The following is a 144,179-nucleotide window of genomic DNA, read 5'->3' as shown; positions in this document are numbered from 1 at the left end:
AACAGATCAACGAAACTAGGAGCTGGTTCTTTGAAAGAATTAACAAGATTGATAAACCCCTGGCCAGACTGATCAAAAAGAAAAGAGAAATGACCCAAATCAACAAAATCATGAATGAAAGAGGAGAGATCACAACCAACACCAAAGAAATACAAACAATTACAAGAACATATTATGAGCAACTCTATGCCAGCAAATTAGATAACCTGGAAGAAATGGGTGCATTCCTAGAGATGTATCAACTACCAAAACTGAACCAGGAAGAAATAGAAAACCTGAACAGACCTATAACCACTAAGGAAATTGAAGCACTCATCAAAAATCTCCCAACAAACAAAAGCCCAGGGCCAGATGGCTTCCCAGGGGAATTCTATCAGACATTTAAAGAAGAATTAATACCTATTCTCCTGAAACTCTTCCAAAAAATAGAAATGGAAGGAAAACTTCCAAACTCGTTTTATGAGGCCACCATTACCTTGACCCCAAAACCAGACAAAGACCCCATCAAAAAGGAGAATTACAGACCAATATCCTTGATGAACATGGATGCAAAAATTCTCACCAAAATACTAGCCAATAGGGTCCAACAGTCCATTAAAAGGATTATTCACCATGACCAAGTGGGATTTATCCCTGGGCTGCAAGGCTGGTTCAACATCCGCAAATCAATCAACGTGATACAATACATTAACAAAAGAAAGAACAAGAATCATATGATCCTCTCAATGGATGCAGAAAAAGCATTTGACAAAGTACAGCATCCTTTCTTGATCAAAACTCTTCAGAGTATAGGGATAGAGGGTACATACCTCAATATCATAAAAGCCATCTATGAAAAACCTCCAGCGAATATCATTCTCAATGGGGAAAAGCTGAGAGCTTTTCCCCTAAGGTCAGGAACGCGGCAGGGATGTCCACTCTCACCACTGCTATTCAACATAGTATTAGAAGTCCTAGCCACAGCAATCAGACAACAAAAAGAAATCAAAGGCATCCAAATCGGCAAAGAGGAAGTCAAACTCTCACTCTTTGCAGATGATATGATACTGTATGTGGAAAACCCAAAAGACTCCACCCCAAAGCTGCTAGAACTCATACAGGAATTCAGTCAAGTAGCAGGATATGAAATCAATGCACAGAAATCAGTGGCATTCCTATACACCACCAACAAGACAGAAGAGAGACAAATCAAGGAGTCGATCCCATTTACAATTGCACCCAAAAGCATAAGGTACCTAGGAATAAATCTAACCAAAGAGGCAAAGGATCTGGACTCAGAAAACTATAAAATACTCATGAAAGAAATTGAAGAAGACACAAAGAAATGGAAAAACGTTCCATGCTCATGGATTGGAAGAACAAACATTGTGAAGATGTCAATGCTACCTAGAGCAATCTACACATTCAATGCAATCCCCATCAAAATACCATCCACCTTTTTCAAAGAAATGGAACAAATAATCCTAAAATTTGTATGGAACCAGAAGAGACCCCGAATAGCCAGAGGAATATTGAGAAAGAAAAGCAAAGCTGGCGGCATCACAATTCCGGACTTCCAGCTCTATTACAAAGCTGTCATCATCAAGACAGTATGGTACTGGCACAAAAACAGACACATCGATCAATGGAACAGAACCGAGAGCCCAGAAATGGACCCTCAACTCTATGGTCAACTCATCTTTGACAAAGCAGGCAAGAATGTCCAATGGAAAAAAGACAGTCTCTTCAACAAATGGTGTTGGGAAAATTGGACAGCCACATGCAGAAGAATGAAACTGGACCATTTCCTTACACCACACACAAAAATAGACTCCAAATGGTTGAAAGACCTAAACGTGAGACAGGAGTCCATCAAAATCCTAAAGGAGAACACAGGCAGCAACCTCTTCGACCTCAGCCACAGCAACTTCTTCCTAGAAACATCGCCAAAGCAAGGGAAGCCAGGGCAAAAATCAACTATTGGGATTTCATCAAGATAAAAAGCTTTTGCACAGCAAAAGAAACAGTCCAGAAAACCAAAAGACAACCGACAGAATGGGAGAAAATATTTGCAAATGACATATCGGATAAAGGGCTAGTATCCAAAATCTATAAAGAACTTAACAAACTCAACACCCAAAGAACAAATAATCCAATCAAGAAATGGGCAGAAGACATGAACAGACACTTTTCCCAAAGAAGACATCCAAATGGCCAAGAGACACATGAAAAAGTGCTCAACATCGCTCGGCATCAGGGAAATGCAAATCAAAACCTCAATGAGATACCACCTCACACCCGTCAGAATGGCTAAAATTAACAAGTCAGGAAACGATATATGTTGGCGGGGATGTGGAGTAGGGGAACCCTCCTACACTGTTGGTGGGAATGCAAGCTGGTGCAACCACTCTGGAAAACAGTATGGAGGTTCCTCAAACATTAGAGCTACCATACGATCCAGCAATTGTACTACTGGGTATTTACCACAAAGATACAAATGTAGGGATCCGAAGGGGTACGTGCACCCCAATGTTTACAGCAGCAATGTCCACAATAGCCAAACTGTGGAAAGAGCCAAGATGTCCATCGACAGATGAATGGATAAAGAAGAGGTGGTATATATACACAATGGAATATTATGCAGCCATCAAAAGGAATGAGATCTTGCCATTTGCGACGACGTGGATGGAACTGGAGGGTGTTATGCTGAGTGAAATAAGGCAATCAGAGAAAGACATGTATCATATGACCTCACTGATATGAGGAATTCTTAATCTCAGGAAACAAACTGAGTGTAGCTGAGTGGTGGGGGGTGGGAGGGATGGGGTGGCTGGGTGATAGACATTGGGTAGGGTATGTGCTATGGTGAGCGCTGTGAATTGTGCATGACTGTTGAATCACAGATCTGTACTTCTGAAACAAATAATGCAAGATATGTTAAGAAAAAAGAAAAAGAAGAAGATAGCAGGAGGGGAAGAATGAAGTGGAGTAAGTTGGAGGGGGAGACGTACCATGAGAGACGATGGACTCTGAAAAACAAACTGAGGGTTCTAGAGGGGAGGGGGTGGGGGGATGGGTTAGCCTGGTGATGGGTATTAAGGAGGGCACGTTCTGCGTGGAGCACTGGGTGTTATGCGCAAACAATGAATCATGGAACACTACATCAAGAACTAATGATGTAATGTATGGTGATTAACATAACAATAAAAAAATTAAAAGAAAATTATGACTCCCCAAAATAAACAGACAAGGAGAACCATTTGAGGAAATGCTTTATTTTAAAAGAAGAGACCACAACAGACCAAGAGAAAAAAACGACTTCAAGAATAGAGTGTATTCAGGGATATGAAAACTATCCCCAAAGAAATAAGCTTATATCTTAAACAACAAGCAAAATAATAATAATAATTAATAATAATAATAGAAAAAATGAAAAACTTAATTTAAGAGTTTAAAGATAAAGAAACTTGATACACTCCCCCAAAAAATAGAGCAAGAAGAAGAAGAAGAAGAAATAAAGAAAGGAAGGTATAATAATTTAAACCAAAAATTTGGGAGCCAGTTCAGGAGATTAGACATCCAAATAACAAGAATCTCAGCCAGGGAGAATAAAGGGGGAGAAAGGAAGGAGGGAGATCAAAGAAATAATTTTTTTCTAATTTCCCAAACTTAGAAAACATAAGATTCTAAGTTGAATAAATCCACCAAATGCCAAACACAGTGGATGAAAATAAAGCCACATCAAATTTTAGAAAATTCTTTCAGCTTCTAGAAGAAAATAGGAAAATGGGTTTTATAGAAAGGACCAAAGAGCTAGAAGACAGTGAAGCATGTTTTCAAAATTCTCAAGTGATTTCCAACCAAGAAATCTATTCTTAAACTCTAATTATGACAGTAGATTAAATTAGTATTGAGCATTCAAGGTCTCAGCAAATATAAGCCCATGGGTACTTTCTTAAGAAGCAACTAGAGAATGTACTTGTAAAAATGACACAGTAACTAAGAAAAAGGAAGATACAGGACCTAGGAACCAGAAGTTCTAAACCAAGAGAAATCTCAAAAGAATCCTATCAGACCCAGCAAGCAGTCAATGCACAATGGAACAGGTTGCATTCCAGAAAGCTGCAACAGCAATTTCTTGAAGAACGAATCAGTAGTACACCCACTGTGCTTTAATCTATTAAAAGACTGATGTTTACATTTATGTAAATGGGAGAGAGTTTGAAGATGGATCATTGGCAGATACATAGAAAATTAAGGGAATAACATGACAATTATAAACACAAGAGGAAGCAAGAAGCTATGTGAGGAAGAGAAGTAATCACAGCACATAACGTGACTGAACTATTATCAGAGTTTACAAAAGTTTTTTCTCTTAAAAAGGTTAGGTCACTGAGCCAGAATTAGTACTAGATTTATTAATTTATTATCATTATTGATTTATTATATTCTATATCTAAATATTGATTTTAAAACAGTGTATCATTTCAAAACTGTTTACTTTTACCTACAAATGTAAACTCTTACAAAATATCTAAATTCCAAAAAAAAATTTGTATGTGGATTGTATGTACATACTATTTATACATATTCTGTTAAATAAAATGCCCAATTATCCAGAATAACCTATTTCTCAATAATATCAAATAATAGACTTTAGCTATAAATACCTTCCTAGTAACCAAAACTAGAATTTTAGAGTTTTAACTATTCAGTTTGGTGCATGATTGTGTGTGTGTGTGTGTGTGTGTGTGTGTGTGTGTGTGTGTGTATTCACAGAGAGAGAGAGTTTAAGGAATTGGCTCATGGGTCTGTGGAGGCTGGGGTGAGTCCAAAATCTGATGAGGTAAGCCAGCAGGTTAGAGACTCAGAGAAGAGTCACAGTTAAAGTCCAAAGGCATTCTGCTGGCAGTAATCCCTCTTCTTTAGAGGAATTAAGTCTCTGTTCTATCAAGGCCTTCAACTGATGCCTACCCACCTTATGGAGGGTAATCTGCTCTACTCAGGCTACCCATTTAAATGTTAATCTCATTCAAAAATACATTCACAGAAACATCCAGAATAATGTTTGACCAAATATCTGGTCACTATGGCCCAGCCAAGTTGACATAAAATTAACCATTACAGTTAACAATTCTTTAACCAGCTTTGAAATCATCAGGCAAATTACTTGTCAAGCCTACGATTTGTTATTTCTCCCCAGCCCAGGACACAAGGGGAGGCATGTCATTGACATTTCCCAGCCAACTGGGTAGAGAAAGAGGAATCTAGAATTGGGAATCAGGAAAAATGCACTAAGAAAAATAATCTGAAAGTGAGTACAGGTTATGACTTAATAAAGCCAATAATAACAAATTGCATATAAGTAAAAGTAGTTTCTTTTTTTAATTCCTTATTTTTGTACTATGGGCTTGTCTTTCTTAAGAATTAGTTAGAATGGAGCACCGAGTGTAGCATGGAAGTATTGAATCATTATTTGTACACCTGAAACTACTATTACACTGTAAGTTAGCTGGAATTTAAATAAAAACTTAAAGAAAAAGAGTTAGAATGCATCATAGTTGGTAGAACATCATGAAAGGAAATTAAGGAAGATGTCAAACAAGTATGCCCATTAAACTCAGGGAATAACTCAACTTGCCTTGTTCATTGGATAAGAAATAAACTATGAGTTGTGGAATTCATTTCAATGACATTTTTTCATGAAATATTTTATTTCTTTGAATAAATATGCATATTATTCTGATAATAGAAACTTCAAATTATGATATTCACTCAGAGTTTAGCATATAGCAGTAATAATGACATGAAATAATGGTAGCAAAATATGGCTCCCCCACATAAGAAACAGAATAGCAGATGAACATAAAAAAAAAAAATGCAAGTTCAAAGAGCAATTTACTCAGTGGCCAGCAAGCAGGGATTTGTATAATCTAGCCCAGAGGAAACAGAGGTCGAAATGAGCTTCTGGGAGTCTGATCTAATGACATAGATGACCAAGACTGAACTTCAATAAAAATAAATTATTTGATTTTCTCCCCAGTCAAACCCCAAGCCTACATGTTTAGTAGCCATGAGCTTAACTAGCAGCCTTCATAACATAAAAAAGGATTCAGAAAAACATCAAAGAACAACATAGATCCTTAAAATATGTTAGTGACTGATCCAACTAGAGTAGGTGGTACTTCATAAAATGGTACTCACTAATATCCAGTCCCTGCAACATTTAAAGCTCCAAGTCAGAGGATTGATACAATGGTGTTAAGTGTTAAACAAGACTCAGTTATGTGAGTCAATACAAATTACACTTCCAATTCTTTGGATTTATCAGTTCATATTCCAGAAACTTTCTATGATAACCTTATAGCAGAAATGACTGAGTGGTTCACCAAAAATTTCTGTACCCCTTTCCAGAGTGTAGACTGTCATAAGAATCAGCTGTCCAGGCAAGGACAATTTTTTTCAGGTTCTCTGTATGTTAAGGAGCCGTGTGACTAGTTCTTGACAACATCATAGTAGAAACAGTATGTGCGGCTTCCAAATGATTAAGAGTGAATGTAAGTTCTCTCTCCTCACTCTACCCATCTGTCTGCTGAATGAAGACTCTGAGGCCCCAGGGAATAGCACAGACACAAGGTAGTAGGAGACTGGGTCCCTGAAACACCACATGGGGGGGACATCTCACACACCAAACAAGAACACCTGCACTGGGGTGTCTGGGCAATTAAACATCTGCCTTCTGCTCAGGTCATGATCTCAGGGTCCTGGGATGGAGCCCTGAGTCAGGCTCCCTGGTCAGTGGGGAGCCTGCTTCTCCCTCTCCTCCCCACTCATGCTCTCTGTCGCTCTCTCTGTTTCTCTCTCTCTCAAATAAATAAAATCTTAAAAAAAAAAAAAGAAAAAAGAAAAAAGAACATTTGCATTGGACTGGTATACATGCAAAAAAATAAACTTTTATTGGGAAAATCTCTGAAACTTTGAAGTGTGTTTATTACAGAGGCTAGTGGTGCCCTAACCAGTATAGATTTATGTATGAACCATTTAGTGACAGCCTATTATATGCAAATATAGCAGAGTAAATTTATCAAAATATTGCCATCCCTCAAGTCCAAGTTCATACATTGTATGTTGTGAGAAACATTTTTTAAAATCCAAAATCTACACATTTATCGAGTATTTACCATGATCCAGACATTCTGCTAAAAGCTTTAAAAGTTTTAGCTACTTTATTTCATGTGATCTTGTGTATTTGGGATCCTCTGGGACACTGACCCAGCTCACAAGACATCCCACCCAGCCACACCCATCCAGCCACAGCAGTGAGTAAAAAGTCATTTTGTTCCATATAACCTCCTGACCTCAGATGATCAAAAACCTTGATAAGGTTGAACAACCAGGAGATCATTTAGTGATTTTCTAGTAAAAGTTTTTAGGAGCCCGCACACTTTGCTCTAGTCAAGTGACCTCCATGTAACATGATCTGACTTCATTTCAATGCTTTTTTATTTCTGGTTTAGATACCCATCATGTAAATTCTTGCATTTTAGTAAGAAAACTACCTTTTTATGGATGTTAGCAGTTTATTGACCTAGTATTTGTAAATGGTCTGAGCAGGTATAATTATGTCATGCAGTGTTTCAAACACGGAAATTCTTTTTCCTTTTTGTTTCCCTTTTTTTTTAACTGTATAATGTCCCTCAAGTTATCGCAGTGTTCCTCATGCCACTGAATTTTTAAAGTGTACAATTTTTTTTTACTGTGCTTCAAATAAATAGAAAAAATACTCATAAAAAGCTTTTTGTGTGGGGGTTTGTGCTCTGTTATTATTTTACAGAATAAGTACTTTGCACAGAGCTGAGCACACTAAGGGATGTAAATCATTTACCAGTGCCTATCATAACATGTCTTTAAGAGAATGCAGGGATATATAGCCCTAGAGAACCAATATAGTTAACATATTATCAACAGCCTTAAGTTTGAGGGCTGTGTTTGTTACTTTGTATGTTTTGACTGTATCTAATGTTCTAGCAAGGCCAGAACATGCACAGTTGATTTATGACTTACAATTTCAAGGGCACTAAATACCCCCCATCAAATTTTAAAAATTCGCTATAGCTTGTCACACCCTTAATATTCCATCCCTAAGGTCATCTAAACCCATCTTGCTTAAAGCAGTTATGTTTCCTGCAAGGTTGTCAGATATCAGTCACCCATTAGGGTCCTGAACCGTGGATCACGGCAAAGTTTTGAAGGAAAAGACCCTAGGATGTATTTATTTTACAGAAATAAGGAGGTCAAGATCATGGAGGAGTTCTTCCCCTTAATGGGATACATAACACCCGCGTTCTAAGCATCCCTAGATCTGTGCTAAAGCACCAGCCTCTTGAAAATGGGAGTTATAGAGCCCTCACATTTGCCAGAAGTAATTATTACAAGCTAAGCTGGTGTTACATATTCATCTAAATTCCCTAGACACTGACAAAAGCAGTACTTCTCGAGTATATAAAGGCAGAAAATCTATATTTTGGCATATGCTGAACTGCAGTATGGAATTACTTCCCGTCCACATTTTTACTGTGTTGTGCAAAACAGTACCTCAGGGGAGGCAAAAGAATCATTGAAGGTTGAGTGAGAAACCTAACTCACATACATATACCAGGCTCTTGGTAACTCTTTAGAAATATCATCTATACACTTCACAGAGAACTTCTCTCCCTACAGAAATGAGGGAGTCAAAAAAAAAAAAAATGAGAGAGTCATGTTCTTCATACCCTATGCAAGTCTATTTCCCCCAAAGAGCAAGATATCTCTGCATCTGTCATATGGTTCAAGAGGCCTAACAGATTACATAACATAGACAAAAAAAAACACTAAGGTATAATGTTGACAGACATAGACTGAGTTGGCTGTCACAGTAAATAAGGGTTGATTGAAACAGTAAAGAAAAAAAGAAAAAAAATAAGAATATGCTAAATAAAACAAGAGTCAAGAGAAAGCCTTTATTGACAGCCATTATATGTTATTTGCATTTATAGCTTGGATGGAAAAACTTGAATTAACTTTCATCCCCCCCAAAATCATTTTGAATTCTTTATACTGTCTTGATGATCAGAAATCTCAACTTAATTTAGTTTTTTTTTAAAGATTTCATTTTTAAGTAATCCTACACCCAATGTGGGGCTCAAACTTACAACCCCAAGATCAAGAGTCATGCACTCCACCAATTGAGCGAGCCAGGCACCCCTCAAATTAATTTTAGAACAGTATATGGTGTAGAGTAGCTATTAAATAAATGTTTGTTAGATTAATAGATTCATTAAAAAGGAAACAATGCAGACAGCACTTTGTGAAGTTTACATTTGAAGAGAAAGAGGTAGATTAACTGCTAAAGGAAAGAAATTAAGTGTTCAGTAATTTATTTTCAGTGGGAAATATGAGAATTTTAAAGGTAACAGGAAGAATCCATTGAAAGAGAGAGGTTGGAATATAAGGAAGGAGAGAAGTAGTCCTCAGCATTAACAATCCCTTATTGATTAGATATATATAGGATATAACATTTGCTAATATTACAAAAGGTGAGTCATTTTAAACTATCTTTGGTTAAGCACTAAATATTATATCTTATTCTCTTTAAATGAACTATGAAGATCACTTTAACTATAGCAAGTGAGTCATCACAGCCCCAGCATTATATTTTTTACAATTTGTGCTGAAATTAATGTTACGTCTTTCCTTTGCCTCGAAAATATAGCACGTGAATCTTAAAATAATCTGGCAAATAAGTTATTCATGATTCGGTTATTTAATTCTGCTACTAAAGGAAGAAAAAATCATTCTCTGTGTGAAAACAATGTGACTGTCTTTGACAACATAAAATTTAAACAGCTTAATCTCAGGAAACAAACTGAGGGTTGCTGGAGTGGGGGTGGGGTGGGAGGGATGGGGTGGCTGGGTGATAGACATTGGGGAGGGTATATGCTATGGTGAGCGCTGTGAATTGTGCAAGATTGTTGAATCACAGATCTGTATCTCTGAAACAAATAATGCAATATATGTTAAGAATAAAAAGAAGAAGAAGATAGCAGGAGGGGAAGAATGAAGGGGAGTAAATCGGAGGGGGAGACGAACCATGAGAGACTATGGACTCTGAGAAACAAACTGAGGGTTCTAGAGAGGGGGGTGGGGGGATGGGTTAGCCTGGTGATGGGTATTAAAGAGGGCACATTCTGCATGGAGCACTGGGTGTTATGCACAAACAATGAATCATGGAACACTACATCACAAACTAATGATGTAATGTATGGTGATTAACATAACAATAAAAAAGAAAAAGAAAAAAAATTAAACAGCTAAAAGGTGATACATTTCCAGTAGCGGCAGCCGTACCTCGGAAACAGGGAGGAGGGAGGATGTTCCCTGGGTGTTTCCACTCCACTTGAGGATAGCTGCCGGTCGGATATATTGAACAGTTTCACAGGCTGCTCAGTGAGCAAAGCTATCAAAGAAACCAGCAGAGAGTGGCGCACTTTCGACGGGGCTGGGGAAACAAAGCGTAGAGCATTAAACACACACAACAAACAGTCCGAGAAGAGAAACTACAAAAACAAAAGCAATCAGTCTCTGTGTGAGAGTACTATTTTTTTTTTAAGGTGAACTTATTCACCTATTTGAAGATCCAATTTGCCAAATTACAACATTTGAAAATTGCCGTGATCTGCTGTCATAACAAAGGCACTGATGTGTGTGGTCACCTGTGTGGGTTCTGATGCCGCTGCCTTTGTCGACTGTTCTTCAAGTGACTGCCTGAGAATCCTCACTCTTTTTCTCCTCAAAGATCTCTTAAGGTCTAAAGAAATGAAATCCTTGGAGGTATCATTGGGAAACATAAGATATGCAAGAGTGAATTTCTAACATGGAAGAGCTTACACCACAGGCATCTTTTCCACTTGGGTGGAAAAAAGAAAAAAAAAAAAAAGAGCATCTCTCCTTTTGTGGTCCACTTGGCAGAGCTAGATCCTTAGCTGGATGTAACAGCATGATCAGAGCAAGTAGGAGTCTGGCCACTGGAAGGGGCCCTTCCTAATTAGTGCTGTAGTGACACACGTCCTCTTAGATGCAGCACTGTAACAGGATATGGTTTTGGCAGTACTCTTTCTCATAAAAAAAAAAAAAACATGAAAAATATGGGGCATCTGTCTGTCCATCAACTCTCTAGGTGACACATGAAAAGTCAGCAAGACCTGGATCTCTGTCTTCAGCACCCATCTGACATCCAAAAACACAAGTGCCTCCATAGCCTAAAGTCATATTACCTTCCACGGCGTTCCTAAGCAGAACTCAAAAACTAAACCTTCTTCATTAGGAACTGTACTTACAAATAATCCCTTCAAATTTCCATCTTAGTTCCTTTTCTCATTATGGAGACTTTTCACCTGTTCCCAAGGATACTAACAAGGACTCCAGAGAGGGCCTGGGCTGGGGTGTATACGGGTAGGTTTACTCTGCCTCCTCTAGGTGTAGGTGTAAGAACACAGCCAGTGGTAAGCACCGGGAGGCTGCCCGAGTCATTTTAAGACCAAAGACATTGGGGCTTTGTCTAAATAAAGAAGCACTTCCAGAAAAAAAGGGGAAAAGTGTGTCAATCATGTAAGATGGAGTCTCTACCCCAAGTTCAAACTCTTCTTCTCTTGCTTCCAGGCTCAGTATCTTCCACAGGTCAAGAGTCAGTACTGATACTGAGCAATGGGAACATAGGGAGTCCTAATTTAAAGTCCTGAGTCTGGGCTTATGCTATCACTGTCCTTGTCTGACTCCTTGTGATCCAGCTGTGACCACTTGCCCAGTTATGATCATTTAGCACCTGCACATGAATCTACACTATAGCCCATCAGCCACTAACCGCTCTTTATTCAGCCATGTCATAAGCTGTGATGTATAAAAAAAAAAAAATCTGCATGACTGCCTGAGGCCCATAAAGTCAAAGAGAGAGCTAGATTCACACCAAAAGGAAAACTTGTGAACATTTGTATTTATAAACTGGTGAGCTTTATTTGACAAATTTCATCGAGGATTTTAGTGGACTCTGGATTATAGCCAGGGAGGATAGAGTGGAGGTGACAGCTATGTCTTAAATACAGTCATTTTTAAAAAGAGGATGACGAAATTGCTTTTTTAGTTTTACCACTGGTACATGAGTTAAAACATAATTCAGATGAGACTTAACAGTTATTTAAAATAATGGTTGGGAGTCTGGGTGGCTTAGTCGTTAAGCATCTGCCTTCGGCTCAGGTCATGATCCCAGGGTCCTGGGATCGAGTCCCACATCGGGCTCCCTGATCAGCGGGAAGCCTGCTTCTCCCTCTCCCACTCCCCTTGCTTGTGTTCCCTCTCTCTCTGTGTCTCTCTCTGTCAAATAAATAAAAATCTTAAAAAAAATAAAATAATGGAAAGTGGGGCTCTTGGGTGGCTCAGTCGGTTAAGCGGCTGCCTTAGGCTCAGGTCATGATCTCAGGGTCCCGGGATCGAGTCCCACATCGGGCTCCCTGCTCAGCGGGGAGTCTGCTTCTCCCTCTCCCTCTGCTTGCCGCTCTGCCTACTTGTGCTCTCTCTATCTCTCTGTCAAATGAATAAAATATTTAAAAATAAAATAAAATAAAACAATGGAAAGTGAACCAGCCCAGGTGTCAGGAGTCAAACGTGCTCTTGTGCAGGGGAAGAGGCCTTTCCACATACCCCAGTTAGGATACTAGGCAAGTCATTTAGTATCGTCTTTTCTTTCATGTGTATCTATATCTGTTAAACAAAAGATTCATGCACATAATCTTCAGTTCCAAATTTATTGGAATCTGTTAATGACTCTAGAGGAGCCCCCCACCCCACCAACCCTCATCTCCCTCCCCTGGCAACCTCACTATAACCTCAGTGTAGATTGGATATTTTCAGCTGATTCAGAGTTTGCATGTTGTATTATATTGACTTTTACACCGTCAAAAGTGCTAAAAAATTTTAAAGTCAATCTGGTCATGTTACATATTATGTTAAAGCCGGCTGCTGTAACAGGCAAACCTAGAAACAGATGAGAAGGCAGTTGATTTTTCATTCAAGTAAAGCCCAGTAGTTGTGGGGGGGGCGGAATTCTGCTCTATGTGGTCATTTTTTTTAAAAGATTTTATTTATTCATTTGCGAGAGAGACAGAGAGAGAACAAGTAGGGGGAGAGGCAGAGGGAGAAGGAGAAGCAGACTCCCTGCTGAGCAAGGAGCCTGATGTGGGGCTCGATCCCAGGACCCTGGGATCATGACCTGAGCCGAAGGCAGACGCTTAACCATCTGAGCCACCCAGGCGCCCTCCATGTGGTCATTGAGGGATGTGGGCTAATGGTGTCCCCACTGACTTGAACATGTGGCTTCCATTGTTGCCCTTGGTTGCCCTTAGTGCCACCATTCAGCCAAAATTTGGAGAAAACAAGGCACATGGCGCATCAAATGGGAGTTTCCATAGGCTAGGACTGAAAGTATTATGTATAACTTTTGCTCTGCTCCTGAGAGGAAGAGAGGTAGATTTAGAAAGTGGCTAATTTGTGCCACATATCCAAAAAAGTCATTTCAGTGCAGAATATGATGTATACATTCTCTAAGCCCCAGCTCAGGTCCTCTCTGTTCCATAAAAATTTGCTTCTTTACCACTGGCCTCAACAACTTACTTCCCCCTCTAAACTTTTTATCTGTACCATGTATTTTGACAATTCATCATTTTGTCTTGATATTTTGATGAAAGTATGTCTCCTTTGTTAATACCAGAAACCCTGGATAACAGAGACAGTCTTAAGCTTTGCACATCCTATCTCCTCCCCACTCACTTGTCATCCAGCACAATGCACTTAATTAAACCATTAAATAAAATAAATTTGACCATTAATCTTGGTTGGTTCTTTCAAAATACAGGTTAATGTGAGCTATATTATAGGAATGGAGGGAGGGAGCATCTTTTTTTTCCCCAGTCCCATTGCCAAGGACAGTGCCTGGTATGTGAAGGGCACTCAAAATTATTTGTTGAATGAAAAACAGAAGTTCTATGATTCTACATTCTGTGATCATCGGGCCCTGCTCCTTTTCTTGTGGTCAAATATGACAAATTCTAGTAGTTTAATAGTAATAAAAATAATAATAGCTGACACTTTCATAGTGCCTATGGCATGCTAGACATATAGAAAAAATCATTTAAGACAACAATATTTTGAGATAGTTACTAATGTAAGTTCCTTGTACATATCTACCTTTTGAGCCAGTGCCGGCCTTTAGGGAGGCTTTGTGTAAATTAGAAAATGCACTAGAGGCCGCACCATTCACTAATCTATATTATTAAAGAACATTCAGAGCAGAGACTTGCTCATAAATGTTGAATGATGAATGGATCAATGAAAAAACTATACTATTTGAGTGGGTCTGAGTGATAATAATTCCTTTTACTTTTTTTTATTGTCTGATTTGTTCCAATTTTTCTACAATGTTAATATGTCATTCAGTGTATAAACTTATTTGATAGAGACAAAAGAAATCTATAAATAATAAGTGAGGACAAAATTCATCAATCTGGGTGAGTATATTTTTAATTAAGAAAGAAAATTAATATAATGCTTATACCTAACATCCTTTAATTTCCAAGATATATTCTTTCTTTGATAGAATTTATAGTTACAAATGGTCATTTGTAAATCTTCTTTTTTTAAGATTTTATTTATTTATTTGATATAGAGAGAGCATGAGCAGGGGAAGAGGGAAGGAGAGGAGCAGAGGGAGAGGGAGAAGCAGTCTCCCCACTGAGCAGGGAGCCCAACACAGCTGGATCCCAGGACCCTGGGACCAAGACCTGAGCCAAAGGCAGAAGTTCAACCGACTGAGCCACCCAGGCGCCCTGGTCATTTGTAAATCTTTTTATATTTCATTTCTGCAGTTAAAGTTTGTAGAAGTTGAGCTGATACTTATAATTAAGTTTCCATTTTTATTATTTATTTATTTATTTATAAAGATTTTATTTATTTATTTGAGAAAGAGAGAATGAGAGAGAGAGAAAGCACATGAGGAGGGGGAGCGTCAGAGGGAGTAGCGGACTCCCCGCCGAGCACGGAGCCCGATGTGGGACTCGATCCAGGGACTCCAGGATCATGACCTGAGCTGAAGGCAGTCGCTTAACCAACTGAGCCACCCAGGCGCCCAAGTTTTCATTTTTAAATAGTTATCTAAGTTACATAAAAATCATACAGAGAATTCACTGAATTTCTCCCTGAATTTCTGCCAATGGTAACATCCCACTTAACTATAGAACAATATTAAAACCAGAAACTGACATTGGTACAATCACAGACTTAATTCAGATCTTAGATACTTCAGATATTCAGATTTCACTAGTTTTATGTGTGTGTGTATGAAATTTTATCACATGTGTAACCACCACCAAATCAAGATACATCTAAAGAATACAATCAAAGAGTATTTTAAGATTAAAATACCCCAAAAATAAAATTGTTAAATCTCTTTTCTAATGTTGTCATCAGACAGTTGGTGGAATTATAATTAATTGCCAAAGTAATTTGGACAAATAAAAAGAGAGTATTCTCACCATTTTTCTATTTAAAGATGTATTGAATTTTTTAGGAAAAAATCATCTTAGATGCTCTCAGGGATTTCTCTTTTTAGAAAGGAATCTGGTGGAGAAGACGTACACAATGAGTAATCATCTCTTATTTCTTATCATTTTATAAATAAAGATTAGCAGTTTGAAACTTCAGAATGTTTATGCACCTAATAAAAGATGATGCAATGTGAGTACTCTGCCACCAGGTGGTGGTCCCTCCAATATTTCCTTTGAGATTCAAATCAAAACTAGGAGTGATTTTCCATTTAACTCACTGAAATATAGCCTTTCGTGCTCTTTATAGTTATCTACTTTAATAATCAGATTTAGTCTAGCATTCAAGGATCTCTATCATCAGTCTCCAATTTCCTTCTCAGGTTCATCTCCCACATTTTCCCTCTATAAGAAACATTTGCTAAGTCAAATCTGATGTATTCATTATTTCTTACATATGTTTTTTTCTCATTATATTTCTGTATCATATTCATCTTCTTTTAAAAACGAGTGCAAGAATATAATGCCTAGTACACAGAGGGGGCTAAATGAATGCTTACTATAAGCCTTTGCTCACTCATTCCTTGTATCTAAAATGCTTTGTCATCTCCTCTATCTAGCTATAAAAATCCTTCAATGAATGCTCAATTTCAGCATCACCTCCTCCACTCTTCCATCATCATTCCAGTAGGGAGTGATCTTCCCCTGCCATACACAAGAAATGCTCTGTGTTTAGCACAAATGTAGCTCTTCCACATTGCCTGAAGTTGTAGCTTTTGAATATTAATCCCATATTTTGATCTTCTATAGCCCTTGGCACAGTACTTGGGTATTCAATGACTACTAGTTAATGCATTTCAATAACACATTTTAGAGAAAAATTTGCAAAAGGAAATCCCTATACCTATTACCTTTTTTTATTGATCCTTAACTTCCCTTTAGCATTTATTCTGAATTCTAACTTGAAGTCAAATTCCCTACCTTGTAGTTTAAAGGCCATTGAAGTGTCAAGTCTTCAAGAATTGGGTGGGCTGGAATCAATACTCTTTAAAGTATTAACACTTCCTTGAGATAGTCATTCTGTTGGAGCAAGTCTTCATTCAGCCTCTTTGCAGTTTACTGGACAGATGGCTTTCTCTTCTGTCCCACTTACTACTTGAACCAAGTAAAGAGACTCTTCTTTTCCAATTCTAGCACCCTCTTTGCTCAGGAGTCTCTCTGCTTACTGTCTAAGCTTACTTTTAACACCTGACACTAGAACCTTTAAGAAAAACATTACTCTTTTTTTTTCTTATTAAAAAGGAAACATTACGGTGCCTGGGTGGCTCAGATGGTTAAGCGTCTGCCTTCGGCTCAGGTCATGATCTCAGGGTCCTGGGATCGAGCCCCACATCGGGCTCCCTGCTTGGAGGGGAACCTGCTTCTCCCTCTCCCTCTACTGTTCCCCCCACTTGTGCTCTCTCACTCTTTCTGTCAAATAAATAAATAAAATCTTTACAAGCACTGGCTCTGTTTTTCTTTTATTAGAATTGGTAGCTGGGTGACCTTGAATTGTATGTCCAACAGATTTTCTTTCAGAAACACTCTAGTAATAACTTGAGTTCAACCTGTCCTAGTACAGAGTTCCCAGAGCTGTTTCCTGAAAGAGTTTATGTTCCTCCTGAAGAAAAGAACGTTTAAGATAAAACTATTTTAAAATGAGGTTTGGGGATGGAAATTTAAGGCAGTTTCATGACAGTAACATTGATCTCTTTTGGCAGTTCTGATATTTATATATTGGGTTTTCTCAAAGCTAGGTCACCTTTCTCTGCAACCATTTGGTCTGTTTTAAAAAGTGATTTCCTAAAGACCAAAGACTACCTTTTTCTATTTAGAATCCAACTTCACACTGTCAGAACTTAAAATTCTCCAGACTCCCATGGCAGAGCTGCTTTAGGTCAAAGTACAGCCAGGTATAAATGCCCAAATCTACCCTCAGAAGGGTCTCAGTTTTCAGAAGGGTTAACGGTACCACTGTGACAGACTCCATAACTGCTCCATTCAACTGTTGCAACTACAGACTCCCATATCTAGATCTCAGACTTGGTTTTTGTTAGTTCAGCAAACACTAAGTTGGACAAATATTTACTCAACACTATGCCACATACAGTACTAGGCTCTGAGAATGCAGACTTAAATAAGACATGATTCCTGCCCTTGAGAAATTGACTATATTTTGGTAATTTCTTTATTCTGCCAGATATTCTACCTTCACTTCTGTGTTTTTCCAAGTCCCTGACTCCTCACCTAATCTCACCTAATCTCACCTAATAATTGATTTCCCAGACATCCTGAATTCTAGAAGATTCCAGAGCTCAGTGGTGCCAGGACCCGTGACCAAAGGTTTTTCTTATAGTCTTAATCCACTGAAATCTGATACTGACCCAACAGAAGGAATAAAAATGCTTAGCAAACACTAGATAACATTATCTGTGCTCACTCTAATGTTTACAGATTTTCCAAAATAAAAAGAGCTGTGAGAAATCAAAGATGGTGCTCCACATGCATGCATTTTAGTGTGCATAATGATCCCCTGGAAAGGTTGCTAAAATGCAGGTTCTGATTCAGTAGGTCTAAGATGGGGCCTGAGACTCTGCATTTCTAACAAACTTATAGCTAATATCCATGCTGCTGGTCCATGGACAAGCTTTAAGCAGCAAAGCTCTATGGTTTTTTTTCCCACTTCTGAATGAAGGCAAAGCCATGAGAGATGTTCAGGACCCAGTCATTATGGCCTTAAACTCAGAAAAATAAAAAACAAACATTATTAAATGAATACAGTCAACCAGTACAAGAATTAGTTTAAAAAAAAAAAGTGGAGATGCAGTGGATGAGCGGAGCTCTCTACCTAATCAGGACATAAAATTAAAGGAACTTAAAACTATATGGCAGTTTGTTTAAAAATTAAAAATAGAATTACTGTATGATTCAGTGATTCTGCTTCTGGGTAGATACACAAAAAATTGGAAGCAGAGACTCAAAGAGATATTTGTCCATCCATGGTCATAGCAGCATTGTTCACAATAGCCAAAAGTTGGAAACCCCCAATCGTCTATTGACAAATAAATGACATACTATGACATGGAGAAACCTTGAGGACATGATGCTAAGTGAAATAAGCTTGTCACAAAAGGACAAATACGGTATGATTCCACTTATATGAGGTACCTAGGGTAATCAAACTCATAGAAACAGAAAGTAACAAAACAAAGTGAACGTACTGAATGTCATTGAACTATATACTTAAAAATGGATAAGATGATAATTTCTATGTTCTTTGTATTTTGCCACAATTATATATTTTTTAATTTAAATGGGGTCTAAAAGGACTTATACAAGGGTGTGAACTATCCAATGGAATAACATTAAAGGTACCTTTGGAGTCAGAGTTGTCTTACAAGGGTTCAAGTTCAAACCAGCAGATGAGAAAGTTATAAGATTTCTCTTTATTTCAGACAGAAAATCAATTAATGGTATAACTCGTACCCAGGATTATGAACAATAGGACCAACCTCTTTATAGCACACCAGCGTTGTGGAGACCACAAACAAGAATTCAATACATCTGTTAGCATTGTAATTAGAATTACCCTGTGTATCTGTAATCCTAGATTTTATGCTGTGGCCAAAATTCCCTGGGCCTAAGTTTCCTGGAATTGATAGCCACAACTTTCTCAGAAAGGTAAAATTGTTCACTGGTAGCTAAATGTCTTATAACTCTGATAAGTCTTTTTTTTTTAATTCAAGAAGATGTATTAAGTAAATCAAAACCCTGTGAATGATTTGTGTAAAGATTACTCTGAAGATTTGGTATTGAAACTATTTGTAAGTTAGATAAATATCTTTAAGATTCAGTCCCACGATTGAAAATGTAAACGTGGATATATAATCAAACATGCAAAATATGTAATTAAATAATTGATTTCAGCTTTCTGATTTCAAGTTGAAAGGTGCAAGTTTATTTAATGATGTTTGTAAACATTCTTGAAATGATAAAAAAATGTGGTTCACTATATTTATAAGTTTTGGTTGTTAGACATAATGGCGTTTAGTACTTGAATCATCTTACTTGCTAAGTTGAATATTTGAAGTATTTATAAATGAAAGTTGAATATAGGGGACGCCTAGGTGGCTCAGTCAGTTAAGTGTCTGCCTTCAGCTCAGGTTATTATCCTGGGGTCCTAGGATCGAGCCCCACATCAAGCTCCCTGTTCATCCGGGAGCCTGCCTCTGCCCCTCCCCCTCGTTCATGTTCGCTCTCTCTCTCTCTTAAATAAATAAATAAAATCTTTTTAAAAAAATTGAATATCTTGAACTTATAAACACAGTTTTAAATGTTTAAGGATGTTAAACTAATGAACTTTGAAACTGAACTGATTATTAAAAGCAATTTATTGTGTTCTCTCAAAGTTGATTGAACATTGATCAAAAGCTCCCTTGAAAATAATTGCTAAAATTTACTACATATGAAAATCAAAAAGCTTAAGTAAAATAAGACTTCAAGTTTCATACTGTAATAAATTTAGCACTAATTTAAAAGACTAAGGAAACATCAAAATCTTTTCTGTGCTCAAAAACCCACCAAAAAATTTCACATTGGCACTCCTAAACCATCTCAAATAGATATTCAGCCTGTTTGACAAGGTGAGGGAAGTGGATTCCGAAAGCTTGTTTGATGGAGTTTTGTAACCTTTAAACATTTCCCCATTCCACTTGTGGTGGTAGTGCCGCAGGACAGGTTGAAAGCCTGAGGCAACACTAGGGCCTGTTGGAGAGGACCCTGGGTCTAAAGGTAGTCTGAGAAATTAGTTGTCAATGCCCCACTGAGTGTCAGCAACCATGAAGCACAAAGGATTTGAAAGTCAGAAATCAGTTATGTAAATCATAGCTGAGGAATGGATAAAATATCGGTGTTAGAGCTTGCAGTGGGGATAACAGGCAGACAGATGGACCAGAAGCCCAAAAGCAGACAACAAGCTCCTTGACAGTAAAGAAAGCCTCGTTCTCATTCACTACTGGACCCATAGGCCTTCAGGCAGGGATCACATCTTATTTATCTCTTATATCACCAGTTAGCATGGTTCCAAGCATAAAACTGTGTTCAAATATCTGTTGAATGAATGAAAGACAAGATAACAAGGGTTAAAAAGGATTTGGTAAGCAAAAACTAATGGAGAGGAAAAAGTAAAAAGAATGTTGTGCATACAAAGACGTTCATAACCAAAGAAATTAACATTCTGCCCCTTGATCTGCCTTCTAGTGTGGTCAGCATTGATTCAATGGATAATTGAAAATAAGATCATTGGGAGGGTTTGTGGACAGAAGCTACTGCTGGTGGACAGATAATATCTCTAAACTAAACGCAATCTTCACTGAAGATCTCTGTAAGCCTTCAGCAAGCCTGATTTCTGGCATAGTTTGTCATTCCTTGATACCAGTATTTCTGGGAATGTGTTCTGTACATCATAAATCCTGTGGGATGGTAGTGATTATAACTTGAGAAAAAGATGTCCATACAAGATTGTTAAGGTAATTAATTCCAAAGCCTAAGATATGCAACTTTAGTTAACTTTTTTTAAACTCCCTGGATGAGCCTATATCCAACTTAAAAAAAGAAAACAGATGTGAATAGATGTTACCCTCTGCCAACTAAAAGTGAGAGGGGGTTCCTCTCATCAACTAAGTTTAAGAAACGGTTAAACAAAAACAAACACAATGGCTTTTTTCTTTGCAGGACTCCTCAGAGTCAATAATATTTTTATTTTCATTGTGAATTTTTAAAGAAAGAATGCCATTGTTTTCTAAATTTTTTGACCCTTGATTCCAAAGTGACTTGAAGAAATAATACTTCATAGAACCTGCTTAGGTCCTTGAAACCAAGTTCAGCTTGGGTTTGAAAATCAATTAGCAAACAATTATTCATAAAATCTAATGAAATTTGGCTTTGTGGGATATAAAACTTTATTTAATGTTTTAGTTCATTGATTCAATTGTTGGTAAAATTCCCCCCATCATAGGTTAATGATGCAACTTCACAGAGAAATTTTAAATGTAATGCCAATTTTTGAGGACTTTACAGTAATAGACAAGTCTACATGTGACTCTCACATTTTTCAAAGAATTTTCCCTCATTTATTTAGGTGTCTCCAGTACTCCTGTGAAGTAGTCATGGTGTACGTAGTATCAGTAAAACCAGAGCTGTGGCATCTTATGGAGAAGTCACATCTCAGCAATATTTCTTGATTTAGAAGCCAGGCTGTGTTATCTGTTCCTGAGTTGGGTTTGTCCGTCATCAGCTGTGCAAATGTTTATTCGCTACCCTTAACAAGTATAGTATAAAAGGGGCTATGATGACCCACTGAAATGCAGATTTGAAGAATTAAATTTATACTTAAAGAATTTTGGGGGGCAACTGGGTGGTTCAGTCTATTAAGTGTCTGCCTTTGGCTCAGGTCGTGATCTCAGGGTCCTGGAATCAAGCCCTGCATTGTGCTCTCTGTTCATCGGGGAGCCTGCTTCTCCCTCTCCCCCCTGCTTGTGCTCTCTCTCTCTCAAATAAATAAACAAAATCTTAAAAAAAAAAAAAAAGAATTTTTCACAGGCAGAACAAGTAGGAGAGTGATCAACCTAGCACCTTTGATTTGAATTTTTTCCAAAAGACTTGTTCTCTCACTCAGAATATGCAAAGTAAAATTTCTCCAATTTCTGTGTACTTTGTTTTCTAAATCAATTTTCTCAACTTTTGTGAATGGCACAGTCAGTTAAACCAATTCCCCTCACTGGTCTACCTCTTGAACATTAAACTAGCCAGCTGGTTCAGCAAAAATACATCCCAAGATGATTTAGAGGTTTTCTCAATAATTTCTCTTTCTGAAGTTTGGGTGAAATGTCAAAAAGGTTGGTCAATGCTCACATAGGATGTCAAGGTCAGAACAGAAAAGCATCCTAAATTCTTGATTCTCCAGGTGACTGAATCTAAACCACTCACCAAACATCTCTTTGGGTAATGGATATTACAGGAAATGTTTCATTCCTAAAGATCCCCCAAATCAAGTTGGTAGTTCCATGCTTTGAGCACCTAAAGGATTCTAAAGTAGTGATAGATGCTCATATAAATTCCCCAGCATCTCAATTTCTTCTCTATAGACTATGAATAAGAAATTGTTGATGCTTACAGGATAGGAATCTTGTTTTATTCCTTTCATATTTTCCAAGCACTTGGTACAGTGTCTGGCCCAAACTATGGGTTCAAGAAAGGTTTATTATTCGTATTAACTTCTCTGTCTGATAAAAACAAATAAGTTTCTATTGTTTTTTGGTCTAATCCCAGCCGAGGCACTAGGATAAATCCGGCCCTATGATACATAAAATTCCTTTCCCCAAAATATTCAGAACATCAGATCAGCTGATGACACACAGGCCTGAGATAAGAGAGCACCCATCAGGGTTTTGGTGTTTGGATTTTATAAAAACCTTGAGAAATTCTGTTTTGAAGCTGATATTTTCAAAAAAGTTCTTTGAATTTTTTTAGAACATTTCAATCACTGCTTTTCAAGGGAAATTTTAGTAATTTTTTTTCTAACTAAATGGAAAGCTGTGCTATGCAAACAACAAAGATTTTTTTCTTTTGAAAGTTATTCATGTCCTGCTTCTAGGATTGCCAGGGGAATTGAATTTTCAAAAAAATTTAACCAAGCTGAATTACATTGTGCAAGAAACAACCTAAACTCTAAAGTTCAGAAGTTTTATGTTTCCTCCTCACCTTGGAGCCCATGGTTTTCACGTGGGTTCTTAAGTTAGCTATATAAGTTTGCATGACCTATAGCAAAATTTGTCTTATTTTTCAGTGTGTATTTGTTTTTACTAATTTTTATGTTCTTCCTTTAGTCTTATGTGGGTAATACAAAAAGAGTTTGAATTTACACTTGCCCCTCAGCAACAGGCAAACTCACATTTGGGATAAAGCTATACTCAACTTTTTTTAAGAAATCACTTTTTCACTGCATTTCCTCTTGCACATTAAAAATTTTCCATAATTGCATGTTTTAAATACAAGAACACTGAAGTTCAGTGTCAAATAGCTTTGTAGAACAACTCTTCCTCAAATCTAGAACTGTTCAGCTCCGAGGCCTAGCTGCACTCTGCTTTCCAGTGGTTCTCAAACTTAGTTAGGTATGCATAAAATCACCCGAGGTAGTTTCTACACAAATCCTCAGGCACTGTTTCCGGGAATTGTGACAGTGGATCCTCCTCAGGCTCAGAAATCTGAATTTTTTTCAAAGATTTTGTTTATTTATTTGACAGAAAGAGACACAGCGAGAGAGGGAACACAAGCAGGGGTAGTAGGAGAGGGAGAAGCAGGCTCCCTGCTGAGCAGGGAGCCCTGATGCAGGGCTCGATCCCAGGACCCTGGAATCATGACCTGAGCTGAAGACAAAGACTTAACCAACTGTTCCACACAGGTGCCCCAGAAATCTGAATTTTTAACATCGATCCCCAATGGTTCTAAAGCAAGTCATCCACATTCCAATTAATTGGATCACATTCCAATTAAGATTTGCCTACACCTGCTTCCTCTCATCTGCCCTTAGAGATGAAGCAAGACTATACATATCCATAGTCTCAGCTCCACCACCAATAACCATACGGTATAAACCAGAGTAAACCACTTTCCCTGTTTGGATCCTGCTTCCTTTAGCCTATTAAATGAGAAAAAAAAATGTATTCTCCTTACCTCAAAGGACTGATACAAAGATAAAATGCCATGATAGATACCGCACATTTATAACAGCAGAAAATGCTATTTAAATGTTTTAAAGATATTCTAATGACAAAAAAACATAAAATGCAAGCTTATTTGTATGTTTTGATACAAGGTTGTCTGATCACAATATTGCAAAGGATAGTTAGACAGTCTACATTTATAATCACTTCAATCTACTTCCCCTTCATCTATAACCACTATGGAGTGCAGGAAATCCTTTGCTAATGTGCGCACACACACACACACACACACACACACACACACACACACATACACAGGGTTGCCACTACTAAGTTAGTGGCAGATTTTCCACTGTCTCCCCTCTAGACATCATCAAAAGATTAAAGATATCTCTTTTTAAGACAATGCAGGTGGGTTAACACCCAAGTGTTACTAACCATTACAACTGTTACCAACACTCCCACCAACCCACATGAGAATTGTAGGACGCCCCCTCCCCCCACCAAGATGACCCTGTTCTCAGGTGTATGGATTTCCACTACCCTTTCAGTGGAAGGAAAGTTCTGAAACAATTGCTATGATAAAAGAGACTGACACCAAACAGACACAGCTTGATTTCATGGCACGCCACATGGAATTTTTCTAAAAATGAAGAAACTTTAGCATTTCCTTGTTATTTGGGGCTACAAAGCCATAAGCCTCCCACCTATCCTGGTTGGCTTTGAAATGAGCAGACCGGCTGGAAAACAAGAGGCAATTTGCATGTGAAGAGTAAACAAACAGAAGTCTGCTGCATACCACGTCAAAAAAAAAGTTGATGTCTTTGTTTAGAAAGGAGAAGCAGCAAAGTTTAGCAGGTTAGTAACATAGCACTTTTCTCTTCCTGTCTCCTAATACATATTCTAAATAAATCTGATGTGACCTCAATACATCATCAATAGCCTTCTCCCAGGCCACATTGATTCAAAGCTTTTGCCCACTCCAATATACCAGGCACACAGCATCAAAGTCTTAAATAATGATCTCACCATCCCCCTCTGCAGTCCAATCATGAAATCACTTTATATTCGTCGCACCAAGTCTGTACTCTTTACCTTCCACAAATTTTTCCTCTGTCAAATTTCCAATTATTCCTCCATTTGCACTCACCTCCCACCCCACCCCACCTTTCCTTCTTTAATTGTTACTCATTATGTATCATCCTTTTTATGTATTAGTGAATTCAGTTTACTCAAACCAGTCAAGAAGTATTCAGTGATGGGGCACCTTGGGTAGCTCAGTCGGTTGAGCGTCCAGCTCTTAGTTTCGGCTCAGGTCATGATCTCAAGGTCCTGAGATGGAGACCTGCCAGGGCCTCAGCACTCAGCTCGGAGTTGGCTTGTCCCTCTCCCTCTGCTCCTCCCCCCTCATTCACTCATGCATGCATGCTCTCTCTCTTTGTCTCTCTCTCATAAATAAGTAAGTAAGTAAGTAAATAAATAAATAAATAAATAGTCTTTTTTAACAAAGTATTCAGTGGGACTCCATGTGCTTAAGAGACTGTGCAAGGTCAGTAGGGAAAGATTCCAAATGGTAAGATTTAAGTTGCTGGTCTCTGACACTAATAGCAAGACATTTATTCATGCACATAATCACAAATACATGCCAAAAGGACAATTTATATGGCCACTAAAATCCACTTTCTATTTCTCCTGAGCACACACTGCGTATTTTCATGTCCCAGGAAAGTGAGGCTACATGTATGAGTTCTGGCCAGAAGCCTGGGACAGAAGTGCTATACATCTCTTTCAGGCCTGGCTCATAAAAGCTTACAAGCATCTGTACTGTTTCTTCTATCTTCCAAGAGGATCTCTGGGACAGTACGATCTAACAGAAATACAATAGAAGCTACGTACAGAATTTTAACCTCTCTAGTAGCCACACAAAAAAGTTCAAAAGAAAGGGGCACCTGGGTGGTTAAGTCTTTAAGCGTCTGCCTTCGGCTCAGGTCATGATCCCAGGGTCCTGGAATCGAGCCCGCGTCGGGCTCCCTGCTCCGCGGGAAGCCTGCTTCTCCCTCTGCCACTCCCCCTGCTTGTGTTCCCTCTCTCGCTGTCTGTCTCTCTCTGTCAAAAAATAAAGAAAAATCTTAAATTTTTTTTTAAGATTTTATTTATTTATTTAAGAGAGAGAATGAGATAGAGAGAGAGCATGAGAGGGGGGAGGGTCCCAGGGAGAAGCGGACTCCCAGCTGAGCAGGGAGCCCGACGCGGGGCTCCAGTATCATGACCTGAGCCGAAGGCAGTCGCTTAACCAACTGAGCCACTCAGGTGCCCTAAATAAAAATCTTAAAAAAAAAAAAGTTTTTTTATTTGACACAGAGAGACATAGCGAGAGAGAGAACACAAGCAGGGGGAGTGGGAGAGGGAGAAGCAGGCTTCCTGCTGAGCAGGGAGCCTAATGCGTGGCTCGATCCCAAGACCCGAGATCACGACCTGCTCAGGTCGAAGGCAGACACCTAATGACTGAACCACCCAGGTGCCCCTGAAGTTAATTTTAGTAACATATTTTATTTAACTTTTATATATAAAATATCATTTCCATATGTAATTTTAAAACTATTAATTCAATATTTTACTTTCTTTTTAATTATACTATGTTTTCAAGATCTGTGTATATTTCACGCTTCCTGTACATCTTTGTTCAACAGTGCATCACATTTCAAATGCTCAATAACCACATGCAGGCTACTGACAACAATGTTGGACAGCATATCTCTAGGGTCTGGTGAAGTCCCAAGATAGAAGGAGCTTTTTCTTTCTTTTTCTTGGCTTATTCCACCACTAGTACTCCCAGTAAAATGTTGAATACAAGAAGTGAAAGCTGATGTACATTTATACTTAATGATTTTAAGGGAAAAGCATTTAGTCTTTCACAATTAAGAATGATGTTAGTTATAAGTTGTATATAGATGAACTTATTAGGTTATGAAAGTTTCCCTCTATTGTTAATGTACCAAGAGCCTTAACTAATGCTAGATTTTATTAAATGTTGTTCTGTAAATATTGAGATAATCAAATAGATTTCCTCTTTTGTTGATTAATAAGGTACATTTTATTGATTGATTTTGAATGTTAAACCAACCTTGCATTCTGGAATCGGACCCTGTTGCTCCTTATGTATCATCCTTTTTATGTATTATTGAATTCAATTTGCATAAATTTTGCTTAGAATTTTTGCATCTATGTTCACAAGGGATTTTGTTCAGTAGTTTTCTTTACTTCGTATATCTTTGTCTAGTTTTGGTATCAAGGTAATGTCCACTTCATGAGATGGGTTGGAAAGTATTTCCTCCTCTTCAATTTTATAGAAAAGTTCGCATAGAATTGGTATCAAATGTTTTGTAATATTCATCAGTAAAGTCATCTGGGCCTAGAGTCTTCTTCATGGAAAAGTTTTTAACTTCAAAATTCAAAATCTTTACTAGGTATAGCGATATTCAGGCTATCTATTTCATCCTGACTAAGCTTTGGTAGTTTGTACATTCCAAAGAATTTATTTTATTAAAGATGTCAAAGTTATTAACACAGTTGTTGATAATATCCCTTATTGTTTTGGTCATATCTGGATAGCGTTAGTGATATTATCTTTCTGTTATTGGTAATTTGTGTCTTTTCTGTTTGTTTTTGTTTCATCAGTCTCTCAAGATGTTTCTTAATTGAATTAATCTCAAGAAAGCAGCCCTTAATTTCAACTACTTTCTCTATTGTGTTTCTATACTGTATTTCATTGATTTCCATTCCAGTCTTTAATATTACTTTTTCTTTGGATTTTATACTTACTTCTCTTTTTCTAGTTTTTTAAGGTGGAAGCTAAGGTCATTGATTTAAGACCTTCCTTCTTTTCTAATATAACTGTTTAATGCTATAAATCATCCCTTTAAGTACTGCTTTAACAGTATCTCATAAATTCTATATTTTGTGCTTTTTTTATCTCAGTGCAAAATATTAATTTTCCTTTAGATTTCTTCTTTGACCCATAGGTTATTCAAAAGCATATCATTTGGTTTCCAAATCTTTGGTTATATTCCAGAGATTTTCTCTTATTAATTTCTGATTCAATACCATTGTCACAACATACTTTGTGTGACTTGAATACTTTTAAATTTATTTGCACTTGTTTTATGGCCCACCTCTGATCTACCTTGGTAAATATTTTGTGCGCATTTTTAAAGAATAAATATACTTCCATTGTTAGATGGACTGTTCAACAAATACTGATTAGATCAAATTGGTTGATAGTATTCAAAATATACTGATTTTCTATTCATTTTGTCAGTTATTGAGAGGGGGATGTGAAATCTCAACTATAATTACAACATTGTCTATTTTTTCTTGCGGTTCTATCAGTGTTTGCCGTTCTGTTATTAGGTATGTAAACATTAGGATCGCTATATCCTTTTGATGAAATAATTCCTTTATCACTATGAAATGACCTTCTTTATCACTGGTAATAGTCTTTGCTCTGAAATCTACTCCCAAGCCACTATGGGTTGTTTTTTTGTTTTGTTTTTAATTACTGTTTCCATGTTATATCTTCATCTAACCTTCATTTTTAAATTGACTATGTCTTTATGTTTGAAGTGACTCTGTTGTACACAGCATATTGTTAGGTCTTGCTTATTTTATCCAATCTGACCGTTTCTGCCTTTTATTTATTTATTTTTTATTCATTTGACAGAGAGAAAGAACACAAGCAGGGGGAGCAGGAGAGGGAGAAGTAGGGCTCGGTCCCACAACCCTGAGATCATGACCTGAACAGAAGACAGACAATTAACTGACTGTACCCCCCCAGGTGCCCCCATTTCTGCCTTTTAATTGAGGGCTTAGACCATACTTATGTTTAATGTGATTATTAATATGTTTAATCTGTCATCTTGTTATTTGATTTCTAATTCTCCAGTCTGTTTTCCTCCCATTTTCCTCTTTTCCTGCTTCCTTTTAGATTAGTTTTTTATGATTCTGTTTTATTGTTTTTGTTGGCTTATTTGCTGCAATTTCTTATTTTATCATGTTATAGGTGGCTTTAGGTATTTACATCTTTATACATCTTTAACTTATCATAGTCTACTTTCAAGTGATAGTACACCTTATATAATATAAGAAATGCCAACTCTCCTTCTTACATGTCTCCACTCTGAACTCTGTGCCATGGCTGTCATCCATGTTACTTTTACACATTATCACCCCATACAACATTGTGATTATGTATGTTAAAATAGTCATATTTTAAGGTGATCTAAGTAACAGGAAAATACTTTGTGTTTATTCACGTTGTTACCATTTCTGATAGTCTTCATTCCTTTATACAGATCCTTATTTCCATCTGATATCATTTCCCTTCGGCCTGAAGACCTTGCTACAATATTTCTTGCAGTGAGGGTCTATTGGTAATAAATTGTTCAAATTTCGTTATGTCTGTTATATTCAGATACTCTGATTAATGGCCAAGATTAACACACATTCTCAAAGGTAACTTTGTAAAAGTCCCTCCTTCCTTTTTTTTTTTCTATAACTTTAAGGTTGAGTTTTTGTATTACAAATATATCTCTTGCAGATCAAGTCATCATCCTCATTAGCGCTGGTACCATTTATTGAGCACTTAATATTTCCCAAGAGTCCCAGTGAGTACCGTAACATACAGTATCTCAATTCATCCTTGTAATAAAGATGAGGTATTTTTATCCTCACTCTACCTATGGGGAAACTGAAACTCAGGTAAATGGTCATTGTCAAGTTTATACAATAGCAGAGAAAAACGAAGCCTTTCTGAACTCAGGTCTCATGCTCTTTAGTCAATATCTTACACTATCATACACTAACACTATAAAGATTTCTTATTTTGCTGGTTTCCAGAAAGGTAATTGGGTGAGACTGTAATTAACTGAGATAGAGTACATCTTATTAATTTTAAAGCACTAACCATTGGAATTCATTTTACGGTAGATCTTATAATTTATCTTAGAATTCCAATTGGAAAGTTAGTGGTCATGATGCAACTATGATTGCTTCTGCTGGTGCAACATTTTTCGAAAAGATGAAAAGAGCACTGTAGTCAAAATTTGAAGAATGGATATCTATACCTTGAAAGAAAATCATAACAATATAGTAGGATATAATTTTAAGAACTACTAAATCACCAAAACTCTTGATGGCACAGAAGACAGTGTTGTTCAGAAAAACACAAACATTGACAACTCTAAGTTTAAAAGTGATTCCAAATAGGAGAGACTCAGTTTGAAAAAAGTTTAAGAGTATCTTGAACAATTCATTTTATTTATATTTCTCCTTTATTTGCATGCCCAAGTGTGACAAAATATAAAATTTGTGTCTAAATAGATATCAAAACCTGTTTTTATATATATAAAATAAACATTTAAGCAGTAAGGAAGCATTGTATCATATATAATTGGCATATTTTTTTCTTTCTTTATGATACATGACATGAAGAGGCATCTTAATCATCAAAGGCATTTTAGATACAATAAAATGTGGTACATCACTGGACAAGATATGGCTTGTGAGTTGTTTTTCCAAAATGTTAATAGAATCAATCGTATCTGTACACATTACAACCCCTGGGCATCTTTCAAAAGAGGCATGTTTTCTCAAAATAAAGAATCAAGATTGAAACTGGGCTGTGTTCTATGACTATAAAACATAATATTGTTGAATTAGAATCCCCAAACTTGGCCTCATTAATATTATATTAACTATTAACTAGTGATAAAAAAAACATTCTTCTCACATAAAAACTGTTCTACCAAATTTATTGTTATTTTATTCTTTCTTTTATTCTTGAAAGCAAGGGGTAAAGTATAGACCAGGCTGCTTAAATAATTCATAAATTGACCCCCTTGCCCTACCAGCAAAACCCTTAAGCATGAAACTTTTCAAAACAAGAAGAACAAAAATAAAGAGGACAAAAACCCAGCTATTTCCCTAAGGAAAATACTGATCATAGAGTAAGATTAAGATAGGTCTTTCTCTTATTTCCATCAAAATAGTCATCTTCTCATTACTGAATCGAACTCCCAGTGATATACCTCAGTATCTCTTAAGACATCAACTATGCCAAGCTATCAATAGTATGTTGGGGCAAGGGGGATGCAAATGGTATGCCTGGAGTGCCAGCAATAAGAGAGTACATTGTCTATTGAAAAATCTCAAAACAATGATAAAACCAACTAAAAGTTAGAGTCTGCTTTTCTTTGTCACCGTGTACCACCAATTCTGAACAATGTGGGTAATACTCCTCCCTGCCACAGTAAAGCTACTCTTACACATCATTTCCCTTGGTTCCCAACTGGATCATCAGGGAAAGAAAGAAAAAGAAAGAAAGAAAAAGAAAAGAAAGAAAGAAAGAAAGAGAAAAAGAAAGGAAGGAAGGGAGAAAGAGAGAGAGAAAAAAGAAAGAGAAAGAAAGAAAAGAAAGAAAGAAAGAAAGAAAGAAAGAAAGAAAGAAAGAAAGAAAGAAAGAAAGAAAGAAAAGAAAGAAAAGAGGAAAGAAAGAAAAGAAAGAAAAGAAAAGAAAGAAAGAAAGAAAAGAAAGAAGAAGAAAGAAGAAAGAAAGAAAGAAAGAAGAAAGAAAAGAAAAAAGAAAAGAAGAAAGAGAAGAAAGAAAGACGTGGAGAAGTATGGGATAATAAAGGATGCTTCGGGGAGAAGCTTGTCAATCAATCACTCCAGGGACTGTACAGAAGCATTAACTGATTTCCGGTATATAGAAATCCAAATATTCACAGAGCTACAGCATCATGCAGAAGCTTTCTTTAAAGGTTTCTCTACCCACACCCAATACAAGACTAAGAAAATTATTAATATCAAGCATTTGTGTAATTAATGAATTAAATTAAAATTGGCGCTAACACACTTCCTTCTTGTTCTTCTCTGTCATACACCACACCCTAAGGCAGAAGCAGATCTCACAGAACAGCTTTCTCTGCAGCCTGAAGGACTGCTTGGCACCTGGATAATGAGACAAAAGCTTTAAATCCAAGGATTTTGAAACCACACAAACTGAAGAGTAACACAATCATTGGTCAGGACCAAGGAAAGTGGAAAAGCTGTGATCTTAATACATATAATTTGCATTCTTCTGGTCCCTGGAGTTATTTACACAGTAGGTAATCGGTGTAGACAAACTATGTTTTATATATTTTGTGTGCTAGTTGCATAGGGATATGTGTGAGCTTTATTGTTGTTGTTGTTGTTTTTTTAATTTACCCCTCTGGAACCATGTGGGTAGACAGGTGTTAGGGTTAAAAATTCATATGGTATGTGATAGGATTTTGGTGAGGAAATGGAGCAGAAGGGATGGACATTTTAACAGCTTGTGAGGTTTTAGAAGTGAAAAGGGAAGGGGGAGAAGTATTTTGCCTATTGAAAAAAATCATTGAAATATACAATTGTGCATACTGAGGAATCAAAAAGGTCTAACTCTAAAGTTAGAGAAGAAATAAAAAGTCAAAAATATTTTATAGAGACGAAAAGACTATGTAAACTGGGGATTTTTTTCTCCAGAGATTTTTCTAACAAATTAGCCCAAGGACAGATTAATTCCGTTATTAATCAATAAATCAATGTGAGATACAGACAGAAAGAAGAAACAGACTCGTTGCAATTTTAGTTCTTAACATAGCCTGTCTGTATCTATTCATTTATTCTAAAAACATTTATTGCGCTCTTCATATACGCAAAGAATTCTACTGGCGACGGAAGTATACCAAGAGTTTTCTTTTAATTAGTAATATTCTAATTTATAAATAGGAAATTATGTAATAATAAAAGCAGTTACCATCTTTGAAATCCTACATATATACCTTTGCGTAGGCATTTTACATGGATAGTTTATAATACTGACAATAATGACACAGTGAGGCAGGTATTTATAATTCCCATTTCACAGGAAATTGCAGTTCAGAGAGTCTCAAAGATCACAGGACTGGTATATGATAGAATTAAGATTTGAACCCATTTTTTTTTGCATTTTGCTATATGAATAACAGCAAAGGTATATGTCAGAAGCACAGTATCACAATACAAAGTAATTAAAAGTGCAAAGGAAAGAGAGTACGTTTTCAATCTTCCTCTCTGCATCCTTTTATGTCTTTCTGCATCATCGACATCAACTTTTATTTTTCCATCTATTCAATAATTCATTTAACACATACCAGTTGAGTTCCTACTGTATACCTGGCATTATTCTAGTTTTGGGAGGCACGGTCCTTGCCTTTATGGGGCTTACATTCTAATGTGAGAGTCAGCCAATAAACAAACAACTATAGCGTCAGGTAGTGAAATATGCCATGAAGAAAAATAAAGTAGCAGAGGAATAGAGAATCAGTACTATTACAGACCATTTAGGACAATCGTCAGGGGGGCCTTTCTGGAGAAATGGAATTGGAGGTGCTGTGGTATAGTGAGTCCTGCATATACCTGGAGATGGGTATTTTGAGTAACAGGATACACTAGTTTAAAGGCCGTGGAGAGTTCAAGGACCAGTAAGGGGCCAGTGTGTGTGTGGCTACAGCAGCATGAGTGATGGAGTGACGGAACAGGAGGTCAGATACAGAGGCAGGTTACGTATGAACTGGGTAATGTGTGTTCTTGTGTGTCATGGGATTCTTTAATTTCATTTGTAGTGTGATGAAAAGCTATTAGAGAGGTTTAAGCATGGAAATATCATACAGTGCACAATTTTAAAAAATCACCCTGGTTGCTACATGAAAAACAGACTCTCTAGAAGGCCAAACTGGAGGCAAGGAGACCAGTTAGCAGATTGTTTCAGTTCTGTAGGGAAAGATGACCTTTCAATACATGGCTCTAGGATGCAGGAATCTATATGGGAAAAGAGTGAATCTTGATCTCTAATATACACCATACACAAAACTTAGTTTGAAAAGGCTCATAAATTTAAATGGGAAAGTTAAAAATATAAACTTCTAGAAGAAGATATAAGAAAATATCTCCATAACCTTCACATATCCAAAGATTTCTTTAAAAGAACACACATGGGGCACCTGGGTGGCTCAGTCCTTTAAGCATCTACCTTCAGCTCAGGTCATGATCCCAGGGTCCCAGGATTGAGCCCCGCATCATGCTCCCTGCTCAGTGGAGGGCCTGCTTCTCCCTCTCCCTCGGGCATTCTCCCCACTTGTGCTCTCTGGCTCTCTCTATCTCTCTGTCAAATAAATAAATTAAATCTTAAAAAAAAGCACACAACAAACATAAATAAATAAATAAATCAATGAACACAAAAAAACCTAACCATTAAAGAAAAGATCAATAAATTGGACTTCTTTAAAATTAAGAACAACCATTCATCAAAAAGAATAAAATTAAGAGAATAAGAAGTGTATGTAGGTGTAATCCAGAAAATACAAAGAATCCCAATAGAGTAAAAATAAGGCAAAGAAAAATAATATAATTCTAGAAATGACAACCCGTCTTCTCTGTCATATTCTGTTGTTGCAAGCAAGTCACAGTTCCCACCAACATTCAAGGGCATGAGAACCAGGAGGCAAGGATGACTGGGGGTCATAGTAGAGTCTGTGCATCACATATCTCACTCCTTTCTTACACAAAAGGAAGCCTTCTATACACACTATTCTCACCTGGCCTTCTTTTTTTTATGACACTATATATTCTGTACTCACTCCATAACAGGATATAGAAATCTTTTCTATTCCTTGTTACAGCTTCAGAGTACTCTTTTGTGCAAATGTGCCATATTTTTTTTATCAGTCCCTTATTAATGGACACTTTGGTTGTTTCTAGTCTTTTGCTATACAAATACTGTGGCAATGAATAGCCTTACACATACATGATTTGTTTTTCCTTTTTTTGTTTTGTTTTGTTTTGCCAGTTTATGAGATAAGTTTTTATTTTTTTATTTTTTTTCAGATTTTATTTATTTATTTGACGGAGAGAGAGACAGCAAAAGAGGGAACACAAGCAGGGGGATTGGGAGAGGGAGAAGCAGGCTTCCGGCTGAACAGGGAGCCCCATGCGAGGCTCGATCCCAGGACCCTGGGATCATGACCTGAGCCGAAGGCAGACGCTTAATGACTGAGCCACCCAGGCGCCCCTATGAGATAAGTTTTTGGAAGTAATTTCTTGGCCACCAGGTTAATGCATATGTAATTTTGTAATCCATTCAGTAATATATGAAAGTGTCCATTTCCCCACATCTTTGCCAACAGAGTGTGTTCTCAAATTTTGGATATCATATCTCATTGTAATTTTCATTTGCATTTCTCTTATGAGCAACATTAAGCATCTTTTCATACATTTTTTAGAAGATTTATTTATTTGAGAGAGCAGGAGAGAGAAAGCGAGATACTTTTCCAGATAAGTAATTATATTCATATGTAGAAAAAAGGTTTTATTTCTTCCTTTCACATTTTTATGCTTCTATTTGCTTTCTCTTTTTTTATTTTTTTATTTTATTATGTTATGTTAATCACCATACATTGCATCATTAGTTTTTGATGTAGTTGTTTGTGTAGAACACCCAGTGCTCTTCTCTTAACTAAGTTTATTGAGTAACATTGTGTTAAATAGTACATTGTGGGCATCCTCATCTTTTTCCAAACTTCAGCCAAGAAGAAAAGTCTCTGGTGTTTTCCCTTTAAGACTTGCTAGGGCTAGGGTCTGTATGTGTATACAGGTGAGTGTAAATGTAAGTATATAATCAGGTTAAGGTAGTAACTGCCAGTCGACAACTGATTGTTTACTTTTAATATTAACAATTCTTGAATTTTGTCAAATGCTTTTTTTTTTGTCAAGTGATAAAATGTTTTTTTCTCCTTAGCTCTATTAATTATTTGTTGAATTACATAATGGTATTCTTGTTATTGAACTGCCCTTATATTCCTGAAGTAAACTCCACTTGATCATTATGCATTTTTTAAAGATTTTATTTATTTATTTTAGAGATTGAGAATGAGTGAGTGTGAGCGGGTAGGGAGGAGCAGAGGGAGAGAGACCAGCAGACTCCATGCTGAGCACAGAGCCCGATGTGGAGCTTGATCCCAAGATCCTGAGATCATGACCTGAGCTGAAATCAAGAGTCAGACTCTTCAACTGAACCACCCAAGTGCCCCAATTATTATGCATTTTTGAGTGCTCTTGGAATCTGTTTGCTAATTCCTGATTTGTAAATTTGGCATTGATAATCTGTAGTTTTCTTTTTGGTACAATTTTTGTTAGGCTTCTATATCTATTTATAGTTGTTTCATTAAAAGAATTAGGAAGTTTTCCTTCTTTTACTAAGCCCCCAAAAGTATAATTAGCTTTAGGATAGTCTTATCTTTACATGTTTTATAAAATTTTGTATCTTGTAGCTCATACTCCTACCTAGGAATTTGAGCAATTAAGTGGAAAAATAGCATGAATTGTGCTGGCTACTTCAATAAGGTGTTGCTAAAAGAGAAACTCTTTTTTTTTAAGATTTTATTTATTTGACAGAGAGAGAGACAGCGAGAGAGGGAACACAAGCAGGGGGAGTGGGAGAGGAGAGAAGCAGGCTCCCGCCGAGCAGAGAGCCCAACGCAGGGCTCAGTCCTAGGACCCGGGATCACGACTGGACCTGAAGGCAGATGCCCAACGACTGAGCCACCCAGGCGCCCCAAAGAGAAACTCTTCAGACTGATACAGCATCCTTTGAAAAGAAAGAAGGTTAACAGCAAGAGTCTTTGTTACAAAAGATCTTTTTTTACCCAGACCAAGAAATTCAAGACTACTATTGGTCATATTAATCATGCGTTTTTTAGAATTTGCAAAAGCCTAATTGGCAATCTCAAGACAAAGTGTAAGCAAAAATGAGTTGTAGAAAGGAAGGACATGGGGGAAATTAAGCTGTAATATGGGAAGGGTCAGAGCAATGGAGGAGCATGATCTGACAGGCCTCTCCAAAGCCCTTCCTGAAATGTGCTCCAGCCTGACTAAAGTACTAATTAGCTACATTATGAAAATCATCTATAGAGAAGAAGCTTAGGGGCAGGCACTATAACCCTGTTCTTTCCTGTTGATTTAAGTACGAGGCACAGACTAAAGCCAATGTTAGGAGGATTAGGAAAATGGACAGAGTTCTGAAGCCTGTTGCTAAAGAACAGAAACTATAAAGGGAGGCCAAAGCAAAGATTATGATGGTAGTCTGCATTCAAGGACCATGACTGGTTAAGAACAACAAGATAGATGAATAGCTAACAGTGTGGAAAAGAAATTCAATAAAGTAGCAAGGCAATTAAGACTTTACCTGCTGCCCCAACAAACCGCACCTCCAGAGGGTGAGAGGCTCAAGGGGTGTAGCTTCTAGAATAGAAATCACTCTGTGTCTACTTCAGTTGTGGTCATGGAAAACAATGAACAAGGCAGAGGCTTCTCTTGGGCTCACCAAGAAACCATCTCCCCTGCCACAGCAAAGAGATTCCTTGTTCTTCCTGCCCGGGAGCGTGTTAGAGACAGTTAAATTTGTAACTGATTCCTTGTCCAGATCCTGTGGAGCCAAATCCGGACCCAACTCAAGGAAAACTTATCATCTAGAATTGGGACTAGATGCAGTAGCAAGAAGTGACACAATGTGTCTCCCCACTGGGGAGAAGTGAGAATATTTTTAGTTGCAATCTGAGATGGCTCTTAAAATCATAAATGGCAAAAAGCACACAGGTGCAACTATATGTGTTGCAATATGTATGTCTTAGCTTGAGGGTGTAAGAAAAGCAGTAAGTCAAATACAGTAAACTGTTACTTTACCTGTCTAGCAGCTCTTACCTTCTAGAAAAAAATTCCTCCTTTTTGATGGAGAATCTTCATGTATTGCTTAAATAGGGCTGACCCTCACCTTTTCCCTAGCCTAGGTTCTGGGTACTGGGGCTACAACGTGAACAATATAGACCAAATTCCTGGCCTCTTGGTGCTTTCATTCTAATCATTAGAGAAAAAGCAGTAAACATAAAAAATTAATACATATCAAATATGTCTGAAAATGTTATATTCTAAGAAGAAGAAGAAAGAAAGAAAGAAGGAAAGAAAGAAAGGAAAGAAAAAGGAAAGAAAGAAAGGAAAGAAAGAAAGAAAGAAAAAGAAAGGAAGGAAGGAAGGATCGAAGAAAAAAGAAAGAAAGAAAAGAAAGAAAGAAAATGAAAGAAGAAAGAAAGAAAAGAAAGAAAGAAGAAAGAAAGACAGAAAAGAAAGAAAGAAAAAAAGAAGGAAAAAGAAAGAAAGAAAGAAAGAAAAAAGAAAGGTGATGGAAGTGAATTACTTAATGACTCAATAAATGTTCTGGAAATAATATTTATTGGATTTTTTTATGTACATGCCACTCAATTTTGAAATGTAAGGAAACAAAAATCGTACATTAGTAACTTTTGAAAACTTTTCTCCTCTTGGGCACCTGGGTGGCTCAGTCAGTTAAGTGTCCGACTCTTGGTTTCAGTTCAGGTCATGATATCATGGGTCATGCGATCAAGCCCTGTGTCGGGCTCCTTGCTCAGCGGGAAGTCTGCTTGAAGTTCTCTCTCTCTGCCCCTCCCTGTCCCCTCTCTCAAATAAATAAATAAATCTTTTAAAAAAAAAGAAAAGAAAAATTTCTCTCCTCTCTATCAAAAAATTTTAATAAGTTTTCTCCTACATCTAAAGCTTATTTGGTCATACTGAAAACATTTTGAAGCTGATGTATTATAACACCCAAATATGCCTTCATCTCATTTATGAGATAGATGTTGAAGAGATCTGCAGATATTCCAAAACTCACTTTTCTTTGTGTAGAACTGTCAAAGTAGAGTCTGTGACTTTTAAGTATCTTAAATCCATCTCTGCAGACTATTTCTACTTTTTCAGAAATATATCATTCATGTGTAATAATTTCGTTTCAACCCATGTGCAGAGGAAACAATAGAAGGAAAGGTTTGCCATGTAATCATTTTAAAGAATGCATTTTAAACCATATTCAAAGAAATTCATGAAGCTTTAAGAAGAAAAAAAAGATTGTATGTCATCAGCTTAGCCATACCAAATAAGAAAACTCATGCATTAAACATCGCAAAAGGAAGTAATACGCTTTAGTTCAATCTGTGAGCTATCACAGAGATTCTGGCTTGGCACCACTCAGAAATGTTCACTGAATGTCACTGTAAAGGTTTGAGAGGACTCTCCAAGGACCAATTAAAGGAATGGAGAACTAGGGAAGATTGTTCACCAGTAGGAAAAAGCAAGAATAATGGTGCAAGATGGATGTGGTTTTCCAATTTTCTTGTTTTGACCGTAAAGATGGAAACCCAAGCCAAAAATAAATAATAATAATAAACATCTCATCCTGTTATTTGTTTATGATCATTAAAAAGGGATTTTTGTGTCCTCCAATCTGTCCTTGTCCCCCCCAACTCCCAGTAGCCTTCACTCCCCAAACACCAGACTAAGTCATCGACTACACTGTCACTGCTCCTTTACCATGTGTGAGTGCACACACACACACCCACACGCACACGCGCACATGCACACACGGACGCACGCGCACACTCACACACACACATTTTGAACTTATCTTCATTTTATTAGCAAGCAGTATACGATGCAAAAAATAGAAACCAAATATTCTTATTTAAGTATATGGACAGAAAATTTTTTTAAGAAATATTCTTTATCAACGTAAACTCATGACTAACCATCAATTTTTATGTTTTATGGATTATATGCATAGGCCCCCATTGATACATATATGTTAGCTCCTCAAACAATTCAGGGCATATTATAGACCCACAAATGTTGATTTAATAATTAGTCAGCTAATTGAATAACTGGACTAGTTGGACTATGAGTTTTTACTATGTCCTTTAGGAAAAAAGTCTTTCCTCTTTTTCATATGTCTTGTTTACCCAAACCCAGTTGATATTTTCAGAAATTTAAGGAGAAAGTTGCTGACTAGTTTCATTACACAGAATGCTTCCTTTCACTTATGAGTTTCTGTAAGTCTGGAATATGAATGGAGGAGACCACAAAGGAATAAAGACAGAATGGACAAAAAAGCGGGTTCTACGGGGTCCAACGATTTTAATTTTCTCAAAGGTGAGAACCTTCTTCTGTAATTTTCTATATGCCTGGTGATAAATAATAGGCCTTCACCAATTACATGTTGTATGAAGAAAAGGCAGAAATTTAGAGAAAATTTAAATCCCCTGTAGTAACTCTTCCCTGAGGAGCTCTTCACTTTGTTTTTTTCTTTTGTCTCCTTTTCACTTCCGGGTTGCTTTAGTTCTTTTGCAGTTTAGCCTCTGAAATATACCAGAGCAATTTATGTTCTCAAACCACAGAAGGGTGGAAAGTTTTACGAAGTAGGAAACTGCCAATTCCAGTTAGAATAATAAGTAAGAATGACCACAGAGCCTTGGGTTGAGTGAAGTCCTGGTCTGGAGATAGTAAGTGGTGAAGTGGAAAGAGCCCTAGGCTGAGTAACCAGGCATGTCCTTTTATACCATTTGCCTTCCTTGTCTGAGATCCAGTTTCTTCATTTGTAAAATTAAGGAATGAGTCATGTTTCATTCCAGCTCTGATTTTCCATAATTCTAACAATTTCCCTAAAGTGCATACTTTGCAATCATTTACAAATACCACAGATACATTTTGCACAGACATGCCAAATATCAAAGTGAATAAATATTCCCTAAAGATCTTTTTTTTTTAAATTTTGCTATTGCCAATTGGTATGTAAAAGACTGAGTTCCATTCATTGTAAAGTTATGGCATGAACATACTTTGTACAACTACTATGGAAATTGTCACAACACTTTTTTTTTATCATCAGTTTACAGGTCCTTTAAATTCAGTAGACTATGAGTTTCTCTGGGGCAGTACTGTTTCGTCATCACTTTTATACCCCCAGTACATGACATTTAGCGTGAAAAAAATTAAATGTTTTTAATAATTAATCTGAACAACTAATCCAGGCTGGAGAAAAGCTTGTGAAAGAAAAGCACTTCCAAGACATGACCAAGAGCCTAGGGGGTCCTCAGTGTTGCCTGGAAATCATACTATATTTCCCTAGCTCATATTTCCCTATATTCAGACTTCATTTTCTATCCTCTAATCCTCCAATACTTCCTACCTCATACTTGCTTCAAAAGAGAACATTCACAAGCTCCCATGTGCATCCTTATCAGCATCTGTACCATATGGTAAGTTTTCTTGTTGCTATTAAGAATGAACTTTTTATGTTCTTGGGCAAGTCAACGAATCCACCTATACAACAGATCCATCCTCTGCATCAATACAAGGATAATCATTCTTTCTGGAATTCTCCTCGTGCTCTATTGAATCACATGGATTCTCTCTCTCCATTGGATCTTTTCCATGAGTGCACAAACATGCTGTTGTTTTTCTCATCTTAAAAAAAAAAATCCAAAACAACAACAAAAACTCTCTCTTGACCCCCACCTCTCCCTCTAACCGCTGACCAATTTCATTTTTTAATTTATTATTATAGTATAATTGTCATACCATGTTATATCAGTTTCAGGTGCACAGCACAGTGATTTGACAATTCTATATATTATGTTCACCTCGGTAAGTGTAATTATCATCTGTCACCATATAGCATTAGTACAATATTGTTGACCATTCCCTCTGCTTTACTCTTCATTCCCATGACTTACTTACTTTACAACTAGAAGTTGGTACTTCTTTTTTTTTTTATTTTTTTATTGTTATGTTAATCACCATACATTGCATCATTAGTTTTTGGTGCAGTGTTCCATGATTCATTGTTTGTTCATAACACCCAGTGCTCCACGCAGAACGTGCCTTCCTCAATACCCATCACCAGGCTAACCCATCCCCCTACCCCCCTAGAAGCTGGTACTTCTTAATCCTCCTCATCTATTCCAGTATCTCTCCTATATCCTCCTCTCTAGCAATCACCAGTTTGTTCTCTATGTTTATGAGTCTGTTTCTGTTTTGTTGGTTTGTTCCTTCGTTTGTCTTGCTTTTTAGATTGCATATATAAGTGAAATCATGCGGTGTTTGTCTTTAGCTGTCTGACTTATTTCATCTCGTATAATCCCTCCCAGTTCATCCATGTTGTTGTAAATGGTGACACTCAGGTTGTTTCCATAGCCACGCCCACCTCACGATATGCGTTCTCGACCTCCTTTATGGATTTCTCCTCTTCTTCCCAGACTCTAAATAAACAGTGGTGAACACCAGAGCTGAGGCTTTGGGCTTCTCTTTTTCTATTTTTCTGTGTTATCTGAGCCATATCCATGGATTTCTGAATCATCAAAATGCTCATAATTCCAAAATTTATACCAAATTTATAATGCAAGGGCCAACCAAACTCCGTATATCCAAACTTGTATATCCAATGGCCTTCTTAACATCTCCACTTTGAAGTCTGATAGGCCTCTGAAACTCACTCAGTACATCCTCAAATAAAAGTCATAAATCTCACTTCAATCTGCTCTTCTCTTAAGTTTTTCCATCCTGAATAATTACAACTCAACAATTTCAATTTCTCAAGCCAAAAATTTGGGAGTCGTTCTTGAATTCTTCCTTTCTCTCACATCTGTAATCAAATCCTATCGGATACAGCTGTAAGCTATATCGAGAATGCAACCGTCTTTCACATCTTCACCTTCACCCATCTGGCTCAAGCCACCATCATCTCCCATCTGAATTATTGCAATAGCTCATTCTTTTGCCTGTGTTTGTCTCAAGAAAATTCTCAACTAGCAGCCAAAATGATCCCTCTACGTCAAATTAGGTCAGAATTCTGCAATCTGGTCTCATCTCACTCAAAGTAAAAGCAGAAGAAAAAATAAAAAATAAAAGCCTCATCAAAATCGTCAGGCCCCTTGGAACTCCCCTGACTTCCTCCATTCTCCCCTGCTTTGTCCCACTCAACCACAATGATCCCCTTGCTGTCCTCTGAACACCTCTGATACATTCCTATTCAGGCCTTGGCACCTGCTGTGTTGCACAACCTATCACATTCCTCTCCCATGTAGCTTGCTCCCTCCCTTCCTTTAGGTCTTTACTCAGATGTCAACTCAACAAGACCTTCCTTGTCCTACTTAATTAAAATTTCAACCCCTCCCCACCAACCTCCAGCAGTGTCTCTCCCCCTTTCCTGCTCTATTCTGAAACCTAGTAGGATCTTACATAGTCAGTGAATGACTGAAAGAAAGGAAGTCACCATAACACACAGTCGGTATTAGAGATAATTTTTGAGAAATGAAACTTACTTTCAAACGCCTCCAACATTCATGGAGAGGCCTCTGAAGTCTTTCTACAATTAATAAATAAGAGTTGCTCATAATGAGTACATAAACCTTTTGGCAACAATTGGGTATTACTAACATACAATAGTTTGAAAAAAGATCTTGAGAATCAGAGTGTTAACAGATGAAAATTTCACAGAATTAATGATTGTTCGTCTTTGCTACCGACAAGCAGGAATTTATTCATTTCTCTGTTGTAGGAAGATGTAGGAAGAAGAGGCAGCAGTTTAAGTCTAATATGAATTTTATCTTCAGCAACTAAGAAAATAAAACTCGATAACACACTGAACATATAGCACCTACCTCTTACATGCACAGTGGGAATTAATAAATGGAATTTCCCTTCCTCTATGTATTATATATATTATTATTTAGTGAAGTGTTTTTACAATTTACTATCTAAACCATTTGTCATATCACAATCACAGTGCTTTCTTAAGCAATTGAAAACTTTTTTCCCACATATATAACTTTCTGCAAGAAAAAGATTTGGCCACTAAGTAGAGTAAAACTGAAGACTTTTTTACTCATTTCACTGTTTTTTTATGGAAGGGGATTTGCTACTTCAACACTGCCTTCCTGCATTATCTTATTCAATTACTACTGCAGATATTTAACATTTTCAATAATAAAGGGTCCAAAAAACAAAAGTCATGAACTCAATAATAGTTGAATTCAAATTTTTAACTGCACCCTGAGTGTTAAGGATTGAGAAGGTGGTCACTTGGTTAGAAGCATCTCATCATATCTTGTAAGTAAATGTTAAATAAAAAGAAATGCAATCATTATTTTTTTGAAGGAAGATGTTTGGCCACCTTCTGATGATTTCTTAGCCTGGAGGGAAGCTTCTGAATATAAGCTGCTAGAATGACAGTGGAGAACTGAAGTTCAGCAAAGTCCGGAGAGATTTAGGAAAACAAAGAAAGATGGTTAAAAAAAAAAAAAAAAAGAACTCTGAAATTAGTTCTTAATCCAGAGGGCCAAACTCTCCTGGTTTCAAACGAGCTCTTGAACTGCAGTCAAGCTGCTCAAAATGGGGGTTGTCAATTGAAATTTTTAGGAAGCAGAAACTGACTTGCTACTTCTGTTTGTTTTAGTGATTACCCTTCTTCTGGACATTGTATTACTCCCTTTCAAAGATGTGGCTGAATCTATTGTTTAGTAGATGGGGGTTTTTCATTTACCCATCAAAGCACCCTCCCTCCTTCTTTTCAGAGTATTGTCCAGGGGTGTGTTGTCCAGGAAGATGAAAGGAAGGATATAAGGTCCATGGTCACAGGCAGAAATTAGCTACAGTTATAAAAATAAATAGTAGATATCCAATGGTTTTGACTTTCTGCTCTTTGAAGGTCTCCCTGGAGAGATGAGGAAGGGAGAAGAGTGTCCCTTTAGTTCCTACAGAGGTTTCCTCTCTAGTTAGTCATAAACCTGAGTGACAGAGAAAAGATGATCCAAGGCCCCTGCTGCTCCTAGAAAAAGAAATCAGTAAAAGAATGTTTTTACATACCCTTCCACAAGAACCATCATTATGTGTGTGTAACCTCTTGCTGTACCCAAAACCAGTCCCAATTAAAGTGAGAACGGGACTAAAAATCACCCTGAGAATCATTTCTCCAACCTCCACAGTGCTTCCTTTTCTGAATAGAAGAAATAATTTCTCCTTTCTAGCTTTTGGTAATATCCCTGTGCATTTCCACTGGTAGATGAAGTAAAAACCTTGAACTATTGTACTCGCCTCCATTCCATGACAAACTGCCATATAATGGATGTCACATCCCCCATATTTTCATATAAGGCTGTGAGCCTTTCTTACGAATATAAAATATTAAATGTAAAAGTTACATTTACCATTAAGACGGATGAAAATGGATTTTTCAGACTTACTAGTCTCTCTGTTTGCACTTGTGATAAGCCAAGAAAGGGGATGAAAATAAAATCTATCTAGAGTAATGATATTATCACGTGATTGGTCTTGAGCCCTTGGACCCCACCCAAATCACAAATTTGTGAAAAGCTGGCTCCAAGGAATAAACATCTATATTAGTAGTCCAGTTGGCAGGGAACTCAGGCCAAGTATGTATGAGTGGCTGTGTGTGTGTGTGTGTGTGTGTGTGTGCGCGCGTGCATGCGTATGTGTGTGTGTTCGTGTGTGCATGTATCTTGTTACTTTCTACACTGACACTTTGGAAGGCCTACTTCATCACTATGTAAGCTAACCAACACATTCCCATTGAAGCAATGAGAAGTCAGATAAATCATAATTAACAGATCCTATCATCAACCAAATCCCAGCCCCCAACCCAACCAACAATGTTAGATTTTGCTCTGCTTTAGATTGTATATAATTGCTCTTGATTGGCCTGAGGAAACATGAATCACCTGACTACTACCATATTTATGTGTCCTCTCTTATGTTTGTCATGGCTAAAAGAAGACTGTAGCCAAGCACACTGTTCACTTTTACTCTACACCTCACCACCACCATCAAACATACACTTTGGCAAGGACATGCTTAAATCCTCCTATTACGTGGCATTTGTCAGGAACGTTTCAAAAGTAGCTGTAACATATATGGATAATCCTTCAATATTTGCATTATCAAGCCAACAAAATCTTGTAATCTAAGCATCCTTACCACAGAGAGAACCGCAAAATGGACTCACTGTAATTTGACGGAAAGCTTATTTTAGGAAAAGTAAAGTATCATTGGCGAAATGTGACCTAAGTGCTGCTGAATAATTCAGAAGGTGAGCTGAAGTCCCTCTAAAGAGTGCACATCCCCAAAGATGGTAAGGCCAAGGCCTGAAGGTTCAGAATAATCCTGGAGATTTCTAGAAGGGCAACTGGAAACAAAATTGAAAGTACTACTTAACTCTGATGAAAAATAAGGACTACGCCCTGGAAAAAAAAGGGGGGGGACTTAGTGGAAATTGGACAGAAGATAATTAACTAGAGAGATGGAGGAATCTTAGGAAAATAAAATTTGAGAGGGTAACAATGTTTGTAACTTGTGCTAAAACTATATGTAAGGTCAATTAGACTTCCACCAAATCTGAAATTTTCACAATAAGGACCTAAACCATGAAATTTGAAGGAGATATTTTTAGGGTAAACAAATCACCTTTGTGAATAGTGAATTTATCATACAGATTGCATCAAGTAGTTGCATAAATAAGAGGTATAGACATATACATTGAAAAGAGATCAAAATAATAAACATATAACTAGATACAGGAAATCTGGTTTTATATCTCTGAGTTTTTTAGGTGAAAGTAAATAAGAACAGTGATGCTTTCACACAAAATACTATTTTGCCTTCCTGTCAGTGTGTCAGGATGGGACACAATGGGCTGTTTGTCTCACCCAAAGAAATGTTTCTTTATCATGTCAATGTCAAGAGATGGGCTTTAAGTCTACTTGCCTCTTCTATGTTTGAATCCTGGATCCATCACGTGCCATAGAATAACTGCAATTGTTTCCTTAGCTCCAAAGTTGTAATAACCTGGCTTACCTCTCAGAGTTATGGTGTAAATTAAATGAGATATTCTGTGTAAAGCATTTGGCACAATTCAGGATATATAGGAAGGGCTCAAATAGTTTTAAATATCATCCACAATAATGCAAAATAAGCAATTTACTCTCAAAATAATAAAATGATATCCCCAGTTCTTCTTAACAATTCAGTTATACCCTGGGAATTATTTTTCCTTGTCTTGATCAATGACTTTACCCTCTGTATAATCAGCTATTGCCACAATAATGCTGCATAGCAAATAACTTCATATTCTTGATGGATTACATCAACAAGTACTTGTTTTTCTTGTTCACAAGAGTTGAAGTTTGGTTGATTTCAGCCAGACTCATCCAGACGTGGCTCTAAGACAAGGGCTAGGTTAAGTCTGTTCCATGAGTCTGATTCTGGGGTCAGGCTGAGGGACAGCACCAGGACATATTCTCGTGGAAATGGCAGAAGTCCAAGAGCCAAGAAAAATTATGAAAGCATGTTTTAGACTTTTATAACATTCCACGGGCCAAAGCAAGCCGCATGGCCAAAGATGACCTTAAATGGAGGCAGTAAAGGCATACTCTACCCTCAGTCAGAAGAGAAGAGAGTGAATATATGTTGAACAATAATCTTAACTATCACACCAACTGATATCGAAGGTGAGAAGAATTTTAAAAGAAAAAGTAGTGTGGGAAGGCAATCCAGCTATTTGCAATAACATGGGTGGAACTTGAGGGCATTATGCTAGGCAAAATAAGTCAAAGGCGCATACTATGTATCACTTATATGTGGAATCTAAATAACTTGTAAAAACAGACTAGACTAGAATGGTCGTTACCAAGGGGTAGGGGGGTGGCAGAACTGGGGAGGTGTAGTTTAATGGTACAAACTTTCAACTAGTAGATAAGTAATTTCTGGAGATCTAATGCACAGCACAGTGATTATTGTCAAAGATACTATATCATAAACTTCAAAGTTGCTAAAAGACTTGATCTTAACTTTTCTCATCACAAAGAAGGAATGATAATAATGTGACATTATAGAAGTATTAGATAATGCTAGCATGGCAATCATATTGCAACATATAAATGTATCAAACCAACACATCATACACCTTAAACTAACACAATATTATATCTCAATTAAAAAAAAAAAGAATAGTGTAGGGAAAGACTCTCATTGTCTCTCATAGCCCAGAAATCATACTCAAAATCTGCTTTTCACAGAGTCAAATTTGATAAATACAGAAGGAAAGTATAATGGAAACATCAGGCTATTCCCAAGGAGATCCAATAAATCCCAGTATCTAGAGTTTCCAAAAGGAGAGTGGCATGATCTCAAAAGTGCACATCACACTGATATCACAAAAATGGTCATACTGTTACTCACTTAAAGAATATGCTCTGCTCAACATTGTGTTTATGTCTTTAAATTAATACTCATTATAGGAAATATCTATACTATTCAAGTAAATGTAATAGAGCCTGAGGAACCATGGCATGGTCTAATTTGTCTTGACTATAAAATACCATTCTAAAGTTTGTATATCAATAATAGCAGCAACACAAAACAACAACACATAGCCCCCTCTCATTAAAAAATATTGGAAAGAAGCAAGTCTTGAAAGAGATAAAAGGATAAGAGGGATCCAGAAGCAACTGCCTCACGCTGGGCCCTCTGGTCAATGACATCAGTTACTTTGTAAATGAATTGGAAGTCCTAATTCTGCTTTAGCTTAGAAATCTGATTATCCTAGAGCTTGTAAGAAATCAGCTTTAATCCTCTTTTAAATGTCATTCAACAGGTTCTCTGTTGTACGTGGGATGCAAATGAATTTCCCTTATCAGATCCTTTCTAATTCATTTTCCTTCCACAGGACATTCTCAGAAATAATTTAAGACTGGACTGTGAAAATTGTTCGAATCTTGAATAACATATGTTTGAAGCATATTGTCTCTCCAATCAGCAAATCACTCCTGAATCATTATTCAAAAGCAGAAATCCTTGTTACTCTACATGAAAATTAAACATGAAATTTTCCTGACATATTATGTCCACAACTAAGCTGCTCTCTGTATTTCAGTGTCAGCTCAAAATGAAATTTAAAAATCCCAGCATTGTCTACCCTATTCAAAATACACCAGATTTTCTTATTATTGGTGTGATTATAGCCAATATTGCAAGGAGATGGGGGATGTAACTCACGTTGTGCCTTCTTCAGACAGAGAAAAATTGTACTAATAATTACTCTTCAAACAAATCAAAAGGAAAATAAACATTGACATGGAGTCCAAGTCCTGGTTTCAGTCCCAAATCTGTAAGAAAACATGGGAAAAGCTACATCTTTGTAAATTATTTTGAGTTGGAAAACAATGAAATTTTGCTGTTGTATTGATAATAAGGTCCTTTTAAGAGGCATAGCTGCTGAAATGTCACATTAAACAGTATGAATTTTATAATGTGTTTGGTCTAAAACTAAATCCATACAGTTGAATCTAATTTGGAGATTTAAGATGAAATTTATAAAATGTTATTAATCATATGTTGGACCTTCTAAGAAAGCCTTGGGATGCATGATTTGTATTTCTCTCTTTGCTTGGATGTAGGCATTCATATAAGTGTTAAATAATTTCATTTACTCTACACCAGTGTTACCTTTTTGATCTTTTAAATAAGTTATCTTATCATTGAAGATCAATGTTACATTTAGAGTTGGGAGAACATCAGTCAATAATTGTCAGTGTCTTTTCCCCCAGGACAGAGTTTTTTTGTATCACCCATTTTATCATTATATATGTATATAAATATAGTATGTATATAATAGATTTTATTATATATAAGATATAGATGCAAAATGGATACCCAGGTGAAATTAACATGTATGACCCCCAGTATTTTAATCCTATGTCTAGATTTTAAGAATTCCTTATTTTGCAGGTCCTGGTAGGAGGAAGAATCTGTCCCCTGGTGGGGGCGGAGAACTAAAAATCTGGATACTTGCTTTTTTGGCCTCTGTTACAGCTAAGCAGGACACATGTACTAGTACTGGCCAATCAGACATAGCTGTTCCAGGTCTGATTCCCAGAACTTCTAGTAGAACAAAACTCAGGAGTGGTGGAGAATGCATGTTGGAGGTAGTAACAGTGGTTTAAGACAGCCTCCACTGTTCAATAAGCAGAGGTAGTCTTGCCCTCAGCAGAATGGTTCTAAGCCATGATTTATGCCTGAGGTTCACACTTCTTGGCTCCTTTACCTTGCCTGTTCTCCGGGTCAATTTACCCAATCTTCTAGCAATTCAGTGAGCCACTCAAAATCTTTTTAATAACCTCCTTTCTGCATAATTAGCTAAAATCAGTTTGGGTTGCTTGTTACAAGGAATCTCGACTGGTTGCACCATTCTGTGAATAATGGAAAACTTGGGCTTTTCAGGAAAGATATCAAGGTATGACATATGCTAGCCGTGGTTTCTGGCAATCTTTGAGGGAACCATGACATACAAACTCCTAGTTGTAACTACCTTAATAAAATAGTAATAGTTGGTCATCTAACATTAAACTAAATAAGTAGTGGGTAGCTCTCCCTTGACATGCTTCTTCCACCATGACTTACTGAGTTCAATAGGCCACTGGAAGCCTGTGTATCTGTTTTATGCAGTAATGAGGGTAGATTTTAGGTAAAATTAAAGACAAAATACATTTCTAAAATTACATTCTGTCTATCAACACATATGGTCACTGCCCCACTCCCACGTCTTAAAATAGACTATAAAAATCCCGTGCTAGTTTTTCTCAATTAACTTCCTCTGGTAACAAAAAGATTATTCTTCACCCTTCTATGCCCTTCTCTGTACCCCAGTAGGCTCACCCTATAATCTGGATTCTGTGGCCATTTTTTTTTCCCTTTGGATTGGTCAATGGGTGGCAACAATGGCACAATGTCTTCCTCAGAAGAAGCTGTGGCTCAGCTCCTGCTCAGAGCCCCCTTCTATCTGACTTAGCTCTCACCAGTCTCTAATAACACTATTTCCTTGATTTTCCCCTTCAGTCTTAGCAGTGGTCTCCTACTATCATATCTACTGATTGTTTTTCCTTGGGTAACTCAACATCCTTCATTCCTTTAACCCTAGCCACAACTCTACAAATAGTCCCTTCATGAAAGTCTCATTATTTGCATCACCTTAGCTGAATTCCCTTTCCTGCCATAACCGTGACTGACATGGCAGTCTGAAGACAGAGCCTGGATCTTACTCACCTTTTAATCCCAGTGATCAGCAAAATACCTATCACACACAAAGTTCTCAGAATATGTTGATGGGACTGAACTAAGTATACAAAAGAAGCTCCCAGACAGCTTCTACATGGAGCCTATATATGTCTGATTTTCAGCGAGCTCCCAAAATCTATTTCACTGTAGCTCCTAGGACTCTTCCCATTGTGTCTGGAACTGGTATGCTGGAGTAAAACAAGCATGGAATTTGAAGATAGGCAGATAGATCTGTGTAATCTTAGAATAATCATTTAATTCCTCTCATTTAATTTCTCTCATTTAATTTCTCAGTAATAAAACTGAACTTAAAGGACTGAATTGATTATTTTATAGACTAAACCGTGGTGTCAAATAAATATAAAAATACAGTGGCTTTGATGAGAGTAGTTTATTTCTCTCACACATAATAGTCCACCTGAAAAGTGGCTCACACTATTGGAGTAGGTCTTTCAGCATGGTCATTCAGACCATGGTTTTTGCCATCTCATTGTTCTTTCACACTTGGGATAGTGTTTTCCTCTGCTTGGTAGAAGCTAAGTGATGACTACCACATGAGTGGTTAAGCAAGAATATGGAAAATGTACAATTTCTTTTTAAAATGTTTTCCTCTTTTTCCATTTTTTTATTGTGGTAAAATATGCATAAGAAGATTTAGTATCTTAACCATTTTCAAGTTTACAGTTCAGTGGTATTAAATGCATTCATATTGCTGTGCAATCATCATCATCATCATCTATCCCCAAAATACTTTTCATCTTGCAAAACTAAAACTCTAGACCCATTAAATCATAACTCCCCATGACCTCCCCACCCCCGCTCCTAGTAACCATCATTCTACACTCTGAAACTATGAGTTCTTGTTCTTTTTTTTTTATTTCAGATACAATATATAAGTGATATCATACAGTATCTGTTTTTCCATGCCTGGCCTATTTTACTTAGTATAATGTCCTCTAGGTTTATCATGTTTTCACAAATGGCAGGATTTCCTTTTTTTTTAAGACTGAATAATACTGTGTTATATCATATTATATTAATATAATAATTATAATTCATACAACAATGGAATATATACAATAAAATTCCATGTATACATATATATACACTTTATACACACACACCCTACATTTTCTTTATCTATTCACCCACTGATAGACATTTCGGTTTTTTCCATATCTTGCTATTGTGAATAATGCTAAAACATGGAGCTGCATATATTTCCTTGAGGTAGGATTTTATTTCCTTTGGATATATACCCAGAAATGGTATTGCTGGATCATATGGTAATTCTATTTTTACTCTTTTGAGAAACCTCCATGCTATTTTTCATAATGGCTATACCAATGGCTGTGTGTGTGTGTGTGTGTGTGTGTGTGTGTGTGTGTGTGTGTGTGTGTGTGTGCATTGCTTGACAAGACTCTAAGAAAATGAAACAATCCCAAACTCTGGAGTAAGACAGTTAGGTTTAAATCCTGGCTCCTGTCCTTAATATACAGGTCACCTTGGGCAAGTGACTTAATCCCTTTAAGCCAATTTCCTCATTTATGAATCATAGAAAACAGTAATGAATACTTCATAGAATTTTGGTGATAAATAAAAAGACAATATATATAGTTAGCACAGTATCTAGAACATATTATGTGCCAAACCAATCATTATTAAGAATTGCATTTCTGTGGGAACTGAGTAAGGCAAAAATAGGTCTATTTATTTCCCAAGAAAGGCACATTGGAGTGGGACACCATGGCAGTCACCACCTCAGTCAGCTGTTAAACCAAATAGCTTAAAAGTAGTGTTAAACCTCATAAAAATAGTCATATTGTTATGTTCACCTTCACCTAGGCTGAGGATGGTATAAGGACTTCAAAATATCGAGAGGAGGGCATCAAAGGAAAGACAGACATACAAACATGCAAAAACAAGAAGAAACAAAAAAATGACCACCTTAAACTCTAAAATTTTGTCTGGAGAATACTACAAAACTCTAGCATCACTTATAGCTTCTTCCCCACTGTAACTTTTTTTTAGAATAATATAGGAATTCTTAGGCTGAACAAGAAAATATAAAGCTCCAAAGTGAGGTGCCTGGGTGGCTCAGTCAGTTAAGCTGGATGACTCTTGATTTCAGCTCAGGTCATGATCTCAGGGTTGTGAGATCAGATCGAGCCCACCTCAGCTCTGCACTGGGCTGCGTGTTGAGCCTGCTTAAGATTATCTTTTCCTCTCCCCCCCAACCCCAACTTTCTTAAAAAAAATGCTCCTAAGCAAGAATCCCAGCCTACAGACAGGACGGAAGCTTTTCTGGTTTTGTAAGTCATGCAGTACCTCCTCCACAGCATTCTATTAGTTGAAAAGAATGGAATCAGTTTAGATTCAAGGATAAGCAACACACACACACTTCTTGATGGAGTTTTAAAATCTCTATATGATGTATTATTACATTTTTGGACTCAGGTCGCAAGTTGTTATATATATATATTCTGGGTCTATACTGAACATTCCACATATGTTGAAACTTAAGACTACAGTTCAAACATTATTTAAGCAAAGCCATTATATAATACATAACGTATATTTTAAAATTATTATGGCATCCATTACCTTAAATTCTCTTTCCAGAGTTTGTAAATATGTATCAAATGTAACAGACAGAATATATTAGCAAAAAAGTGTTTGTCATAGCAAGAACTTTCTCAAAATGATTGTTAAAAATACAAATTAGATGTAAATGCTATGTATTTTTGTAGACAACAGATATTAAATAGTCTTGTAGATGTTTCCCTAAAACTTCTCTCCCTAGAACTACCGGTGCATTAGAAATGATGCACTTGCTAAAAAGCAGTATCCTTAACTTAAAAGCTCATACAATTTTATGGTTCACGTATTTGAATTGTCATTATTTTAATTAGGAGTTATTTATCTCAATTCACCCCAGATCACATCTAATTCCTGAGTGGGTAGTACTCTGCTAGATTATTGTTTTAGAAAAAATTCAATTTATTGTTCAGTGGCAAGAATATTATCCTTATCTGAGGAAGACTAAATAGTAGAGCTGGCCTGAAAATGATCTGATACAAGGAAAATTCACCAAACTTGACTCTAGCCTCATGCTTTTGGTTTGATATGGTATGACCCACACTTCCACCCTAATGTACTTCTCTTATCCAGTTATCAACCAAGCAGTCCCATGGGAAGCTGGGGTTTATGCTTTGAATGTGAGTATAATTTCCCTCCCTAGAGCAAAGAAAACATGAGATTTTCCTGGAAAGAGAAAGGTTTAATGTAAAGGACAAAATAGAAATGATACCCATGTTCCAGTATAAAAGTGGGAGAAAAAATTATCTGTCAAATAAGAGTTAGAGGTAAAAATGTGAATTAATTATTATGATTCTTTATTATGATTTATTTTGATTATTATGATATGTAACTTTGATTTTTAATGCCATATATCAATGCTTAGGCTATGACCATGTTGTTTTAAAATGCCCCTCTTCACCAAGTCCCAGAAAACTAACCTAAACCATTCTGCCCCATGTTATTATGTCACATCTGTTACATTTTGCCATTCATATAATTGACTGCCTTTCATATAATTGATTTTACATGTGAGTATTATTTCCTCAACTGGATTGTAAGTTTCCCAAATTCTGAAAATTATGCTTTATACACTTCCTAATGCCTTCCTACTATCTAATGAGGTATTAGGTATAAATAATAAAATAGGTGTTTACTTAATTTTTTAGAATTTGATTAAACTATTGAGAATTAACGTGTTAAACTTACATCTAACAGAGGTTTGAATACCAGAATCAGTTTAATTTTGTATAATCAGTCTCTTCAAATAAAAACAAAACTTTGATGATAAATAAATCATCAAGACCCTGAATAACTATTAAGAAAGCAAGAATAATCATTTATGTTTTGACAAAAAATTCATTATTCAGTAATAATACAAGATGAAGGAGCTGGGAGTAAAAATAACAAATAAACTATAAATTGTCAGAGAAAATAAGTAAAAGTTGAAATAATCTGATGATTTCAGTTCTGACTGTTGATCAAAATTTCCATATTATTTATCCATATTTGAAACAAACTAAAAAGAGTGACTCAAAGAAGACACCCTTTTTTTAAGACTTTATTTTTAAGTAATCTCTACATCCAATGTGGGACTTGAACTCATAACCTGGAGATCAAGAGTCGCATGCTCCTCCAACTGAGCCAGCCAGGCATCCCAAAGAAGACACCTTTTAACTTAAAAAAGAATGTCATGATAGGACATGGAATGAAAACTTCAGAAGTTGAAGATGTTCAGTTAGACTCATAGAAGGTCAGAATATGAAGAAATCTTAAAGATATCTGATATACCTGCTTAACATAAGAGATGAGGATCAGAGGGGCGCCTGGGTGGCTCAGTTGGTTAAGCGACTGCCTTCGGCTCAGGTCATGATCCTGGAGTCCCGGGATCGAGTCCCGCATCAGACTCCCTGCTCAGCAGGGAGTCTGCTTCTCCCTCGGACCCTCCCCCCTCTCATGTGCTCTCTCTCTTTCTCATTCTCGCTCTCTCAAATGAATAAATAAATAAAATCTTAAAAAAAAAGAGAGATGAGGATCAGAGACCAAGAGATTTGCTATGGGTGTGAAGATAAGCAACTGAACCAGGAATAGAAAAAACATCTAACTCTGTAAGTGAGCTTTTTACCACAATGTGCCCTTTTTATCACAATGGACAGACATTCACTCATCTATTATATATAATAATGCACATTGGCTCAATTTTAAGTGCTGTTATTTTGAACCCCCTAAAAAAACTTCTTCTATTCCAAGGAAAGCCTCAAATTGTGCATTTTCCTTCTTTTTTCACCACTTGCATAATATATCAATAGAGTCTTTACAGTTAACCAATTGTCTATGTCATACAGTACGTCACGGACAAAGGAAAAACCTAAATTGAAATAGACTCTTGTCTAAGGCTACTTTTTCCCAGTAGATAAAGTTTGAGCAATCAAACGTTGACTTCATATTCGAATATCTTGTTGAATTCTTAAACATGAATTCTAAAATTGATGCAAACTTTGATTTTTTAAAAAAAATGCACTTAATAAATAAAATAGCTCATATTCCATGAGCATTCTGGCAAAAGAAAGCAAGAATTAACCCAAATTAAGGGCTTCTTTTGTTAACTTGGGATGTGTCCCAAATATGTAAACAAAAAATAATTTCAGAAAATACACTATGAGTAAAAACCAGCAGAGGGCTCACACAGAGTAGTTAAACAATAAACATGTATTTAATGAATAAAATTATTTTTCTAGATAGTGTTGGGGTTTTGATCCCTTTCGCCTGGGGACTTACTGTCCAGTAAAATTATAAGAACTGTGTACAAAAATAAGTAGGAGCACCAAGAGGTAAATCATCAGGGCCAGCTGCAGATGCATAAGACAGACAACAGTGCATGCTCTAGTAGTTCAGTGAAAGAAGAAATGTTTGGCAGGGGGTGGGGAAAGGCATGACTCATATAACTGGACTGGATGTTGTTGCTACAACAGAAATGTCTCAGAAGAAAATAAGAATGATTTTGTAATAAAATCCTTTGAAGAGTTGTTTCGCTGTTTCCATATAGACAGCTTTTGAATGCAATATGTAGGAGAGCATACCAACTGAAGTGCAAAAATCCTTTTCAAAAAACGCATTTTCCTTATTACCTGAGGATCAAATAATAAATAATAATAATAAATGCAGCTTGAGGAGGAAAAGCCACACTTCCATTTATTCTTCTTTGTGTTTTACCTTAAAAGAAGCTTTGATATTTTAATACATCAGTCAGCATCCAGCTCATTTCCGTGCTGGTGTGTTAACCTTCTCCCTCTGGACACTTGGGATATTAATATTATCCTCTGTAACAATCAGCAGAAGAAATAAAGCATTTACACAAATACTGCAAATTAGATTAAACTGCAGTTCTGATGTAACCCTGTGACATACAGTTTCTTGCGAATTAAGCCAAATGTACAAGCATTTAATGACTAATCCTTTTAGGTATTTTAATGCCCACATGAAGATTTATTGAGGAGAAAGGGAAAGCATATGCGATTTTCCGTTAGAGCCTGCCTGCGGGCGGAGGATTGAGCAGATTGGCTTTTTTTAATTAATATTTCAGTTCTTTGTGTTTTGGCGGGCAGCTTGCACGTGGTCCTGGTACTGAACGGACAGCTCCTTTCTCTTAGGCTGTGCGCTGGGGGCTAGCAGTCTATGAGGGCAGTGGCAGACCCTGGAGAGAGAGGAGAGAAAAGAGGGCGGGAGAGTGATATCAAGTGCTGACTCCCCCCTCTTCCTTATACCCCACACAGCCATAGGCTTGCCTCCTTCAGAAACTAACCTACTGATCTATATTGGTAAAATTAGTTACACTAGAAGCCTTCTCGGTTCAGCCACAAAAGGGGAGGAGAAATCTTGTCAGACCCTCCTCCCTCCCCTGGGCTTACTACAAACAACTTTTCTGATGCTAGGACGAAACCTTTGAAGATAAAGGCAAGTTCGCCTGCATTTTAGGAATCCCTCCTGCAGATGGGAGGATTCTAACTAATGAAATCTCAAGGATCACATTTGTTTTTAATGTTATGAAACCTTGTTAAATAAAGTAATACATGTCTGTGTGTATGTATGCATATATACATATGTGTGTGTATATGAGTACGCATGTATATATGAGTATGTATGTGTATATAAAGAGAGATGGAAATAGATGCATCAATATAGATGGACGACCAACTTAAAAATATCAATGATCTTGAAAAATTTCTTCTATTTGTTCCAATTGCACACTGCTTTCAAACAAAATTTGAACTTTGTTTTAAAGTTCATCTGGGTATAAGAAAAAGATGTAAGGAATTGTGAGCTATTAGTAACCACACATTGCATTCATTTAAGTGCCTTGAAACATTAAGATGTTTTCACAGAAATATGAGCTGGAAAATTTAAGGATCTTTTTGATGGTATGTTCAACATCATATCAGGCTGCTGATATTCTCTGAGTCAAAGTCTCCAAAATAAAATACATTAGGCATATACCAAATATATCACATATTTCTGTTAAACCAAGACCTAGAACATGCATTTCTATTTACATTTCTCCCCATATGGGAGATGTAATTATTGCTCCTCGTTTGTAGTTCTTCCCTTCTTCTGAGTATATGGGAAATTACATCCTCTCCTTGCCCTGTAGTTAACCACAGCCGCGTGACTAGATCTGGCCTGGAACATAGAATTTATTTACTTGTGCCAGAACCTCCAGACCGCTCCCAAACATAACACTGTGATAATGCAGAGATAAAGATTTCACTAGATCTCTGAACCTCCATATGGAGAATAGCAGCCCTGGTGAGGTGTCCAAATCCACAATGAACTGTATATTTGAGGGAAATAAACTTTTGCTGTGTTAAGCCACAGAGATTTGGGAGTTATTTGTTACCACAGTGCAGCACATCCTAATAAACTCCTTTAAAGAAAAAAAAAATAGTAAGCTTCCCATGGTCAGAATTGCCAAGGATTGACCTTTCTTGGGACGTTTATAAACCAGTGCTGTTCGACAGAAATAAGATGCAGGTTACATAAGTCATTTGAAATCTTCTAGTAGTTACAGTTTAAAAAAAAAAGAGAACAAGTAAATTTCCTTTTGATAATATATTTATCAGTATATCAAAATATTATCATTATGATCAATACAAAAATTATGATATGCTTAAAATTTTCTTTTTCAAATAAGTATATGAAAATCACGTGGGTATTTTATACTTACAGCACATCTTAATTTGGACTAACTTTACTTCAAATTGCCAATGCCTTCTAGCCAAAAATCACCAAACACATACCTATAGTTGAAGAAATTGGGTTTATAACTTGTATGCACCACATAGGGAATCATGAAACATCTTAATAAAGGGAGTTAGAAAGGATCGATTATATGATTTGAACTTTGGTTGGGTTTTTTCAGGAATGGTCCGAGGAAGTAGAGGTTCACACTGGATTGAGTGTTCTCAGAAAGAGGGGAAAACTTTGTGATTAGGTATCACAATAAAAGTTTTACACTGAGGGAAGACTAAAGCAAAAGCTGTAATTAGTAAAGAAGCATCAGTCCCTCCCATTAGGCAGGAAAGGAGTATGTTGGGTATTTTCAGGTGTGAACAATGTTCATGTCTTGTCTGTGTTCAGACATGATTGCAGAGTAGTCTTGTTTTCGTCTAAATCTGTCATGGTCACAGAGTGGCCCTGTGTAACGTTGATGTTCTGTGAGATGGTTTGCACACCTGGCTATGAGTTAGGCCAGCCTGTAGCAACACCATGGCCTAGCTGATAATACTAGTTCAACTCCTGGATGTCAGAAGCCATTTGGTGGGGGGGGGGGGGGAAGGAGGGGGTAGGTTTGTTTAGTTTTTTTTCTCAAAGTTCTTGTATTCTTCTGCTAGGGCTGCCATAACAAAATAGCACAGACTGGAGGCTTAAATAACAGAAACTTATTTTCTTACAGTTCTGGAGGCTGGAGTCCAAGATCAAGGGGTCGGCAGGTTTGGTTTCTTCAGAAGCCTCTCTCCTTGGCTTGCAGATGGCCACCTTCTTGCTGTGTCCTCACATGGTCTTTCCTCTGTGGGTACACATTCTTGGTTCCTGTTCTTCTTCTTCAAAGGACATGAGTGATATTGGATTAGGGTCCCACTCTTTTTTTTTTGTAATTTAAATTCAAATAGTCAACATATAGTACATCATTTGTTTTTGATGTAGTGGTCAATGATTCATCAGTTGCGTATAATACCCAGTGCTCATCACATCACGTGCCCTCCTTAATGCCTGTCACCCAATTACCCCATCCTCCACCCACTTTAGGGCCCCATTCTTATGACCGCATACAACCTTAATTACCTCCTTAAAGGCCCTATCTCCGAATATAGTCACATTGGGGGCTAGGGCTTCAATATGTGGATTTTGGAGGGAACAATTTGGTCCATAATGGCACTCCATAGCCACATGTAGCTAGGCATAAAACAGTACAATTATAGACAATTTGAAATTGATTGTGTCTATGTGCTAGAGACTCATATTGACTGGGGACATTTATCAATGGAATAAAAAGTTTTTGCAAGTTTCACTGATAAAAGGAACTCTGGATATTTTTGGTCCCTCTTTTTATTATGTCCTTTCCCCATAATGTTATGTACTGACTTCGTGGTAAAGAGTTCTGTAATTAGGTGTCAAGATGACCCAATTTTTCACATTAAGGTGGAGTTCCATGAGCAGTTAAATAAAGTGGGTGAAACATCTCCCTATCCTTTAACATTTCCTGATTTCCAGGCAATGAATCACTTCTTGAGAATAGATTTTATAGTCATAGGAACCCTAATTCTGTCATTCCAAGCCACCCAAGTGGCATTCTTCCCAACCTAGCAATAATCATAAAAGAGCCTCTGTCTCATGCTAGATATACCACCTTGGGAAGGGACAGGATGAACTTACTATACTTATTTCCTAAGAGGCAGTAGTCTTACTTTTCTGTGGAAATATGAGGAGGTTCCATGTTCTACAGAAAATCACAGATTTGGGGGTGATCTTTGTTTTTTTGATTTTGAAAAGGGAGAAAAAAATGTTAGCATGAACAATTTGAAATCCCAGACCTTTTTAAAATAACCCTTTTGGGTTATTCTGGCCACCATGATCTATGTAATTGGTGGTAAATAAGCACAATGTCAAGGTATACAATTTCTACATCTCAAGGATTTTGAATTTTGCTGTCAACTGTACCTGAGACACACTTGACCTTGTGAATGAAAAGTACATTAAAATGATGTCTCTAATATTCTTCATTGTTACTCCTCCAGAATCCAGACAATTAGTGGAAGAGTGTCCTCCTCTAAGTCAAAACTGGATGTGCTAGCGCAGAGCATCTACATGTGCTTAGTTTTGTCACCATCTAAATCTTAACATTCAGATTGGAACACATTCCTAAAAGACTAATGCTGTTTCAATGTATGTAACTAGGGAAAGAAACCTGTTCTCCTTAACTGCTGGCACATAAATATACGAGAAGTAGATAGTGTTCAATCATATAAAGAACCTTACACTGTATTATTTATCAGAATGTCTGCATTCATTACAGATATTTCTAATATGCGGTACATATTTAATACATCACAGTCTATACGTGTTTCCGGTGTCTTATACTAGAAAGAAGTCTCAGTGCTAGATTTAGTCTCTAATTTTCCAAACGAAGGGCTTGAGAGATGTTATTTTTAGATCTGAAGATTTACATTAACCCATAACCTCCCCACTTCACTGAACTTCTTGAAATGGACATTCCATGACATGCCTTCTTCCCAGCCAGATTGGCAAGATACTCCCAAGAGGACAAGACTCCAAGAATCATTAGAGTGGGTTGTCTTCTTTTCCACAGTAATTTCTTCAGTAAAGATGCTTTATGTGAGGACAACGAGAGAGAAAGGGAGTGATTGAGAGCAGGAAAAAATATTAATAGTGAGAGGATGACCAAAGGGCAGCAGTGGTGATAGGTTGTTTCCGGGATTGTTACCTCCATCCTTTACAGAGAACATTGAGAGACAAGAGGGGATTTGGGAGTATGCCTGCAGGTTCCCTCAAGGCTTTTCATAACACCAGAATGGAGAAGAGGCCTGAGGAAAGTTGTCTCCTCTGAATCTAGACTTCAAAAAGATAGTCCTCTGACAAGGAAACCAGTAGAAATGTTTCCAATGAAGACAGAAAAACCAGAATTTAGTGTGGGAAAGGATGGGTCATGGAAGAGAAGCCATACTCTTCATCACTATTAGGAATTGATACAAACCCATGAGAAGGGTTAGCCTACCAGCAGGAAGGTAATTTGAGAAATAAATCTTACCTAATCATTTGAAAAGTGCACTATCAAATACAAAGTTGATTTGTATATATTCACCCCCATTTAATATAAATGGCCATGACAGAGAGCAGAGTGGTTAAGTGACTTGCCTGATGTCACAGAGCCAGTCAGTGGCAGAATCTATGCATCCTTCGTCATCTTCCACAGGCTCAAAGGGAAATCAAAAGAGATAAATTTATGCTAACATTGTCTAATGCCCATATGATGCCTATAACCAGAAGTGACTTGGGGGGAAGGGGCATTACCTCAGGCCACCAAAAATGGCAGGGCCAAAGTAGGGGGGAAAAATGTAATGGAATGTCCTACTAGGTAAGATACATCATAAGGCAGAACTGGTACACATTTCTGGACAATGTCCCTGAACATTCCAGGCAGCAGACGGATAGCAGGAAACAAAGGAATAAGGTAAATATGGATGGACCAGGAGTTTCAAAACAAAACTATTCAAGGGTAAGTAAAAGACAGATGTGAGGTCTAAACTGCACGCACAGAGCGTGGAGATTCGGCAAGATTACATAATGAAGTCAAGAAAGTGTAAAGGCAAACACTAGCACAGCCAAGTTGAAGAATAAAGGGCGATTGCACCAGAGATTAAGATAAATAAAATAATAAGGCATTGTTCCAGTACATAAGGAAGAAAAGGTCAATGGTAACATAAACGGGACCTCTGAGAGGCTTGCTGAGGTAATTGACAGAAGAGGAAGACAGACCTGTTTCAGGAAGAAAAAAAAAAGCAACTGGAGGCCTTGATTGCCTCAAAGCTCCTCAAGGCTACTAACAGGGAGAAGAGGCAGGGGCTTAGGGTCAGTCACCAGACACATCAACAGGGGTCAGTTAGAAGGTAGACAATGAGATATGTACTAGGGTGACCAGAACTTGAAGTATTACAAATGGAGAAGCACACACACACTCTCCCAGCCCCCATGTTACTGAGAAGATGCCCAAGAGAGACAGAAACCTGTGGACACTGGAAGGGAGGGAACTAAAACAGAGCAGAATCCCAGGAGGGCATATGTATGGGGGTCCTGGGGCAAAATTGGGGGGAGAGAAGGAGGAAAAGAATGAAGAAGAGAGAAAGAGAAGGAGAGGAGGGACTAGGAGGGAGAGGGAGGTAGGGAAGGGAAGAAAGAGAGAGAAGAAGAGAGGAAGAAATGAAACTCAAAAATTTAAAAGATCAAAATGTTCAGTAATCCAGGAGCAAATACTGGAAATAATTAGCCATAAAGGAAAAGGAATTGGGGTGTGCAGAAGGAGAACTGAGCTGTCCATTCCCTGGATCCTGAGTGAGAGACTTTGGACTGAGTGGATGCAAGCTTCTGAGTTCTAGCCCCAGCCCTGGCCTTGTCACTTGCTTAGCTGTGTGACTTCAGCAAACGATAGGACCCGAGGACCCCCTACATCTCCCCCAGCTGGATTTTCTTTGGTGCCATCTGTCCAAGGGTTGCAAAACCCAACTCTAAGGAAGCTAGTATACCCTGCTAATAATGTCTCTCTTAGTTACCTCCTTAGCAACCCCCCTCCTTCCAAATAATAATACCCAACATTTCTTAAGAGCTTCCCTCCGTCCAGGCTGATCAAAGGGATATATATATTCATATTCATATATATATTCACTTGAGCCTCACAATGTCCTGATAAGCTAAGTGTTCATAGTCTTTTTCCCATTTTACAGGTGAGAAAATTAAGTAACTGGCTGAAGTAGACTCAGGATTGAAGCCCCAGGTGCTGCAGTTGCAGGGATTAGGAGGGGGTCCCAGAGTCTAGCGCTGAATCCACAGAGAGGCACTTGCCATCCACAGAGAGGAACTCGCCACCCTGCCGGGGAGCAGGTGCTGAGGGAGACTGGCTGATCCTCTGGTTGGCCCAGAGGCCTGGCTCCATCTGCGTTTGGCACTCCCAGCAGGTCCGACCCACTGACTCTCAGGGGCAGGGCCCGAGGCCAACGCACAGGGCAAGGGACAGGTTCTGGAAGCCCGGCACACGGTCGCCACCAGAGAAGAGAGGGACAAAATCAGGGAGGCCGGATTTGAGGCCTCGGGAGTCCGGAAGGCTTCCCCTGAAAGGTGTCAAGGTGGCACATCTCTTACTGCAAAGGAAACTCGCACCAGGCCTCCAGGTGAGTGGTCTCTGTCGGGGTCTAGAAGGGAAGGGAGACTAGGGATACAAAGGAGGAAATGAAAACTGGAAAAGTTTCCACACAACAGCACTGGCCAGAAGACGTAGCATTAAGACACCTTGGTGATCACTCCTACCCTTTTAAGCCTCACTTTCTGGAGGCTTGCCTACCTGCTGGGGGCGGAACAGTCCTGAGCAACTGCCAAGTGCTTCAGTTTCCCCCCCCCCCGGGGGGGGGGCACTTACACCGCCTTACCTCCAGCTAATATTAGTACACACTCTACCTACCTCATTGGGTTGTTGTCAGGATAAAACTACTTGTGAGGAGTCCGAAGATAGCAAGTGCTCAATAAAAGCTAGCTCTTGCTATTACTTTGTTGCTATTCTTTGCTCTATAAAAACAAAGTAATAACTATGCAAATCCTCCCTCCTTGCGTCGTGGGGAAAGGAGTGTTCTCAGGATCTAATGAGTCAATACTTGTAAAGGTGCTTAGCAAAGGAAGGCTCCATAGGCGACCCGACCCCGCAAGGTGAAACACTGAAGGAAGAGGGAGAGGACAGAGCGCGGCCCTCTGTGAACTCACGCAGTTCTTTGCGGAAAAGGAGCAAGTTTCCCCAGGGTAGAGAGCAAGTCCTTGGCTGAAGAGCCGGCTTCCCGCCTCAAAGAGCGCAGCCAGCCAGTAGCCCCTCCAGGGCGCCGCGCCCTCCCGGGCTCGCTCGGCTGCCAGGGATGAGCGCCCCCGGAGGCCGCCGGGCTGGCGAGGCCGGCTCCCCCCGCGCCCCGGCCGCTCGGAGAGGGTACGCGAGCCCGTGCCCTGCCTGGGTCCAGCTCGGCAGCCGAGGCAGAAGGGCGAGGAGGCCGCCCTCTCACATGAGGGCCTCGGCTCCAAGTTGCACTGTTATCAAAAGAGAAGACTTCAGAGTTCCTCTATTTAATTTTCTACTAATACATTCGCAAGGCTTTTTAATTGCTTGCAAATGCATCTTCTCTGTACGATTATGGGATCCGTGTTGCCTGTCGGCTGCAAGGCTGAAGCGGAATACAGATCTGCGTTAGGCTTTTGACAACGCGGAGGGCGGGGTAGGGTCGTGCGGGAGGAGGGTTTTTTTTTTTTTTTTAAAGAAAAGTAAGAAAAAGGAATTTAGAAAAATCAATGACAACCTTTAAACTGAAATGAATGGAGAGTCTGTCAGAAAAGTTAATTTCCCCTAAATATCCGAAAGCTCTTTTTGAAATGGTCTGCCTTTTCTCGTTTGGAATTAGGTAACATTTTACGCAAAGTGGCCCTTCTGTTGTTGAAAGTGGAATCAGGGCCGGGAAAGAGAATACCAAGAGAGAAGGTAGAAGAGTTATCACATCCTGACTGGAAAAAGGACGGGAGAGACCTTTCCAAAGACATCCGGGGTCGGCATCATCTCAGGCAAATAGAAGTAGGAAAGGCAAGCAATTCGTTCTTGCCTGGGAGGGGGGCCGTCTGACCTGGAGTGCCTTTGAATGCCCGTGCTGTTCAAGGCTTTTCTCTTCAAATATCCTAGCCCTTCTAACTGGGCCAAGTTTTAGCTGCTTGGCTCCTGACCAGAATTTTCCTGGTATTTGGAACACTCTTCTCTCTCCATCTTGCATTCATTACTAATGAGGAAAAATATGAATGAACCAGGGATTGGAATACTGTGGTGGACCCAACACATTTGCCTTTCAATGACTTGAAGGATTGTCCCCACCCACCTACCTATCCACAGCATCTGTAACTGGGAGAGATTAGAGGAATCACATCAGAAGATGTCCTTGGATAAGACATTTCCATTGTCATTAAAATCCTGAGAGATTGTGAACCTTGGACCCCCTCCTCCAGAGGGCCCTGAGAGCTCCCTCTGTTGTTGGCTCTTGGAGACCCCAGGCTGAGCTTAGAAGCTTATCCAGCCAGGGTGGAGGCCCTCAGAGGGCAGGGGACTCAAGAGCAGGGGGAAAGGGGAAAGCCTGAAATAGGGTAGAGCCAGACACCACTAAGACAGGACAGAGCAGCGGTGCCTGGCTGGCTCAGTCGGTAGAGTATGCAACTCTTGGTCCTGAATTCAAGCCCCACATTGGGCGTAGAACTTACTTCAAAAGAAAGTAAGACAGGACACAGCAGTCATTGGCTTTCTTTAGGCTCTCTAGAGACCCCTCTGCTCCTTATGTGCATCCAAAATAAAAAGTGGAAGGAAAGGATTGGAAGGGTTAGGAGAGGTACTGATATTCAGATCTACACCCCTTGTTTTGCTTTGTGGAAAGAAGATCTGCCTACTATATTGGATCTTCAGTGCTCTGCTCTCTCCCCATACTAGTACCCTTCCAAAGCTGGGTCTTTGTAATCATGAAAATTATCTCCTATTGTGCAAACTTATGTCTGGGTTATGGAACTGTATGCCCCACTGGAGCAGAAGACACTAAATTTCATTACTAGATAGTGTACACACATGCCCTGATAAAGCATAAGTTTAATGGATTCAATCTCATCTCTGTCTTCCTCTAAAGAGGAAGGAAGGAAGGAAGGAAGGAAGGAAGGAAGGAAGGAAGGAAGGAAGGAAGGAGGAGGAGGGAGGGAGGGAAGGAAGGAAGGAGGGAAGGAAGGAGGGAGGGAGGGAAGAAGGAAGAATACTCTGGTTGATTCATATGTATGAATGTAGGAAATAATTTTGGTTAAAAGTGTCCAAGTAATTACAATAATTACAATCTTTATTCCATTTCACTTAGCATTATTTGTGGGGGAAATCTATTTAGGCAACGGGAAAATGCAAAAAATCTGTTTGGAGGAGCAAAGGAAATCCCAAGTAGGAAGAAGAAAGGAGAGGAGGAGTGGGGGGAGGCGGGGGAGGGAAAGGAGGAGGAAAAGGAGAAACGTGTGTTTAATAAAGTTCGGGTGGCCACTTGTTTGCTGGTAATTGTCCACCAACTTCAAACATACAGTGGGTGGCAGACCCTTTCAGGGGAGATGGTTGGCATTGGATGAGAACTGTGGTGACTTGTATGACACCAGCCCAGAAGCTCAGGAAGGGACCTGAGCTTCCCACACCAACATCTGAACTGTAGGAAACAGTTCATAACCTCTCGTTTTTAGCTCTAGATCCTAACCAAGACAGTAATGATAGATATAAAGATTGCAGATTCCTAAAGTGACTGCAGTAGAACAATCCCTCCTGGGGTGTGGAGCATGGAATCAGAGGGCAGAACAGAAGTGCTGGGTGCTAAGGGAGACCCTTCTTCAGCTTCTAGAGTCGGAGGCTGGCGGGGGTTCTCTGGTGCTCTTATGAGCTATCTCGAGTGGGCGGGATCTGCCTGTCCTTGGGCTCAGGCTGGGATGCTCACTACCGGTTTCCCGAGGGAGGGAGCCCCAGGCAATTGTCACCGTGTCTCCAACTCACCGTGGCCTGTTAATTCAATTATGCGCCCACTGGAGAATGTGTGGCCAATCGCTCTCTCAGAAAGGGGCAAAGCAGAGAAAGAGGAATTAGCTTTGCTGAAAAGCCCAGCCTTTGGGTCAAGCAGGATGGCACTTATTAATTGCTCAAGACTATTAATTGGATGGGAAGGGGAGATGGTGTGGGGGGGGACTGTCTGACAGAAACAAATCCGGTGCATGTGCACATCACACACACACACACACACACACACACACACACACACACACAGACACGAGGCACAGCCACACACCTGCCTCGATGAGTTTCTTTAGAAAAGGGGCGCGCCAAGCAACCCCAGAGCAGATGGAAGGGAGCATTGACCAGTATGTGCATATGGCGCGGATGATTTCCCCAACTTTTCTTTCAGGGACAGACAGCTTTTTTTTTTTTTTCTTTTTGTTGGGATGAGGCGAGAGGGAGCAGTTGGCCAAATGGAGTTTCCCTACAGTTCAGACTCTGGTGTGGGAAGCTGGGACACTGGGGTGGGAGGAGAGTTTTCCAAGGCAGATGTGGGTCCTGGCAAAGTAGACCTTTAAGCCAAGAGACACACTTTACCCTCCCCGCTTTGTTTCCTTTAAATATAAATGCAAGTTTGTTTGTTTGTTTGTTTTCTCATTCTGTGAGATCTTTACTTTCCTCTAATTCCATGGGGGTTCCAGAAACAGTAAATGAACCCTGGAAGCCTTTTGTCTTGGTATCCAGAAGTCACTCGGGAAAATGAAATGGGGATAGGGAGTGGAATGGAGAGTTAAAATTGCCCGTTCTTCCATGATGTCCAGAAGGATTTAGAGGGAGGAGACAATTAGAGGTCGTTTGGTGGATGTACTCAGCTCCAGACCAGAGTTCATTACCAAGAGTATCAGTAGTGCGGGGGCTGCGTGTGGATCTTCTCCCAGATGGGGACAAACACACGGGCCAAACGCACTGGCCCAGCAGGCAGAGCAGGCGGCCACCACGTCCTGAGCCTCCTGGTTGTTCCCAGGGGAGAGGGTTTTGCGTCTGCTGCCTGGACCTAAGCCGGGAAGAGAAGGTCCCTTCACCTTCAGTGAAGACGTATCTGACAGTAGGGGAGTTGGGGGAGGGGTTTGCAGCTCGTCTAAGAAGGGGCCATCCTTTTCTATTTGAGCTCGGACATGCAGGGAAACCGACATCATCCACCTAGAAAAGCGCATCTGGCAATTCCCAAGATAACCTGCGGGCTCTACCCATTCTCAGGGTGGGGGTGGGATGGTGAGAGGGGTGTTAAACCTTCGCAGAGGCGGGGGTTCCTGGGGTAAGGTCGTGGGGGCAGGCCCCAGCTCCCACAGACGGTTATTTATTTCCTCTGTGGGTGGAATATAGAGGCCTCACTCAGTCCTGACAAACAAAAGATTCTGCTGCAAGCATTTTGGGATTCAGCCCCTCAGTGCCAAGGGCACTCATCTTACCCCTCCTACTTAAAGATCAAGTTGGGCATTCTTTCTTTTCATCTTCATTGGGCTCTCATTCTCCTGACTTCATTAGACCAAAATATAAAATTTCAGGAAGGGGGGGAGCTTGCGCACCTTGAAAAAGGGAGCAAGTGTTGGCTGCTGACCCTTGTGCAGGACTGAAGCATCACGGATCTCCATTTCAGACAGTGCATTTCAATTCTTGTCGTGTGCCTTTGTCCATTTATATAAAGCAAAGAGTGCTGAGTGACAGCCCCAGTTAGCCTGCATGAGCAGATCCTAATAAACCCTCCCAAACCCTGACCTAAAAAAAAAAAAAAAAAAGCCACATGCCTGTTTGCCTGCGGCTTATTATTAAGACACCTTCTCAGCTTAAACACTTAAAAGCTAACCAAATGAAATGGCAATTAAGACTAAATTACCCCTTCCATCTCTGAGATGAGTCTGTGGGGCCAGCCAGTTCTTACGAGATAGACAGGGCTGGAGAGTGGACCTTGCAAAGCCTCAGTATTGTGGGCATGTAGCCACCGCTACCCGCTCCAGGTGCTAGAACACTTGGTGCAGGAAGCAGAATTTTGAACGAAGTAAAGCTCAAATACTGTTTGAAAGTCGAGAAATCCACCGAAGAGACAGAGATAGGTGTGCACTGCCTCCTTTCTGCCCTCTCTTTGTAAAATATAACTTTCAAACATTTAAGGATTATTTTGGGGTAATAGTGTTCAAATATCTGGTGTCACTGCTAAATGGTCTACAACCCCCCCCACCCCCATCCAGCACTGTTTCAGAAAGAGAAGAAGGAAAACACAAAAGAAGGGGGAAATGGGCTGGGTTGGAGAGTGCAAGACAATGTTTTACCTAAATGTAGAATCTTGTCACACATCTTTATTCTCTTGTATTTTTCTTAAATATATTGCCAGTTACACGATTTCTTTATGATGAAAAGTTGGGGCTGTCCACCGTGGCTGTTTATTTTAAAAGCGGCTGAAAGTGTAAGCAACCGCAGGGTGTTGCCTTTCAAAAAAGGGAAAAGAACCCAAATTCGATGTAAATATGGAAAGAGCAGTATTGTTTCCACTTGGGCAAAGGCAGACACCCCAATCTGGGTGAAATTGATTTGGGTGCTTGTTGGAAAAAGCAGCTTTCAGCATCTAGGGAGTGGAACCAATAAGAATGAACACTTACTCATGTAAAAGGGAGCTTTAATTAATATATATTTCTATCTCTAATATACACATATTGGGGCTGGATCTTTATCTTCACAATAAAATGTGTGCAAATGCCCTCTGTAGAGATGAGTCCCCACCTCAGTAGGTATAGAAAAGCATGATAAAGGTTGGAAAAAATGGATAAAAATGTTGAAAGAACCTCCAGTTCCTTATTAGGCGAAGATACAATATTTATTCCTTGTCTCCTGGGATAAATCTCTTCTGCCTATTGTCCTCCCAGTTCTCAGTGCTGATGCTTAATTTTCAAAACTTCTATATTACCAAGGGACCTACGACATCAGCCAAAGAAATACTCAGCAAGTACAAAATCTGTTCCAGGGAGCTGCTTTTGTGCAGAGGGAAAATTTTGTTCCTACAGGTTTTTAAGTGGGTACGAGGCAAGGAGATATCTGATCCGGGCAAAGCCATTACAATTTAGATCTCTATCTATAGAACATTTTTTTTCCTTAAAAAAAAATTGGAAAATACAAGAAGTTTGGATTTTTTTCCCGATTCTTTTTTTGGAGGGGGAAATTGCATCGTAAGCTTTCGGAGAAACCCAACATGTCAACTACCTTTCCGGGACTAGTCCACGATGCCGAGGTATTATTACTTTTTTTTTTTTTTTTTTTTTTGAGCGCGCGTGTGTGTGGCGGCGGCGGCGGCGGCGGCAGCCCTCCCTGTCTCTAATCTATATTGGACCGTTACGTTTAATTATAATCTGGCTTTCGGGGGAAGTTAGGGAAGGAAAGGGGAGAAAGTTCGTTATGACATCTGTCGCCAGGAAGGGCAACTCTGCCACGTTAAGAAACATTTGCCATAATGAGGGGGAAAACATAATCCTAATAATAAAGAAAGGGAGGAGGGGGGTGAGGAGAAAGAGATAGAGATGGAAAAAAGATACCCAGAAAGGCAAAGTAAAGAGATTGATGGGGGGCGGTAGGTGGACGAGGGGGGTGGGGAACAACGCACCCCTTTTGGAATGGTCTTATTCTAGGAAAGTGAAGCAGAAAGGGGGGTCGGATTCCTTGCCTCAAATGGTTCAGGAAATGAGCGAGTTGAGCGATTTGCACAGACTAGATTTTGTAAATATATGGATAATGATTTTGAGCAGCTCTGGAGGAGCAGCTCGGCATGGACAACCGCGGAATCCCCGTGTTGGGACCTGGTGGCGGTGGCGAGACGCCGGCCCGCGCTCTGTGCGTGTGGACTCTGGTTCTGCTCCCAGCCGCCCCGGAGTCGGTCGTAAACCTGGCTCCCGGCGCCCAGCTCCCAGTGCAAGTTAGGCAGGGGCTGTGTGTGTGTGTGTGTGTGTGTGTGTGTGTGTGTGTGTGTGTGTGGTGTGGTGTGTCACCCGCACCTATATAGGGTGGGGGATTTTTTTTTCCGCCCTCTCGACTGTGAGGACGAGGCCGCCCACCCCCAGTTCGCCTGCTCGCAAAGGCTCTCTGGCAAAGGCGCTGAGCCGGGGCTGCGGCTCGGCCCCAGCCCTGCGTGCTCGCCCTCCTTGGAGAGCCAGAGAAAGCTCCTGGCTCCGGGAGAGCGGCGCCTCGGTTGCAAAATGACAAACCTCAAGTTTTTCTGCTCTCCCTTTTCCCCCTCTTCCTTCCAGATACGTCACGACGGATCAAACAGCTACCGTTTGATGCAGCTTGGCTGTCTGGAGTCCGTAGCCAATTCCACTGTCGCCTATTCCTCCTCCTCTCCTTTAACTTATTCCACCACCGGCACCGAGTTTGCGTCCCCCTACTTCTCCACTAACCACCAGTACACCCCGCTCCACCACCAGTCCTTCCATTACGAGTTTCAGCACAGCCACCCGGCGGTCACCCCCGACGCCTACTCTCTGAACTCGCTCCACCACTCGCAACAGTACTACCAGCAGATCCACCACGGGGAGCCCACCGACTTTATTAACCTGCACAATGCGCGGGCGCTCAAGTCGTCCTGCCTGGACGAGCAGAGGCGGGAGCTGGGCTGCCTCGATGCCTACCGCCGCCACGACCTGTCCCTCATGAGCCATGGCTCTCAGTATGGAATGCACCCAGATCAAAGACTCCTGCCAGGGCCCAGCCTGGGGCTGGCCGCCGCGGGAGCAGACGACTTGCAGGTAAATAAGCACGCAGCGAATTTGTCTGCGCCCTCCCCTCTTTGCCCTCCCCCACCCCTCCGTTAAAGCTCTAACTGTAAACCTCCTCTCCTCACTGTCCTCTCCTCTTTCTGTCTCTGTCTCTCTCTCTTTCTCTGTCTCTCTGTCTCTCTCTGTCTCTCTGTCTCTCTCTCTCTCACACACACACACACACACACACACACACACACACCACTTATTATGGAACGTTATCAAAACAATTAGAGGAGGCGTGTGCCATTCTGTCACTCTCATTGGATCAAGGCATTTCACCTGGTCGCCGGGGAGTCTGGCTACCTGCGGGCCCCACTTTCAGTCGGTCTGCACAGAAGTCGGTTGTGAATCCTCATTTCTGTCCCTGAAGGGATGGGGTGGAGGAGATCATGGAGGCTGGGTTGAGCCAACTGGACTCAGAGTAAGACCCGATAAGATGATGACCAATCGCACCCTCAGTCTCTGGTTTTACTGGGTCTACCGGCCCGTCCCAGGTGTTTGTCCCAGACTGAGCTTGTGGAAACTTACTAAGAATTGGGGGGCTGGTTTGTTCTGTGACTTTGTTGAGCTCTAGCAAAAGTTTCCCCGAATATACTAGATTGCTGTGGATAGTAAAGAATTGCAAATGAAAGTCTCAAAAATTTACACCAATCAAAGAATCTGCACAATGCACTTCACCAGGTTGCGGAGTTGAGCCTAATTCTAAGGAGCACCCAATCCCACCACCCAGTTGGGTAATTCACAACTTTATTTTTCTCACTGGGTTATTAACTTTTACACAAGATGCAACTTCTTTAAAAGAAGGAAATGAAGAAATAAAGGAAGGGGAAAGAAATAAGAAGGGAGGAAAAAGGAGAAAAGGAAAGGAGGGATGAGGGAGAGAGCAAAAAGAGAGAAGAAGGAAGGAAGGAAGGAAGGAAGGAATCCAGATACTATGGAGGCCATCAATCAGAGGATCGCTCTCCTACTTTCTTTCTTAATGTATTTTTGCACATTCTTTGCCAACAATAGAATTTATAATTTTGCAGACATATTGTCACAGCCACATTTCAAACAAATAAACCCACAAATATCCAAAAAAGAACTCAAAAGACATGAATTTGTAGCTTCTTTTGGCTGAAAGGGCAACCGTAGCTGAGTCCCTACTTTTTCAGTCCACACAAAGCTGGCTACCCTCTCCACAGCCTCCATAACGAAAGGGAAGATACTCCAAGAGCACAAGTTGGAGACGTAAGAGATCCCTTGTTGCGCACAGAAAATCTTTGCCCCTCATTTACCTCTGAGCAAGGGATTATTTTAAAATTAAAGTGAAAGCCCTTCCAGTCCCAACAAAGAGCCGTGGGTGCAAGACCGGCACACAAGAAAAAAGATTTCGCTCCATAAACCTTGACTTTCTACATTTATATTCACAAAATAATTTTATACGCTCAGAATATTTTTCCATTTTTCACAAGGATCCCCTTATGTCTCAAGGGGGAAAAAATCTGCCATTCAATGCTTAGCTCAACTAAAACCTATTTACTCCTTTTAATAGCCACGTCTGCTGCTGATTTTTTTGTATCTGTACAAATTTTTTTTCTGTGCTAGGCACAAAGCCGGGCATTTTTCAAAAGAGGGGATTAGAACATTTGCAAGCACCAGACAAAGAGCGAATCCCGTGCAAAAGAACACCGTAGTTTATCCAATTTTCGACTTAGTGCCATTCAACTGGTCATTTATGCAATGTCATCCGACCAAACAACATGTTTTACTTATGAGGGGGAAAAGTTTGTTAAGTGTAGAGACCAAGATTCATTTCTTCTAAGAAAATAAACATCTTAACAGTGCACCAGAGAATGGGAGGGAGAGTGGTTCGCTCCCTTGGAGAACTTTGAGACCCTTTACCTTCTACATTTCAGATATTTTGAGACCTTCTTTTTCAGTCTATGTTTTTTTTTATATTTATAGTATTTTTTTTAGCTTATTGCTCATACTGAGAGAATATTCATACCGAGAGAAACACTCCAAGATCCTAGAAGAAATTGAGGAGCATGATATGTGATATATTTGTGTATCTATGTCTAGAGACATATCTATATATGTACATATCATTGTGTGTGTATATATAGATACACTTCATATATATATATATATATATATATATATATATATATATATATATATGAAGCCAAGTTGTAAATCTGGCAAGTTATTTTCTTGCACTCCTCCTGGACTTAGTTGGCGGAATGAAAAAGAAAGAGAAAAAAGTAATAGCTACTTTTAAAAAGAGAAATAGGGAGGGGATGTGTGGGAGAAACCCGTCTCTCTCCTTTTATTTCTTCCTTTTTAAAACATTCATCAGCATATGCCTCATTTCAAATGCAACAAATGTAAATATACTTTTCCCTGCACAGAATTTTAAGTGAAAGTCCAATGGTTTGCAGGGCGGTCTAAGTCTGCCTAACAGATGCAAACAGTCTTGTGGCTTCAGTTCCATCTTTGAGTCCCCTAAAAAGATTTGCTATGGCCAACAAAGGAAACTGTCACACCTTTTCCCATCACCGCTTTAATTTATGCTCAGACTGCAAGTTTTTTTTTTCATATTGATTTGATAATCACTTTAAGGCAGAACATTTAAAATAAGAAAGAGCTCGTGAGTAGGTTGAAAAGGGGGGTCTTACAGGCCTGCCTCAATATGGTGAAAATGGGGAAGCAAGAGGGAGCCAGGGCTGTAAAGGTTGTTTTGTAAAGTGGGTTTTTATTATGCACCGACTCTCTCCGCATTTACTTAACTCTTCACGGGCTGTTGGGTAGGTTAACACCCTTCAAGGCCTCTTTCATGTCCAATACCTCGTTTGTTTGTAAAGGAAAATGAGCCTTTAACACATTTCAACTCAGGGGAAAAAAAAGACAGAGAGAGAAATTTTTATTTTTCTTAATCAAAAATCAGCAAACCCTTTCCTTCTTCCCAGCTCAAATGATCCCTCAATCCATTAGGAGCATGAAGATCTACAGTGAGTGAACCTGAAGGTGTTTCCTCTCTAAGGCATATTTTGGGTAGGATACTCCTACTTCTGTGGTAAAGCAGAACCAACATCAGATATCTTGAAGGCTGCACTTGTAATGGCTCCTCTGAGCTCCCCAGAAACCCACAGTGCCAGACTTGACACTTTTAGTGTAATTTGCTCCACGCAGAAAGTGCCGTGGAGACTGTCTGTATATATGCTATGTGTCTTGATGGGGACTCAAAGGGCTTCTCATTCCCTTATGCCAAGATGAAAGGCACTCAGGTGCTTTGAAGTGTAATATTGTATGGTGCTGCAAAATGCATACCTTACGATTTATACAACTTTTAGATTGTGGTTTTTCTGGCACTTTTTTCCCTTAAAATCATGTGTGCTGCCAAACTTGCTCCAGCTCAATGGTTGCTTTTAAATGTCTACTACGGGGATATGGGGTTCAGGAGTGGGGCAGATTGAAAGACTTAACTAATGTCATACCTATTAGAATCTATTTGAGTGCTTTTATTTATTTTTCTTTTATTAAGGGCTCCGTGGAAGCCCAGTGTGGGCTTGTTCTCAATGGTCAAGGTGGAGTGATAAGAAGAGGTAAGTGACATATTAAAACAAAACATTCTTCTCTCACTTGATACTTTGTTTTGAAGATCTGGTGGTGTTTTAAGCATCAGATTCCTTGTCTGATGATTAAGAAAACAATTACTCTTGGTTAATTACTTTTGTCCTACACAGGCATACTCTTTTCCTTCATTGAGGGTTGAACCCAACCTGTGCCCCAAAGAACTATGATAGAAGACATTTGCTGTTCTTCATGGAATAGTGACAGAATAAAAGTTGGGGGGGAGAAAAAGGAAAAAGAAAAGAAAGAAAATTACACTAAAAGTAATTTGTGTCACACCTCCTTTCCCCATCACCACATCCTCAAGCAGAATTTCTGGTCCCTTTTAGCCCTGAATGTGCCAGCCACAGCCTGGGTGATTGAGGTGATGGTGTTAGCTTGAGGCTTTGAAGGATTCTATGAAAGGCTAGATTCGTTGAGGCTTCAGGGAAGGCTAATGAAACACCAATATTGTAGCTGCCCTTATTTTTCTAAGTGTCCAGAACATTTCTTTCTTTAAGGGAGGTGGGAGGAGGAGGTGGTGTTAACTGTACCGGATAAAGCTTTCTTGTTCCCATCTGTTGAGGAAAACATCTGAATCCAGTGTTACCCATGGAATTGGAAGGTGGGGGGAAGGCAAGAGTCGAGAGCTGTTGATTTTGGCTCAGACACTGAAGGGGGCTGCATCTCAGATGTTCCATTTTGACAAAAGGTTTTGAACTATGACATTTTAAGGGCCTCAAGGCGGTGCAGATTTTGCTAGCTTCCCCAGTTAACTGTACCCAGAGCCTCTGAAGCTTATTTTCCTAGCAAAGCTGAGTAACCCGAGGAGCACACAGGCAAGGGGACCAGCTGTTATCCCAACTTCATACGAATTAATAAGATGTAGCCTATTCACCAGGACTAATTCCAGCTTGAGGGCCGCAGTTGTCTTCAGTAACTGAATGACTAAAGACTGAGTCACTTCTGATGGAACCAAATAAATGTCCTTCAGTCCCTGTCCATCCTTTTCAAAGCTTGTTGAAAGATTCCAGTGCTTTTCCAAAGAAAGCAATGGATTCTTTCATGTTTAAACTTCAGGTTTTACAACCCAGTGTTCAATGTGAAATTCCATTTAAATTGAGGAGTAAAGAAAACAAAGCTTGCCTCTCGTTTGGAACTTGACGATTGTCATAGTGGATACTTGGAACTTCCACTAAATGTAAAATAGCTATTCGGCTCCACGGAGATTTGAAACTATTTTTTCAAAAAAAAAATTAGTGTTGCTCCATAAGGATTTTTTTAAATGAGTAATATTAGGCTTGTCAGCCAAGCTAATATTCAGCCATGTTGAAGTGACATGAAATAGGCCCAAGACTAGTGAAAATTGAAATAAAATACACATACTGTTGAAGGGATGGGTTAAAATGCATGGTGAAAGAGGGGTCAGGTGTGATCCGGGTCTGTTGGGGCGGTCACGCTAAAGGTGAGGCTGAGTACTCAGGGCGCACGGAGATGTCGGTGGTGCTGAAGGACAGCGCCACTAATTAGCGCCCAGAGCCGGCTCCTCCCAGAGCGCGACTGGCGCTGCTGCGGTCGACGCGTTCAGTTCCGCACTTGCTCCAAGATCACCTTCTCAAAAGCTTGGAAATTGCATCAGATCTTACAGTAGCTGGCAGAGGGTGGGAATTATTTGAGACCGAGGGCGGGAGCTGACAGGGAGGTGGCTGTGTAATCAGTTGAAGTTTTTGGAGAGAGATTTAGGGGACCCCCTCTCAGCATTCCCCCAAGAAGGCCTACGCTCTTGGGTAACTACAAAATGGGAACAGCAGTCCTGTCCTCTGAGAGCCACAGAAATGGTCTTCCTTAGGTGATGTTTTATTGTTCTTGTAGAATTTGGTGTCACTTCGTTTCACCTGAAAATCAGCGTGGAGCCCGTGATTTTTAAACCAAATATTGATCTTGTAGGAAAACAGCATAGCTCCAAAGAGAAAGGGGTGGTAACCTGGGGCTTCTATCTGTATTGTTTGACTAAATCCCAGTCCTCCCCTCCCCCACCCCTGCCACCCCCTGCGAAGGAATTCAGAATTTAGCTGCTGAGTTTATTCCATTTCCACATGTCTTAGAGAAAGGCCAATTAACTTGGTTGAGCCCGGGAGACCAAGTGCATGTCTGTTACTCTGAAACAATCAATGTTCATGACAATTTACAAATGGAAAGCAAGGAAGTCTTGCTGAAAAGGTTTTGTACATCTTGCTAGAGTCTGCCCAGCGCCTCATCTCAGGACTGCCAGCCCCTCATCTCAGGACTCCCAGCCCCTCATCTCAGGACTCCCTGTTTTTGAAGAAGGGCTAAGGAAGCCCTTTCTCTCTCTTGTCATGGTAGTGCACTGGATTCTTAATATAAATAGCTCATGTCACCTTTGTTCATCAAAAACCAGGAAGGCACTAAGTCAAGCACTCTGCCATATCGCCATATTGTGCAATGGTTTTGTTTAGATAGGAATGTCTGTTTCTCTTCTAATCCATGTTTACAGGCCACTCTCCACAGGAAACATGATTTCTTGAAAAGCACAACTTTTTTGCCATTTTTCCTCCCTTGCTAAGTTCTCTGATAAACTTACGTTTCTAATGATTTCCAGAATTTACTGTGGGAGGAACAAAACAGATTTCACTTCCAAAGACTCCTGAGTGCTCTTCTAGAAGAAAGATCCCTACGTGCCCCATATGAATTCACCAGGGAGAGGCTGTCCTGGTTTGCAGGGTGTGTGTGTGTGTGTGTGTGTGTGTGTGTGTGTGTGTGTGTGTTCGGGGGGTGTTGGGGAAGGCGTTCAGTTCTTTAAATTTGGCCATTTCTATTTGCAAAGAACAAAATACCATTTCTCTGACTCATTTCGGTAAGTGGCAGTTACATTGTTTTTGCTTATAATGAAGGCCGTGTAGCCAAAGAAAGCGCGGAAGAGGGGCAGCGGCAAGGTAATTACCGCCCAGATAAAATATTTGCCACCGCCTCGGAGGTGCAGCTCCCGCGCGCTCACTCTGCGCGCTCACTCTCGCTTAATGGTGTGTGCGATTTTGCCCGCAGCTCCGCCACTCCAACCATCAGAACCAATAATCTTTACTTTACCCTGTGCTCGCGTATCGATAGCTTCTCTCGCCTCCGGCTTCGGCTTTGATATGTTAATATTTCTGAGTAGCAAATTCTGCAGAGATCATATTAATGTTGTACATACAGAGTGGAGCTTTGCCTTCGTTGAATATTCAGATACTGGCTTTCAAAAGGCGTCTCTTGAAGAAATGAGGCTTCTATTTACAGGAGTCATCTGTGTTTTTAATCATTAAAAAAAGAAAGGAAAACCCGCTCTTCTTTTCCCCATAAATCTTCTGAGGCTCCCTCATGGCCCCCTCCCCTTTGTCAGGCTCTGGTCCCTTTCATTTCTCTCCCTGAGAATTTAATAGTAGGAGAACAATGTTGATGACGATTATGATGATGCTAATAATGAATGGATCCAGATTGGAATGGTAGGGGTAGGGGTTCAATTGGGTAGGGGGCTGTGGCCTTCAGACGAGGATGGAGATGAGATAAGAAGACCCAGCTTTTCCTTATTTGGATGGGAAGTGACATTTTGGCCCTGGTCTTTTTTGAGAAATCGGAATGGCAAACTCAAAAAAAAAAAAAGGGAAGAAAGAAAGAAATGAAAAAAGTGAAGAGGGGAAGCGCCCTTGTTTCGCTTTGTGATCACTCTGCCTTGCAGCCCCAGGCTAATTTCAGACGCTTAAATACCGCCATAGCCTCTGGGCCAAGTGGAGAGGGAGCGACCCGGCCACGGGCAGGCAGGAACGCTTTCCGGATTGCCCGTGGCTACACAAAATACAAACTACTTTGAATCAAAACATTTTGGGGGAATTAATATGATCTGAACTCTGCACGTTTTAAGAGAGCTGGAGTTTGTCAGATCGCTTAGAGGTGACTGGCGCGCCAAGGAGGAGGCATTTACGCTACGGAACAAACATTGTCAGATCTGATTTAATTTTTTTAAAAATGCTTCTGTGAAATGGAGTTTAGCATCAATCGCCCAGTCTGCCAATAACCGGGTGGATGGACCTGACCGCTCTTCCCTACTACAGCCCCCACAGCTGGCTGCCCACCGGCTGCTTGGGCAGGAGGATGAGCTGCTTCTGCTTTTTCAGTTTTGCGAGGGCCCTGAGCTTTGGAACTCGGGTTAGAAAGAGCCTCTGGCTCTTTCAGCGGCTTCCAGAAGGAGTAAGATTGGAGTGGTGTGGGAAGCCTTCTTCCTCTACTTTTGTCAGAGCCCCCAGAATCTCTCTTTACTAGAATCGCCAAAACTCATCTCTATAGTTCATGCATTTTGGAAAATACAGCCAGAAACACACCTCTCCCGCTTCTTATAGTCCCCAAATACACATGCTGCAGATTCGGAATTCAAGCTCCTTTATATGAAGACTAAAATTCATATACCAAAGTATCGATAAGCATGGTTTCCTAAAAAAAAAAATTTTTTTTTTTTGCAGGGGAGGGGAGCTCCTTTTCCGTAGCCTATTGCCTTCTCTCTTAATTTCTTTATCGCTCTGAAAATAACCAAAAACTAAAGCACTCCCTGCATTGAGAAATGGGGATTAATTCACACAAACACACACACACATGCACACATGCACACACACTCACAATTACACACCCACCGCCACATTAAACCAGTGTCTCTCCGTGAAGACCTCCCTTTCTTTTGTTCTGCTTGGAATCTGCACACGGAGGAGCGTGTTCAAACCTGGTAATCCACTTATACCTGTAAGGGTATATCCTCCCCTCAAACAGCGCAGTTAGAGGCTGATGCATCATTTGAGGCCTATTTGATTGCAATTAAACCACTATCCCTTTGCTGTTTGATTACAGTTAATACCTGCTTGGGGGGAGGAGGAGCAAAGAGGCGATTACCCGAGGGGTTTGGGATGGAGAAGGGCGAGGGGCTAGAGAGCAAGCAGCCGAGAACGATCCTATCCCACCCAGCTTCCACGCGCACCTCACAGAAATGCACCCGCAGAACAAACAGGGACAGGAAACTCCTATAATAGCTTACACATTTTTAATGTGTCAGAAAAAACGAGCGATCACTGGAGATGAAGAAGGGGAGAAAAAAAAATCCCTGCCGTTTGTATTTCTTTCATTTGAATTGTAAACATCTGTTTGGCTGTAAGGCGAACAGAACATTTATTTTGCTCTCAAGATTGGGTCTAATTATGTCAACACCGAGGCGGCGGGGAGTGGGGCGGTGCTGCGGCTTCGGAGAGGCTGCGCGCAAGGGCCCCGCGCCCGGAAGCCAGCCAGGAAGTATTGATCGCACCCGGAGAGCGCGCAGGGCCTCTAGCCATCACCCGACCAGTTCTTAGAGAGGAAGGCACCCAGAGTGGGCGCGTGGCTTAGAGGCAGCTTTGGGGACGCCAGGAGAGCCACAGCCCTTTGGAGACGGTCGCGAGTGTTTCCTCTGCCCTGATTGCCTGTATAAGAAGAGGAAAAGCGCACTGAGGCGTTGGCGCTTGTCTTTCTATCCCGTAGCCTCGCAAAAGGTGGGTGGGGACATTGTGGCGCTCCACAGCTCGCACCCCTGGGCGGTGGTAGTTGCCCAACACAGTGGTGGAGTTGGGCGGGCTTTACTCAGGTTGCTGAGCACGTGGGCGTCCATTTCCCGTTGCACCTCCCGAGTTGGGGAAATAAGTTGAGCAGGCGTGAGCATCCCCATTTTTCAGATGGAGAGACCAAGGCCCAGTTACTCATCAAAGGTCCTATGCGTCGCTAGTTGGCCAACCTCTTACTTGCAGCCCAGTACTTTTTCCACTCCCCCACGCTGTGCCTGCCAACATAGGGCCAGATGTCTCCAGCCACACCAGGAAGGGCACAGCTCCACCCCGTTTCTCTTTGGCTTCATGGGATCTAACAAGGTCTGGCAGCTGAAGGATTTGCGTGTGTTTCATGCCTAGTTTTGTTCCCTGCACATTTTCTTTGGCTGACTTTTCCCTGTAGCTATGGCAAAGTTATCCCTTTTATGATAGTCATGTTCTAGACAAGTGACCTTAAGTAAATAGACCCCGATTTCTTAATGCTGTTTCTAGAGCTACAGATCTGAGCTTGAGCATCACTGGAAATGGGAAGCCCCATCTCCAAATTTCAATTTTGAAAATAGTGCCCTCCATAGAAGTATTAGTTCAGTGCACTATGAATGGAAAAGAGATGTACTCTAGAGAAGTTCTGCATGAGTAGCCTGGTTCTGGCACCAGAAACACCTTTAACTGGAGTGCTGGATCTAGAATGAATGCTACATAATTTCAGTAAGAGCCCACATGCAACACAAGCACCATGAAGAACTTCATCTGGTAACACTGGGGATGAATACTGTAAATGCCTTGGCATGGTTGACTCTCATGGCTTTCCTTTGAAATCTCATCATTGCTCTCTGTGGTCTGGATCCCCTTAAAGAAGTCCCACGTCCTTGGACCTTGACTGTAAATACAAAAATCTGGTTATGTTGACCTATTACTCTTTTTTTCCTCCCCAAAAAATAAACCACTGGGAAGAAAGAGATCAGGTTCCCCATGCTGCTGTAAACTCTACAAGTTGCCAAATCTTTAGCCAGGACGAGAGAGTTCCCCAAGGCTGCAGCAATGCCAACTATCAAAGCAATAGAAATTCCCTTTAAAGATGCTGTGACATAAAAAATAAAAGACTCTAGAGCTGATGGCTAATCCTGAATACAAAATAAATCCTCCAGGCAGTTTGTGCGTGCATAAAGCATACTCTTAATATGCGGCCTGTGTAACTTACCTAATAAATGCTTATTTGAGCATAAGCCAGAAGCCTCACCTGGATGCAGGAGAGAAAGACCCAGAGCCCAGGGAGTTAGCACCTGGCTGGGTAGCAGATCCAGTGACTTCCCTGGGAGCAGCTGGCTTCACCACATGGGGTTCACTTTGCCAAAAGGGGGCAATTTTCCAATTGGAGAAAGCCTGATTTAACTCCTTTCTTTTTAACAAAAATCTTTTATAATCTTTTGTGTCTCCCTAAATTAGGTTTCTGACCCACTGTATATAATATAGGAAAGGTCTAAAGCTGTGTCCTTTTTTCCCTTGGCTTGCTGGGAAAGTAACACATGCACAAACATTCTTCTCTCATAATTTATTTGAGACCCATTGGGTGAGATTCCTTGTGTCCTCAGTTGCATGTTGGCTATTGTACAAGAGAAGAGGATTTATGTAAGAATGTAAATTTGCTTATGATTCCATGAGCATGGGTGGAGGCCCATTTTCGGAAGAGGGCTCTGTGAATTTTGAAGATAGATATTATGATTCTTTAATATTTTTGCTTCAGATGACCTCACAATGACCTAAGTCCTAAAGTTATTAGGGTCCTGATTCTGACAAAATGATGCTAAAAGCCGGGTTCATTGATATCCTGTTCATCTCAATTTTTGAGAAGTCACTTAAGAGCTTATTTGTAAAATGGATTTTGTGTCTATAGGTATAAAGGGAGAACATTAATGAATGGATAATGATAGTTCCAGGCCCCCAAATCTGGGATAACTATGATGATGATGATGATGATGATGATTAGTTTTAAAATTCTCTATGAAAATGCAAAGTGGGGAAGTGCAGGTGAATTTGTATTTGGGGCTCTGAGGCAGACATTTGCATGGTTTTCCACTATGTTGACCGCAAATTTAATGCCAGGAAAAGGATTTCGATTTGACAGTTGAGATTGTGACCTCTCAGATTTCAGACTGAGGGCCAGTTTCCAGACATTAACATTGAGAACTTAGCCAAGTGTACAGGACTCATCTTCTAGCCTAAAGAGGGCTGGTTACTCTAATGATATCAACATCCTCTCTTCTGTTTTGGGGGGTCATTCAGGGTGATCACCAGCCTCAGAATGCTTAAGGAGAAAGACATTGGTCCCAGTACTTTCAGGGGAAACTTGGATGACTCCAAGAAACTTGGATGACTTCCAGGTAGTACAGGAGTAGAAACACTTTAAGAGTAGGGAAAAGTTAACCTGTTCTCTCCACCCAGGTCCAGGACCTCTTCACCTTTTTAAACATCCTCCCAGGTTCCTTAGCCACTGTGCTCAGAGAACACACCCAAATCTGAATGCCAGAGATGTCAGCAACACAACATTCTCCCTGAGCACTTAGTAAAGGAGGGGAGGATCTATGTGGAAGGCAAGTGGTGAGTCCTAGACCAGGGCTTCTCAAACTTTAATATTCATGAACCACCTGGGGATCTTGTTAAAATGTAGATTCTGATTCAGAAGGTCTGGAGTTGAGCCTGAGATCCCACATTTCTAACAAGCTCTCAGGAGATGCCAGTGTTGCCAGTTGAGGACAACCCTTTGAGTAAAAAGATTTTGGACAACACTCTCCTGATTGTTTTTCTTCTTCCACCTACTTTTCTCTCTTTTCTCTCATAGAAGACCTTTTGTGGAGAGGAGTCTTAAGATCTCCCATAGTTGAAGAAATTAGATGTATGCTCAGGAAAGCAAGCCTTGAATTTGAACCTGCCAGTGAACCCCATAAGCTCTGCCCTCAGATTACTCAATGCATGCGGAGGAAGCCTTGAATGCCAGGGCTGTGTAGCCACCATGTTAGCAGTATGGACATTGGCTCAGGATTTTTGCAGTATGGGAGGATTGGGCAGCAGGAAACTCTCCGCAGTGATTATCATCATCACAAGTCTACTTCAGGTGCCTGAGTTTAGGGAATGTACTCTGTTGTCCTGGAGAAGAGCAAAGCTCAATGGGCTTTCTGGAGCTTGGAGACCAAAGGCTTCTGCTTCAGGAGCCTCAGCATGGCAAAATTGCTTTGGTGATTTTGCTATTAGCAGTTATCTTTGCTTTGTTCCCTAATAGTAATAATGATAACAACAACCCAAACAATAATATTATTGGCCACTAACACAATGTGACTCTTACTATGTTCTAGTCTTGTGCTATATTTGACTGTGTGTGCCAATCCTGAGAGCTGACATGTGGTAGAGAGATGTGACCTATCATCCACCCACATGGGTTGAAAGTTTATGACAATGGGTAGATTATTTTTGGTGGTACCTGGGAACTGAGTGATTCCAGTACTTATAGTTGGGAGGTGGATGAGGGAAAAGAGATGGCAGTTTTCAAACAATTTGGAAAAGAGTTTTCAAAACTTTTGTCTATATAGTAAGTCATGGATAAAATATATCCATTGTGTCTACTGCACATACATGCATACACATATACGGAGCCATGGAAAAATAATACATACCCTCTGTGGGGGTAACTGGTGGAGTTTGGGGTTTTTAATTAATTGAAGTGTTTTTTGGTGTGTATGATGTCAAAATTAGCACTGATGGGCCAGCCAGCTCTATGTAGGATGATAATTTTTGCTTAAATTAAAAAATTGTACCCCCACAAACATGTTCTATATGATATTTGAAAGCTATAACCTGTATTGTTATTTGAAAGGATGTCTTCAGAGCAGCTTTCTGAGATGATCCAGGTGATGTATATATGAGAACATTTGTTGCTGTGTATTCCCAAACCCCAAATAGTGCCTTGATGTTAACTGTCTTTCATGCAATTATCTTCTCTCACTGTCACTAATATGTAATATATTTCCCCCTCCCCCAAGGTGGTACTTGTGTGGTCAACCCCACAGACTTGTTTTGCTCTGTCCCTGGCCGTTTGTCCCTTCTCAGTTCAACTTCCAAATACAAGGTGACGATTGCTGAGGTGAAGAGGCGCCTCTCACCACCTGAATGCCTCAACGCTTCACTCTTGGGAGGCATTTTGAGAAGGTAAGACAATTGTCTTCTGGCATGCCGTGCCTTCCAACTCTACTGATACCATACGCCTCCACCCTCAGCCCTGAAGCCTTCTCTCTCACACTGAATTCCCCGTCGGGTCAGGTCTTCTTGTCATTTCCCTCAGGATGTGAATTTTCAAAACGTAGCTTTTCTTTTGTTTTGGGACAGAGCGAAATCCAAGAATGGGGGTCGCTGCCTGAGAGAGAAACTGGATCGGCTTGGCCTGAATTTGCCAGCAGGGAGACGGAAAGCAGCCAATGTCACGCTCCTTACTTCCTTAGTTGAAGGTATGATTTTTCAGCTCTGCGAAGTAATGATACAAGGTTAGGTTAGCGGTTCTTTGGACCTCAGGCTTGATAGATTATGCTGTTTCATTTTTGTCTATGGTATTAAGCAAGACAGTCAACAGTTACAGGTGCATTTCCCAATTAATCATGATAAAGATGATGACATTAGACAACATCAGGTTTAGATAATTCATAAAATGTCATTTAATATACTAATCTTGGCAATAACACAGAAGAAGACAGTGCAAGATTTAAGTACTTCAACCAGTATTTCCTAAATAACAGCAACAAGAAAACTGACTGTGCTATTGTCATTTTCATGATTGTTTATTTTAGAGTTCAGATAAATCTAGCTTAACTCATTATTCAGTGCAACATGATCTATAGGATAAATAATCTCCCTTTATATAGGGTTCACAGGGGTCTAGCCATGATACCACGCCTGAGAGCATAACGTGTTAATCCTAGTATGTATCTCTTAAAGTACAGTGATGTTCCATGGCTTTCTGAGAGGATAAGCTAGTCAAAGAAGGGTTAAGGTTTATCAGTGGTATAGAGACAGAGGTAAAAATATATTCCCAGAAGTTATTTTTTTCCCAACTCACCTTTTCCTTTTTGTTTCTTCTGTAAGGACTAAACTACATAATCTTATTCAAACTTCTTTTAAGAAGAGGTATTATTGGAGACTTATTTTTCACTTTGTGGGGGAGCTTTTGAATGCCAAAGGAGAGTTCTTTTAGAACCGAGAATGCTATTGTTTTAAATCTGAACAAAGGGACCTTTTTACCAAAACTCACCTGAACACACCTGTGTCACTTTTCTTGCATTGGTTACTCTCTTGTCTATAAGGCACTAACTATAGGAAGTGAAAAGCAAGGGAAACACAAAAATAAACATCTTGCCTTTATCCAGCTTATCAATTCATACTATTTACTGTACAACTTTGTGAAGTAGTGTGTTCTGGACATTGGTCTCGGCAAAATTGCTTTGGTGATTTTGCTATTAATAGTTTGCTTTGCTTTGCTTTGTTCCCTAATTGTAACAGTGATAACAACAATAATATTACTGACCACCAACGTCTAATAAGTGTTTCTGTTACTATGTTCTATGTCTTGTGATGTGTTTGCCTGTGTGTACTGATACTGAGAACTGACAGATGGTAGAGGAAGTTGACCTGTCATCCACTCATATTGATTGTGGGTACTGGGGGAAGGACAAGGTAGAAAAAAATGACACATGGGGTTGATTCTAAAGGGAGACAGATTCCTGCTCAATTTAAGTAAGAAGATAATTATAACTATTTAACAATAGAACAAAACACTTATTCAGTATATAATGAGGTGGATTTAAGAATCATATGGGTGGTAAGACTTGACTGGCTCTTAAACCCAACTCTGCAGGAGAATCAACTCAGGAGGTTTATTTAAAAATGCCTGGGCCCCTTCCCTAAACCAATTGAAACTCAAATTTCTGGCGGTGGTATGACCCAGGCATCTATACTTTTTTTCAACATCCCCAGTGATTCTGATGTATAATGAGGTTTAAGGATCATTGGTCTAAATATTTCTTGAGATCCTTTTCACTTCCTAGGATGGACTGACTGTGAATTCTCAGGAAATCTGTAACTGGTGTGAAAATTAAAGGCCCTAAGAAACACTGTTTTCTGTGGTGTCCGTGAAATATTGGCCAATAGAAGCTGAAGAGCCTACATAAAAGGGTATATTCACAAATCTTCTTACTGATTTTTATGGTAGCCAAGCACTAAATTATCCTGTGTGGGAATCATCAACTAAATTATTCTGTGCTAATAGAAGAGGTGAAAGTTAAATATGTGAACTCCTATGGTGATCTTTGTGGTCCTGCCATCTACTCTTCAACATATCTCCTACCACAGAAGTATCTAACTGTGTTCTATTCATTTGGCTTGTGTTCATGGAGGAGTTACATCGGCCTTGGCGGATGAAACCTAAGATTTAATTCTTTCCAGATACTTTAATTGGATGCTTTTGAAATCCCCCAAATCTTCATGATGTAGAGAAATACATCTTCTTTAATTTCAGACACTGTGATGGAACTGAGAAAAAGACATTTAGAGGCAAAGGGACCTTTTGCATCCCTTAACTCCCCACATATTATAACCCTCAAATGCACGTGTACACTTTCTCTCTCCCTCTGTCTCTGTCTATCTCTCTCACCCACTTAAAAGTTTTATTGCCATGTGTATATTCTCTGATTTTTATTCTATTCCATATTTTTGTGTTCTTTTTAAATGCTGATGATAAACCTACTAAATTCATTTCAAGACTCACACTGAGTCATGACCCACAGTTTAAAAAACTAGAAGTTGTCTTAGGACATGAAGAGAACCTACTACTTGAAGAACAAGGACATTCCATCTAAATTAAAATAGGCTTTATTTTATCCCTGGCTGACAAGAAGAGCAGTTTTATTGTTGAGGACTCTCCTATATATTTTTATTCCTACATTTTGGTTGCGTTGGTGATGACAGCTCATGACTCTTTTCCAGCCGGCAAGATGCCATCTTCTGCATTAGGCTCATAGTCTTTGGAATCCTGTAGATGATGTTGGTTGTATACAAAATAATGGTGACTTAATTCTGATTTATCAAGCCCCTGGAAAATGGACATAGTTAATGCTTTTCTTCAGTACTTTTGGAATCTTGATCCTTTTTGAACTGATTCAGTTCTTTCAGGTTTGTTTTGCTTGTATAGTTTTAAGTGGTAAATTAAAACTTCCCCATACTTACCAGTTGGTGTTGGTAAGACTTTGAGTTGACCATGTCTTTGGGTGATACTTTTCTTCTTTTATCAAACATATTTTGTAAGAGTCAGCAACATTTCAGATTAATTTTTTCAGAAATTCTAAAACTAGATTTCTAGTCATCAAAAATGATTCATCGACTTTCTTATAAATCTGTGGTCTTATGGGAAGGAATAGTATTTTTCTTACCATTTTTATTGCTATCTCCCCTTTACCTCCTAGATTTTCTGCAATAACCCATATGTATCTTTGAATACCAGTACTAGTAATTTAGCTTCTCTTAAATGGCTCTCTTTCTTTAAAGTTTTTATTTTAATTCCAGTTAGTTAAGATACAGTATAATATTAGTTTCAGGTGTACAATATAGTGATTCAATCATTCCATACATCACGTGGTGCTCATCACAAGTGCACTCCTTAATCCCCATCACCTATTTCACCTGTCCCTCCACCCCCGCCCTCTCCTCTGGCAACCCTTGGTTTGTTCTCTAGTTAAGAATCTGTTTCGGGCGCCTGGGTGGCTCAGTTAGTTAAGCGACTGCCTTCGGCTCGGGTCATGATCCCGGAGTCCAGGGATGGAGTCCCGCATCAGGCTCCCTGCTCAGCGAGGAGCCTGCTTCTCCCTTTGACCCTCCCCCTCTCATGTACTCTCTCTCTCTCATTCTTGCTCTCTCAAATAAATAAACATAAAAAAATAAAAAAAAGAATCTGTTTCTTGGTTTGTCTCTCTCTTTTTTTCCCCTTGCTCATTTGTTTTGTTTCCTAAATTCCACATGAGTGAAATGATACGGTATTTGTCTTTCTCTGACTGACTTATTTCCCCTAGTGTTATACTCGCTAGCTTCATCCATGTCATTGCAAATGGGAAGATTTCATTCTTTTCTTTGGCTGAATAATATTCCATTGTATATATACCACAGCTTCTTTATCCATTCATCAATCGATGGACACTTGGACTGTTTCCATGTCTTGGCTATTGTAAATAAGGCTGCTATAAACATGGGGGTGCATGTATCTCTTTGAATTAGGGTAAATACCCAGTAGTGTGATTGCTGGATGCTAGGGCAGTTCTATTTTTAACTTTTTAAGGAAGCCCCATACTGTTTTCCACAGTGGTTCCACTAGTTTGCATTCCCACCAACAGTACACCCATGTTCCATTTCCCCTATGTTCTCTCCAACACCTGTTGTTTTTTGTATTGTTGATTTTAGCCATTCTGACAGGTGTGAGGTGGTATCTCACTGTGGTTTTGATTTGCAACTCATGATGGTAAGTAATGATGAACATCTTTTCATGTATCTGTTATTAGTCATCTGGATGTCCTCTTTGGAAAAATGTCTACTCAGGTCCTCTGCCCATTTTTTAAATTGGACTATTTGTTTTTTGGGTTTTGAGTTTTATAAGTTCTTTATATCTTTTGGATACTAACAATTTATCAGATATGTCCTCTGCAAATATCTTCTCCCGTTTTGTAGGTTGCCTTTTAGTTTTGTTGATTGTTTCTTTTGCTGTGCAGCTTTTTATTTTGATGTATCTTAAATGTCTCTTAAGACTGTTAATTGAGACTCTTATAGAGTTATTTCTCAAACATCCTGATGGCCCAATATATTATTACCATTCAATCATACACCCCACCCCCATTTTGCGGTAGGACTTAAGCATAAGTGAGATAATATCTAATTGACTTTATTTCTCATACACCAGACTTAGAAATAAATTTCATCATGATTTACAGTACTTGTCAGGGCTTTTCTGGGGAAGATTTGAATACAGACTTGCCAATTGTTTCTATTTTGATAAAAATTCCAAAAAATATAAGAGTAGTGCATTGAAACTCTGGTAGGCATTCCATGCAGAGATGATATAACCTTTGTAAAGATCCAGTTGGTGAACGGCAAGGTGCTTTTTATAACAAGGATTGAAATTAGCAAATGAACATTTGTTTTTCAAAAACTACCCCTGTCACTGACATAACAGTAGTTTCATTATGATAGTCCAAATTTCCATGCTTACCTTGGGCTTTCCATCATTCTGTTTTTAATTGTTTTATAATAATTTTCCCCTGTATTTCTTTTAAATGGAGTCACTCAATTAATAGTGCCATCCTAACATTGTTCTCAAATCAACATATTAAAGTAATTATTTTGGGATTATTTTAGAAATTTAAAGGAGAGGGCTATTTAATGCCAATTTATATTTAAGTAATTCACAACATTTCTGTTACAAATATCATTGTACCTAGTAACCACTGGGATGAAGTGGTTCACTTGAAACTGATTTCTTTCACCTCACAAAGTTGTTTGAAAAGTGAACATTTTGGTAAGGCAGATATTTACAGTGGGGACTTTTTGGGTCCGTATAACAGACATATTTGAGCTAGAATGAGGTATGAATGTTTGAATCTAGAGTCCTCAGAATGTAATAATAGATCATTTCCACCTTTTTATCCATATTTCTTCATCTAATGGGTTTTAGTTATATAACTAATGGTTGATACAACTTCTTCTTCCCCACTTTATCATAAACTTGATGTTCTTTTTGTTTCCCCTTGTTTTAGTCATATTGCTGTGACTTCTCTTTTGTCTCATTCGGCTTATATATGACATCAAAGAGATGTTACTCTCTTTGGAAAATATGGTGGATTGGAGTCGTTTAACCCAATGCATGTATCTTCCTGAGATATTGGGATAATCCCAGCCTCTTGTATAGTGGTGATAATTCCATCTTTGGAAAACATTCAAAGAATTTGGCCAATATTATTGTTCTGCTTCTAATACTCTTACTATATATTTATTATTTATGAATTAGCAGCTTCTGTTAGCTGTCTTCTCTATTTTATTCCAGAACAACCTTTGCAGAGTTGGTGGTTGTTAAAACAAACATGAGGAGTCAATGATGGAGTTATTCCTGCCTATTGCTCCCCTCCTCCCTTGAGGTTTTCCAAGATGGCCAAAGTTGCAGAGTGTTGCTGGAGGGAGGTTTTGTTCACCAGAGTGGAGTGCTTTCCTGGGACAGTTCTGCTGAATTTGCAAAAGCTCATGTAACATTTTCAGGCTACACCAGGAGTTCTGAAAGCACTGTTGATGTCCTTAAACATAAATACCTTGACTTGCAGTTTGTTGTGACAGGGGGTCAAATCCTGTGTGTGTGTGTGTGTGTGTGTGTGTGTGTGTGTGTGTGTGTGTGTGTGTGTATTTCAAAACAGTGTGGGGCAGAGAAGGGTGTGAGTATACACCAGCAAAAGAAAGGGGACCATTTACAAATATTGCATATTATCTCTATTCACTCTTTTTGAGTTTAAATCCTTCATTACTATTGTTTCGTTCTTTAGTTTCAAAAAATGTAAGCTTCCAGACCTTGCCCTGCACGTCTTACTTCATATGACCTAGTTGTCCACTTGCAAAATGTATTTTCCCTTGGGCAAGCATGCCTCCCCTGCCCCGAATAAATTCACCGTTGAAATTTTGTCAGACTTTGAGCTAGTTGCTTAAACTGACTCGGCTTCATTGTCTTAGTTTATAAATAAAGATCATAATATCTGTAATGGTTAGGACAATGCTAGCTGTTATAACAGTTAATTCCCAAAGTTTCAGTGGCTTCCCATGATAAAAGCTTATTTCTCAGCATAGTTTGAGGTGGGTGTTCCTCACCAGGGGCCTTTTCTCATGGTTTTAATCAAAGACCCAGAGTCTCTCCATCTGTAGCTATTCCCTTCTCTAGGTCCTAGGAGCCCATTCACTGAGCTCACAATAGGGAGAGACATGGTAGTAAAAGGACACAGCTTCTTACCCACCTTACTACTGTTCACATTCCAAGAACTAGTCATGTGTCCACAACCAATTCCAGGGGTGGGTGTGGGGGATACTAGAAAATGTAGTCTCTAGCTGGGCAGAGTCTTCTCAGCAGCAATGCTATATAGTGTGTAAAGAAAGGACAAATCTTTGATGGTCCCTCACTCAACTCTGCCACATCTGTCTTGTACATCTTTTTTTTTAATATTTTCTTTATTTATTTGACAGAGAAAGAGACAGTGAGAGAGGGAACTCAGCAGGGGGAGTGGGAGAGGGAGAAGCAGGCTTCCCGCGGAGCAGGGAGCCCGACGTGGGGCTCGATCCCAGGACCCTGGGACCATGACCTGAGCCGAAGGCGGATGCTTAACAACTGAGCCACTCAGGCGCCCCTGTTTTGTACATCTTATGTAGGATTAAATATACTCACATAGACAAGGACAACTGACCTGGCAATGAATGAACTCTTTCCTAGAGAGGAGGTATGGTGAGTGAGTATAGGTATATCAGGTTTTCCTGATGTGATTAGTCCATGACTTTTTATTTTAGGAAGAAGTATTGTTCACTGCTTGAGACTCATAGGATTCAAACACCAAAATCCTTTGCCAAGTATTAGTGATAATACACGCACAGGGCATGCTCAGCTTTAGATGCTCTTCTCATGAAATTTAGAACACAACGGATATTCTCATTACCTTCACGTGGTACCACAGTGGGTTTCTATGGGAATCTGGATCTGAAAGCTAGCCTTCAGGGACTCATGGCATGATTATAAGTCTGAAAGGACCTTCATCCCAAAATAACTCCTCCACCGGCCATTCCAGACTCACATTCCCACCTTAGTCCCTCCTTCAGGACAAAGGTTTCCAGCTTCCTTCTTAAACTGTGTGTGACATAAAAAGGCTAATAAATTGGCTCTTTGTAATAATAGCTCTAATTGGTGCTCACTTTGGTCAGACAGTCAGATGGAAGAGCTCAAGGAAAACCTGGTGTTCCCTTTTGCATACAAACACTCTGTCGTGGACAATGTCTTGAGCACAGTTTTTGCATTTCAGAGCTATCAGTGGAATTGGGCTCAATAAAGTAAATGCTAGTAGAGCCTGTGTGAATCATTTTAAGATCTGTCTTGGAAAAGCTTTCCCCGCTACCCACCCCCAGACAAAGGTATCACCTTATTTGTAAATTTCTTATTCTAAAGTATGGAAGAGTTTCTGAGAGACTCTGCTTTGATAATTGGTAATTAGATAACAATTAGATATTATATCTGGGAACTAGCACTTATAAGAATTTTCAAGAATTGATCTCCATGAATGAGAGATTGTATCAGACAATGCTGTGGACAAATAGATACCATCTTAGGAGACGTGTTCTTAAGTCATTTGTAATATCACTCCCCTGATCTGCATCTTATGATTTCGTTCATCTTCAGGGGAAAAAGGTATTTACGTGTAGGGGTAGAGGAAATAGGCCACTACCCATACGCTTTTGGGTCTGACTGTGTGTTTGGAGTGTCCTTAAATTCCTGCTTTTACGCATTGCAAAAAGGCAAGTGTCTCCAAGCCTGTTTGGCTGAGTCCTGCCTGCCCTTGCCCGCTTTGGTCCATCTCACTGCTCACTCTTGCAAATTGTGCTGCTCACTTAAAAACACACACCTGGGTGGCTCAGTTGGTTAAGCGACTGCCTTCGGCTCAGGTCATGATCCTGGAGTCCCGGGATTGAGTCCCACATCGGGCTCCCTGCACAGCGGGGAGTCTGCTTCTCCCTCTGACCCTCTCCCCTCTCATGCTCTCTCTCTATCTCATTCTCTCTCTCAAATAAATAAATAAAATCTTTAAAAAAAAAAACACGTCTCTGCATTACTTCCCTCATGATTTTATTTTCTTCTTTCCATTATTCTCTCTTTAATGTATATGCCTCGACTAATGTGCTTTTCAAACACGCAGTTTCTGCTTTTATTCCACGATTTACATTTATCAAAATTCATAGGTATTTTAGTGAAATTATAGATTGTAGTTCTTCCTATTGATGTGTACATCCTGCTGAATAGCAATGGCAGTTTTGGAATAGCTTGTGTTTTAATTTACAATAAATATTTAAGTTTAGATTTAAATCTCTCTAAGAATGGAGTCAGAGAGTAATTTTACTTTTGAATTAACATAATTTTAAATAGATAATTGATTCAAATGGTAGAAAATTTAAAAGTTACAAAAGAGCATCTTGTAAAATATCTGTTTTGCACTGTATTCCCTTGTTGTCCAGTTCCCCTCCTGGCAGAAAACAAATGTTCTGTTAAACAAATGGTTTCTCTATTTTCTTCCAAGGATATGTGTGTGTATGCATTGGATTTTTTAATTTTTAAAAGAAATTATAGCATTCTATACACACTATTCTGCTGTCAGGTTCTTTTTTTCACACCTTATAATAGTGTTTTTTCTCAGGGCTTACAAATTGTCCATTCTTTTAAACACTCATGATCTACCTTGTTTGAGTGTCTCATAATTTATTTAACCAATTCTCTACTGAATATTATATAGATGTTTTCAATCTTCAGCTATTACAAATTGTGCTACAGTGAGTAACCTTACACTTACATAAATAATTCTGTAGATGTGCAACTTTTGGATCTCTGCTAATTTGATGGGTTAAAAAAAATAAAGGCTACCTCAGTTATGAAGGACGTTGCATTAGGTATTCCTAGAAGAATTTAATGAGCTTCGCTTTCTATTCTTTTACTTTGTCCTTATGAGATATTTTTAAATGTTTTTCTTATTGATTGGTAAGTGCTCATTATATAACAGAAAACTGGCTGTATGTCTCTCATCTGTGTTGCAAAGCCTCCCCACCACTAGCTTTGGTTTGTCTGTTTGCTGTTACAAGTTTTCTGTTGGTTTGCTTATTTGTTTAGGTCTATGTCTTACAGACTTTTTGATATGAGTATAATCATATGTCTCATATATTTTATATCATGGTTTTTCGTTTTAACTGTAATATTTTAAAAGACTTTTTTATTCCAAGACTATAAAAGAATTCTGCCATGTCCTAATTACTTTGTGGTTCTATTTTTAATGTTTAAATTGTTGATCCATCTGGACCTTGTTTTGTTGTTAGATGCATGGTATCGATCCAATTTTATTTGTTTATTTCCAGATGGCCACCCAGTTGTCCCAACACCTTTTCTTGAAAACCCATCTTTTCCCTGCTAGTATGAAAAGCAAGCTTCATCTCACACTATATCTCTCTGTACAAATACACTTTTTCAGTAGACTAATGACTTCATTTCCTTAACAGTGCTGTCTCTCCTTCTACCATTACGTTTCTGTTTTTTGTTTTTATTTTATTTATTTATTTACTTTAAGTAGGCTCCATGCCCAATGTGGGGCTTGAACTCACGACCCTGAGATCAAGAGTCGCATGCTTTACCAACTGAGCCAGACAGGTGCCTCTCCTTTTGTTTTGTTTTGTTTTGTTTTGTTTTTAGAGTTTATAGTATGTCAGCCAAATAAGGCAGAACTCTTTATGCAAAAGCCCTGACAGATAGAGGTCTTTATAGTTTATAATTGACTTTATAGTGACTGCCTTCCTTTTGTATAAGCCACAGAATTCTTTTATTTCATGAAGGTGTAGAATTAATCCCTACATAATGCTTTCCCATCACCTTAGGACAGTAGTTCTTAATGTTGGCCTGAGATTACTTCAGCAGCTTCAAAACAGGCACATACCCAGAGATTGATTGTTATGGGGTGACACCCCTACATTAAAAACAAAAACAAAAAACCCCAGGTTACGGGAGCAGAAAGTGTTGAAATGTATACGTATAGTCTATTTTATAAAATGCCTCCACTGATATTAGGATAGACTCTATTTTTATGGATTTTCTGTATAGTTCATTCTTTCTAGCAATTCTTTGTTCCAGTTTATCACCATTCTCTTTAGAAGTCTTCACAAGACTATTGTTATAATTAACCAATAAGATATTTGAAAGCTTTTTCATGTGACAGATGTTTACTGAGTACCTATTATGAATCGGGTGCTATGCTAACTGTCTGGTGTGGAATGGGGAACAAAACTATTACTTTGAGAAACAAAGTGTTGGTGTCTAAACAAAATCATCATTAAACTAGGGAACTACCACATTATAAGGCACAGATTTCTATCATAGACTCTATTATATGGAGTGCTACATGTAATAGTACATTCCTTTCAGAATAGTTTGGGAAACCTATAATATATTAATTTTGTCCTTCAGCTCTAGGGTTTACTGTAGCTTGATATTATAGTTTATTTGATAGAATATCTTATGCAGGTTTGAAAATATTCTCAAATTTGCTTTTTTTAAGATTTTTATTTTTAAGTATTCTCTATACCCAGTGTGGGGCTCAAACTTACAATCTTGAGATCAAGAGTCGGGTGCTCTACCAACTGAGCCAGTCAGGCACCCCTCAAATCTGCTTTCTAAAAGGTACTTCTTGGAATAATCCTACAGATAGATTTCAAAGTGCTAGTTTCTCATACATATAAATAAAATTGAAACCATAGATATGTGACTAGAAGTTAACACATATGAATTGTTGCTTTTATTTAATAACATTGTACTGCAATACTAAGTTAAACAAATTGTTTTTAAGGCAATATTATTACAGTGACAGTTGGTAAGAATCATATGATGATAACAATATAGAAGTAGCCTTTAGTGCAAATTAGTGTACTAGATGTTGATTTTTAATTGTCTGAAGTACAGTTTTTCCCTAAAATACAATAACTCTAAAAGAAGGAAAAATCCTTACTGACTTATAAAAGGTTGAAAATTTGGTGTATTTATTTCTATTTAAAAATACATTTAGATCTTCTTCCTATAAAATAATGTAGGAACCCAGAAACTCAGTAAAACAGGTGATCCAGAAAACATTTTCCCATTAACTTTCCACTTCTAGGCTATATCAGTGACGGACATTTAAACTTTTCCTAATATTTTCCCCTAGTTGTTCACTTTTTGCTTTTGAGTGTGAAAAATGAGTGTCCTGACATCACGGAGAAAATTCTTTTTTATGCTATTTTTATATTCTGTAATTTTACTTCTGCTAGCTTTTTGAGAGAGTTACTCAGTACGAGTCACCTACTGCTGATATTATTATTGAAAAAAATGAATATTTCTTAGGGGTTTTTACTTTTTTGGAAGGGGGGTAAGCACTATTTGGTTTATAGACCCTAAAGCCTTGCACTTAACATACTCCTCTACAAGCAATAATCCTAACCCCCAAACATCCATCCTAATTCTAAAATATGTTTAAAATGACATGATATAAAATGGCCATCCATGCTAAAGTTAGTGTATTGCTTCGGCTGTGTAAAAAAGGGGAGGGTACTGGTTTGTCAAGTGGCACAGTGCATTAAAATGTAAAAATGACTTAAACCTATTTTGCAAACAAAGAACTAGGCCATCCTGCCTCATCTCACAAAGATATGAGGTGACATGGCAATATCTGCCGTATGGAAATAGAAGGAAAAATGTTCTCGGCCTTTCCTAAATCACTCTTCCACCACAGGTTGCTGCACCTGCCTCTTGTTCACGTGGGAATTTTGTCCCACCACAGAGACAGAGAAGTTCCTTGATCTTTATCTTCATGAATCAGTCAGATCCCCTAGAATCTTATTCACGTGATTTTTAAAAAAAATTTTTTTAAGGGTTGATTTATTTATTTGAGAGACAGAATGTGCATGTGCGTGCAAGCATGTAAGTGTGGGGCAGGGGCAGAGGGAGAGAACTCAAACAGACTCCCCACTGAGCGGGGACCCCATTGTGGGGCTTGATCTCATGACCCATGAGATCATGACCTGAGGGGAAACCAAGAATCCGATGCTTAACTGACTGAACCATCCAGGCGCCCCTTCACATGCTTTTTTGATCCTAAAATTTCTATTTTTCTTAAACTCATTGACTCTAAGATACCTGCTGTACAGGATTTAAATACAGATTTGTCCTCCTTACTGAATATCATGTGTATTTTAATTCATAGATTCATTTATTCATTCATTCTTGGGCCCTCACGCACAAAGCTTTTGTGGCATGATACACACATTTTAACTACATATCAGAGTGTCTTCACTTGCCACTTCTTTTGATGTAGCATTGCTATGCATCCAATAACAATGTTACATTGCAAGCGAGAGAAAGCAGTAAACAGAACTAAGGGAAGGAAGGATCTGGCTGTCAGTGTAAATGTAAATAGCAGCTGTTCCATTCAAACTGTTTTAAAAACTACCACACGGTGAGAGCTTTGCATATAATAGGCCAGAATCAGGTTTTAGCGTAAAATTTAAGAGACATGCTACCACCCTCCTGTTTGCACTGTTTCACTTCTCCCACTACTGCACAAGCAGTGGAGGACAAATATATATATATAATAGTGTCAGTGAAAATGTTATCCAAATATCTTTCAGTGACAATATTGCAATATGCAGATACATCAATATACATAACTCAACGTAATGTACAAAGATGACACTGTGAACGGGTTATTGTGTTAGGGGCAAGATACTTGCAGTCTCAAGATCACATGAGCTTATCCTCGGTCATGTGCTATGGCCACTGTTTCAGATTTTATACCTCAGTTTTGAAATGTCTTGAATTATCTCCCTTCTGTCATTTTTCTAGCAAAAGTGACTATCCTATATGGCATTACGATCTCTCTTTTTTTTTTTTTTTTAAGATTTTATTCATTTGCCAGAGAGAGAGAGAGCACAAGCAGGGAGAGCGGCAGGCAGAGGGAGAAGCAGGCTTCCTGCTGAGCAAGGAGCCTGATGTGGGACTCGATCCCAGGACCCCGGGATTATGACCTGAGGCTAAGGCAGATGCTTAACAGACTGAGCCACCCAGGCATCCCACAATGTCTTTTTTTTTTTAATCCTTGTGCCATTTTTCTGCCAAATATGCACACATTTTCTTTCCTATCAGTTAGGGGGATAACCTACTGGTAATAAGCACTTTAAAAATATTTCCTGTACATTGCAACTTTATCTAAAACCGTGACCCTTCAATAACTAGCACTACCCAGACTCATCAATATAGGGACCCTTTCCATGTAGTTATGTCCTCTTCCTATTTAGAATGGATGGCTAACAAGGATGTTTCCTACTACATGAATATGAAAATCTTAACTAAAAACCTGCCACTGCTTTGAAATGGGGGAGGGGGTTGGAAATCATTGATCCATAATTCACAAAACATTATCTGATCTAATTCCCCATGTTAACGCCCTTCTCCCACTTTGAATGTCTGTAAAACATTTTATCTATAACATTCATGTGATACTTGTAGTACAATAGCTTTGTTATGTATAATAGCAACATAACGTCAGTAAACATGAGCAGATGATAGTGTTCATATAGGTTGCAATGTAAATTAGAAAGTGCTACTAAGGTGTTTCTTGCTACTATTATGGGGATGATTGTCATTTTCCTAGAAATAGGGACAGCCCTTTTATAGCCCTCATTACTCCTACATAGCACTGCCCCTTGAGCAAAGTAAGTGCTCAGTATATGTGCAATGAGAGCTTGCTTTTTTTTTTTTTTTAAGTTTTCATGCTCAGGTGAAATTTGGCTTGAACTTTAAAACTATTATTGTTTTCAAGGTAGAACTATATTGCCAAAACTTACTTTGCAGATAAGCCATTTTTACCTCATTTCTTACCAATTTACTCAGGTTTAAGATGTTTGTGAAAGACTAAAAGTTATTTATGATTTTATTATACTTAAAAAGCATTGTGTTTTTACTAACGTACATAAGAAGCATTGTGCACTGTGCTAAAAGGTACTGAAGCCTACCATGAAGCCTGATGATGCTGGTACTATGATCACACACTATAGCATCCTTGCAAACATAATGGTACGAAATTGATAACATTCATTGCTCTCCCCTTTCCAAAGTGTTTCAGGTTCTTTGGACCCTTTGTCAATATTTTGATAGATCTCCTGGGAAAGATATCTGAATATTTCAAATATACTAAGGATAGATTGTAGGTCGATCAACAACAGAATGGCAAGCCCATGGAGCTTTTTCCCTTGGGCATTAATGTGTAGGATCTGAGAAGCCAAACTGGGCTCGAGCCTCTAGGGAAGTCAAAACTCCTAGTTTTTCTTGTTTTCCCCTTCAGGTTTTCACATACCCCTGCCTGGTAAGTAGCTTCTCTGTTCCTCAATTTTTCCTCATCCTACAGCATCCCCCACCCCAAAGGTCCTTTCCCTAGGATTATTTAGAATAAATAGGAAAAAATGATCCGTCTGACCACAAGGAGGGATGAGGCTTGAGGAAAATATAAAGTGTTACTCTTACTGAGTTTAGACGTTTGTGGAAAACTGACTTTTATTGTCTGCCAACAGGAGAAGCTTTACACTTGGCTCGGGATTTTGGCTACACTTGTGAAACAGAGTTTCCAGCCAAAGCTGTAGGAGAACATCTTGCCAGACAACATATGGAACAGAAAGAACAGACTGCAAGAAAAAAGATGATCCTAGCGACCAAGTAAGCAGAATGGGAAGTCTCTATATGCCTTCTTTCAGGTTTTCCATTTTCTTTGAGTGAGGGAAAGAGTCTAGAAAGTACCAGTTCTCTAAAACGGAGGGTCTCAAGCTTTAGCAGCTAGATGTGCTACACAAGGACATACCCTCACCCCTGGCCTTGCACCCATAGCAAGATTTACAAACTACCTTTGTTTAGTGATGATGAAAGTTTTTAGAAAACCTCTCCAGAATGTGCAGGAGTTATTAGGAGAAAAGTATGTTTAGGAAATGTAGATTCCAGACAAATATGTCATTAGCTGCTATGTGATTTGGTCGAAACCACTCACTGAGCCTTAACACATGAGGGTGAAGATCTCAAAACACTGTGAATGTTTGGAGAATATGACAAAAGAGGACCTAGGTGTGTGAGAGGTAACACGGAGACCTCTGGGGCCAAGAATCACCATCAGTGCCCCTAGCTTTTCTGGTATATAATTAAGCAAATAATCCCTATACTGTCTCACCACCAGTGATGATACTGTCGAAAAGAAAAGGTATAATGTATGTGAAAGCTTCTGAAAAGTGTAAAGTTCAACAAAAATGTGAATTAAAATAATGACAGAGATGACACATGAAAGGGGAGCTTGCATAAGATGAGTTCAAATTCCCTCAAACTTGAAAGTTCTTTGATAAGGAATGGAAGAACTACCATTGAGTGTGTAAAAACCCAACAGAAAAGTAAATGCTGCTGCAAGTCATGTTCAAATTTTTAGAGAAAAATTTTTCAGGCAATAGCTAATTCTTGCTCTCTTTATTAAAATAAGTTATGCTACATAATAGACTATTAATAATCTTATCTAATTTCCTAACTGTATGTTCAGATTTTAGAGCTAATAGTTCCAGGTGGGTTAAATTATTATTTCTAAATTAGTTTCTTATTTGGGGAAAACTTTCAAAGAGATGATATAAAGTAGATAAGTGTTAAAGACATTGCTTCTTAGAAACTGATGGAAAAGGACTTCACAACATGTTGGCTAAAATTTAAATGGCCTCAAAATGCATAAAACCAAAACTAAATATTTCTTCTACCTACTTCTAATGTCACATAGGTCTTTTTTGGTTTGTTTTTACAAGTTTAAGTGTTTAAATGGGAAACCTACCACCCAACAGTTTTGCCCACGATACTGAGTCCCTCATTTGGGATTTGTGCTGCTTGTGGCTGGCACTGTTTGGGTTTGGGATCTATCTGTGTAGTGCTCTTCTGAGAGTAACTTAGATGATTCATCTTGCCCCAGAGAGAAGGAAAAGAAAAGATGGTGGCAAAAGGGGAAAAAAGGTAAAACAAGGAAATGAAAGGGAAAGGACCAGCTGAGAAAGAAAATGAAGACCAAGGGTTAGAGAAAGAAAATTAGAAGGCAGGTATAAAATGTGGATTTAAGATTTCAGGATAGACCTTATTCTGTGCAAGCTCCTAAAAATTTGCTGGTAGAAAGAGCTGAACCTGGATTTTTTGTGTGGCTAATCTCCTGGGGGATCTTTCCTTCTGTTTTGCTTCTACTCTTGCCCTCTTGCAAGGCAAGACCCAGAGGGGTCTTCATCAGTAACATTTTAGTTTCTCCAGGAGAAACTGAAAGTACATGTAGTCAGTTTGAATCCTTAATACCATCTCCGGAGAACTATAAAGACATGTTACAGATCAAGAGAAGAATACCCTGCTAGAAGTTAGGTAGTGTCCTCCAGGTGTTCCCAAAGCATAGTATCCTTCTAGCTGGCAGGATTATACAGATTTTCCCAATATGTATCCCCCTGTGACACCTCTGAATGACACGGTTATCCCCAGATACAGATTATCCAAGAAAAGACACCTTTATATTTTCTACCTCAAAATTAGTTGGTTATAGTTTCATCATGCATATTCTAAGACTTTCACTTCCTAATCCAGAGAAATCCCTCTTTTTGTCCTCCTTTCCCCAGGATGGTTCCATAGCTGCCCACCTCTACCACCCACAGCAATGCTGCCATTGACGTTCAGAACACAACCACCCACTTTCTGGAGAGTTCCCATACTCTATTTAAATGTCTGTGCATTCAAACTGATGCAGAGATTTTGTTTTCACCGAAGACCAGTGTTAGAAGAACTTGAGGGGATTAAGAGAAGTACTTCCATATTTGTCAAAGTTATGCTGAGACGTCTATTTTAGAGTAGTGGATTCAACTCAGGAGTAGTATTTTCCTTTTACCTAGGATCTCAATAATGTCTATTTTTAGATGATATTTGGGACATTCGTTTCATAAAATACTGTGAGAACATGTACTTTGATCCCTCTGCCCATAGCTGGACATTTGCAAACCATTGAATAATCAAGAATTGGGTTCACTGATTCCAGTTACCTTATTTTATTCAAGAGTAAATAGGTCATAAACATCTAGAAATTAAGAGACAGGCTGTATAATCTTTTTTGTCTTTTTGGTTGTGTATATCCATCCATCTTCTTATAGACAATGGGAAACAAGAATGAGAGACTATGTAGTCATAGCAAATATATACAAGACAAGTAATCATCAATGTAAGTGGACAAATTAAGGGATCTGTAGGAATTACATGCTTTTTCCACAATATATGAATGGATCCAACATGTGTTCTGAGAAGTTTCTAATTTTCTAATAGTAGAGCTTTGAATATTTTCAATTAAAATGCTCAACGTTGAAATTAAATAGCCTACATGGATACTCGTTACATTCTAGTTAGCTCACCTTTGTTCAACAAGACTGTGACAGTTGCCTCAAAAATACATATGAAATTCAAAATCATTGGATGAGAGATCCAATAACTGATCTGCATTGTTGGATTGGCTTGCATGTTTCTCTTTTAACCCTATGAATAACAGATTCAGTTGTATTTAATTACTTTGCCAACTGCAAAATTAAATGAAAGGCCCATTGACTAAGGGTCGAGCTTCCTAATTCCTCTTAATTTCTTGTTTTGTTGATTAACCAAATATGTTGGTGTAATTAGACAGTTACATAGGAGGGACAGAAACTGAATTAGACCATTTTTGAATTCTAAAAATGTACTGTACAAAACATTTGATTCATGGAAAACACATTTAAACTTCTTCATTGAATTTAGGACTAAATATGCTTAACATTTGATCTGCATTAGGGTAAAGCAGAATCGTCAACATGTTTTAATTGTTACTATAACAATAATTGTCAAAAGGAGAAACACAGAACTTGAAATTCAGGCATCAGCTTAAAAATTATGTCCTTAAGGACAGTGACATAAGTGATAAAGTTAGAATTTACGATTCACCGAAGATCATCTTGTGTTACATAATTCATAATGTGACATTTTGTTTTGAGAAATGAATATTTCTTATTGTAGCCTTATAAATAAAATTTTAAATGAGGACAAAACTAGTCATAAAAATAATATCTCTATAACTGTCATAATGAGATGATGATCATAATTGCCTAAGGGGGGACTACAGAATTGTCCTCTGTTTTTAAGTCAAGAAGCTGTCCTAAGTCAGTGAGTTAAGAGCAGCAGAATCAAATACCAGAGGTTGAGAATTCTGGAACTTCTCCCAATAGCTTCCTGTGTGGTGTAGCTGAATTGCTTAGCACAAGTTAAATTTCTCCACACTTTGTCTTTTCCTCATTTCTTCATCAACTTTGAATTTATTGTAACTTGCTATAATGTTTATACAGTAAGGAAGTTGATTTACCAGCTTATAAACTAATTTTTTCAATTATCCAAATAATTCTGATATCCTACCATAAGAACTAAAGCAATGTTTCAACCTTTATTTGAATTTTTAAATATATTTTAATCTGGTATAAAATTAAGAGACTCATCTTTAAATAGCCCCAATATTTTTTTTGTAGTAATGGAGCATACTGATAGTCTACCATATAGTCATTTATATTGCCAGTCTGAAAAATGATAGCATGAATCTGGATTTAAAATTTTAGTTAGAAATTTCCTAAAAAATAAAGATAATAGTATATCTAACTCTATTCAGTAACACAAAGCATAACAGATAACGATGCCCTACCAAATGGCATCATTTGATGCCACAGACTGGCATCAAAAACTTAGTTTAAATTGCTATTCATCTATGAAAACATAGGCAATACACCTGAAAGTCAATCAACTAAGTCTAACTCAGAACAGAAAAAGTGATAAATTCAGATCAGATATTCTCAATGAAAGTATACACATGCAGTTGTTAAAAGCATGCATTTAGACGCTAGATCTCAGAGACTAAAACATTAGCTGGAGGATATGGAGGATCCTGTTTGATTTAGAGCAGATAAGGGCCCTCTCTGGTTTTTTGTTTGTTTTTCCTCTCCTTATGATCCACTTTTACTTTCAACTGTGTTCACAATGAAAAGGGCAAATTCTATGAAATCACACAATATGAAAATAACACTGGCAATAAACCTGGGGATTATTACTCATTAAAAAAATCACAAATGATCTTTAGAAGAAATTTCAGGCACCTAATTATAAAACTCCACTGGCTTTAACTCACTGGTAAATTATTTGTACTTCAAGACATTTTGTCACTTTTTGGTAGTTATTTGTTAATGACACAAATGCTTTGGAGAGAAATTAGTGGCTGGGTCCATGGAGTAACATTCACTTGGAATAATTTGACTCTCTTGTACTTACTTGTCTTTGGCTAGCTACATTGATAATTATAATCAGGGCTAATGATTAGATTGTTATGACTACCCATTGTAAATCCAGACCAAAAAAAGCCATAATCACTATCACATTATCCCTTGACTATGGAGTGGCCTCACATTAGATGATGTATTCTTTTGAGCAAATCCTTAACTGTCCTTTATTTCACTCTTCAATTACTGTATTAATCTAGTAAGTTTTGTTGTTGTTGTTTAAAAAAAAACTATTTTCTTTATATGTTTTGCTTCTTTAGAATTGTATCATTTAGACTATGTATCACAAAGGCTTTGCTGTTATTCAATATATACAGTAATGTGGTAATTAAAACTTATCAGAAATCACAATTATTTAATGTAAGAAAAGCAGCAGATTTTCTCTTAAGCATACCTTTTGCAAGAAACCATATTACATGGGACATAACAATCATTTTTGTGAGGCTAATGGGCTGAATTGTGGTAAATGATTATGTACTTTAAATATTAAAATATGAATTCAGTTCACAAGAGTCTGAATTCTAATGAAATGCTGGGAAACAGGATTTTCCAAAGCCTACTTGAATCACGGCTCTGAAAGAAGCCTATAACTTGATTTAAACTTTTTACAAATGTGATATCCCCTCCAAAAATCATATTTTAATATTTTTAAAAAACAGTGATTAAGTGTGATCCTTTCATATAGATTTTTCCTTATGCTAAGGTTGATCTGTGAATATTCACCTTAAAAATGAACACGGTTTTGTCAGTGCTCGTGGGCTGTTGATCACTTCCAAAGTTTTACAATTTTCCTATAGTACTTGGGAGCAAAGTTGCTGTTGTGAACCTCATCTGTATGTTGTAGATGGAACTTTGGAGGTTGATTTATGAAAGTTGACCTAGTCCTCTTTTATTTTATTTATTTATTTTATCTTTTTTTTTTTTTATCTAGTCCTCTTTTAAATGAGAAGACAAACCTTTGGTAAAATATCATGGGCTGAAATTAAAGCCCCATGTTAAGGGTTCAACTTCAATGATGGATTTCTTTCATTTTAGACAAATTTGTAAAGAATTCCAAGACCTCTTGAGCCAAGATAGATCACCACTGGGATCCTCCAGACCCACTCCAATTCTAGACCTTGACATCCAGAGACACTTAACACATTTCAGGTAAGACTGGCTCTTCAATCTCCTCAGACTCTCTTTTAAATTCTTAAACCATCTTTATTAACCCAGACATTTTTGTATTCCTGTCACAGTTCTGTTTAGGCGATATTGCTTATATATTCATATAGTGACTGACTGAATCTTTTGAAATTGCAAGCATCTAAGATCAAATTATAAACATAACTAATGCATGAAGCATTTTAGATCAGAAAATTTAGTGTCTTTATGCAATTTTCAGGAAATTGTGACTTTGAAAGTGAACACTATTATTTCAAGTAATGGCACTTTTGAATCAGAATTCTGAAATCATTTAAATACTTCTTTATCTTGGTGAGGCACATCGTTGAATGGACTGATATGACACAAATTAATGGGATATCATACACTGATTTTACAGGCATATGTTAATAATTTCTGCCCACTTAGAAGCTGCAAATGGTTCTTAAATTGGACCACACAAGTATATTTTAAAGCTCCTGGAATGTGTTATTGAAAGCATATTTAAAATTTTATTTTCTGAGATGCTTTGGAAAAGAATAGACTATTTTTTTCTGGTTAATTTATGCCCTAGAGACAATGTGGAAAGGAACAAGATAATTACTCAGGTAACTTCCAGTTTTAAAGTTCTAAAATTCTAATGCCTTACATGATATTTCTCATCAATGTAAAAAATATTTTGTCCTCTTTTAACTATCATCATTCAGTTTAAAAAACAATGTTAAGCCGGGGTTCTTGTGTGGTTCAGTTGGCTAAACATCTTGATCTCAGTTCAGGTCTTGATCTTAGGGTCTTGAGTTCAAGCCCCACACTGGGCTCCATCCTGGCTGTGGAGCCTACTTAAAACAAAACAAAGCAAACAAATAAAAACAATGTTAAATAAAGACTATTATACATTAAATTTTAAAATGTTTTCAGTACCTCTCACCAATAATGCTGTTGAGGAGGATACTCCCTTATATAAAATAATGGATATTTCAATGAGTTGGAGTTTTATCTGCAACATCAGAGACTTTTAAATAGAATATTTTATTTTGCATCATGCCACAAGACTCCTTAAGATGTAGTAGATACATCTTTGGAGACTAAATTTAGGGTTTGCCTTCTAAAAATGTACCAGATATACCAAAAATATATCTCACAGGACTTTTCTCCTAGCACTCAATTGGGTTAGTGAAAGTAAGTGTAATAAAACTGGTAGAAATTACAATGCCCAGAAGTTAAGGGGAAAAGGCTCTGGAGTCAATAGAACCATCTTCAAATCCAGACCCTCATACAGCTGAGCTGGGTAGTTATGGGGTAACATGCATTCTTTCCAACCCTCGATTTCCCTAGCTTTAAATGGAAGAAGAACCCTTTTATTGTATGGTGGTAGTGAGCAAACATGACATAATGCATATAGGCTGGCTCAGTCAGTAGAGCATGTGACTCTTGATCTCGGGGCCGTGAGTTCAAGCCCCACGTGGAGCATAAAACTTACTTTAAATAAATAAATAAATAAAATGAGATAATGAATATAAAGTAAGCATTCAGTGAGTGATGGGTTGTTTACTCCACCACCGATCCAAGTTTAGAAGATATGGTTTGTTCCACTGTCACATCTGTACAAATATTTTCCATATTTTTGTATCCACACTAAAGATATTTGTAATTTTTACAGAAGTTCAATTCCAAGCTTAATGATTTTTATACAAATCAAGTCTTGATTTAAGGAAGTTTGTTAAATTACGAATACACTCTAAGGAAGAATTTATTGTTAAAACATAGAGAATTCAGATTTTATATCACAGCTACCAGGTTATTCCAATTACAGGTGCCGCAGCCTTCATCAGATAGTGAGCTGTCCTTTTTCAGTCTCAAAACAAAATACGGCATCAATGTGTAAATTGAATATTAGCAACAGTGTGAAATAAGTAGGCAAACCATGTGTTTGCTCAGCATAGGCACAATCTGCTAATTTGTTGATACTTTAGTTAGTTGCCAAATCAATGCCACAGAACTCCTTAGAGGAAACTTTCACTTCTAAACTTGAGCTGTATGTTTCCTTCCTGGGCTTTATTTGCTCTCATTTACCTCCCTCCTATGCAGAATATGGTAAAAAACTAGTCGGGTATTGTCCCGAAAAGAGCTACATATATTGAAAATTGCTCCCCCCCCCCAGTTCAAAAAGAGCTTATATTTTGGATGTAAAACTCTCAAGATTATGTATGGCTGCAGATTCTCAATCACAACAATTTGAAATATACAGCCATACCTTGAAACAATTTAAAACTACATGGTATATCTACTTATAAAAGTATCATCTATAAAAATTTTGGTATTATCATTTATATATTAATACACATGGGCATAAATATTGTATTGTTATAAATATTAAGTGTTTCGATATCAGAAAGTTATGATTTCCTATTTATTATGCCTTTTTAATATTTTCCAGATTTTTTATTTACTTTGCTTTAACTATATTCCAGATAATTTATTTTGACGAGATGTTCTGATTTCATAGTGGAAGGTAGTAGGATGATAGAAATCATTTAACTGGTGGAGTTTTGGGAAAGAGATGAGGTTCAGTGGGGTGGAGTCCGGAGCCGACGACCAAGAAAGAATTCTTAAGGCGTCTTTAGTACAAAATGGTGGTTTATTAAAGCATGGGGATAGGACTCGTGGGCAGAAAGAGCTGCTGCCCTGTGGTCTTGAGGAGGGGCTGATTATATACTCAGGAGCTGGGGAGGTGAGCACAAAGGGGGTGTCCAGAAGGACTGCCATATGCTAAAGACTCTCAGGATACTGGAGGCCTGGTTATTGTCAAGCCAAGGTTGTTTTTCCCTCTAATGACGCATGAACATGAAGACGGTTGGGAGTTTCCTAGAGGAGTGTCACGTTCCTCCTATCACGCGTCCTTGTCAATGGGCTTCAGGTTCAAAAGAAATTCAATATTATTTACATTTCCTTCTGCCTCAGCCTCCCTCAATTTCATGTAGGGGAGGATGATGTTAGGGCTTCAGGAAACTGAGTTATGGGTCTCTGGAAGTTAGGTTATTGATAAGAAAGCTTCTTCCTTGTAAGTCACTAGGACATTTGTAAACTGAGAGAGACTTCTGTCCTGCAGGACTGTGATCTTCATCAGTTAACCATTTGTTTTTCCTTTAGGGCAGCCAGGAGTGCCTGAGGAATGTCACATATATCCCAAAGTGGCGGGGGTGGGGGTGGGGGGTACCAGCTTCTGCTTTGTCCTCAGCTAGCCTTCTGCTCCTTCATCATAACTAAAATTCACTTTATAGCAAACTTCCTAAATTATATCTTTTTTATTGTGATAAAAAGCACTTAACGTAAAATTTACCATCTTAACCATTTCTAAATGAACAATTTAGCAGTGTTAAGTGTATGCACAATGTTGTGCAACCACTCTCCAGGACTTTTTCATTTGGCAAATCTGAAACTCTGTAACCATTAAACAACTCCCCATTTCCCCCTTTTCCTCCTGCCCCCTAGCCCATGGCAGCCACCATTCTACTTTCTGTCTCTATGATTTTAACTACTATAAGTGGAATCATACAGTTATGTCTTTTTTGACTAGCTTATTTCACTCAGTATAATGTTCTCAAGGTTCATCTGTGTTGTAGCATGTGTCAGAATTTCCTTCCTTTTAAAAACTGAATAATATTCCATTGTATGTATATGTCACATTTGCTTATCTATTCATTCATTAATGGATACCCCTTGGCTGTTGTGAATAGTACTGCTATGAAAATGGGTATGCAAATATCTCTTTGAGATTTTGCTTTCAATTTTTTGGATATTTACCCAGAAGTAGAATTACTATATAATATAGTAATTCTTTTTTAATTTTTTGAGAAACTGTCATAGACTTATAATACATGAAAGAGATTTTACAATAGAGGATTAAGCAGAGTACAGGTAATTACCTGGGATAATTAGGAAATGCTTTCGTCTCTCTATCCACAGTACTTGGCACATGGTATGTACCCAATAAGTATGTTAATTGTTTTTCATAGTGGCTGCACTCTTTTGCATTCCCACCAACAGGACACAAGGGTTCTCCTTCCCCCACATTCATGCCAACACTTACTATTTACTATTTCTGTTTTAATAGTGGCTATCCTAATGTGTATGAAGTGATAACTCATTGTGGTTTTGATTTGTATTTCCCTAGTGATGAATGATGTGAAGCATCTTTGCATAAGCTTGTTGACCATTTCTATGCCATTTTTTTGGAGAAAGGTCTATTCAAGTCTTTTACCCATTTTTAATCTCGTTATTTGCTTTTTTTGTTGTTGAGTTGTAAGTTCTTTATATATTCTGGATATTAGCCCCTTTTAGACATAGGATTTGCAAATACTTTCATTCTGTAGGTTGCCTTTTTATTTTGTTGATTATCTCCTCTGATGCATAGAAATTTTTATGTTGTTCAACTTGCCTTTTTTTTTTTTTTAATTTTTGTTGCCTGTGCTTTTGGTGTCATAGCTACGAAATCCTTGCCAAATGCAAAGTCATGAAGCATTCCCCCTGTTTTCTTCTAAGAGTTTTATAGTTGTGGGTCTTATGTTTAGGTCTAATGCATTTTGAGTTAATTTTTGTATATAAGGTAAGCTAGGTGTCCAGCTTCATTTTTCTGCATGTCTTAAACTATGTCTTTTTAAACAAAAGATACATGGTTGACATTTCCAATTAAAACCCAAATCGAAGTCTCCTGATATAGATCAAGTTTAAATGTATGTCTTTTTTTTTTTACTGTGCATTTATTAAAAGAAGCCTCAATAGAATAGCTTAATAGGACAATAAAGGTCAGCTTGCTGCCTGACCTTGAAAAAGACTTCACACTTTTTTTTAATAAGATTTTATTTATTTATTTGACAGAGAGAGATACAGCGAGAGAGGGAACACAAGCAGGGGGAGTGGGAGAGGGAGAAGCAGGCTTCCCGTGGAGCAGGGAGCTCGATGCAGGGCTCGATCCCAGGACCCTGGGATCATGACCTGAGCCGAAGGCAGAAACTTAACGACTGAGCCAGCCAGGTGCCCCAGACTTCACACTTTTTAAGTGTAGCCCTTAAACCTGGTTTCACAGCTCCAAATCTCTCTTGGAGTTTTTAAAAATTCTCAAGGTCAGGAATATAGTTTAAAAGATCTAATTTAATAAGTCAAGTCTAGCATTGGATTTGGGCTTCTGTGTTGTTTGCAGAACTCTGAAGTTGATTCTGATAGTTAGCTTTAAGAACCACAGCCCTAGGATGTTTCTAGACTATTAGCTTTTTTTTTTTTTAACTTTGGAAGAAAAACCATTCTAATTCATTTTTTTTTAAAGTGACACTGAGAATTATATGAAGTTCTGTCTTGTATACCAATGTATTGAAAGGATTCTATACTTATTATTCTGCTAATAATCTGGGTAAAAACATGTCATCATGGAATGTGTCTCTTTCATAATTTCCTACTGACAGCAGTAACTTTAATTTTGATAGAAGCATAAGCTCAAGAGAAAAATGAGTTAGAAAGGAAGCATAACACATTTAACTTTGAAAACAGTCCATTGGCAGAGTCTGATAAATTCTACTGTTTTTGCTGAGTTCTGGCTGGGAAAGAAGTAAGGAGAGAGTGTGATTGGATAAGCATAGAGAATGCTCTAATTAGTAACATCGACTTTTGCTATTATTTTACTTGGTCAAAATACCCTTCCCAGTGTAGACCACTTGAATTACTCCTTACAGGGTGGTTGATTTAGTACCTTGAGGACTGTGGCTTCCTTTCGGCCCACTGAATATGTCCAGGTAAAGCTAGGGAATGATCTGACCTCATACAGCACAGATAACTACTTCCAGTTTCCTGTGGTAGTTGCCACATCTGTGTGCTCTGGGAAACCGTACAGCAGTGACCCTTCTCACAATCTATAGCCTGGAAAGTTGCTTGTTTCCATCAAAATGACAGCAGTCGGGCTTATTCATTATTTATAATTTACCGAGTACCATCAAAAGTGTAGAGAACACAGCAGACACTGTAACGCCTACTGGAAGGGGGACGAGAATTGATTGAAATCTACACAACACCCCAAAGATACAATTCCCAGGAACAAGGATGGCAATTAGACCAAGGTGGCATGGGGCCTCACAGACAGAACAGACCCAGCTCAGACAGAGGCCCAGGGGCCTCATTTTCTGCAGTATTAGCAACTCCCCTCTTTGCAATTTCAAGGAAGTCTTAGCAACTTTTCCCTTCTTGGTCTCTTACATTCTCCTAATCACCTTGAATCTGAAGTCAAACGAAATCACGTCTGACAACATAAGTAAGGAGAGGGAGTTAGACTATCTTTAATGCTCCACTCAGAAAAAGCATCCTATCAGAAAAATGAGGAAGTTTTCTTTCCTAGTACCCATCTTAGGAGCCTGAAATGTTATTATTTCTTGTATTTTACAGTGGTAATGGCCAGTGGTGCAAAGATTGGGACTCAAGGATTGTCTCATTCTTTAGGAACTTGTAATGCAAAGGAAAATTACTTACAAAAACTTATATGAGAGATTTTGTAAGAAAGGATTAAGTACAATATAGGTAATTACCTGGGGTAATTAGGAAAGGCTTTCATCTATCTATCCATAGTACTTAGCGCATAGTATGTACCCAGTAAATATATTCATCAATGTGGATTATGATAATATCTCTATTAGGTCTTGGATGTATTCTCCACTGGGTTATTCCCAGGGCCATGGTGTTTTAATTGAACCATGGGCTAGGGAAGTGAAATGATCAATATGCTTAATTCTTCCGTTGCAGTCAAAAAGTGAATTGACATCACACCTTCTTAGAAATAGACCCTCCCATAGAAATGGGAGAAATACTCCTCCCATCATTCCTGGAAATAAGAAATATATAGGCACTTCCCAGATATCTGTATATTTGCTGGTGATGACATCTTCTTCATTGATTCTCCATGTTGGAAGGCCCCTTACATTTCCCACTCTCCTCCAACATTTGGATCTTCTGTCCAGCATTCTTGTCAGCTTGTCACCCATTCCAGGCTCAAAAACTTTCAATAACAGACTCTTTTTTTCATTGCCCAGACATCCCTTCTATCTCCGACAACTCTATCTGAAATGTCTTCCTTCCACTGAGGCAACATCTGTCTCCCTAATGTCCCACTCCTTGGGGGACTTCCACAGTCAGTTTAATTCCATTTCCCTCCCAATTTCTAAAGACAGCTGTGGTGTCTGAGTTTTCTCTTGCTGGACTATTCATCCCCCTTTTCTTTATGTTCCACATATGACATGAATTCCAGTCAACTCAGCTACTTGTCTTCTGAGCACCATATGCTTGGCAGCTCACTCAGGAAAGCATGTGTGTCTCTACTTGAATGTGACCTGTTTGGTTGTCTCCAAGGAGCCCAAAGTGTGCATATGGTTTTTTTTTTGTTTTTATTTTTCTCATTTTGGGGGAATGGGAAAGTGGTAGGGAAGGTAATCAGCAGTGGATGGTTTTATTAATCCTATGAAGTCACTCATCAGTGTCAGAAGAGAAATGAAGAAATTTCAATGTAATCTCTAATCTCAAAAGAAAACATCATGAAATAAATCATACAATGAGGCTTAGCATGTAAGAAATAAAATTATTAAGCCTCCTTCAGGATGTTCTGCCAATTCAAGAGGACTTCTAGGACCATTTTGTTTAAGAATATTCAAAGTAATGGGCCTGAATTGTGAAGAAAAAAAAAAATCCTATATTTCCCACTTAAGCTTCTTTATGTAAGGTTCAAATGCAACTTTAAAACTTAAACTTCAAAACCTGTGTGCCATTCCCAGTTGCAAAGAAAAACATACCTGTAAATGGTCAGGTCTTATTCACTAGTTAAATACGGACAGTTTCTGTTTACATAAGAGTAAAAATAGTCTCCCGTGAAATAAAATTTTCACTAGTAAAAATGTAGACTAAAAATAAAACAGGAAACAGTTTTCATCCCCTTAGCAGACAAGTGGAATTATGATGAACTTCTTGTATGAACCTACATTAAATTACATTATTTAATATTCATTTAACATTAAGCAGGAAATTGAAGAATTAAATTAGTTGTCAATATTTATTGTACTTCACAAGTTGCATGGCACCAAACCAAAGGCTGCAGGAGATACATATATAAAAGCATCCCTTGAAAGTCACTTGATGACATCTGAAATGATTTTTAGGTGCAGCACTTAGGACACTAGTAATTCAAACAACAGAAACCAGAGGCAGCTATTTCTAACAAGTTCCAAACATGGCACCCTAAAAACAACATGTGTGAATGATTGGGGAATGCATAGCTGGTAAAGAAATTTGGGAATTTTTATTTAAATAATTTCTATCTTTGTTGAGCTGTGGATTGGAGGACAGTCTGGGGAGACAGCACAGGATTGTGGGAAGCACTTAGGATGGGTTTCAGGGACCTAACCCATGAGATGCTCCTTGAAAGTGTCTCATGGTCAAGTGTTTTATGGTTTGGGAAACCCTGCCTACTGTAATGTGCTTGAAGTATATCGGTTATACATTAGCATATCAAAAGCTTCCAGAACCCTTTCTGAATGGAAAAAGAACCCCATGTTTCTAAGACATGATCACAGGAACTCTTTTTTTCTCAGAGTCACTATTAACAGCCCATGAAACTAAGGTTCTACAGAAGTTCTTGGGGGAAATGCTGAAGTTCTTCATTCTCTTTTTCCTGGGAAGGATAGCAGACATGGTAGTTAGGTATTACTTTTTGGCCCTAAGGGAACATACCCAACTCTCTGGCTGCATTTAAATTGAATAGGTACTGTTTAAAAAATACTGATGTTTTGGACCTACCCCAAGCGAATTAAATCAGGATCTCTGGAGTGGGACCCACACGTTGATATTTTTTTAATAAGCTCCCCAGGTGAGTTTTCTATGTATCTAAGGTTGAGAACTACCAGCTGAAGGAAGCACAGAATGTTTGTGAGTGCTGTCAAGGCCTTGCTAATGAGTAGATTTCAATAATTTCTCACCACCAGAGAACTGTATACCTTAATTATACACTTTAATGAAACTCCATTTGAAAAGCACTTGGGGCCATGGGACAATATAATCTATGTAGAAAATAAGCACAGTCAGACAGTTTCTCTTTTCCTCTATGTCCACGGCCGGTTAGGCTACAAAGGATAGATGCCATCAAGTTTTGGGAGGATAAGCCCCAGCTACTTTCCTCAGGGTGAGGTCTCTGTCCATGGCCTATATTCAGGGTTTGTGCTGCTTCCGAGAGATGAAGTGCCTTACCCTCACAGCTCTGAAAAGAAGTAAGGTTCTACAGAGAAGCCCCACAATCCTTTGTTGGTGTTCTCCAGAGGCTGTTCCCCAGCCTGCTGCCCTCACCACTGTTCTCATGCGTGGAAGAAGGCATTTTTCTGGCTGCCACCTAAAACCGTAGTGGGGAGTACAGACTGAGCCTCAGGCTACATTTGGACCTAAGCCTGCAGTAGCTGAATAATCCAGGAGGGAAAGAGAAGGAGGCTTGTCTTCCCCTTAAATCTTGCTGCCTGCATGCCTCCCGGAGGCCAAAAAAAACAGAGGGGAGGTTGGTGCCAGGGGTATCTGTATGCGATTCAGGAAATCAAAGATACATGATAGCAAACACCCATTGGAATGATGCATCAGAACAAAATAATGAGAATAATAACCCGAACTATTTCAGCCTTTATATACACCGAAAGAAGTAGAGGAAGAGATGTTTGCTTGTCAAACATTTTCCAGGTAGAAAGTTGAAATTTGACGAAATGAAGTCAGCTTTTACTCTGATTACCTAAATGATGACAATGGGCTATTTTCTACTGATGTTCAGCCTACTAGTTTGTAGCTCAATAGTATCTAATTATGTTCAGCTTTTTGTATCCCAAAAGAAAGCTAGAAAATGCCATCCATTGTTGTCAGACACACCTGAGTGACCTAGTCTTCAGTAGGAAATACTAATGAGGCTGCCATTTCCTTTTCAATACATTTTATTTATTTATTTGTTATTCATTTTTTTTAAAAGATTTTATTTATTTATTTGAGAGAGAGAGAATGAGAGATAGAGAGCACGAGAGGGAAGAGGGTCAGTGGGAGAAGCAGACTCCCTGCTGAGCAGGGAGCCCGATGTGGGACTCGATCCCGGGACTCCAGGATCATGACCTGAGCCAAAGGCAGTCGCTTAACCAACTGAGCCACCCAGGTGCCCTTGTTATTCACTTTTTGTTGTTGGTATTGTTAAATTGGCTCCACACCCGATGTGGGGCTTGAATTCACAACCCCAAAATCAAGAGTCACATGCTCTACTGACTGAGCCAGCGAGGTGCCCCACCTTTTCAATACATTTTAAACCAGTGTTTCCTTATTAGTATTTGGAAAGGATGTGCTGGATCCTAAGCCCAACTCTTTAGATAGGAAGAGTTCAGCGGAAGATTCCATAGGCGTTTGCTTTAGGCTATGTTTTAGAAAATAGCTTTAATGTTTTAATTTAAATTAGTTTAGACAAATCGATTAAAAGTAATGATAAAGCATTTCTGAAGGACAGCTAAAACAATATGGAAACAGCTTTGTAACAATTCTCTAGCATACAACAAAGCTACTGAAGTATAAACCATATTTACTTAGATTAAAGAAAGTAAAATAGCTCTTGTTCCTTAGGTAGTTGTCTTTTCAGAATCCTCTATTAATTTATATTCCAAGTAAGGACTGAAGCCTTGGAGATTTTCTCTTTTTTTTTTTTTAATAAAAGATTTTATTTATTTATTTGACAGAGAGAGAGAGCACGTGGGCAAAAGCAGGGGAAGCAGCAGGCAGAGAGAGAGAGGGAGAAGCAGGCCCCCCATGGAGCAGGGAGTCTGATGCAGGGCTCCATGTGGGGCTCAATGCCAGGCTTAATCCCAGGACCCCAGGATCATGACCTGAGTTGAAGGCAGACACTTAACTGACTGAGCCACCCAGCCACCCCTGGAGATTTTTAAGATGAACTTATAAGGCCTTAGCCGCAAGTAAAAAATGTACTTAATGAGAGATCACAAGGTGTGAAGAGAAGTTTGTGAAATTTCTATTGTACAGAAGTTTCCTGATAGATTCTTATCATTCATGGCAAGTAGTTTATAAGCATAAACACTGAGTTAAACCTGGATTGTTCCTAATGTCTTATTAGCAAAACCACACAGGGAAAAAGAAGACAGCATTATAATTTATTCTCTTTCAAATAGCAATTTCTTCTTTTCCATCTTCAATTTTTACCTCTGTCATTTCTGTCTCCATTTCTTCATTTTTAGCCCTATTGGTAGAGAATACAGTTTGAACTGTTGCAATACATTTCCCTTAAAAAGTTGAAGTCTATAATCTTATTCAGGTCAAGCCCATTGGTCAAGAAGAGATCAGAATGTCACCTTATATTATATTTTATTTTTATTTTATTCATTCATTCATTCATTCATTCATTCATTCATGTATTTATCTTAAGTAAGCTCCCTGCCCAACATGGAGCCCAACTTGGGGCTTGAACTCACAACCCTGAGATCATGATCTGAGCTGAGGTCAAGAGTCTGATGCTTAACAGGCTGAGCCACCCAGGTGCCTCCAGAATGCTACCTTATAAAAAGACAAAAAACAGTGTAAGTCCGCAGGTGCATGTGCACACACAAACATAGTCTCTCCCTAAAAATTGTGGTTCTGCTCTAGGCTGTCCCTCCAATTGCTGAAATGTGAACATATCCTAACACTCAGGGGGAAAGTCAAAAGTAGAATTTCACCTTTTGGATCCAGCATAGTTACTGTCTTCCTGAGCTCAGCCAATTTGAAAAGATGGTTTATGTTGCACAAAGATGCCCTTGAGAGTGTTAATTGGGAGATCTAGCAGAATAAGAGTTTATAAAACCATGAATAAAATTAAGACCATGACTATTAAATAGAAGTTGCATTTTCTCTGACATCGAGTGCCATAAACTTTAGCAGTCTGGATTTTCTCAGTAGGTAATTGTGTTGCTCACAGTAAGTTGTCAGAACCTTCCTGCTCCTCAGTATGAAACTAGTAATAGGAAAATGAAATCAATGAGCTGGAATCTAGTTAGAGAGAGAGAGAGAATAGTTCAGGGTGAATACAACTTGTAAGCCTGACTAGCTGTGATCCAAACCTCAGATTTTGACCCTTGCTTTTCTTTTTTTTAACTTAGATTTACTGATCTGGTGAGCCCTTCCCTGAGAATTGCTCTTGGGTCAGATCTCTCTGTCAGCATACTGTAAATGGATGTGTTTTCCTTAATCTCCCCTAAATCTCACACCTTTTTTTGGCCCACCACCAATGCTTTTTTACCACAAAAATATTTTTTTTTAATTTTGGTTCCATTATCCAGTGTAGGAATTTTCCTCTCTATTTTAATGCCAGCACTTAAATCTAGGATGCCTTCAATCACATTGTCAATTAACATGGCAAGCAGAGTGGGGTGCATGGGAGAGTCTTACAGCACTCCCCTGGAAACACACTTCAAGGTTGACAAATTTTGAGCATCATTGCCCAACCAGCTGTGAGTTTCCCTAAGTCGGCTCCCATCTAATTCATTTGTCCTCTCAACTTATCACATGGTATTTGGGGAAATTTTTGTCAGATGCATTGCTTAAATCCTATAGTAAAGTGCATTGTTAGTCCTTTAATAACACTTAGTTAAAAAAAAAATAGTTACTAGGGTGTTTGGCTGGCTCAGTCAGTGGAACATGCAATTCGATCTCGGGGTTGTAAGTTGAAGCCCCACATTGGGTGTAGAGATTACTTAAAAAAAAACTTTTAAAAAAAATACAGTTACTTTATTGGGCTCCTTACTAAACACCTCTGTGGTCACTTCCCTTTTTAAAATATTAACACTTCAGAATTGTAAGGACCCATTATATGAAAAAATGGTAATAAATCCATTCAGTGGAATACTTAACCAGCAATAAAAAGTAATCTACTGATAAACACCACAACATGGATGAATCTCAAAATTATTATGCCAAGTTATAACAGTCTATAGACTTTATTATTCAGTTTATAGGACAACTGGGAAAAAGTGGTTGGGGCCAACAGAATAACATGATATTTCCAGAAATTCCTCTTAATCATCCTGTGATTTCACACTTTTTTTCTGTGCTATTCTAATACAATATTAAATTACTTTAATTACTTGGATTAATAAACCTCACTGAAAACTGCTAGAACAGAAGCTATCTTTTGTACTTATTATCATCCTATGCAGTGCGCCATGCATGTTTTTTGATGTGCAGGTAATGTCAAATGAAGAAAACTAACAATTTACGTGGTTTCCCATGTTGAAAGATAACATTTCAAGCAGTTACTTTACTTTTTTTAAAGTTTTGTTTATTCTTATTTAAGTGTAATTAACATATAATGTTATATTAAGTTTCAGGTATACAACATAAACAGTTACTTTTCTCGTGTTGAAGATTCCACAATCAATTTTAGACTTCTCTGTTCAGCCCAGTGGTCTTCCAATATCCATAACCTTCTCTCCATGTCCTGGGTTTTAAAAAAGAGCATTAGCACCTGTGGATTGAAGGTTAGGGTTGGAAAGAACTTGCAGATGTCCTAGTCAGACCACTGTCATCTTACCAAGCTAAATAACTTCTTCCAGATCACAAAGTGCCTAAAGTCAGAGCCAGTGTGAAGACTTGGCATGCCTGGTTCTCAGTGCAGGCAGAGATGACGGTCATCCTGCTAACAATAGTGCATTGTATAGAAGCAAGCAAGGCCATCAGCCAAGAAAGGAGACCAGCTTAAGAATCTTTCATTATGGGGACACCTCTTCTCCACATGGAGAATTAAAGCATTTCTATAGGCCTACTCATTTTGTACTTGATTTTTCAAAACCCCGATCTTAGAAGAGTAAGAAAAATTCTCACCTTCCAGGCCTACAAATCTGCCTACAGAACAAAATTTGAGAAACTAAGCTAAAACTGCCAACAGAATGTGACTTTTCTTAAAAAAAAAAAAAAAAAGTAAAACACGCCCACATCCTGAGAACATAAGCACAGAGGCAATACAGAATATTAGATTTCTCAGACAAATTACTTACCTCTGCGCATTAGTGTCTTCATCTCTAAAAATGGAAATAGTACCTCATTTTTAGTGCTGTTTCCAGGATTATAGAAGGTGATACAGAATGAAGCACATAGAACAGGGCCTGGCATATGTTCAAAATTCAAATACTGGCTTATTAACTTTAATATTTAACCTAGTGAAACTAAATTCTGCATACTCTGCCATAGATAAAGAGGCTGGTCCCCACCAAGAGGACATGGCACTATAGAGGAAAATAAAATTCATCCAGTGGGTACAAGGAGCTCAAAACAGGAATAAAGCATGAGCAAGAAAGACAGTTTGTAACCAGAGCCAAGCATTTTGACATTAATGAATGGCTTCACTCAGTTGTCTTTGTGGATGGAGCCATGATTAATTCTTCCACCACGCCAATCAATTCCGTTTGTTGTCCAGATTCCCTGATAGATCTTAAAGCATATGGATTCCCTTCTAGTTCTCTCATTGAGAAATGGAGCTGAGGTCAGTTTTCCAGCTCAGCAATGCAAGATACTGTAGCAAAGATATGCAGATGCTTGAACTATGATGATGTCTTATACTTCAGATTTTGGCAAGCATAGTTGTCTAAGCACTAATCATTCTTATTTTCTAAATAATTGAAGACTGAAGACTTTCCTTTGTAATATATGTTGCTATGACTTAGGCACAGAGCAGGCTTTGTAAAATGTTCAGATGAAAGATGCTAGCAACCTGTGGAGTATAATGTGAGACATGCAGAAAATTTTGCTCTTACCATGAATATCCCATAGCCAACAATATCTACCATTTATTGAACACTTCCTATAGGTCTGGCATCATCCTGAGCCCTTTTTATGGACTAATATAAGCAATTCCATGTGATAGATCCTGTTATTATCACCACTCTGGCATATCAGCAGGCTACCTTGGACCGTTTGTCCTTCATTTGCATTGTTTTAAAATCTCCTTATTTTTGCTCCTAAAGATTATATACCTTACGAGGGGTAACAAGCTAGTTAACATATTATGGAGGATGAGTAAAAACTGCAAATGTCATAACAATGATACTAGGACTTGTGAGCAGTTAATAGCTCTGTTTATTGAATGTATACTATGTTGTATACATTATAACATATGCATAACATATGTCAAGAATATCTTTCTATATTATTACAAGGTATTAATTATGGGAAGCAACCTGGCAGAGTTTCACTTCAGAAACAATTGACCAAATGAACAAGCTGAGGGAGGAGGCGGTTTCTGTTCACAAGAGTGAATCTGCAATTACGTATTTGCTCAGCTAGAGATGATATTTGTCATGACTGGAAGGGTTACCTGTGCTGAAGTTGCCAACAACACTCCCTACATTTTTCTCATTATTTCTGATTATTAGTTAATTAGTTAGCTGTTAAAACCCAAACATAGAGTGGCTTACATAAGATAGACTTTTATTTTTCTCTCATTGAGGACCCTGAAGCTGAGTGGGTTTCTTCAGTCTTGTTCTGTCCTCCCCCTCCACCAAGGTGATTATCTTCATCTGCAGAGCTGCTTAACTATTTTGAGAGAAAAATAAAAGTCACTCAATTTCCTTTTAAGCAGGTAGGAATCAAATCCAACACTTCCCCTCACGTTCTATTGTGGGAAGTTTGTCCCACGTCCAAATGTAACTGCAAGGAAAGCTTAAAAATGTAGTCTCCAGCTAGATGACCGTGTACCCAGATAAAACTTTGTTACTATGAAGAAGAGAAGAATGAAGTTAGAGGAACAGCTAGCCATCAAGCCTACTCAGGCTTGTGTGATCTGTGCTCATACCAGCAGATAGGTCATTCTTAAAAATGAGATGATCCCCACACACAGAAAGTTGTAATTTGTTGGCTTTTTTAATGAGAGAGAGAATCAGAGCCAAATCATGTGTTAATTACTTAGGCTGGCTGATCATTAGTGTATATCAAGTCTATCAGTGACAAATCTTCTAAATGCATCCTGAATTTCTTATGGTCAAAAGCAATACATTGACTTGTGTTCTATCTGTCCTGTTTCATTGAATGTTCTGGATCAAATACTTGTTCTGTAACATACTGTAAGTTGTTCATCTCTTTTTCCCTACCACTTCTCATTTCCAGTTTGATCACTCATGGCTTTGGGACTCCAGCAATATGTGCAGCCCTAAGCACTTTCCAAACAGTCCTCAGTGAGATGCTGAACTACTTGGAAAAACACACTACCCACAAAAATGGCGGAGCGGCGGATTCTGGCCAAGGACATGCCAACTCGGAGAAAGCCCCCCTGCGGAAAACTTCAGAGGCTGCCGTGAAAGAGGGCAAAACAGAAAAGACAGACTAGCTACATCAAACAGAATCTATTTCTAGAGAGTCTTGCTGCTGATATTTTTTCTAATATATATATCATTGAGGGTGATTAATCTTCAGTGGACCACATCTCTACCCTCCCCCAACCCTCCATAAAAAACAAAAATGGAAATGAAAAATGAAACAAAAAGGACAAAACTCCCCCAAAAAAAGAAAAAAAAAAAAGGAAAACAGCAGTGTAACCGTGTGATGAAATTGTCACTTTTTAATTTTATGTTATGATAAACTCTTTTTGTGCACGTAACTTATTGTTCCGGATTCTATACATCACAGTTTTTAAGCACTTCTGGACTCTGGAGGGGCAGCACATGCTTTTTCACGTCTAACTGATGCACTTTCTTATCCAACTATGTAGTTAGGGATTAGAAAGCATGACCAACTGGAATTCGCCACCAGTGCTTACAGCTCCAGTGTTTCTTCACTTAATCCCCTGGTAACAGAAGAGTGCCTCTTTCCATTAAATAGACCAGTCTGGCAAACAATCCATCAATAAATGCTTTGGGAACTGAAAAGGGCAGTCACGAATCTTTGTCCTATGGATTGACAGAAATCCTAAAATTTTGGTCACCCCTAGCCCACTTAACTACCGGTGCCTTGGTGGTACTTAAAAATTCCAGAAAACTCTGCCCTCTTTATGTGTGAGCATTCCCACCCCACCCTAGGACCTCCCCCAACCCATAACTAAGAAGAGACAGCATAATATGGAAGAGCTAAGAGATGCACTCTTCTGTTCATTTTCTTCACATCCCCAACCTAACAGTTCAAGGAAATAGATTCGCACTCAGTGGCTTGGGGCAGGATGGACACAGTAAAGGGTAGCTTTGCCACTCTTGGGCTCCCGAAGGAAAGCAGTGCTATTGTTCTGCCTGGAAAAGCATGGGAATAGGAACAGTGATGTTTCCAGGAACCCTTGCCCCTCAGAGACAAGAGGGGAGCCCAGGGGACTCGTGAAGGCTCCTTGAAGCGCTAGTGGCCAATGATTGTGTGGTTACAGTGAGAGCCGTTCTTTTTCTATCTTTATGCTTCTTCAACATGCCTCATGGCTGTGTTCTAAACCTTTAGAGGCACAGAAGCATTGGGGTCTGCATTCAATAAAGAAAACAAAACCAGGATGATCAGAGAAGACTTTTGCTTTTAAGATCCTTCTTTTATAGCTTGTTCTTATACCTTCATTGTCCTTTAGTTAAGACACTGAAAACAAGAGGTTCCTGGCTGCAAAAGCCCTGGGCTAATTGAATGAAAGTTTGGTCCATTTAAACCTGAATGTGTCAAGAAACCTGTTTGGTACCACATTGTACTGACCTTTCTATTGTTAACAATTTTCAGACTTCTGGGCAAATAAAGATGTAGGTCATCGTCTATGAAAATAATTATTTTAATAATATCTGGACTACAGATACAAGTTCAGCATGAAAATATCGTCCTCTTACTAATGCATTTCAATTACTTTCAAAAAGTCTCTGCCATATTATAATCCCATGGGAAATATTAGTATTATTTTTAATTGAGAGGAAATTGCTCGAGATTTTTCATGGAGAGAGCACACGAAATATTTTTACCTAACAATAATTCTTAAAATTATTTGATCTTTATCTTCAATCTTGCACAGAAAAGAAACAGAATCAATGAAACTCTAAATTTTCTAAACTAAATTCAGTTAAGAGAAGACACTACTAAGGAATTCTATGATAAAGGGGTTTTATAGTTATACCATAGAAGAGCTTAAAATAAATGTAAAAGTAATGAATTGTGATTTCATGTGTTTATCTAGTTCCATTTTTTAAATTTTACCATTATTCATGGATTAAAAAGTTTTGAAATAAAATAGAACAAAGCAGGAATTCTGCTGCAGTTCCAAATTTCATCACAAAGTAAATGATTCCATTTTACATGAAATTTCCCATGTTGTAAAATATACACATGAAACAAAAATGATGAATATTTCAGTTTAATAAATAATAGGAAGGCTCTATACAGATAATATGGGCTACTAATATTTCCTTAATGAAATTTCCACATTAGCTTTCTTTTACTCCTTTTATTATTAACAATTACATATGTATTTAATATGGCATTTTGATACGGATATCTGCTAGATATTTAATGTAGTTATATACCATGTCAAATGTTCACCAATAATCAGATGAAAAATTAGATCTGGCTTATAGTACCACTTTCTCCACCCATAGTTGTGACTAGCTGGGGTTCTTAACACCTCAATGGGGTGTTATTATCTATTAGCCTCTGAAACAAAAGTATAGCTATAAATAACTACAGTGCATATTATTTACCAGGATTCTGGGTGTCTTAAGAGCCTTAAAGGGACAGCACCCATTGTTTAACTTAACCAGCCATTAAGCCATAAATGAGTTGATGGACTGGTCATGTTTAGAGTCATTTAATATCATATTCTAACAGACATTGTTAACATACCAGCTTTTGCCTTGTACATAATAGGTACTCAACACTTTTTAAATAAATGAGTAAATGAATGTGTGTGTGTTCTTTGTCCAAAATGGGCCAAAGGACCTATTACTTTTTTTTTTTTCCCCAATACTCAGTGTTTCAATCTGGCTTGCTTTTTCCATAGTAATTTATAAATAGCTCTTTTTATTTGAATAAGATAACATTTTCACTATATCACATTAGTTTCAAGTAGATATACTCAGTATAGAACAATAAAGAACGCTAGGTAGGTATCCGAATTTTAACAAAAGTGAAGTTATAATCAATATCATAATTTATAGTAAAGGAAGGCAACTCATAAAAATTTGATTTTCAGTGTTATAAGAGATAATAAAGCAATGGAAAAGTTTTTCAGGTTAACTATTACTTGCCCAGAAAAATTGTCCAAATTTCATACTCAATCACAATTAATAAATGTACAATTTCTATATTTAAACTTGTGAAAGATTAAGCCAAATTCCCATCAAAATAAATGTCTAAGGCTGTTTCAGTAACCAATTTAAATGCCATCTCCATGGCTATTTCATTAGAGTTACCATTTGACTTAAGTTTAGTGGTTCTAGAAAAATAAATGAAACTGAATTACTCTATATTTATCTCCTCTGGAAAGATCAGAGCCCTTGGCAAGATTCCTAGTCTATTCTCCTGCTCCCTTCTTTTCAGATGCTTTTAAAATAGGGATAATTCTTTCTGGCTTTGCAGTTCCTTTCTCCTTTTCCTTCTTTGAGGGTATATTCTCTTTAATGTCTGGGACAGAACATGACGCTTTAGCACACCTATGAGCATCCTGACCCTACTGTGACAGTGATAGGAATTTGACCTTCTGTCACCTGGTGCTTTTAAGGTAAATGTATCAGTAAATTATCCTTGTTAATGGTAAGTAAAATAACATAATTCCATTTCCCTATATGTTCTTTCTTTTATGCCTCGGAGGCATTTTAGAGCAGTGCAATTTAAAAAATGTATCAGAATCCTTTACACAAGGAGCACGCCATGTCCTTATAAAAGCCAAGTCAATAAGCGTGGCCTGGCCCTAGTGAGTAGGAGCATAGACTCTGAAGCCAAATAACCTGGTTCAAATCATGGCTTTTTCCACTTGCTACTGGGTGACCTTGGCAAGGCAAAGTGCGGGACCTCTCTGTACGCCCATTTCCCCCTCTGTAAAGGGAGGACAATAATAGATCCCTACTCCCATATTTACTGTCAAAACCAAAGAGTTAATGCATCCCATCTGCTAAGAGCAAATAGGGCATAGTTAGTGCTATGTGAATGTTAGCTATTGTCTCTAATACTTAGTTCGGACAAACAATTTTTAAAATCAAGAAATCAGTTTATCCCCAGTTTATTGGACACTTTCTATATGCCCCGCTCTGTCCTAGAGGCTGTAAATACAGAGTAAAATAGAACCTTTTTTTTTCTTTGCAAGCTTCTCACAGTCCTCTGTGAAGAGTCCAGCCGTTAGAATATGGTAAGTGTCATAGTGAAAATGTGCACAAGTTGCCCCAACACAAACTGGTGCACCATCCAGGAAATTGGGGAGGAGGGGGAAAGACTAGAGGGGTGGGGATTACGATCAGGGACAGGGAAAGATGGTTAGGAAAAGAGACATTATGGTTCTGGGTGAATTAAAAATATCTGGGGCAGGATGCTATTTTGAAAACTGACAGATGCACCTTGTATTTCTGGTTATTCCTACCTTCCTCCCCCATCTTTGGGCAGCTAACATTTTGTCTGTACTGCCTCAAGGCAGGAATGTGACCTGATGGAATGCAGGTAACAAAAGAGTTGAACTTTTGTATAAGTTTGCAGTTTTAAAAATCTTAGGCCCTAAGGAGGAATTGAGGTTTAAAAGCATCTCAGTCAGGAGCTTTTTCTTTCCTACACACACACACACACACACACACACACACACACACGAGACCAGAAAATAGTCCCTATGTTGGGGAAAGAAGGAGACAAAAAGTAAGGAAGCTCAGCTATGATTGATTTCTCAAAGAATGGACCATGTCCTGGGGGTGAGGTTGGGGGCAGAGGGAAATATGTCCCCATCCCAGAGGAAAGGCCAGGGAGGAAGAACTCCCAGCAGAATGCAGAAACAGCAGAGCTGTCTATGTGCTGTGTGTGTAGGCCGATGGATCTTAGCCCTGCAGGCATTCTCCCAAAGAGCTTCTCTTCAACATGGTGCAGAGGTACCAGGACAATGTGGGTGCAAGCAGGCAACAAAGCAGCAGGAATTCCCGCACGCCAGAGGGATGCATCAGCAAGGGGATATTTTAGGTGCCCGCAGGAGCAACCCAGGCAGCCAACAAACATACAGAGTCCTCATAGGTTGGACACGAGCGCGCCCGGGAGAAACCTAAGACATGTGCCAAAGACCAGATGGGAATCCAGGCACATCAGTTAGCGTTTGTTTAGGAGAACAGAAACCTGCTAGGGATTTCAAGGAGAATGGATTTATTAAAGAGAATAGGTTGGCCAGGTGTTAGAAGACTGGAAGAATGAAAAATGAGACATGGAATCACCCAAATATTAGGAATTGAAAAAAGCAGTGACCACCCCTATAGATGGAAGGACACAAGGAAGGAGGTGAGGTTACCTGCCTCTGGGAAATCCTGAGACATCCCTCCTCTCCACGGTTGTTACTTGAACCTCAGAAACTGATGCTGGTGGTACCTCTGAAGGGATAGAGCACAGCTAACTCAGGAGGTTGGGGGCTGGAGCCAGAACCTTCTGCTTCTGCTCAAGGGAAGTTGACAGAAACGAGAACTATATGGAGCATTCTTTTTACCTCCTCCTTCCTTTGAATTCCTACCATTGTCAGAGTACAATTAGAAGCCAGCTGGCAAAGGGTTGTGAGAAAGATGGCTTGCAGACTTCCACCCCAGCCTCCCACAATACACAAGAGTGGGCTTCTCTGCAGGTGCCAGTAGATGAAGCATCAGTAGACAAAGATACAGACCATATGTTCCTCCACACAACATGGTTCTCCATAAGCCCTCCTCCCCCACCTGTGGGACATCGATGCAACCCAAGAAGACCCTAAATGGACTAAGATTAACTTTCTGCCACATTTAAAATGAAGGCTCACATATAAGAATTAGACCCTAAATGGACTAAGAAGACCCTAAATGGAAGAAGATTAAATTTCTGCCACATTTAAAATGAAGGCTCACATATAAAAATTATATCACGTCACAGAAAAAAGTGACATTTCTCATATATCCAAATTGGCAGACAGACATTCATAACTACTACACTTAAAAACTATACTTGAGCTACTTCCCATCTGCATCACAGAGAATTCAAAAGGAACAAGACATGTAGGAAAATTTGAAATAATAATCCCCATAAGAGGCAGAAAAGAATAAAAACAAGTAAACGTGTACATGTGAGTTATTGCCAAAGCCTGATGTAAGTTTCAAAGCTATTCTTCCCTTAACGTTGTATTTCCTCAATTATTTCATTCATGTCAAGAGGTATTTGGAGCAAGGACCTTACGGTGATATTTCTGTTTAGTGTTCCAAGTCCAATCAGGATGTTCTTACAGTCAATAAAAGTTAATAAGGTGCATAAACACTGGGATCTTTTATCTTCTCACCCCACACACTCTCCCTGGGCAATAGCACCTTGTATTATGTCTTTACTTGTGGCGAAGACCAAGAGCCATCTAACCAAGTCCATTTTATCTTTATCCAGGGTATATGTCTATCCAGGGGTTGGTAAACTTTTTCTGTAAAGGGCCAGGTAGTAAATATTCTAGGTAATGCAGGCCATATGGTTTCTGCTGTAACTAATCAACTCTGCCATTCTAGCCTGAAAGTAGCTATAGACAATCTATAAACAAATGCATGTGACTCTTCCAAGAAATCTTTCTTTACAAAAATAGGTATTGGGTTGGCTTGATCCTGAAGACTGTAGTTTGCTAACCCCTTTCCTAGATTACATTTCTCAGCATTTCTTGCTGTTTGTGGCTATGTGCTTAAGTTCTTTTCAGTGGGGGAGTGGAAGTGATATTTGATACAAAGAGTTTACAAATGAAAACCAGCCATGTACTTTGCCTCCATGTTACGTCCTCTTCTACCAGCTGCATGAGATGATAATGAGTCCCTAGGGCAAAGATTCTCAACCTTGGCATTACTGACATTTTGGGCCAGATAATTCCTGATTGAGAGGGGTTATCCTGCGTGTTGTAGGATGTTTAGCAGATCCTTGGCTTCTGTGCATTAGATGCCAGTAGCGTCTCTCCTAGTTGTGACAGTCAAAATTATCTTCAGACATTGCTAAATGTCTCCTGGGGGACAAAATCACTCTAGTTAAGAACCACTGTCTTAGTGATGTCAGAAACACAAGATAGGAAGTACCTGGATCCCTGAATGACCATGTGGAAGAGAAGTACATGTTACTCCAACCTAAACTTCTAGTATGTTAAGCCACTGAAATTGTGGGTTGGGCAGGAGTGTCTATTTGCTGCTATTCATTAGCCTAGCTTAACACAATGCTGGTGAATTACAAACCCATATCTTCATCCCAGACTACTGCTGCACTCCAGATCCATGTAATCAATTTTCTATGGGTATCTCCTTATGAAAAACAGTATCTTCAAATATACAGATATAGATATAGATATATATCAACATATATCAAAATAGGGATTTTTTTTAAAGATTTTATTTATTCATGAGAGACAGAGGGAGAGAGAAGCAGAGGGAGAAGCAGGCTCCCAAGGAGCAGGGAGCCTGATGCGGGACTCGATCCCAGGACCCTGGGATCATGACCTGAGCCAAAGGCAGACGCTTAACCATCTGAGCCACCCAGGTGCCCTCAAAATAGGGATTTCTAATCAATCCCCTCCCTCAGTCTCAATCTTCCTCCTTCTAAGTTTTCCATTTATGTTAATGATGCCCTCATACAGTTGCCTAAGGTGTAAACCTGTGAGTTAGCTTAAATATTCCCCTATCTCTACCCCTTCCTACAGTTAATCACTAGGTTCTGACAAATTAATACAATAATATTATAATAAATTAATTTTTCAGGACCTAATGATCAGCTGTATGAAGCAGCCATTTTTCTGGTTCAAGACAACATCAGTTCTTGACTGCATTATTGCAATAGCCTTCTAATTGGCTTTCCTGCCTATAATCCTGCTCTTCCTTAGAAAAATCATTCTAAAAAGTAACTCCGATTTGCACATCCTAAATAAAACTCTCCAAGGCTTGCTGTTCCCTTCAAATAAAGTCAAACTCTTCCAGAAGATTTGTAATATCCTTCTAACCTGGCCTTTGCCCCCTCCTCCAGCTTCCTCCAGCTTTATCTTACTTATATCCAGGCTTCCCTCATCGTATTCCCTCCTCTGGCCCACCACATACACACTCCATGGTCCAGTCACGTCAAGCTTCTTTGAATTCCTGAAACTAGCCTGGAACATTAGGTTCTACCTAACCTCCTTAACCAAGCCAGCTTCTACTTATGTTTTAGGTATCAGCTTAAAAGTCACTAATTCAGTGCAACTATATGAGTTTTCTATTGCTACATAACATATAACTACAAACTTAGTGGCTTAAATTAGCATCCACTTATTAGTGCCATTTGTATAGGTCACAAGTGCAGTCTGGCCCAACTGGGTCTCTGCTTAGTCTCTCATTAGACTGAACTCAAGATAACAGCCAGGCTGGGCTCTTATCTATAGAGCCTCGAGGGAAGAATCCACTTCCAAACTCACTCAAGTGGTTGGCAAAATTCATTTCCTTGTGGTTGTAGAACCAAGGCCCCCTTTCCTTGCTGGTTGTCAGCCAGGAGTCACTCAGAGCGCCCAAACTCCCCTCAGTTCTTTATCACATGGCCCCCTCCATGTTCAAGGCCAGCAACAGTGCACTGAATCAGCAGTGAATTTGACTTGCCCTTCAGCTATCAGGTGGAGAAAACTTCTGCTTTTAAGGGGGTCACATGATTAAATTGTGTCATCTCCCTTTTGATTTACTAAAAGCCAACTTATCAGTAGCATTAATTACATCTGCAAAATTCCTTTATCCCCTAAGTTGTAATGTAATTATGAATGTGATACTACATTATATTCAGAGTCCTGGGGATTAGATGGGAAATCTTGGAAGTTCATCTTTAGAATTCTTCCTACTAAAGAGGCCTTCTCTCGTTCTCTAAACCAAGTTGCTTTTTTCTCCTTTGTGCTCCCCTACTACCATTTATCCTAGGCATGTCACTTATTAAAGTTTTTTTTAATAATCATTTATTTAATTATCTTTCCTATTAGATGATCCCCAGTTGCTTTAACTGTAAAATGAGGATGATTATAGTATTTACATCATCGGGTTGTTACAAGAATTAAATTAAATTTTCAATGTAAAACAATAATAACAGTGCCTGAGACATAGTAAGGGCCAAAATGATGTTAGCTGTTAATATATTACTGCAAATAGTGGAATTGTGTTGCTTTTTTTTTTTTAAGATTTTATTTATTTATTTGACAGAGAGACAGCAAGAGAAGGAACACAAGCCGGGGGAGTGGGAGAGGGAGAAGCAGGCTTCCTGCGGAGCAGGGAGCCCAGATGCCGAGCTCGATCCCAGGACCTCAGGATCATGATCTGAGCAGAAGGCAGACACTTAATGACTGAGCCACCCAGGTGCCCCCTGTGTTGCTTTTTTTTTTTTTTAAGTTCTATTTATTTAAGATGCACCACATGTGGGGCTCGAACTCACAACCCCGAGATGAAGAGTACCATGGTCTTCTGACTGAACCAGCCAGGTGCCCCCATGGAATTGTTAATACTAAGTATCATTAAGTTTTGAAGAGGGAATCCATGTATCTTGCCAATCTTTGTAATTCCAGCAACTAGCCCAGTACCTACCTGGCAAATTCCTATCTGGCAGGAATGACTGAGAGACGAATGAATATGAAATTCAATGCCAGTCCAAGTTCTATAGAGAAAATACGTCATATGCTCTGGAAGGAATGGTGACAGTCATAAATTACTGGAAGCCTAGGAGTGTTTTCAGATTCACAGTGCCAGAATAGAAACTGATAGGCGCAAAACATCTCATGCATTAACACAGAAAGTCATTATCACACTCAAGTCTCCAGCATATAAATCCTGGAAGCACATTGTTAAAACTACAGTTTTAAATAAAAGAGTAATGGAAAATAAAACTGACAACTTATTGTCTCATCTACAGCAAAGCATTCTTTGTACAAATTATATCCTCAAACAGCACTGAAATCGGTATAAATGCTTATTGTTCTTAATTATCCTAATTATCTATTTGAAGCCTATTTACTAACACAGTAGAGGTGTTTTTTTGGGGTTTTTTTGTTGTTGTTGTTGTTGTTTTTCCTAAGGGTAGCTGAGGGGGTATGGAAAGGCTGTGTTTCCTTTCTGGCTTCATAAATGTTTTCTCTAATTAGTTAACTTCCATTTTAGAGTGGATAAGTTTTTGTTTTCTTAATGAATGACAGAATTCCACTGGAAATTATAGTCTTTTATCCTAGAGGTTATAAAGCTATTATAAAGACTTTGAGACAGAAGACTGTTGTAATGGTTTTATGGAAAGGGATTTGGAAAAGATTGCCTGTGACTTCCTTAGAACAGGGAGGAAAAAACACCCCTGGGCTCTGGGCACACTGTGTATGTTTTCTCCCTGTTGTCTGGCTAAACTTGCATTATATAAAAGCGTGTATTTAATTGACATATGGACATATAACTCCTGGAACGCATAATGATAACTTTGGAAATTCTGGATTTCCTTGCAAATGGGTTAAGCTAAAATTCTAATCATCAGCAGCAAATCATATTTAATCAACAAGACTTTCTTGAACCCAGAAATGTTTAAAATAAAATCCTTTCAGACAGCCTTTATCAGAATGGAGACCAGTTAAACTCATTCTTTCGTTCAACAAATATTTTCTTTAAAAGATTGCATTTATTTATTTGACAGAGAGACAGTGAGAGAGGGAACAAAAGCAGGGGGAGTGGGAGAGGGAGAGGCAGGCTTCCCGCTGAGCAGGGAGCCCGATGCAGGGCTCAATCCCAGGACCCTGGGATCATGACCTGAGCTGAAGGCAGACGCCCAACGACTGAGCCACCCAGATGCCCCCATTCAACAAATATTTACTGAGAACTTGGTATATGCCAGTCACTATGCTAACTATCTATTAGAAGATGTTCCATACATTGGGCACTAGAACTTTAAATCTTTTTCAGTCCTTTGTCTTTGTTGGTCTTGTTTCTTCAAGATTCGTATTAATTTCAAGTCCTGGACCTGAGATCTCATGCTCATTTCCAGTGGATCTAAGGAGCAATTCTCATTATGTATTTATTGTTAAGTAAGTCTTGATCACAGACTAGAAGTACTTTATTTTATTTTATGCATTTATTCATTTATGTTTCTAGACTCTTCAAAACTAAGATTTAATACAGCTTTCAGGAACTTATGTAAATAATAAAATACTATAAATTAGAAATAGCTGAGAAATAAAAAGGCAAATAAATGGTAAAGTAATAAAAATAGAGTCAGAAATGAGGCTACTAAAAATAGAATTATGAGTATTTGCTACATACAGGTGTATAACAAACTTAACTCTGAGCTTTCTTTTTTTGTTGTTTTTTTGTTTTGTTTTGTTTGGGCGGGAAGGGGCAGAGGGAGAGGGAGAGAGAGAATCTTAAGCAGGCTCCATGCCTAGCACGGAGCCTGGCACAGGGCTCAATCTCACAACCCTGAGGTCTTGACCTGAGCTGAAATCAAGTCAGACACTTAACCAACTGAGCCACCCAGGCACCCCTTAACTCTAAGCTTTCCAGTAGCCATTGAAAAATGGAAAAGTTGATCACTGATCCAATTCACTATATTTGTGTTGAAGATTAAGCCAAAACATTTGCTCAGCAGAAATACAACTATTTCTGACACTTAGAGGGCAAAAAGAATTTTCAAAGGAATCCTTGGAAAAAGGTCCAAGGACAACATTCTTTCAGCAGACTGGAGTTTCTCAACCTTAGCACCCTTGACATATTGGCTGGGTAATTATTTGCTGTGCGGGTATGTCCCGTGCATTATGGGGTATTTAGCATCAATTCCTGGACTCTCTCCATTTAATGACAGTAGCACTGCTCCCCCAGCTGTGATAACCAAAAGTGTCTCCAGACATTGCTAACTGTCCCTGGAGGCCATGCCCCCTGCCATGCTTTGTCCATTAAGAACCACTATAATAGGTCCAAAAAAAGGACTGTTTCTTAGACAAATGGCATTATATCAAAACATAGTTCAGTGAAAACAAGACCGTTTTTGGCCAGTTACTCAGCCCTCTACTGGACTGACTTAATCCTGGGTTAGAATTAGAGTAACTAACTGATATCCATCAGTCAGGACTTTAAGAAGACTATTCCTCTCAGCTGAACTTCTAATGGATATTGGGTTGCAGTGACTTTAAAATTGTCCTTCTAGGTAAGGTAAATACTATTTGACATTTTGCTTATTGATATTCTGATGGTTCTAGTTTTTCCCACCTTCCTGTACTCACACCCTTCGGTGGTGTCCTCCCACACCAACTCTGGGCTTAGCCATGTGGCCTTCTTTAGCTAATGAGAAAGTAACAAACTCGATGCAAGCAGAGCCTTGAAAAAGCACTTGCTTGTTCTCTTTCTCCCTTTCTCCCTCTCTCTCCCTCCTCCACCCCTTCAATTCCTGCCTCTGTCTAGAGGACAAATCCAGACTAACTAACTGGAAAAGAAGGGACTTTGTGGAAAAGAGAGGAGCCATCAGGCAACCTACCAGGTGATCACCTGCTCATGCCTACCTGCTCAAGCCAGATGCATGAGGAAAACCATCCAAGCACAATGGAGCTGAACTCAGATCATTGGGTTGGCCCCGGCAACCCTCAGACTTATAAGAAATAATAGTTGCTGTTAACATCCACTAAGTTTTGGGGTGGTTTGTTACCCAGCAATATGTAACTTGTACAGTTGCCAATTCAAAACTGTTAACAGGTTGACATCCTTTTCGAAAAACTGAGGAAGCAAGGAAGGATGCCTCACGTTTGCTCTGAGTGAGAAGATGATTTTGATTTGTCTATTTGAAATGCTCCATAGAGTTGTCAAAAGCATTGGACCAGTGGTCAAATGGGGGAAACCATTCCAACAGTTTAGTATAACAAATGTATTTATAAATTTCTGGAGAATAATTTAAGCAAGCAAAATTTCCAACCATGATTGAAAAGACTAACACCATCTTTTCATTCATAGGACAAATACATGTTGATTTAGTCCTCCTACCTTAGCATTGTGCTAGGTATGTGGTGCTAAACAAAATTACACCCATGGAGCCAGAGTCAGAGAGCAGCACTGGGGGCCATATATAGGACTGGTTTAAAGTAGAAACTGGAATCAAGTTGTCTCGATGGTGACCTTGGCTTGGCCACTTTCCAGTGAGGTCTTTTGCTTGTGCAAATATGCGCTTTCAAATTGGGTATAACCTAAGGCAAATTAGTCTCCAGTCCTTGTTTTTTTATCTGTGATATAAAGATGATTATACTAATAGTACTACCTTCCAGGACTGTGGTGAGGCTTGACTAAACAAGTACATGCAAATTGTTTACCAGAGAGCCTCACACAGAGAACATTATTCTGGAGGAAGTTTTGCAAAGGGTTAGGAACGATGGGGGTGCTGGAGTCAGACTGCGTCAGTTGGGATATGGGCTCAACCAGTCCTAGCTGTGTGCCCTGGGGAGTTCTAAAGCCCTTCTAAATCTTGTAAGGTAGGATAAATAATAGAAGGAGAATTAAAAGAGATAAATCGTGTATAGTACTTAACATATACCTGACTCACAGTAAATATTCATTTATCTATAACTTTATAAAATTAATAAATAAACAAAATGGCAGAGATTAGACAAAGAGAGAGAGGGCAAAACTCTCTAATGGATGGGAGAATGACATGAAGGTTGAGTAGTAGTTAACCAGTAGTAGTTAGTAGTTGAGTAGTAGTTAACCAGTCCGAGGGGGAAAGAAAGTCCAGGTTGAGTAGTAGTTAACCAGTCCGAGGGGGAAAGAAAGAGCATTCCTGGTGGAGGAAAAGCATATGTGAAGCCCCTGAGTGGGGAGAGAGTTTGGAGTTTATAGGAATGGTCAGAGGTCAGTGAGGTGGCCTTACAGCAAGCCAGTGGCAGGTGAGCTAGGAATGGGGGTGAAGATGAGGCTGAAGAAATGTTCTGGGCTGTGTGGCCCCACAGAAGATCCCATATTTCATCATAAATACAATAGGGAGCCATTGAGGGTTTTAAATCCAGAAAGCGGGGAAACCAGTTGAGGTTTTCAGTCCTTGAAGTCTCTTAACATCTACCCTTTGGATCTCTTCTCCCACTCCTTCTTTTTTCCTCCAGCTTGCTTCTAGTTGGAAAGCAGAAGGGTGATATGGAGAGCTTGGAAATAAGTGTTTTTAAATCCCTTTTCAGTAATAACACAAATATAATTTATTTTCTGAGAATTTCATCATACTAAAAACAATTTTGGTGCCAAATTTAAAGATCTATGGAGTAGAAATGGGTTTTGAATTGGTTGTGATACAAGTGTAATTCACATTGGGTCCAAACAAATTACAATATTCTAAAAATCAAAATAGAATTTGTATATACCTGAACATAATATTAAAAATAAAATAAAATCTTATGAGGAAAGCAAGTATGTGCCCATGGGACCAGGTGGACAGGGAGCATTGGCAAGGTCCCAAGGGGAGACTCTAGTATTTGCCCAGGCCTCAGCACCCACCCTACCCCTCAGACACAGGGACACAGATGTAAGCAAGATGATGCTCCTCTTCAAAACCTAGGGTTGCTGATGCCCTCAGTGTAGACACCCAAGCAAAGATCATCAAGGAGCCATTCCTTTTGGTGTCCAAGTTTTCTAGGTCCTGGGAGGATGCTTGTTGATGGTGGCTCTGACAATCAATTGAGTTGCAGACATTAGCAACATCATCTTCCATCTTCAGTGTGGATTTCTTAGAAAGTGAACTTGAAATTTTAGACACATTCCAAGTATTTCTGGAAACAATACTCAAGTGTTTTTTTGTTTGTTTTTGTTTTGTTTTTATTTGAGATATAATTGACATATAACATTATATTAGTTTCAGGTCTACAGCATAATGATTCCATATTTGTATATATTGTAAAATGATCACCATGATAAGTCTAGTTACCATCCATCACCATACATAGCCAAATGTTTTAACTGAACTGAATTTTCCATACAAACAAGGTCAGGGGTGCCTGGGTGAGCAACCCACTCTTGAGTTTGACTCAGGTAATGATCTCAGGAACATGAGACTAAGTCCCAGGTCCAGGGCAGCTCCACACTCAGTGTAGGGTCTGCTTGGCTGCTTGGGATTCTCTCTCTCCCTCTCCTCTTCCCCCCATGCGTATGTGTGAGCACGCTCTCTCACGCTCTCTCTCAAATAAATAAATGAGATCTTTTAAAAGAATTCCAACCCTATCATCTTTGAGAGAAAAAATGAAAAAGCTACACTTGTTTAAATACTTCAGGTAAAAGTCTTCTGGATTTACCATGCAATTGTTTTTCAAAAAAAAGAGAGTGTTTAAAGTTGAATGTTGCTTTGGATTGAGCAACCGTTTTAAACAAAATGAATCTTTCAAGTGTGATTTTTTTTCTAAAAAATCCTATGCCTACTTAAGTACATCATTGGTCTTGTCTCCTATAGTATTTTTGAAAATACTTTTATCCAGGCAACCCAAAAAGTTGGATGTTTCCGTATGTTTCACAAGTGTAGCATTTCTCCTTTTAAAAATTCATAATAATGGGGCACCTGGGTGACTCAGTCAGTTGGGCATCTGCCTTCAGCTCAGGTCATGATCCCAGGGTCCTGGGACACTGTGTCTGGCTCCCTGCTCCTTGGGAAGACTGCTTCTCCCTCCGCCCCTCTCCCTGCTAATCATGTTTTTTTTCTTTCTCTCTCTCTGTCAAATAAATAAATAAGATCTTTAAAAAAGAATAAGAAATAAAAATTCATAATAATTATTGCATAAAGAACTAAATATGTTCTATGAAAATATTGTAATATTGAATTTCAAATTAACTAGACTGCTAGAGTTAAAGGTAATTAGTCATAATTAAAATACTATATATAAGATTGAAAATCACTTAACGGCACTGGCAAGGAGCCAAAGGACCCCCAATCTTAAATATCTATTAAAAGTTTGGCCAGGGGCTCATTATATCATGAGCACTAGGTATTATATTCAACTAAAGAATCATTGAACATTATATCAAAAACCAATGATGTAATATACTTTGGCTAATTGAATTTCACTTTAAAAAAAAGTTTGGCCAGAAAAGTCTTCATGACAATTTCTTGAGAGCTACCACCTTGGGGCGCCTGGGTGGCTCAGTTGGTTAAGCGTCCAACTCTTGACCTCAGCTCAGGTCTTGATCTCGGGGTTGTAGCTCCAAAAGAACTACTGCCTTGACCATTTTACAAATGAATTTTTGAGGAGAAACTTATTTCTGAGCACATTTTATGATACCTAATTCTTTTCATTTCATATAAGCACACAAATTCAACATAAACAGAACAGGCAGCCTTGAAGTATGCCAAAAGGTGTTAAAAAAAACTCCAAGCAGTCATAAAAGGGAGTATATAGAACCCTCAAACCTCTTAGCCTCTCTGAGAAAATGTCTGTAGACAGGACTAAACTGTACAGCTCTAATGCACTGAAGCCAGCTATGCAGCTCACCTCTGTAGGCCCACTAAGGATGTATCCAGATATACTATTTCTAATAAAAGAAGCAGATGAACTTTCAGTCTTACTTTGGCCATATGATAATTCTATGGCCCATGCTTTGAGTTGACTAAAACAAAGACAAACCTGTTGGGAGACAAATCTGCATGGGTCTCTTGTGTTTCCACACATCTTCTGCACTGACTACTTTCATCTGAACTAGCTCCTCAAGGATGTTCATATGGCGAACAGGCCTGGAAAATAGAAGTAGTGTCTCCCTCTGGAGCAAAGAGCAGGTTTGCCAAGTCTTGGAAAACAGAGATGATATCTCCTGCTAGAGGACAGGAGAGCCATGCTCTTTTTTTATTGCACTTTATAAAAGATTTATGTTTCATTAACTTAGATTTCCTCTCTTATAACATGACCCACTGTATGTATAGGTGTCAACTTGGCTCTCTTCACATTGTCCTGGGCTCCTAGGAACTGACACAGATGCTTACAGTCTGGCTACAGCTATTACCACAAATAATAAAGTCTTTTGTCTCTGACCTAGAAGTCTCTTATCTTTTGCCAGCTTCTGTGAAACTGTCTTGGGCTACATTGTTAGCTTCCAGATAAAGTACAATCTCATACCATTTACAGTTCTTGACAAAACTACCCCCTGAGGAATTCTCTTCCAATGTGTCCCTACAAATGAAGTTCCACGTGTGGGGAAATTTAAATATTTTGTTCAGGGATGTATGTATCCCCATCACCCAAAACAATGCCTTATATGAAGTATTCACTTAAATAATGATGAATAGATGAATGAAATTAAAAGTGTATTTTGGAAAACCAGTGTTTAATACAGGGTTCTTACCAAAAAAAAAAAAAAAAAGTTTCTGCTAATCCCAAAGTAAGAGTTCACAAGGTAGAAAATGGCACCCTGTACCAGCGCATATTTGGGAAATATTTCTTAAAACTTGAAGCAATTCCATTTCAATGAATATTAGTTTCCCATGACTCTTATGACAAGTCCCAATACCTAAACAAGGTATAGAGACCATTGACTGCTGTTTTTGCCCTGCTAGCCTCCCCAGCCACACCACCCACCATACTCCTCAGAGATCCTGGGAAGATTCCGCACATTTTCAGCAACCTGAGAAGGCAAGTAGTAGCACCTAGATCTTGCACATACTGAAATGCTTTCTACCCACCTTCCCTTTCCCTCTCCCACCTCTGAATCCTTTGGGCTTCAATTTACACATCACATCCTTTGGTAAGCATTCTGTGATATCCCTCACCACTACCAAAACTATCCTCAACCAAATTAGATCCAATCAGGACACATTCTTCTCCCATTCAATCCATATTATGTGACCATATTTACTTTCGTCATAGCACTCACCACTATCTGAAGTTATTTATTTGTTGAATGATTTATTTCCTGTCTCCATGGAGGTGGGGTACCTGGCACAGAGTAGGTCATCAGTAAATGTTGGTCAAATAAATGAACAAAAGCTAAATGGAGGGGCAACATTATAATTCTTTTTTTTCATCAGAGGATATTTGCATTTTCTTCTATTTTTTTAAGTATAGTTGATATACCATATTATATTAGTTTCAGGTGTACAACATAGTGATTTGACATTTATATATGCTATGAAATGATCACCATGATAAGTTTAAGTTGCCATCTGTTACCATATAATTCTTTATTTACTATTTTCTATATTCACTGATGATCTCTACTGGACTGTAAAGTCTACAAGAGAACAGAAACCTCATCTACCTTATCCCTGCAATGCCTGGGATGGCAGAAAATGTTGTTTATGAAGACTGTTACATCAGACCACTCAAACACTAAGGTAAGAGGAGTTACTTAGAGAATTTGAAGTTGGAATCAACCATAGATGGAATATGATCCAGTCCCTTAGTCCCATAAAAAATAAGAATTAATATAATATTTAAGGTGATATTGCCTTTAAATCTTATCCAGGACACAAGCTGCTATGTATATGACTTTGCTCAGCAAACCCTTCTTTCTCTCCTGTTGTGGCCCCTCTTTCCCCATTCATTTGTTCCCCAAATTACAGTTTCACCTTCGTGGTGGCCAAGAAGCAGCTAAGGGTCTCCAACACCAGGATACTTCAAGGAGTTGTGATCGGCAGGAACATTTGGATCTTCTTACTTCTTTTACTTTTCATCTTCCTCATTGAAAATTGGCACCAACACTGATAACCACAGTTGAAGGAAGGACAAGGGAGGCGTGGGTATTTGTGGATGATGGAGATATGTACACGTGAGTGAAAAAAATATGAAAATATGTCATGATCCCAGGGTCCTGGGATGGAGCCCCACATCGGGCTCCCTGCTCTGCAGGAAGCCTGCTTCTCCCTCTCCCACTCCCGCTGCTTGTGTTCCCTCTCTTGCTGTGTCTTTCTCTGTCAAATAAATAAATAAAATCTTTAAATAAAAAATCTTAAAAAAAAAAAGGGCGCCTGGATGGCTCAGTCGTTAAGCGTCTGCCTTCGGCTCAGGTCATGATCCCAGAGTCCTGGGATCGAGCCCCGCATCGGGCTCCCTGCTCCGCAGGAAGCCTGCTTCTCCCTCTCCCACTCCCCCTGCTTGTGTTCCCTCTCTCGCTGTGTCTCTCTCTGGCAAATAAATAAATAAATAATCTTTAGGAAAAAAAGAAAGAAAATATGATCTAACAGGTAGTGAGGTCAAAGGGCAAAGCCTGAGAAAACTTTCTGCATATCACATTGACAGGTTTGGCATGAACAAGGTTTGGGAAAAAAACTGTTTATAGAGGTGGGGCTCTGGAAAATTATTCCTGCCCTAAAAATGTTTTTTAAAGGTATTTTTAAATGTTTCTTGAATAACTAATAAATAAACTAATAAAAAACAAATAAATGAACTTACCCACTAAATATTTTAGTCACTATAAGGCACAGTTTTACTTTATTAAATAAACTGGTAACCATAGGGGCATATTTATATTCCCTATAACATATTTCACGGGGAAATACAATACAGATAAAATATTATCTAAATCTAGAAGATAACAAAGATCCTTGAAAAGTACAGGATTATGTGGTGATGAATGTTTTAGAATGAGGCACCAATTACCAGTTCCCTAAAGAAGAAAGTTACAGTGAGAAATAATTTTTTATTTTCATTCATAACCCCCACTTTTCTCTAAATTTATTTTCCGCAAAACTCTCACATTACTCTTTTCTTCAAAACCTATCTGAACTCCGTACTTCTTTTTAAAGTATCAGCCATAGCTCCGGAAGGCCTGGATAAGCTAGAGAGCGTATTCTACTGCCCTCTGCTGGAAGATGGGGGGAGTTTTCACCCATCAACCAGATTGCCGGAGCCAGCGGAAGAATGGCTACTCTCTTATTTCGTTTAACAAGTTTTTATTTACCACCTGCTAGCCATTGTATCATCTGTTATAGGTTATAGATAGGTAGATAAGAATATCATTTAGAGGCAATACTGAGTATCTATATTCTGCAACTATATTACATGTATTTACAGAACTAAGCTAAACTTCTACAAACCTGCAGAATGAAGCTGGGATCACACTTAAAATGATAAGCATTTGACGAGTAGGGAATGCGAAAGAAGATGATCCTACACAATGTCCAGATAACTGATAAACTGAAGCTGCTCCACAGAGGGAAAAGATCTAGGGTAGAACACAGGGAAATTGGTGTTAAATAAACAAATAACAAACGTGCGGGTAAAGACCTTATCACAACAATTCTTTAATACATTTCTTTATTTAATTATGAGCCCTACTAGACTACTGAGTCCAAGAGAGCACTTAACATTCAGTAAATAGTTGCATGGTTTTGTGCCTCAGTTCACCGACCTTTAAAGTTTTTACTCCAACATTACACACAGACTGAGGGTGACAGTGTGTTTATGTGTATGTGTGAATTTTCTTAAAATATGATTTTTAGATTTAATCACATAATTTTATCCAAGCCATGGGTTTCATTCAAAGTTTCCAGAAGGTTTATATGAAATATAATGGCTTAAAATTTTAATCAGTCCTACTTGGGGGACAGTTTGTATGTTCCCTTGCCGGCTACTGTTGACGTTCACCTTTGAGTGATGCATCTTGACTCCCTGGGGTTGTGTTTGGGCTTGGACACTGGCTCGGCAATGTTATTCCAATCACTGGGCAAGGAACTAGCATGGGTTTCAGATTCAAACAAACTTGGCCTTGCATCTCAACTCTAACAAAACATTTAATAACCGTTAAAGCAAACACTTGCATAATATGTATCCTGTA

At 38.7% G+C, this 144,179-nt stretch overlaps 1 protein-coding gene and 1 non-coding gene across 2 annotated transcripts; one reads left to right on the top strand and one right to left on the bottom strand.

Moving 5' to 3' along the window:
* Nucleotides 1-11,402: 11,402 nt before the first annotated feature.
* Nucleotides 11,403-11,536, bottom strand: LOC113928177. Its single transcript, XR_003521854.1, has one exon. It is a non-coding gene; the product is annotated as a small nucleolar RNA SNORA51 (small nucleolar RNA).
* Nucleotides 11,537-71,121: 59,585 nt separating this feature from the next.
* TFAP2D (transcription factor AP-2 delta) lies at nucleotides 71,122-123,841 on the top strand. The gene is made up of 8 exons (XM_035728641.1): nucleotides 71,122-71,160; nucleotides 72,170-72,667; nucleotides 76,206-76,266; nucleotides 85,920-86,085; nucleotides 86,263-86,381; nucleotides 101,326-101,467; nucleotides 107,167-107,280; nucleotides 123,451-123,841. The coding sequence occupies exons 1-8, from the start codon at nucleotides 71,122-71,124 to the stop codon at nucleotides 123,668-123,670; spliced, it is 1,359 nt and encodes a 452-aa protein (XP_035584534.1). The 3' UTR covers nucleotides 123,671-123,841.
* The last annotated feature ends 20,338 nt before the right edge of the window (nucleotides 123,842-144,179 follow it).

This window comes from Zalophus californianus, chromosome 7 (assembly GCF_009762305.2).
Source record: "Zalophus californianus isolate mZalCal1 chromosome 7, mZalCal1.pri.v2, whole genome shotgun sequence".
Lineage (NCBI taxonomy): Eukaryota > Metazoa > Chordata > Mammalia > Carnivora > Otariidae > Zalophus > Zalophus californianus.
This window is presented reverse-complemented; position numbering and strand designations above follow the sequence as displayed.

Coding starts and splice junctions, on each gene's coding strand:
- TFAP2D (XM_035728641.1), top strand. CDS start 71,122: ATGTCAACTACCTTTCCGGGACTAGTCCACGATGCCGAG. Junction 71,161..72,169: donor GACTAGTCCACGATGCCGAG/GTATTATTACTT, acceptor TCTTCCTTCCAG/ATACGTCACGACGGATCAAA. Junction 72,668..76,205: donor CGGGAGCAGACGACTTGCAG/GTAAATAAGCAC, acceptor TCTTTTATTAAG/GGCTCCGTGGAAGCCCAGTG.